We start from the raw sequence: 144179 nt of genomic DNA on the forward strand, positions 1-144179 counted from the left end.
TCATTGAATAGAAAATGTACAAACAGTACATGTCTTTCCTGATAGAATGTAAACATCCTGGTGGCAAGGACTGCTTTTTGTTTGTTTTAAGTTTTGCCTTTGTACACCCTGTACTTGGCACCTAATGAGTACTGCACTAATAACTGTTGATTGGATGGTAAATTGACATACTTCAGTTATTTAAACTATGCACTCTATCGATACTGAAGTTTCTCCTTTCAGTCTTTTTTCAACTCCTCCTCTCTCCTTTGTGTCTGGTCTTCCTATTAGAATGGAGGCTCAATAAGGCAAGGTTCTCTTTATCTCTCTCCTTCTCTCCTCTCTCTCTCCCTCTCTCTTTCTCTCTCTCTTGCTCTCTCTCGCTCGCTCTCGCTCTCTCTCTCTCCCTCTCTCTGTCTTTCTCTATCTTTCTCTCTCTCCTTCCCTCCCTCCCTCTCTCTTTCCCTCTCTCTCCCTCCCCTTTCTATCTCCCTCTCCTTCTCTCTCTCTCCCCTCAAACTTGTAAGTGAGTTGGGGGATGTCTACTCCATACATATAAAGACTTCCCCGCAGTGGGATGGGCAGATGAGAACAATTTCCTCCAATAGCCATGGAAGTGGCTGAAGCAGGTACTGTGGGGTGCTAAGAGCTTGGTCAGACATCAAAGATGCCAAGGTCAACCAGTGCATCCCATACTATCACCAGTTGTCTTGACCTTTTTCTTGCCACTGAATTCCAATGACTCTGGAAGAGAGAATGAGGCTAACAGCTTTGTGCAACTCAGCTTCACTTAAATACAATTCACCCATGAGTCAAGACATTACCCATGATGTCATTAGTCCTCTTAGAAAACAAAGAACAAACCACAAATATGAAATTCCATGAGAAGAAGGGCATCATGGTACAGTGGAAAGAACACTTGATTTAGAGGAAATGGGTTCAAATCCAACCTCTGTCACTTATTACCTGTATGGTCTTTTGTTCTTCCAGGTGAATTTTGTTATTATTTTTTCTAACTATATAAAATAATTTTTGTTAGTTTGATTCATATGGTATTGAGTAAGTAAATTAATTTAGGTAGAATTGTCATTTTATTATATTAGCTTTGCATATCCATGGGTAATTGATATTTTCCTGATTGTTTAGATCTGACTTTATTTGTGTGAAAAGTATTTTGTAATTGTGTTCATATAGTTAATGGATTTGTCTTGACAGGTATAATTCCCAATAATTTATATTGTCTATAGTTATTTTAAATGGAATTTCTCTTCCTATTTCTTGCTGCTGGGTTTTACTGGTAATATATACAAATGCTGATGATTTACATAGGTTTATTTTGTAACCTGCTACTTTGCTAAAGTTGTTCATTGTTTCAAGTATTTTTTTTGAGTTGACTCTCTAGGATTCTCTAAGTATACCATCATATCATCTGCAAAGACTGATAGTTTTGTTTCCTTATTGCCTATTCTAACTCCAATTTCTTTTTCTTCTCTTAATACTAAAATGCTAACATTTATAGTAAAATATTGAATAATTGTGGTGATAATGGGCATCCTTATTTTACTCTTGATCTTATTGGGAGTGCTTCTAGCTTATCTCCATTACATGTAATGCTTGCTGATGATTTTAGATAGATAATGCTTATCATTCCTGCATTCCTGATATAAATCCCACCTGGTATTATTCTTGTGATAAATTGTTGTAATCCCTTTGCTAATATTTTATTTAACTTTTTTGCATCAATATTCATTTGGGAAATTGGTCTATAATTTTCTTTCTGTTTTGACTCTTCCTAGTTTAGGTATCAGCACCATATTTATATCATAGAAAGAATACGGTAGGACTCCTTCACCTATTTTGTCAAATAGTTATATAGCATTGGAATTAATTGTTTTTTTTTAAATGTTTGGTAGAATGCACTTGTAAATCCATCTGGCCCTGAATATTTTTTCTTAAGAAGTTCATTGATGTTTGTTCAATTTCTTTTTCTGAAACGGGGTTATTTAAGGATTTTATTTCCTCTTCTCTTAATCTGAGCAATTCATGTTTTTTGTAAATATTCATCCATTTCACTTAGATTGTCAGATTTATTGGCATACAGTTGGGCAAAATAGCTCCTAATTATTGCTTTGATTTCCTCTTCATTGGTGGCAGACTCATGCTTTTTATTTTTGGTACTGGTAATTTGGTTTTCTTCTTTCTTTTTTTGATCAAAGTAACCAAATGTTTATCAGTTGAGGAAACTAGAGGTGTGTAGCCTGGAGAAGAGAAGGGAATCTAGTAAGGATCTGATAGTTGTTTTCAAGTATGACAAAGGTTATTAAATGAGAGAGGGTTTCATTCATTCAGCTTGGTCCCAGAAGGTAGAGGTAGGATCAATGGGTTGTTCATCCTTCATTCTCTGAAAAATTATGCTTAGTTTTGCTGGGTAGTTTATCCTTGGTTGTAGTCCCAGCTCCTTTGCCCTTTGGAATATCATATTCCAATTTTTCCTGTCTTTTAATGTGGAAGCTGAGAGATCCTGCGTGATCCTGACTGTAGTTCCGCGATATTTGAATCGTTTCTTTTTGGCTGCTTGCAGTATTTTCTTCTTGACTTTGTAATTCTGAAATTTGACTATAATATTTCTTGGTGTTTTTAGTTTGGGATCTCTTTTGGGGGGTGATCAGTGAACCCTTTCAATGACTATTTTGCCCTCTGGTTCTAGGACCTCTGGGCAGTTATCTTTGATAATTTCTTTGAAGATGCTGTCAAGGCTCATTTTTTCATTGTGAATTTTTGGTAGACCAATAACTCTTAAATTGTCTCTCCTGGATCCATTTTCCAGGTCAGTTGTTTTCCCAATCAGATATTTCACATTTTTTTCTATTTTTTCATTCTTCACATTTTGTTTTACTACTTCTTGATGTCTCATAGAGTCATTAGCTTCTACTTGCTCAACTCTAATTTTTAATGAGTTACTGTCTTCATTTCCAATTGGTTGATTTCACCTCTCAGGGTGTCATTTTCTCTATTTAGATTCTGAATCTCTGTAGCCATTTTGCCAATCTTATTCTTTAGGAACTTGATTTCATCCGTGGATTTTTTTTTCCATTTTTTTCTTTTACCTCCCTAATTTGGTTTTTAAAATCCTCCTTTAGCTCTTCCAGTAATGCTTTTTGGGCTTGAGACCAGTTCACACTACCTTTTGAGGTATCAGATGTGGGTATAGTGTCATTGTTATCCTCTTCCAAATTGGTATTTTGATCATGCCTGTCTCCATAAAAAGAATCAATGGTCATTGGTTTTTGTGTGTTCTTCTTCATGTTGGTTAGCCTTTTCCTGGCTTTACAATAAATTTCTGCTTTGGGGGCTCAGGGCTCTCTGTTCCAGCTTTCTTATTCTGGGAATTGTGAGTCTAGTTGTTGGCTTTGTGAATTATAGCCTTCAGTTTCCTGAGGTGTGGGGGAGGGGGTCTGGCCGCCAGAAAGCTCCTATTCCCCTGGGGTTGCTCTCCAGCACTGTTGCTCTTCAGCAATAGTCTCAGCTCTTTGTTGTTTGTTCTGGTGTCTGGCACTTCCCCTGGGGGAGCAAGAGTACCATCTGGGCTCCTGGTGTTGACCCTGCTGGTTCTGCCCCTCTGGGACTCAGGAACTCCTACTACTTGGCCACTGAAGCCCCACTTCCATCTCCTCTATTCTGGCATTCTTTTTTTCCCAAGAAATTCTTGGGGGCGGGGGGAGGGGAGGAATTAGAGCCGTTTACCTGGCCATTATGTCTCCCGGAAGTTCAAGAAGACGAGTTTCATACCTTTGGGATGAAGCCTCAGGAGTTGATGTCCCATGGCTGGTGGCGTGGCACTGCCTCTCGTCACTTCCACAGACTGCCGTCCTATGTTGGGAGGCCTGGGGATCTCTGCCAGTTTCGGGCGCCCAGCTTTCTCCCAGCCTTTCTCCCACGTGGGTTTCCTGACCAGCCACTTCCGCTTTGGTGCTGTCTGGAGCAGCTCCGCACGCAGAGCACTCTCCAAGCCTACAGATTTGTTCCTTCGGCCTTTCAGACTCTCCTGGCTTGGAAATTTGCCCCATTCAGACTGCTCACAGTTTCCAACTCTCTCAAATCTGCTCAAATTCACTTTTTTATAGAAATCTGAGAGAACTTGTGAAAGAGCTCCAGCAAGATGCTGTTTTCATGCGGCCATCTTGGCTCCACCCCCTCTCATCCTTCATTGTCGAAGAAGACCAATGACATCATGAGAATGATGTCTTGACTTTTCTGTGAATTGGATTTAAGTGTGGCAGAGATGTACAAAGTCATCAACCTTATTCTGTCCTCCAGAGTCATTAGTGTTCAGTGGCAATACAAAAGTCAAGTTGTCTGGAGATAGCCCAGGATCAGAAGAAGCAATGGGTGGTAGATGTAAAGAGGCAAATCTTGGTTCAACGTAAAAAAAAATTACTTACCATAAGGCAAATCAAAAGTGTAATGGGCTGCCTCAAGAGGTAATGGGTTCCTCTTCACTGGGAGCCATCAAGGAAAATTAGATAACTACTTGCAAGATATATTATAGGAGGAATTCTTGTTCAAGTAAAGACTGAGTCAGTCTTCCACAGTCCTTTCTAACCATGCAATTCCGAGTGACTTTTCCAAGACCACACAGGTAGAAAATAGCAGAGGTAGGTTTTGAACCCAGGTCTTTCCATTCTAACTCTAGTACTTAATCTACTCTATATCTAGTGCTGCCTATTGAAAGAGGGTGGAGATACTCATCTATCCCTTCAGATTTAGGTGAACACAATGTTTGTGATCCCTGGGACTCAAAGAATGAAACTGAATTGAAGAATGACCTTGAATTGAAAATTGAAGAATAAAGAAGAAACGAACTCAAAGAATAAAATTGAATTATAATTTATAAATTGTAAATAAGTCCCATCTCTCACACTATTAACTTTCTTTTCCTTGACGTTGAGTCCAGTTTGGGTGAGGTGAGAGAAATATGGCCACGGGTTTCATAGATGGCAAACTGGTAAAATTTCACTGAGCTTCTCCAGCGCAAGTGTTGCAAGGGTGTCCCTTAGTGGCTTCACCCACTGCCAAAATCTCCTCCTGACAATAGTTGCAGAAGCAAGCCCTAATAGGCTAAGTTATACTATCTACAGATTTCAACTAGACATCCTCCCCTTGTTTCCCCTACCCCCTTTTCACTTGTTTAGAATGTTCTAAAATTCTATACTTCGGGATTAAATTTTTCCATGGTATGATCTCAGCCAAAAGGTGATTTAAAAAAAGGTAAAACAAATTCATCCTGTCTAGTTCTGAATTAGAAGCAGATGAAAGTAACATTTTTTTTTCTGTTTAAAAGCAACATAGGGATGTTTTGGTGCCCAGATAATTCACTAATAGTTGAAAGTATCCAAATATCTCATCTTCACTCAGGAAGTCTCCTGGCTAATTATGAAAATATTAATTAAATTAGGAGCAATCTGGAAGAAGCTGCTTTTGAACCTGCTCAATACAAGCTAGTATTAAGTTACTAAGATATTTGCATGGTGTCAGGTTTCAGAAACATCTGGGAATAGATTCCCAAACCATGTAGCTATGGTTTTGAGTTGCTGTTTTAATGGGGAAATAGATAGGCACAATACTTTCTGCAGACTTGACCTCTGGTAATTACTCAGGCAGTGTGATTGTTCTGATTCATTCAAACATATTCAACTATCCCATGGTGGAATGGTTGATTCACCACAGAGCTGACAGCCTCTTGTTCAGTCCATTTACCATTGCCAAGAAGGGATGGAGGGCCAGATATTGACTATAGTTTTATTTAATCTATTTTACAGAGGCATGTTTGAGGAGGCAACAAAGAGCCTGGGAGTTGGAAGATACATTTTGACTGTTCTGTGAAACTCTTGCAACTCAACAGGTCACAACAGGCTGAACATTCTTGAGAGAATTGTCCAGGAATTATATTTCTGGATGATTTGCCTTAGAAAAACACACCACCAGGAAGGCAGGGGAGAAGACTTGAAGTTGCTTTTTAGTCATAATTGTAGTACTTCCACTTGATAGACGTAAGAAGTTAGGGAGTGTGACTTCACAGGGCTGTCTGACTATCAGGATTGCCTGCTCTAGCAGATCGGTCAAGCAACAAGTATTTATGAATCACTTACTATATGCTAGGCACTGTTCTGGGAGGTGTGTATAAAATTACAAAGAATGAAGCAATCCCTACTCACAATGAGATTACTTTCTAGTGAAGAAGAGAATAGTACATACACATACACAAACATATACACACATACACATACACACATATATACACATACACATATATGCACATATACATATATATGCACACATACGTGCATATGCATGTATGTGTATATACACATATATATGTATATATAATAAATACAAACATGCAGAACATAAATACAAGGCAGCTTGGTAAGGTGGGGAAGATGAGAAAAGGCTTCATGTAGAAGATGGCATCCAGGCTGCATCTTAGAGGAAAAGTGAGACTCTCTGTGGTTCAGGTGAGGAAGAAATGCATTCTAGGCATGGGGAACTTCCAACACAAAGGTTTGGTGACAGGGAATGGAATGTTGCAGTTGAAGAACAGAAAAAAGGCTAGGTTGGTTAGATCCCAGAGTGCAAGAAAGAGAATAACATCCAATGAGATTGGAAAAGTAGGTTGGTGTCTGTTTGCATAGAGGAATTGACCTTTTTTTCTATAAGCAATGAGAAACTAGAGTTGGCTAAATAGGAGAGCCATGAGGTCAGATCAGCATTAAAGAAAATTACTTCAGCAGCAGTGTTTATGGAATGGATTATAATGGTAGCAAACTTGACACAGAGAAATCAGTTAGGAGGCTGTTACAATAAATAATCAAGACAGGTAACAAAGACCTAAACCAAAGTGGTAGCTGATGAGAGGAGAGAAGGATGTGATTTGTCCATTCAAACATCTGGCCAATCTAATCATGGTAATTTTTCCATAGTTCAGAGGCAAAAAGTTCTTAGGCTGGAAGGAATCACAGAGGCTATATAGGCCAGACCACTCATTATACAAATGAGTAAACTGAGGCCCAGAGGTGTTAAGTGAATTGTGTAAGGTCATGTAGGCAGGAAAACTGAGGCGGGTATTGAATCCGGGTACTCTGACTCCAGAGTCAATACACCATAGACACAGGTTACTTATAATTCTGCAGAAGCTAAATTCTAATGAGAATCATACATCTTCAATGCCAATGTGCCTACAACAGAAGAGTTATGGGAAGATGATTGGATGAGGGACCGGAAAACTTTGGTGTATGTGTGGTTCTTTCTCATCTGTGTTACCGTAAGCAAATTACTTTATTCTTTTAAGCACTAGCTCAAAGGGATAGAATTCTATCTGTTCCATTCTTACATGGCTATGATGAAGTGCAAATTAGATTATATACAGAAGCCACCCTATCCATGTGAGCTCTCCTTAGGGAAGCTGTGAATGTGTATGGTCCACTGCTACATATTTTTTTTAAATGTGCTTTCAAATAATGGAGGAGCAGTATTCATTATTGGCCAAAGTAGCAACAAGCATTTATCTAGCACCTGCTATGGGTACAGAGGCAGCTAGATAGTGCAGTGGATAGAGCACAAGGCCTGGAGTCAGGAAGATCTGAGTTCAAACCCACCCTCAGACTTACTGTGTGGCCCTGGGCAAGTCACTTAATGCCTATTTACCTTAGTTCTTCATCTGTAAAATGGGAACAAATTGAAGTAAGAAATGGCAAACTATTCCATTATCTTTGCCAGGAAAACCCCAAGGGGTCATGTAGAGTTGGGTATGACTGAGCAACAACTCTGTGTACAAGAGATATGAAAATAAAAACTAGCATGGTCCCTGACTCGAGGAATGTGTTTACTGGAGGAAGCAAAGAGGGGGCTACAACATATAAGCAGTTAAAGATTATAAAAAGCTATTCTGTGATGACAGCCAAAGAGATATCTAGAGAAAGTGCTCAGGGAAAATTAGAGAAGAAGGAGAGAATACAAGTTGTCTTTCTTTAGCTCTGGCATCAAGCTGAAGACCACGATAAACACAACCATTTTCAATTTGGTGGTGCAAGCGATGATATGATTTTCCAAATTAGCATGGAACATCCAAGTAAACAGGCATTGTATCTATATTATATCCAAATGAAAAGCTTAAAATTATTACCCATATGGAACTCAAATGATTTCTGATCCATTTCACCCTTTCTACCCTTACACACACACACACACACACACACACACACACACACATACCACTATTTTTGCCTCTAAACTTCCCTGCTTCCTATTCTCAAAAGAATTTTGACTCATGCCTGGACAAACCTAAAGAATGACTTGACTGTTATTACAACCACAGTTTTAGCTGCCCCAACATCAAGGTAAGATCTTTCTCTGATAGAGTCTTAAGAAAGCTTATTTGGAGCTTACTCTGTGGATTTGGGGAGGAAGGTAGAGTTCGTTAGAGTAGAATAGCTGTAGCTACATGCTTCTTGGCATTGCTCTGCTTCTATTCAGCCTACAACTGAATAAGACTATGCATTCTGGGAAATGTAGGCCCAATGCCACTACAGAGCCATTCTATCCTTACATCAGAGCAAAGGGGGGGTTAATAGTAAATACCTGATTTCCCCTTCATGCGTTTGTATGGCCCTATTCTCCTATCCACTGGATCCTTTTTTAGGAAAACCTGGCAGCAATCAGCTTTAATAAGAGAGGAGATAAAAAGCGAAAAATGTGTAGATATAGAAGAACACATGATTCAGAACAGGAACTGCTGCCTGTAGCAACTCAGGGAACTCAAGGTAAGTCAGATACACGTTGGTGCTGCTTGACTCCCAACTGCTTCTCTCTCTCTCTCTCTCTCACACACACACACACACACACACACTCCATTCCTTCTGGCCTGTTTTTTTTCTTTTTCTAGTTATGTAAAGCTTCTGATCGATTCTTGACCATACCCCCAGGAAGGATATTATTGGGATAACCTAATCATCCTAAGATCTATTTAGCCTTGGTGTGCTACCTCATCATTACACAATGACTCTCTGATTGAAGTGTGGGACCATGAATTCCAAGTCTCCATTTAATGAGAGACCTCAGCTCCTCATTTCTGACCTGGCTATACCACCTTGGGACTTCTCTGACTGACTTTTCGACCATGTTCCCCTCTCAGGTACTTTCTCTGCCCCCTCCAACTTCTCAGCTTCCTTTTGTGTTTTGTCTTCCCCCATTAGGTTGTAGGCTCTTTGAGTGAAGAAACTGCTTTTTAGTATCTGTATCCCCAATGTGCCTGGCACATAAGGAGGTGCTTCTTAAATGTTTATTGACTATCATTGACTTTGACTGTGTAATGCCTATCTCCTGGTCCCCTTCCTCCCCTTTATTTTCTTCTTTAACTTCTTTAGAGGAGCAAAATTTACTATCAGTGCTGATCATCTTCCATTGCCAAGGGTGGTTAGTTATGAGTTAGAAACTCCAATGCATTTTTCTTCTTGTGGTCTTTTTCCTCTTTATAATGTAGCAAATAAATAGAAAAACTGGAAACTTTCCTTTGTAATAAAGAAGAAAATTCTACAACATTTCCCCTCCCCCCAACCCTCTTTCTGGAGCACACAAATTTTGCTTTTAAAGAAAATAATGTAAATTGTTCTTATTCCCAATTTAATGCAGTTGATTTTTTTATTCCTAAGTATATCTGAGGAAGTAATAGGAGAAACCATTTCACAAATGCTTGGGAAAATTCTTGATGGTTCCCATTCACAAAGAAGTGGGGGCAGATCATGAAGTAGTATAGTTGAACCCCAAATGAGGCAGCATACTGTGTCAGGACAAGCATTGGACGGGAGGCAGGAAATCTAGATCCATCTCCTTATCCCGTCACTAACTAACTTTATGGTTTCAGACAAATCATTTCCTCTCCCTCTCTCTCTCTCTCTCTCTCTCTCTCTCTCTCTCTCTCTCTCTCTCTCTCTCTCTCTCTCTCTCTCTCTCTCTCTCCCTCTCCCTCTTGTGCGTGCACAGGTGGCTTTGGGTTGCTTATCTGTAAATTGAGAGAATGGGAGCCTGAGAAAACCTGTGATGGCATGAAGGCAGTAAGTCTATGATGTAGGTGTTGAGATGTTCCAAAGTTTATTTAGCCAGTGATTAAGAAGAAATAAAAATGCAGGGAAGGGAAGGAGGAGTGGTTATCAATCTATGCCATAGTATTATATTTCTTTAAATCTTGCTCCAAATGGTATTTTTTCTTCAAATTGGCAAGTGAATAATATAGGCAATTCATGTTTAATCACTATTTCTGCTTCTTTTTTAAAAACTAGGGTTTTATATGTACGTGGGTTTTTTTACATCACCTCTTCTTTTCTTAACTGTCAACCTGTTCCGTATAACAACGAATAAGAAAGAAGCAAGAAAATTTAGTTCAGAAAACTACCCAATGCACCAAATGAGTGTCACAGTCTATGCACTGCTCTTTAATCAATTATTCAACAAGTGTTTATTAAGCACTTGCAACATGCCAAATACTCTGCTGTCATCTAGATACAAAAGCAAAAGTAAAGCAGTCCCTCATCTGAAGGACCTTGCATTTTAATGAAAGAGATGAATATGTACACAACATATATGTATGTATATATATACATATATATATATATATATATACAGAATATATAAAAGATAAACATAAGATACTATTGGTAGGGAATGCACTAGTGGCTAGGAAAACTCTTGAGCTGAGACTTAAAGGAAACTATTAATGGTAGATTCATAATTCTGCAAAGAAGATTGTAAGTTCTACTCTTATTTTTAAAGTTGTTTTATTACACATAGAAAGATGATTTTAAAAATTAACTAACTGGCAAATTAATTAATTAATTGGATAGGGATCATGGTAAAGATAAAGGTTAGACCTGTGATTTCACTGATATAGGGAACACTTAGATGAGGAAACAACCTCTCTCAATGCAGATCATCACCTTCTCTGTGATTTATAGCTTTAGGGAGCTGCCTAGAGTACAAAGAGATTAAATGACTCACTCAGGGTCACATATCCAGTATGTATCAGAGGCAAGTGGGATACCAATACTCCAAAGTTGCCTCTTTAAACAAACAAACCCAAATAAGATTTTGGGGGAGGGGAAAGAGGGAGATAGATGTTTTCCTGCTCAAATATTTCTATGAAGTCACCATGGTGATATAGAATCATCTGCCTTAAAAACTTCTCACCTTTGAATATCTGGAGTAATTGTTTGAGCAGGTCATATGAGAAGGGTACCTGTCGGCTTTAGCATATTTTTCTGCATTATTGAGCACTTTTTCACAAAATACAACTAAGCGAGAGGTACAGAGAATACAAAATCATACTCTGTTGTTTGCCAAGTATTTTTTTTTTCTAAGCATTCGACTCAGTAGAGCAAAATACAGTTTTCAAAGCTCTTCTCAGACAAGCTGTCTCCCAAGTATTCTTACAATGTTAAAGGAAGCTATGAGAGAATTCCTGTTTAATGTCTTCCTACTCAGTTTTGTTCCTGACTCATATTTAAAGCTGGAAGAGACTTTAGATGCCATCAAGTCCATTCTTCTCATTTTGCAGATGAGGAAATCGAGGCTATGAACAGTTAATTGACTTACCCAAGGTGACGTAGCTACTTCCAAATGAGGCAGGATTTGAAATCAGTTCTTGATTCAATGCTCAGCTCTACCTGCTATACCATATTTTGTCTATTTGTGGCATCTATTGAAGATACACATACACACATACACTTATATGTATGTTAATCTACTAAATGTAATGGCCTGCCTTTCAGATACCTGTCATTTATGGGTACCATGCATTGTTCTTTTCATTTGCTTTACATTGTCAATATTCTAATCAATCTCTTTTCCATTGTTATAGATTTCACTGAGAGGAGTCTAGAATCTTCTAAAGTCTAGTAAAATTAGTCAAAAGTCATCAGCAGATAGGAACCTTAAAAAGCCTCATCATTATTGGGAAAGTGTCATTCTGCACTGTGACTGTGCACAGGAAATCCTCCATGATACTGGTAAATACCTTGGTCAAGCATGTTTTCCTGTTTCTATGTTTCATTTGTATTCAGAGTGCACTTGAACAAAGTTATCTCCATTGTGCTGTCATAGACTCTTGCGTAATCTTAATACATGTCTGGGAGACTCTCTGATATGAAATTGTCTAATTTTAGAAAAAAAAGCTGTCTGTTTTTAAATGGCAGAACTCTTATTCTATGGGATCAACCTTTCAAAATCGCTGAACACATAGAAATTTTGTACTTTCTATATCCCCAAATCAACTGTGTGAATATGATAAAGTGATGTGTAATACAGAATCATCTGCTAAAGCCTGCCCAATCTCTTCTCAAGTTTTCATCTAGGATGCACTTGATATGTACCGAGATCATTCTCATAAATATTTTATATCAACAAAGAAGTATCATCCAGTGCCTTAGTGGTTATACCCTTCACTTTAAAAAAAATAGTATAGATATGGGCTGATTGCTGCCAATGCCTTAGTGGTTATACCCTTCACTTAAAAAAATCTTCCTGTTATCTTTCCCATTTTTTATGTACTCTCCATTTTTTTGGAGAGATCTTAAAAATCAATACCTGGTTGTCTTCCAAATTATATTGTCTCCAATATAGATTTAATTAGTTCGAGAGAAACAGCATGTTAATAATAGGAAACTGACCTCAGAAAGCCAGGAAGACCTGGATTCATGTCTTGCCTCTGACATATGCTGAATGTTGACCTGTGCAATCATTTAACCACTCAGTATGCTAGACAACCCCCATGTGCCTCAGATACAGTAAGAATTCAATAATTTGTTCAGTCATGTTTCATTTATATTCAACTCTTCATGACCCCATTTGCAGTTTTCTTGTCAAAGATACTGGAAGAGTTTGCCATTTTCTTTTCTAGTTCATTTCGCCAATGAGAAAACTGAGGCGAACAGAGTTAAGCGACTTGCCCAGGGTCACATAGCTATTAAGTGTCTGAAACTGGATTAGAACTCAGAAAGATGAGTCTTTCTGATTCCAGGCGTGGCATTGTATCTGCTGTGTCATTGTATCGCCACTGCGATGTGAGCAGCTGCTATGAATATGTATATACATACATATATATATATATATATATATATATATATATATATATATATATATATATATATATATATATATATATATATTTTAAGAATCCAGTCACAAGGCATAATAAGCACTCTTCACTCAAACCTGAACCAGTATAACATTTATTCTCTGCACTAATACCAGACAAAACATCACTATGGAAATACAGAAAAGCAAAGCTCAACGAGGCAACAAAAATATTTAGACACATTACCAGCCCACGGAGCACCACCATCTCAATCCTCACCCAGGAGGCTCCTTCATGACAGCTACTTAGAAGGGTCTTAAGCTAAGCATCCTTCCCATGAGTGAGTTCCCCTCCTAGTGAGTTCCTGCCTGTAGCAAGGTCCGCATGCCCCCGAATATCAGTCTTCCAGGATACACACACACACACACATACACACATAGTGTTGGCTCAATGCAGAAAGGCATGAGTGTATGGCTGGCTCTATGTGACTTGGCATGGGATGTATCACAGAGTTCAAAGAAGAAAACATCCGTGATTGGTGAGGTGAAATGCCTGTGTGCCTCTAAACCTGGGAACACAGCCCCTGTTCCCAGGAGAAAAAGATAACACATATGGTCACATAGGCCTATTAATGGACAGGTAAGATCTTCATTTTCTATTAACCCTACAGCCATCTAGCTGTTCAAGAATTTAATAAAAATGTTATGTATCTATTTATTTTCTCTGTCTATCACCCATCTATAAATATCTGTCTATCTGTTTAATAAGATTTATAAATTTCAGAGAAGGTTCCAACCTGTTGTATAATAAGTAGTTTCTCATAAAGTGCTCCTTGTAGCACAGGTCCAGCCCCTGTCCCTAGATTTACTCAAGTTCAGATGTTTTTCCTAACTCCATCTTCTTAGGTGATATTGGCACTTCCATTCATAGTTTCACAAACATCCTAAAACCTATACATCTCACTAGAAGTATACCTCTTGAAAGAAGCTAGCTCAAGATACTATTCACTTGTCCTAATTATGCTTCCACTTTTCAAAACACTTTGGCCACTCATCTCTTTTGGACTTAGCTTCAGAGCCAGATCATAAAGCATTTGAGTGGACAAGGGACCATAGAGTAGTCTAGTTCAAATCCACCTTATTTGGAAGATCATAAGATTTCCAGGATGGGAAGAACAACAAAATGACCCAACCATTCTCATGCTAGAAGAGAAAACTGTGGTTCAGAGAGGTTAGGTGACTTGCCTAGGGTCATGCAGATATTTAGTGCTGAAGCCAGGATTTGAACCTAGGTTCTCAGGTTCAAATTCCAGCTTTCTTTCCATTACTCTATGCTACCTTAAGTGGAGTATTAGGGTAACCCAATGATTCTTTTCCATGGAGGTCAGACTAAAACTCTAAAACAGCACTGGGAAAGAAAAGAGGAGAAATGCCTTTGGGGATATGGAAACTCAGGACATGATCACCATTGATCAGGATGTGACAAAATTTCCTATGGTCTAGGATTTCTGGGTCCATATTTCAAAGCAGCTCAGGCAGTTCCTGAGGTCAGCACAGCTGTCTCAGCTCAGGTGTCATAGACACTTGGATCAGAGCATCTCATATCTTTTATAGGGAAAGGTTAGGCCCTACTAAGTGGATCTGATTAACTTCTCACCCTTGAAATTAGTAAAGTATTGGGGCAGCTAGGTGGCACAGTGAGTAGAGCACTGACCCTGGAGTCGGGAGGACCTGAGTTCAAATGTGACCTCTGACACTTGACACACTTACTAGCTGTGTGACCTTGGGCAAGTCACTTAACCCCAATTGTCCTGCCTTCCCCTTTCAAATAAAAAAAAAACAAAAAACAAGAAATTAGTAAAGGTTCTTGAAACAAGCTAGAAAACTGAAGTTTTCAAGTATAAAGATTTCTAGATATGGTAGGGAGAGATGATAGAGCCACAGAAGAGACAGAGGCAGGAGGGAGAGGTGCCGGACAGGAGGAGTGGCATGACTAAAAAACAGACAGCCTGATGGAAAGACCAAGCCAGAAATATTCGAAGTTTTTTTTTCCAGATTGTAGCACCAAAAATACAGTAGGCAGAACCAACCACTTAATTGATCAATCAACAAATATTTATCAAGCACTTACTGGTAACCTGTTGTATCAACAATCTGGCTAGCAGCTGCTGTGAGGGTGTAAAGCTAACAACAACCAGCTCACAGAACATGGCAAGCCCAGGTCCTTTTCATCTGCTTTACTAAGGAAAGTAATGTTAAGGGTTTAATGATCTTACTTTAATCCAGCATACAAATATCATTTACTTAGTTCAGGGGAAAAAAAAACAGCACCTTGAATTACAGACCAAATACAATTTGTAGTTATCAACATCTGAGTGTATAGCCGGGGAGCTCCTTAGAACAGCTGGCCCAGAGTCACACGCCACTCCTGCTGTGGCTCAGAGCTCCGAGCCAGAAGGCTAACCTGTGTGCTTATATATCCTGTTCAGTGCCCTGAGGGGCCCCGACCTCACCCAGGCTGGCTGTGGAAAAGTTCCCCACCCCCAATATCACATCAGATACAAATCAATGGCTCCCAATTGTCTCAGTGCTGAGAAATACAAAAACATCCCACTTTATCTGCCCCATCCAAACAAAGGCCAGAATCATTAAAGGTCAACAGCAAAAAGTCCCACCTTAATTACTATTATACCTATATAATAGGAACTGTGCTAAAGGCTTGGGATACAAAGAAAAAAGTAAAAACAGGTCCTGTCCTCAAGGAGTTTATATACTGTTGAGGGAGACAAAATACACCCCATACATAATACATACATACATACACACACAATGCAATATATGCATGCATATGTATTTGTACATACATGCACACATACATACATTTTTTGGTATACACACCACACACAATGAATGCCAGGTAGTTTTTGGAGGGACAACATTCATAACTGGGTGGGGTATGGTTAGAAAAGGCTTTGTATAGAAGATGATGCTTGAAGTGAGTTTAAAAGAAAAAGGGGAGACTCCAAAAGCATACATGAGGATGAAGAGCATTTTAGGTACAGAGGATGGCCAGCTTACAGTCAGACACTCAGGATCACCTCCACATGACAACCACGTACCTGAATAGAATTTTTATGAAGGGATAGTATCTTAGCAGCATGTCATAATGAATGGCTGGTCTTGGGGCTACCTGGATTCAGGTCCTGAATCTAACACATACTAGCTGTGTGACTTTGGGCAAGTCAATCCCAAGGGCTCAGTGTCCTGGGAAATTCTCTAGGATTACATCACAGCTGGGTACCCAACCTGTATCAGTGGAGGAAACTTTCATACTGAGAGTTGCTCACACCAATGAAATCACAAGTCTGGACCCCAAAATAAAATAAAATAACAATGAAAATAAATGTTAATTTCTATAATAAGTGATGGTAAGAATCTTTCTCTCTCTTTTTTCACCATAGGTCTCATAAAATCTTCATGATTCACTTTAGAAGAAAACTTTTGGGTCATGGAACTTGAAGGGACAGCAAGAGATTACCTAGTCAATTCCACAGCATTGGGTCAGGACTTTACTCTGATGCCAAGGGAAGCGAGGTGATGCATTGGATAGAGTACTCAGGAAACCTGAGATCAAATTTGACCTCAGACACTTACTAGCTGTGTGACCCTGGGCAAGTCACTTTAACTTTATATGCCTCAGTTTCCCTATCTGTAAAATGAGGATAATAACAGCAACTAATTCCCCAGGGTCATTGTGAGGATTAAATTGGCTAATAATTATAACGTATTTAGCCCTGTGCTGATACATAGCAAGTGCTATATAAATATTAGCCATTATTATTATTGTGCCAAACAACAAGTGTCTACATCCTTCTTAAAAGTCCCCTGAGAAAATGAACTATTAGTAACAAATTCTAGAGTCTTGCCTCCATTAGAGTGAGGCAATTTATTTTTTCCTCTGGCTTCACATATTTCATACCACAGTGAAAGTCTGATCCCTTTGTCCTGTCTTCAATGGAAATAGAGAATACCATCACCTTCTCTTTCGCTCTCCTCCCAAAGACAGTTTACTTTTATTTTTTTTTAGATAAAGACCATGTCCTTGTGAGGAAATCAGAGGTCACACAGGCTGTCAAACAAAATCTTTGTCAGTATTGAAATTAGAATTAATTTGACTTAATAGAACTTGACAGGGGGAAAAAATGGCTCTGTGCCGGAATAAACCAGCTGCTGAAACTAGTACAGGGCAACTGAAGGAAATCAGACTGTGGTCTGATGGGTAAACTTAAAGCAGTCTATGGCTACACAGAGGATCATAAAAAGAAGTGACAGTAATAAGATCTTCTATCTTCTATGCAATTGTATTCTATTTATGACTGGAGAGGGTACAGTTTGTTCAAATGGTTACATTTTACAATCAATTCCAGTTCTGTCTAACTGTCATTTTATTGTACTGGGGTTAACTGAAGTGCACTAAAGGACCCTGAAATTAAAAAGAAAAAAACTGTCACATTGGTTTAAAAATAATTCCTTCTGGTTTCTTTCATGTGTTCTTTTCCAGAAAACAGAATCAACCTGACCTCCTCCTGGGTCACTTTGTCACATTTTTGGTTTGATTCTAATTCTGTACTTTGGCAAAGTAGGAATGTTTTGTAAGGATCCTTGGCATTATTATGGAAAGTTATCTCGATTAAGGTTATAAGCAAGATCAAGTTGTGCCGTCACCAGTCGGCTGACCTGTGTCTTGCCACTGGAGTCTGATGACTCTGGAGGAGAGTGAGGCTGATGACTTTGCACAGCTCCGCCTCACTTAAATCCAGTTCATACACTGGTCAATAACACCTTTGTGATGTCATTGGTCATCTTGGAGAATGAAGGATGAACAAAAACAACAATCAAAATCACAGTGACATAATTATCAGAGAGGTTTTTTTATGCTGATATCAAGGTAGGTTACCCAATGACCCCAAGGGATCTCTAACTCAGCTACAATCCTGTTTTCAGAAAAAAAGGCCATAGGAAAGTAGCCAAAAAAGCCTTGGTGACATGGATTCTAGTCTGAGCTCTACTATTTATTAACTCTGATTTAAGGCAAATTATGTCATTTCGCTAACACTCAGTTTTCTCCTCTGAAAAAAAGAGGGTGTCCTAAGGCCCGTTCAGATCTAACACTGTGTTAGTCTATGTACATGACTTTTAGGGCTTTGTGCATGAATCCACCTATATCTCAAGTACCAGCCATATAACCATCTTCCGGTGGATAAGCATGGCTTCTGTTAAGTGACTTGCCCAAGGTCACACAGTTAATACGTAGACTCATATGGTCATTAAGATGGCAACAGCAGAATAGCATATTTTAACCCTAGAGTTAACAAACTAACTTCATGTCTTTACTTTTCCCATTTACGTTTCTTATATGTGGCTGCCTGGTCATGAATATGACTTCCAGCAAAACCTGGGGTTTTTTTGTTTGTTTCATTCAGTAAATATTTATTAAGAACCTCTTATATACAAAGCACTAAGGTAGGCCCCTGATAGGAAGAGACAAAAACAAAATAGTCTTTCCCTCAGGGAACACACTTCTTATACAACCTTCAGTGTGTATTCAATCTAACACTATGGAAGGGTCTAGAGTTGCTTCTGAAGGGACATTAATCATTATGGCCTAAAGTTCAAAATCTTTCTTTGTCCAAGTGCTTGTGTGGCCATGAGCTTGACATTTCTAGACTGATTTCTAGATGATGCAAAAAGGTTAACCATACAAACCTAAGAGGAAGAAGGTAGCTGTGAGATGATAACTTTAGCATTGCTCAAAGGAACAGAACGATAAGAGGGAAATCTCAGTGACTTTTACCTAGCCCGACAACGTGATGCAAAGGGAGGAGCCCTGGGTTTGAATCCAGAGAGACTGGGGAGAAATTCTGGCTGTATCACCTCATAATTACTTTCCATTGAACAACGATAATAATAATAACAATAACAAACACTGATAGCAAATAACAAGAGGAGATTTATGGGGGTAGGCCAGAGCCTAGGAACATGACTGCGAGTCTTAGAGAGAATGTGAACTGCCTTTAATAAATGGAAGCAGCAAAAGAAGCCCCAATTATCCCATGGGAGAACGTGAACGTGACCCTGGCCATCCCTGGCATGATGCCTTCTTTGTTCTATTTCTATAAAATACCTGACCTGGCTTGGGGTTGGTGTGTGTATGTATATGTGTATGTGTATATGTATGTGTGTATGTATGTGTGTATGCGTATGTGTGCATGCATGTGTGCATGTATAAGTATGTGTGTGTGCATGTGTGCATGTATGTGTATGCATATATACGTATACATATGTGTGTGCATGTATGTGTGCATGTGTGTACGTGCATATGTGTACATGTGCATGTGTGTCTACATATATGTGGGTATGTGTCTGTGTGTGTATGAGTGTGTGTATTTGTGTGTATGTGCACATGCGTGCATGTGTGTATGTGTATACAGGTATAGATATGTGTGTACATGCATATATATGCACGTGTGCATGTATATGCATGTATGTGTATATGCATATATGCATGTGTGTGCATGCATATATAAAACACACACATACATATACACACAAACACACATATATATACACACAAACACATACACATACGTACATACATGCACATATGTGCCCCTCTTTTTTCAGTATCTAACTATTCTCTCAGTGGGTCTGTGTCCCAACCTTTGCCATATGAGGGCAGAACAGATCAGGCCCCCTACATTTGGCCTTACAATTGGCATAGCTGGCAGGATAGCCTGCCCTCCCCAGAAAGTCTTGTATCCTGACAGTAGTTAGCATTCATGTAGTGCTTAAAAATTAACAATAATAATAATAGCTAACATTTACATAGCACTTACTATATGCCAGGCACTATGCTAAGTGCTTTATGACTATTATCTCAATCCTCACAACCCTATTATAATCCTGATTTTACAGATGAGGAAACTGAGGCCAACAGTGTTTATGTGACTTGCCAGGGCTTACAAAGCTACTAAATATCTGAAGTTAATTCTCTTATTATATCCATTTTACAAATGAGAAAGCAGACTGAGGGAGTTAGAGTTACTTGCCCAGGTTTACATAGCTAGCAAATGTTTAATGGTGAATATATTCTTGATCCCGAGCCCAGCATTTTATCCACCATATCAGCCAGATATCAAGTCACTTAAATTCTCTCAGCCTCAGTTTCCTCATCTATAAAATGAATACCACTTATCTTCTGAGGTCCCTTCTGGCTCTAAATCTTAGATCTAAGGCTTTCCTGCAGTGAGCTCTGCCAGTCAAGAGTTAAAAGCTTCATGATGCTCCAGGGGTGACTTGCAACTTCCCAAAGAGTACAAAGGGTAGTGTCATTCTTTTATAAGTCGCTCTTAAGACATTTACCTATTATCTCTTTTTGTCTGGGTCATTTAAATTCCATTTCTGCCAGTCTTCCCAATAATTGTATTGAATCAATGTCCAATTGTTTGGAGATTAACATTTAGGACACTGACATGTGCTTAACTGTCAGGTTATATTTCTGTTGTAACCAATGGATGATTTCCTAAAACATCATTATCCTCATAATTGACATTATACAGCAATTTGTTTTACAAGACACTTTATATATGTTATTTCATGGGATCCTCACATTTATGCTATGAAATAAGTTCTATTATCACCCCCATTTTACAGATGAGAAAACAGACTCAGAGAAAACAATGGGGGGGTGGAGCCAAGATGGTGGAGTGGAAGAGGGGAGTCACCTGAGCTTTCCCACAAATTCCTTCAACTACCCCTAAAAAGTGAATCTGAACAAATTCTATAGTGCAGAATCCACAAAGAGACAGAGTGTGGCAGATTTCCAGCCCAAAACAACCTGGAAGGTTGACAGGAAGGATCCATTGCACTGGGCTGGGAAAGGAGCGTAGCTGCACCAGCGCAGACTGGACCATAGCAGAGCTGGAGCAGACCCCAGCGGACTGAACCGCTGGCAGCAGTGGTGATTCCCAGATCTCTCAGCCCAGGAGTGGGGGTCTGTCAGAACTGGATGAGAGAGAAGCACAGTCCTGCACAGGGCCTGCAGCAGTGGCAGCAGCTACTCCCAGGCTATCAGCCCACAGACTGAATGTTTGAAAGTCACCTCTTTAAACCAAGGAGCCAAGATGGCGGAGTAAGCAGCGAGTCACTCTCCCCCTCCCTTGTTGACCTTGAAAAACCCGAAGAATATTGCCCCAGGGAAAATCCTGGAATAGTGGAGCCAGCAAAAAGGTGTGTATGGCAGTCTTTTAGCTTGGGAGGGTAGGAGGATTAACAGGAAAGGTCCCTCTTACTGTGGTTGAAGGGGACCAGTACAGGACAGGGGGTGTCCCAGCAAGCCAGCAGCAAGCCCCACCTGAGTGGACCAGGGGGAGATCCTGAGCCCCAGGGTGGAGGAGCAGGCAAGCACCAACACCAAACACACACCACCTCCAACTCAGAACCAGGTAAACTGCCCGGCTACTACAATATCCAACTGCTGGTACCTGAGGCCCCAGCACAGAAAACCAGTAACCAGGCCCCTAGCCCCCAGCACTAGAAGTCTGGGAAGTGCCCCTTGGGCCCCAGAAGCAGAGATCAAATTTAAAAGCCAGAAAAAAGGCAAAAGATATGAGCAAGAAGAATTTTTAAAAATCAGTGACCATAGAGAAAACAAGTGACTTGCCTAGAAGATCAGAACTCTTTTTCTTGAATCCAATTCAGCTCTCTATCTACAATGCCACTTATTCCTGAATAATTCCCAAGGAAATGATGTCCATCCAGAAGGGCTTCCCACAGTTGTAATCTAAGTATATTCATATTAGTCAGGGACTTTCAGAAATAGAGGAAGAATGAATCTCCCCTTTTCCCAAATTGGATATGAAAGGTGGAATCCTCACTATTCAACTCTCACTTAGACTACACAACAATAATGCCCTATACGGGACTTCCCTCCCTACCTTCCCATTCTCTTTGTTGGGGAACATGTGTTGGGGAAGATGTGGTGATTATAGACACTTCCATTTTCAGATGAAAAAGAAGAAAACTTGATATGGAAGCAGTAATTTAAAGAAATGAAGAGCAGATCCCCACTCTCATGCAAACACTCAACTGTCTTCCATAAAGACAATTCTTAGAACATTTTCTTTAAAGATTTACAATTCCATGAAAGTAAAAAAAATAGGTTCATTTAATTTGCAAACATGGAGACTTAGAGGAGAAATGATTAAAAGCTCTGACATCATGTAAAATGTGGAGAGGGTGAACATGATTCACCCAATCTTAGGATAATAAAACTAGAGGTTGAAGAACTAAATACAAATAAAGGAAACTACTTTTCTATCCAGAAGATAACACAAGGAAATTATTGCCCCAATTAGTGGACAATATACATTCAAAAATGATTTAGATAAATTCATGGATAGAAGTTTTATAATAGGTTATTAAGAGGAAATTGGACAGATTCAGAGTTTATCTATAACCGCATAGGATGCCTTTATGATTTAAACTATGCTGTTCTTCCACAAAATGCTTTTTGGTGCCGCTATCAAAGATAAAATGTCATCTTAAGTAGATTATGTCAGAGAGTCCATTTTAACTTGGTTTCAATGGAATGTATACTGGAATGAGCATCATAAGGACTGGCTTCATTCTGCCATTAACTAGCTATGTGAACCTGGGTACTGGCCCACTTATCCTCTCTAGCCCACAGGTTTCTTCTCATTTGTAAAATGGGGATCATAATATTTATACTACTAATCTTACATGATTTTTATGAAGGTTCATGTGAAATAATCTGTTGAGGTATGGTATTCTCTAAACCTTAAAGCATTCTATAAATGGGAAAAATGGAATAAGTATTTATATAACAACCAATTTGTGCCAGGTATTGAATTAAGCACTTTTGCAAATATTATTTCATTTGATCCTCACTACAATCCTATGAAGTAGGTGCTATTATCTCCATTTTACAGTTGAGGAAACTGAGGCACACTTAGGTAAAGAGACTTCACTACGTTCATATAGCCAGTGTCTGAGGCCAGGTTTGAACTCAGATCTTTCTGACACCAGGACCCATGCTCTATACACTGAGCTTGACTGGGCTTGACTCTGCTCCTGAGTGAATCAATCTACCTAATCTATTGGCATCATTCAGCTATCCATTGTGAATTCTATATGTTAATATTTTGAGATCCACAGGACTATGGAACCATTTTTCAGTCATTTTTTGGTTGCGTCCAACTCTTTGTGACTGCACTTGGGGTTTTCTTAGCAGAGACGCTGGAGTGGTTTACCATTTCGTTCTCAGCTCATTTTACAGATGAAGAAACTGAGGCAAACAGGGTTCAGTAACTTGCCCAGGGTCACACAGATAGTAAGTGTCTAAGCAGGACCATTAGCTACAGAATTAAAGAGATTTCAAGGTCTGAAAAAATGTTTTTAGTTCTCCCCAACCCCCATGTTTCCAGGAAGCCCATGCCTAATGGAAATGGGTCTATCTATGTTTATGAAGAGAAAAATAAGCTGCATATATTTGTCATTGGCTATTCCACTTACTTTGTAAACAAATGAAACTTAATAAATAATAATAATTCTCCCTCCCCATGTACTTATTATTAGCCATTTCATCAAGGAAGTTTCTTCTATTAGGTAGCAAATCCATTTCCCCCAGAATCTCATTGCATGCAATTTTGCTTTCTCCAGAACTAGTGCTAATGCTGCTTAGGGTACAATTACCACCACATCTGCAATATAAAATGAGATGTGTGTTTCCACAGGCTCTTCTCATTTTTCCCAACTGTCTATGGGAACTGTTGGGGGCAAAGTTAAAATGCTTAAAAATCAGAGTAATCAAATCACCCCTGAATTAAGTGAAATACTGCAGCCTAGCCTGGCTAGCACTTTTCTCACCTGTGAAGAATGAAGATGTTTTATAAAGTGTTCCTGCCTGCCATCCATGTTGAGTTATTAGTCGCAAAAGAAACAAAACTCTTGCCCTTGGGATGCAAGCTCTTCTGCCAGTAATAAATTTTCCAAAAGTGCAGTCTGATCATCATCTCTGAATGTCTGTCAACTCAGAATGATTGCTAATGGTCTAGGGGTTGGATCCGGATTACCAGGAGCTAAAAGGGGTCTGTAAATATGGGCAAGCACACATACACACATACATACATGCATATAACATTCTACAGTGCTTAGGAAGGTCTGGTCCATTCACCGAAGAAAAGCCGTTTAGTTCCCCAGCCCTAGTCCCATTCTAGATCAATGAATTCGTGATTATTTATTTTGATGTCCATATGTTGTGAGCCCAGCATGGTAGGAGTGGGGAGGGATACTGTAAGGAATGTAGGAGAAAAAATAGAATATATGATCCCTGTCCTCAAAGAGCTTATAATTACGTAATAATTAGAAAATCATACTTCTAGGATAAAGTCCAGCTAGGTAGCACAGTGGATAGAACATCAGGCTTGGAGTCAAGAGGACCTGAGTTCAAATATGACCTCATACTTATCAGCTATGTGAACTTGGGCAAGTCACTCAACCCTGTTTGCCTCAGTTTCCTAATCTGTAAAATGAGCTGGAGAAAGAAATAGCAAACCACTCCAGCATCTTTGCCAAGAAAACCCCAAATGGGGTCACAAAGAGTTGGAAACAAGAGAATAACAACAAGAATTCTAGGATGATTGCCTTGGAGAAACCTTCATGTTTCAATGAAAAGGTCATTGGTTTTAGAGTCAGAGGACTTGAGTTCTAATTCCAGTCTTGCTTCTTCCTATCTGTGTGACTTCAAGAAAAGTCACTTGAACTTAATGGCCTTGGTTTCTCCATCCATAAAATGGAGAATGGGGAGATTGGATTAGATGACCTCTAATGGACCTTTTGTCTCTAAATCTATAATTCAACCTGCTCTTTTGGTAGATGCCAAAAAGGAAACCTGGAAATTTGAAGTGATTTGCTGGAGGTCACATGGCAAAGTAAGACCTGAAATTAAAGTCCCAAAGCTCATAGGGCAATGTTGTTTTATTTTTAAATGCACCATCTACAAAACAGCATAAAATAAGGTGCCAATTGCTTATCAACAATTCCCACTTCAGCCTTTGTATCTAAATATTTTTGGAGGAAAGAAAAGAGTCATACAGAAGCTAATATGTGTTAAAGCAATTATAAAATCAGGGATCTTTTCTGCTTGTGAAGCAGCTAGGTAGTACAGTGGACAGAGTTCTGGGGCTGTGTATTAGCAAGCACCCTAACACACCCAGGATGGCCTGCTAGCACAGGTTTTTTTATCTGCTTTTCTAAAGCAAAAGCTTCAAAAGCGTTAACATCTTGCTTTAATTAAACAATGTCATTCACTAGTTCAGGGGAAAGGTCAGTACCTTGAAAGTGGAGAAAATGCAAGCAGAGGGAAATTAGCACAGAGATCCAATAGAGAGGGCTCCGACTGTCTAGTAATCTTGGTACACACTTTAACATTTACATACATCACATTTACATACACACACACACACACACACACACATACACACATACACTTTTGGCTAATAGGCTCAGAACCAGAAGGCATCACAACCCTCCTGACTCAGTGCCTAATTAGTTTAGTATTGAAAGTGTGAAAGCCTCCCTGCAAGCAAGCTTCCTCTTAGGCAAGTTCCTCCCCCAATGGGCCCTATGTGACTCAGGATATTTCATAGCTGTGAGCTGGGCCAGAGCTTAAAGCAGCAAGATATCTGTAGTTGAAATATCTGTGTGCCTTTAGACCTGGGAACATGGCCCCATTCCAAGGAAAAAGGGGACACATGGTCACATAGGCCTATTAATGGATGAGGAAGATCTTATACTCTATTAACTCTACGGGCTGGAACCAGGAAGACTTGAGTGCAAATCTAGCCTCCAACAATTACCAACTCAGTGACCCTAGGCAAGTCTTAATGTCTGTCTGTCTCAGTTTCCTCATCTGTAAAACTGGGATAATAACAACACCCATCTCCCAGAATTGTTGTGAGTATCAGATGAGGTAATATTTGTAAAGCACTTAACACAATGTCTTGCACACAGTAGGTGCTATATAAATGCTTATTCCCTTTCCTCCCCTCCTTTCCTCTTATGCATACTACCAATAGGCAACTCCACACTAGCTCCTTTCCCCCTAACCCCCAAAATGATTGCACAAATTTTGACTTCTATTTTGAACAGTGTATCAGATCAAAATCTACTTAAAATTACTCATTTCACTAAATAAAACTCTCCTTGATTAAATGGAAGGGATAACCCTCCCTCTGTATCTATACACGCATACAAATACTTGTGTGGGTATGTGTATATATATATATATATATATATATATACATACATATATATATATGTATGTGCATGTATATATATATATATATAAATATACATATAGTATATAAGCTAAACAGAATTGCCCTATTCAATGCTTATTACATTCATTCTTCTGCTTCTATGCTTGTGATGTTCAATTTAGCCAACTAGTGATATCCCACCCCAAACATTTGTCCCTTTCATTAGCAGGGCCTACTAATAGGAGTTCACACAGCTGACTTCTCTCCATTGCCCTCATAAGCATTTTACACGTGTGGTAAAAATTGTGTCAGGAAGTGAGTAAAGCACAGTGATTGACAAGACTAACTGGATGTTGAGAGAACTTGAGGAATACCACAAGAATTTAGCTCCACAATGACCCAGAGTAGATGCTCACCTAGTGTTTCCTGGCCTATAAGATGTATGTCCTGGAGACCTAATCTGAAGGGAGCTCTACCTCCAGAGAAAGATACATTGCTATCCCAGGCAGCTGTGCAGAAATTCTAGCTAAAGACCATTTGAATGATCAACTTGGATACAAGAGCACCCATCTTGCAATCCCACAGGAGAAATATGCTGCAGTACTTGTTTCGAAGCCAGTTGAAAGATCAATGGCTCTTCATTCTTTAATGAGAGATGTTGGTGTCTTTCTGAGCCCCTACAAAATTTTGTTTGGAATTCCACAGCTTTTGATATCAGAAACCTACATATGTGATTGAAATGAAATAAACTGGTAATGGGGTAGGATTTCTATAATGGAAAATAATTGAAGCTTTGGTATAAGATGAGGTCAGACAGGGCAGAGGTTTCTAACCTTCCAGTTTTGGAGTGGAGGACCACCCACTTGTGTTATGGGAAGGAGGGAACAAACATTTATTAAGTACTTATGTGCTGGGCACTTTACACGTACTGTCTCATTTCATACTCACAACAACAACCCACCAATGTAGGTATTATTATGATCTTCACTTCACACTTGAGGAAAGTGAGACAGAAAGAGGTGAAATGACTTACCCAAGGTTACACAGCTAGTTTCTGAGGCTGGTTTTCAGATCAGGTCTTCCTGACTCCAGGCTCAGCCTGCTATGCATTGAGTCACCTAGCTCCCTTTGTGGCACATTGAAGTGATCTTCCCTCTAATTCTTTGGATTCAAAGAGATACTTGCATGAATAGGAAGGGATAATGGTTCTGCCTGAGGATGCTGGGAACGACAAAAGTCCACAGATCGTGGTCTGAGCTGTCTATTGCTCAGTACCCCAAGTAAACTGCAGAGGGAGTGGAAGTAGGACTGCATTAAAGGAGAGCTTTGCAAGAATCTCTGGAGGAAAGCTGAAAATGGTCTGACTACATTTCTGTATTCAGATTCACATGTAGAGGTAATTACATTGCAAAGAAAAATTAATAATTTTTAAAAATTTAATTTGATAAATTAATTCTAATTATTATGATCAATTAAATAATATAATTAATAATAATAATATAACAGAATACACAATATAATCATATAAATTAATATAATCAATTTTTAAAAATTTAATAAAGTTCATAGCCTTTGACCTAGTAATACCACTACTAGGCCTATGTCCTCCAAAGAGAACAAAGAAAGCAGGAAAGAAAACACATATACAAAAAAATATTAATAGTATTTGGGTTTTTTGTGACAACGACCTGGAAACTAAGGAAATATCCCTAACTTGGAGAATACCTCAATAGATTACGGCAAATGAATACGAAGGAATTCTATTGCACTATAGAACATGAAGAGGATGGTTTCTGGAAAATCTGTGAAGACTCATATAAACTCACACAGAGTGAAGTGAGCAGAGACAGGAAAATACTTTATATAATAACAACATTGTAAAGACAAACAACTTTGAAAAACTTAAGAATCCTGATCAATATATCGTATTTCCCCATGTATAAGATGTACCTTAATTTTGGTGACCCAAATTTGAAAAAAAAATGTGCTACATAAAGTTATTGAACTCAAGTTTTATTCATCTGCTCATAGCTTCCAGGCATCTTTTGGGCAAGTCTGGTGCGTGTACGCATGCTTAGTCCTTTGTGTTTAATGAACCTGAAGCACCAATTGTGTCCTCCTTTGAAATCAGTAACTTCTTTTTCATCAGCAATTCTTCTTGCCTCATGCTGAACCATGCTTGTGGATACAGGAATTCCAATTGCCCTTCGCTCTTCAATCCATATCTTCAATTCCCTCTCTAAATCAGGCCATTTTGCTGACTTGCCTCTCATGGCCTTCTTCTGCCATGGTACTTTCAGTAGGGTTTCTTCTTCCTGTAGCCAGTCTCGGATTGTTTTCTCGGTTGGAGGAGGACCAAACTTACGTTCAGGAGCACAATTTCCATTCTCTTTTGCAAACTGGATCACTTTTAACTTGAATTCAGCACTGTATGAAAATCTTTTCTGAGCCATTTCTGGGCAGAACGTGGCAAAATGTAACCTGATATACTGGTAACAAATGTGAAACAATGAATGCAAAGACAACAAGCATGAAAAAGCGGAAAATGCAAGTAAAAAAATCTACAACAATGAGAGCAAAAACAAGTTCGAAAAAGTGGGAAATGCAAGTAAAAAAATCTACAACCATTGTATAAGATGCACCCAGTCTTTAGACCCCAAATTTTTTGGAAAAGGGTGTGTCTTATACATGGGGAAATATGGTAATTACCAACCACAATTGTAGAGGACTCATGATTAATCATGCTACTCACCTCCTGACAGAGAAGTGATGGTCTCACTCTGAGTCTATGTATGTATGTACGTATGTATGCATGTATGTATGCATATGTATTGTGTTTGTGTGTGTGTATGCATGTATATATATATATATATGTATATACAGAGAGAGACAGAGTGAGAGAGAGAGAGAGAGAGAGAGAGAGAGAGAGAGAGAGACGTGATTGACATGGGGATTTGTCATTCTTGACTATGCATATTTGTTATAAGGATTTTTTCTCTTTCAAAAACAGAAAGGAAAATAGATTTTTGTTAATTGAAAAAATTCAATTTAAATGAAAAAATAAAGAAAAGTTGACCTCTGTCCATATAATAATAACAAAATTTATGTATCGCCTTACATGTGCAGGCTCTGTGGTAAGAACATTACAAATATTTTCTGATTTGATCTTCACAACAACCCTGGGAGTTAGGTGCTATTATTACCCTCACTTTACAGATGAGGAAACTGAGGTGAACAGAGATTAAGTCACACAGAGAGTAAGTCTCTGAGGTAAAATTTGAACTCAGGTCTTCCATAGGCTGTCTCTCTATCTACCTTCTGCATTCCAAGTCTATTGCCTGATTGGGAAAGCCCTTGTCCCTGGGATCCTTTGGGATTTAATACCTATGTGACTTTGCGTAAGTGTTTAACTTCCTTGGTCCTCAGTTTCTTTATCTGTAAAATGAGGAATTGAAATAGATGGACTTCGAGGTCTTTTCTAGCAATATATTTATGAGACTGTGATTTTAGCCAATTTAAGAACATAGTTACTTCCCTACTTCCACTGTCCCCTCACAGTCCCCCTCCACCCTTAAACATACCCCTGAATGTGTGAGCGCTTACGTGCGCGCACACACACACACACACCCTCTACACACACACAGTAATCTCATCTAAGGCATAATGAAGGAAAGTTCCTCTTTATAATCAATACAATTCTCTCTGTTACTGAAACCTAAGGTCATTTATGTCCTTTACCATACACTGGATAAGGAAAAATTACCAACCAGATGTTTAAGGAGTTCTTGAACACTGACTCATGGGGTCTAGGTAAGTGACAGAATAATGATGTGGTTTTGCTTAATCATTGGGCCTGTGGGCTCCCTGTGGTGCTTTCATTAGCCTCCTAATGTGTTATAGGAATAGGTATATGGAATAATTGGAATAAATGCTATGTTTGTTTCCTTGTTGTAGGTGGTGGTCCTTCGTTCTTGAAGAGGACCTAACCGATGTTAGAACCACTCTGATTACTTGTGTGAAATAGAAGGTGATAGGGTTTCCATCCCCCTCAAAAAGCATAAGTCAAAAGCAAGTATACCTCCCCAGAGAGTGAAAGAAATCACCAGTTAATAGACGGCAGTCACCTACTAGTTAGCATCTCCAGTTTGGTGATACAAGGCGAAGAGGAAGATAAATCATCCCAATTAACTGACCTGTGTTGTAAGAAAGCCAAGGAATGGGCTTGGGAGATTGTGCATATTTAGAAAGCTTCATAAGCAAATGGGCTGGCACCTGGTTTGCAAGGGTAGAAAACAGGAGATAAAGCAATATGGAGCAAGGCTTCCAGACTCAGATCAAACTCTGCCTTCTATGTGAATCCTCTCTTAATCTATCACCAGCCTCCACCCCCAACACATGCTACTGCCATCACTCCCCAAATGACCTTGTAATCATTTTGTCTATATTCTGCATGTACTTATACATGTACATGTTGTCTCCTTTGATAGAATGTAAACTCCTTGTGGGCAGAGACAGTTCTATTTCTGCCTTTGTATCCCCAGTGCCTTGCACAATTCCTGGCACATAGTAGACACTTAAATACTGGCTAATTTGTTGCATAATGGGTAGGGAGAGTGTCACTGAATGCAGTCGCCACACATTTATGTGCCAGAAAATACTCCACTGTCAAAGATGAACAGAGAAACAAGATTGCCAGTATCTTGTGACTTATAACTATTGGGCACTGAATGGCCCCTCCCAGAACTTCGTGTGCACAGGGCACTCTAAGTTATCTCTAGACCTTGCCAGTTGCTCTGCTGCTGCCACTTAAGGACCATAGGGTCTTTCTATTTGCCCTGCAGATAAACTCTCCTATATGCATCATCTCCCCTTATTAGAATGTAAATTCCTAAAGGGCAAGGGATGTCTTATTTTTTCTATTTGCATTTCTAGTACTTAGTACAGTGTTTGGCTTAATCAAATTTTTTTCCCCATTCCATACCAAAAACTACTGTAGAAGATTATCTGAATTCCCTCACCTTTCCTGGTGTGCCCATGAGCAGAGCAGACAGGGAAGAAAGGACAGACACTATGTATAAGCCAGAGATCAAAGGGTGTTAATAAATAAACATAATCTTTCTCTTGTAGTTACCTAAGATGTGAGTATCCATAACCGATCTTGAACCCCAGATATGGCGAAATCCTCTGAGGAGATCAACCAGAACCTAGTGCCAGAGTGGTTTCATAGAGCCTCTCCCTGCATGGAACAAGCAGAGATTGGCACTGGCTGGTAATACTTATTCAGGATTTGGCCCTGCCTTCCCAAGCCACCAAACAAAAACATTTACAAGCGTTAGGAAACTAACGGAGTGCTTGATATACTGCTATGGAATTCCATACTCCATAGCTTCCGATCAAGGATCCCACTTTACACCAAGAGAGTCTAAGAGTTGGCCCAGGAACACAGAACATAAAATGAACTTTCCATATACCATATCACCCTCAAGCAGCTGGCATTATGGAATGCTGGAAAGGGTTGTTAAAGACTCAAATAAAACAGCTTTAGGAAGGCCATACCATACACGGCTGCAGAGCGGTATTGCAGATGGTTGTTTTATGCCTTGTGAGGGAATGTAATCATTTCTGTAGGCATTTTGAGTTGCTGTGGGGGTGCCCTATATCTGGTAAAGGCTGTAGAGAGTTGGCATTGGTCTCAGTATTATATTACTGTATGCCAAACCAATGATCCAGGGCACCCAAAGCACATGTACCAAGTCTGATCTCAAAAGTTAGTCTGGTCACTGAAACTCATTGCCTAGGAGAAATGTTTCTCAACTTTTTTGGTAGTTGTACCCCTTGACTTTCAGTAAACATTCCCACAATTCTATTTGAATGAAAGGAAATAAATCCTAGAATTTATATATATATATATACACACACACACACACACACACATATATATACATATACATATATATATATATACACACATATATATCTGTGTGGGTATATAAAATTATAAGATTACATATATACATATATAGTATGAGATTACATATATCTTATATATAGATATAGATGAAATGAGATAAAATAAGGAGGTTTTTTTTTTACTAACACTACTACTTTGGAGATATTTCAGTAGGCTAATATATTTACCAAATATTCCATGTACTCTCTTGACAAACTTTTTATACTACCAGTAGTATCTATATCACAGATGGAGAGCCCCTGCCTTGTACATCATAAGGAATGGCTCTAAAACAGCCTATTTATGTTTGGAGGAGTCTCAGTATCTAAGACTCCATTAGGATTTATCCTTGTTCTCTGGACAAAAGGTTAATGGGGATATCCATACTCTTCATAGGAAGATACATATATTGAATATAGAACTTTCCTGATCAATATTCCCTCTACCAATGCACATATGCATAATTGTTTTGTCCCATGTACAATGCTGTAGAAGATACATGCAAAGGAAGAGAAGGAGTATCCTAGTGTTTTTCAAGATGTCTATGATTCTTATGTATAATAATGGGAAAGAAAAAGACAATTCAGTCAGTAGGCATTTATGGGTTCACCTAAAGCATAAGATATTTTGTTCCATTCCCTTATTTTAATTTTGTGTGAATTTTTGTTTCTCAAATATTTTATGGTAAGCAACATACTGTTGCATTCTTCTTTCTAGTTCATTCTGCCACCCTCCTCCATTTTATGGGTGAGTTCATTTCATTCATGTTCACAGTTATTATTGTTAACTATATACTTCCCTACATTCTATCCTTCTATACATTTCATTCTCTTTGCCCTGCACTTTCCTTTTCAGAAAAAAGAGAAAAGTATTGAATGAGGTGTGCTAAACACCAGTGGTTGATATTTGATGCAATCTTATTCTGTTCCACTACTCCTCTTCTCTTCCCCTCACCTAATCTGTAATCTCAGGTAGTCTTTTCTAGGAGAAAGGAAGGGAAGGGAAAAGAAGGGAAGGAAAGGGAAGGAAAAAGAAGGGAAGGGAAGGGAAGGGAAGGAACAGAAGGGAGGAAAGAAAGAGAGAATGTAGCTTGTATAGTCTTTGTCCAAAGTGTTATTGTAGAAGAATCTTGCCCTGATCATCTAGACTAAGCACAGAGTTAATCCTTTCCCATAAACAAAGCCATAGACCAGATATCCAAAGCCACTTTCTGAATAGCTGCAAAAGAAATCAAGAAGGAACTCAGAGGAGACTTCTTTCTTCTAAATTTCCTATACATTGATTGCCCCCCTCACACCCATAATTCTCTAGTTCACATTTAGTCTTCTGTTCACCACATCTGTTGAAGACCTGGGTGGGGGAAGCCCTTACCACCAAAGTCCTTGGCATTGTCAAATGGTTTAATATCATAAACCGATATGGTTTTGTCAATGAAAATGACATTTACAAAGAGGCATTACCATTTGCTTTGCTGCTGTACCCTAGGGACCATATGACTTTTCTACCTGAGTTATAGCTGAAATCTGCCATAGATGTTCTCCACATTAGCATGTGAACTCCTTGAGAGCAAGGAAGGCCTTTTCTATTTGTATCTCTAGCATTTAGCATTCTACATAATAGTAAATACATAATAAATGCTTCATTCTTTCATTCATTCAATACTATGATTCTGTAGGTTTCTTCAGGGTTTTTTCTGATGACTTTGAGTGACTAGGTTTCTAGTGTCATCTTCCCTAAATTAACCTTCCAACTACTTTGTACTTTTATTTAATACTGGTATAAACCTGTTGTCCCCTCCTTCCACCTCATTATAATTTTAGAAAGCTCGTGGGCAGGGACCGTTCTTGCTTTTTTCTTGTTTCCCCATTAGTTAGCACAAAAACTGACACATAGTAAAGTTTTAATAAGTAATCATACCCAGCTTGCATTCAGATAGAGCTTTAAGCTTTGCCAAAGATTTTGCATAAATCATTTCATTTGATCCTTGTAGTGACCCTGTGAAGTAGGTGCTATTATTATCCCCATTGCACATATGGGAAAGCTGAGGCTGAGAGAGGTTAAGTGACTTTCCCAACATCATGCAGTTAGTAAGTGTGAGGCAAGATTTTAAACTCAGGTCTTCCTGACTCCAGATCATGGATTATGCCATTATGCCATCTAGCTTGATAATTATTAATCGATTGGGGCAATCTGAACAGGTATCAATGCCAAAACCCCACAGGAGATTAGAAGAGCTTACATTTGGACCTTGCAAAACTGTCTGACACAGAAGAAAGACTCCAGGGGAAAAAATACAACCCCAAAACAAAAAAACCCAAGCCACGCAGTCTTTTCTAAATGAGCCTTGTCTTAGTGTTCAGAAGACAAAGAGAGCTCTATTCCATTTGCTAAAGCATCTACCATTCTTTTTACACCCTGCCTTTTATGCCATCAGTCCAGATTGCTATAGTAGAGCAGGTGCCACAGTTCAGCAGCCTCTAATGTGAAAATGAATGATTTTCGTATTTCCCCCCTATTATGGCCCACTCCTTTCTGACTCTAGAAGAGCTGTAGCTATATCCTATTAATGCTTCTCCCACCAACCTCCCATTGACCTGTGACCATCTCCATGAGCAATAGAGGTTGAGCATCATAACCATCTGCTTCACTGACAACACACACACACACACACACACACACACACACACACACACACACACAAACATAGCAAGAGAATAAGGACTCAGACAGAAACCAAGAAAACCTAAATCATAGAAACTCATTCCTACTTTTGCTGAAAGGAGAATGGAAAAGTCCCCCACCTGGAGGCTGGATGATAAAACCAGAGGTCTAGTTTGAGTTGTTGCCATGTCAAACTGGAAGATTTGGGGCAGGTCATATGAATCCTATCTGCCTCAGTTTTCTCCACCGTCATTTTGAAGCCATTGACCTAGATCTAGAAAGGACATGAGAGATCATCTAGTCTAAACTTCTCATTTTACAGACAAAGACATGGAAGCCCAGGTAGGTTTAGCGACTTGTCTAAAATCACATAGGTAGTAAGTGGTAGACATGGATTTGAATCCAGTTCCTCTAGCTCCAGAATCAGGCCTTTTCTCCTATTCCCCTTCATAGCTTCCATTATAGTAGTTTTATGTCCCATTACAGCAGCATCATAGAATGATAGGGTGGGAAGTTACCTCAGACACTGAGTCCCATCCCTAATTAAACAATGAGTCCCTTCTACATATAATCTATAGCAAGTCTAAATCTAAATAATTACAGTGATAGGGAATCCACTATCTCCCAAAGCAATCCAATTTTTGGAAGACTCATTAGGAATTTTCCCTTTAATATTAAGACAAATTCAATTGAATCCCATCGATTAAGCTTTTTGTAGGCACCCAACATAGCAAGTCATTGTGTTAAAGGGGATCCAGGGGGAAAAAAACCCTGTCTTCAGTTACCGACATTCTACTGCTCCTATTTCTTTCCTCAGGCCAGCCTTTAGAAGACTAATCCCTCTTCCATTTGACAGCCCTTCAAATATATGGAGGGAGCTTTCACATCACTACTGAATTTTCTCTTTGCCATCTTACACATCCTTAAGTACTTTAAGCTAATTATAGGGTTTACTTACTTCATGGAGTTGACATGAATAAAATGGAATAATATAAAAAACTTGGAAATTAAAATATAAAATGCTCATAAAATGCATACATTATATATGTATATGTTTCTAGAATTTGTGTATACATACATATACATAAATATGTTTAAGCAGCACATCTGGACTTGGAGTCAGGAATCCAGGGTTTGAATTTGGCCTCAGAAACTTACTAGCTGTGTGATCACTTAACTCTTGCTCGCCTCAGTTTCCTCATCTGTCAAATCAAGTGGGGATAATTTTAGTGTCTACCTCCTAGGGTCATTGTGAGGATAAAATGAGACAATATTTGTAAAATGTTTTATAAGCCTTGAAGCTCTATAAAAATGCTAGATATCATGTATATGAATAGCTATGTGCATATACATGCATGTGCATACATGTAAACATATATACATATGTGTGCATAGAGATAAATAAATACAGATATACATGAGATAGATATACTGCCTGTGTCAATAGAGATCTAAATGCTCATTCCGAAAATTTATTAATCAGCTTTCTTGGATCGGTTGAAGCTGTCTCCAGCACACCTATGTGTGAACTAGATGTCATCAGAGAACCCTTGACATCACCCATTATGTCACTGGTCCTCTTCAAAAACAAAGTTCTGTATTCTATGGGGGATGGGTAGGGGTTGTGTGAAGAACTCTTGTGAGACAGGTGCACTTGCACAACCATCCAGTAGAGGGAAGTAGCAAACACCGGTGCCATACCATTAGGCCATGTCTATGACAAAACAACTGATCGAAAGTAAAAGTTAAGTTAAAGCAGCTTTAGACACAAAATAGAGAAGAGGGGAGAGATTTTTCTTTTTCTCTTTTCTTTTTCTGTATTCAAGGTTTTTTTTTTAAATATACATTTTGTTTTTCTTGATGAGTTTAGTCAAAGTGATCTGGGAGTAGATAGAGTTTAACCGGAAGTTTCCAACAAGGTTCCATGTTTCCTTGTTCCGACATTCTTCTCCAGGCATCACTTTCCTATTTGCTTGCCTAGGATGACTAATGCTTCTCGCTTGTCCAGCAGGGGGAAAAAATAGACTGTTTTCACTGCTTTTTTTTTTTTTTTACCAGCTTGTTATCATGTGAAAGGAGGCTGTCCTAGTATAAGCATTTTCAAAGAGTTGTTAAATGTTTTGTAGTTATTTGTAGGGTAGCTTGGAAGGATTTCCATGGAGGAGAGGAGGGAAGGGCTCCAGGAAACACTTGGAAAAACAACTCTGACTATTGTTCCCTTTGGCTCCCCTTAGTCTGCAACTGTTAGTACATAGAAATCACTAGTGAAATCATGGACAGTTTTTCAGGGCAGGGTAACATCTCCCGGAAGCGAGAGAAAGTTGGTAAAAAAAAATGAAAAAGTTCAGGAGGCTCAGCATGAGATTTTCCACTCTCACCTTCTTTCTACTTTATGATAAGCACAATAAGCTGGGAAATCTGAAGATGAGCTTGGTGGCACAATGGATAGGGTGCTGTAAGAAGACTGCTTTACTGCCCCCTTGATACCTTTAGTGCCACCTTGATAGGTGCTGATTTGCCTTGGAACAACCACTAGGGAGGGGCACACTGGCTATTCTTTCTATTTTAACTTAGAGGGGCCAATTTGTTTGACTTTGTGACCTGGACAACTGGCCATTGGTGGTTTCCTATATCACAATGTTTGTTTGTTTGTTTTTTCTTGGTTTTTTGAAGGTAGAAAAAGAAACTGGACAGATTCTCTAAGACAGACACTGTTAAACTTGTTACTGTCAACAGTTTGCTTGTGGACAGAATACTGGATTTGAAGTTAGAAAGAACTGAGTTCAATTTCTGCCTGAGACACTCACTCTGGACAAGACATTTAAACCTCCAGCCTCAGTTTTCTCTTCTTTAAAGTGGGGATAACAATGTCACCTACCTCCCAGGGTTGTTGAAAGGCTCAAATAAGGTAATATTATACGTAAAGTCCTTTTCTAACCTTAAAGTGCTATATAACTACTAGCTATTATTCCATACCAAAGCCTGAGCTTGAAAATGGGTGGTCTAAATCCTAACCCTTGCACTCACTACCTATGTAACTTTGAGCAAGTCATTTTCCCCACTGGAAGCTGCAGTTTCTTCTTACGCAAAATAAGGCAATTGGGAGGCAGCTAGGTGGTGCGGTGAGTAGAGCACCAGCGCTGGAGTCAGGAGGACCTGAGTTCAAATCCAGGCTCAGACACTTGACACACTTATTAGCTGTGTGACCTTGGGTAAGTCACTTAACCCCAATTGCCCTGCCTTCCCCCACTCAAAAAAAAAGTAAGGCAATTGGATTAACTTGTTAATTAAGGGATTTTTCAGCCATAAATTCTATGATTCAGGCAGGTTAAGATATATTTCTGTGCACTTGGAAGGGACAATTCACTTTATAAGCTGATTCTTACAGGACTCCTTTGATTAGCAAGATTCCCCTGAACATTGTAAGCATTGAATCAAATCAACAAACATTTCTTGAGGACTTAATATGTACAAGACATAGTAGTGGATACAATGGGGAATATAAAAGAATAAAAACATGGCCCTTGTTCTCTGGAAGTTTAAGTATGATTCTATTTATAAAAATTCCATTTAGGCACAGATATTTAGCAAAGTGATTCTTGTGTGAACAGAGGTTCAACCAGAAACATCAGATATATAGCTAGGTAGCACAGCTGACAGAGCGCTGGGCCTCGAATCAGGAAGAATCATGTTTGTGAGTTCAGGTGTGACCTCAGACACTTACTACCTGTGACCCTGGGTAAGTCACTTAACTCTGTGTGCCTCAGTTTCCTCGTCTGAAAAATGAGCTGCAGAAGGAAATGACAAACCATTCCAGTATCTGCCAAGAAAACCCCAAATGGGGTCATGAAGAGTTGGACACTATTGAAAAATGAATGAGCATATCACTATCTATATCTCAAAATATAAATTCATAGACATATATGGATGTTGATATGTTAATAATTCAAAACATGTTCATATTTAAATGTCATATATGCCACATATCTCTAATGTGGCTAAAAACTTGAAATAGATGCTAGAACTATGAACAAGCCAACCTTAGTAGGAATTGCCTTAACATTTCATGAAGTTAATCATTAAGTTTAGATTGCATCATTTTTGTAGTTGCAATAGCTATTCAATCAACGAATTCTTTCTGATGTACCTATATGGAGTATTGGGGTTATTACCTATATTTCTCTGAATGAAGGGGAAAGCAAAGTCCACTCTTCTCAAGTGCCTTGACTCTGATTTGTCACTATCTAAGCGAAGACTGAAAGGCAGAACTCCAGGTTTGAGTTTGGAATTAGGAACCTCAGACTGAGATCAGAACTCAGAGTCTCAGGATGAAATTTATCCCTAGTTTGAGATTAGAATTCAAACTGAGATTGTAATTTGGAACCCTAGCCTTGTGATCAGATTTTATAATGTCATGGCTCTGAAACTCAACCTTAAAAGAAGATCTATGAGCCCTAGGGCTTTTATTGGAACTTCAAGCCCCCAAAGAATCTTCAGGGTTGAGATTGCAAGTCAGATCCTCAAGGCTGCTGCTATAGGAATTCCAAACACCAGAAATATCCTGGACTTTGAATCTGAGCATTATGATCAGAACTTGTAATCTCAGGGCTGAGAGTGGAACTCATATCGTCAAGCTCAGTTGTCTACCTTCAGGGCTTATTCTGGGAGCCCTGACACCCTGGTCAAAGTTAACCATTGAGCCTTTAAAAGAAACCATTTCTTTCAGATATGTATCATGTGCACCTCTGGTGTTTCAGCCTTCAAAGTCTTGGTTTCTTGGACTACTTTGTCTGTAATCTGGCAAAGTTTTTTGTTTGTTTGTTCATTTTTTACTTTTACCATTTGTGTATATCTATCGCTCTGCCTCATGAACTATCTCAATGTAACTGGAAAGAAACTAAGGACACTTACTAAATAAAGATGGGTGCTCCCAATTCACAACCCCTTCCTCAGCCTATGTAATGGAGACCAGTTATACAAACACATAGCAATGATGTCAGGGGTGTGAGTAACTGTGGTATCTTAGCAATTTAGGAAGGTGAAGATCAAAGGATATTTTCTTCTACCCACAGTTTTGGGGAATGACTAATTTTACCAACTTAGACTGTTTCAAATTAATGGGCTCGGCAACTTCATAAAAGAAAAAAAAAGATGGGGGGCGGGAAATGATTTTAAAAACAAAAGCCAGACAGAGACAAAGTGAAGTTGAGTGTTCAGGCGTTCTGACACTATTTGTTAGATCAATCAAGCTATAATCATTCGGTCCTCACCTGATTCTCATCCAGAATGCTAATATGTCAGTTTTCACAAAATGTAAGGTGCATCTCTCAAGTTCTCTTATGTGGGAATCAAAGATTCCTCTTGCTTAAGGGGAAGAAAAAAAAACAACTTTCAGAAAGTTAGATTCAAGTGAAGTCCCATTAGTGTATTTAAAAATGTGGTTTGCATTGTGATGCCCACCACTTGTGTTAGGAAGGTTGAATATAGATACCTTAATAGAAAATCTGTCCAGCTAGAAATTAAATCACAATTTTTGGTAAATTCTAAGTGTGGGATTAATAGTAAATTAATAGTAGAATTAATAGTAAAAAATATTATATCTATATATAACATGATGTATATAAATTATATGCATGTTTATAATACTTCAGATGAAATATTATATTCAGATGAAAGAAAACCAACAAAGAGACACAGGATTGACATAAAAAGTAAAACGTAAATGTATCTGGATGGGTACAGTGTGTTAGAGAAGAAAGAGCACTGAAGTAGGTGTGAGGATAGGGATTTTATTTTTTAACTTTAATTTTTACATTTTATTTTTTCCAAGTACATTTAGAAACCATCTTTAACATCTTTTTAAAAAGAAGTTAAGTTCCAAATTCTTTCCCTTCTTCTTCCTCTGCCCACTCCTTGAGAAGGCAAGCAATTTGATATAGATTATACATGTGCAGTCATGTAAAACATATTGCCATATTAGCCACGATGCGAAAGAAAACACATACAAAAAAGAAGAAAAATAAAGAGAATTTTTAAAAATATGCTTCAATCTGCATTCAGACTCCGTTAGTTCTTTCTTTGGAGATGAATAGCATTTTTCATCATAAGGACATGGGTTTAGTAGAAGTTCTGTTGCTAAGAAAGTTGTGTGAACTAGGACATGGGAAATGTCAAGTCATTTTAAGAGACAGAGAACAGTAGCAGCTGAGAGAATGAGAAAAGGCTTCATATAGGAGGAGTCAACTGAACATAAATTGAAGATGAATAAAGGTCTAAACTTGTTGGAAAATTTTTCTTTCTACTGTACTCCTGGGGGTACTTCCATCCAAGAGCAAAATCCCAGTTGTGGGGCAGCATTATGAGAGAATGACCAGGGTTAGCAGGAGTCATCCCTCTAGGTTTCTGCACTGATCAAGCATGGGCAGAGTCACAATGCTCTCATACGCACTTAGGAAAATATGACTATGTCTATGGTGACTGTCACTAGTCTACTGGATGAATTTTTTTGAGTGAATCTCTATTTAATCTGCTACACAATTGGCTGATTTTTGGTAGAACTGACTAAATCAGCCTCTTCTCATGGCTTCATGTGGATAATACTTCCAGTGGCCCAGGAGGCCACTCAAACAAGTCAAATTCCTTGGCCAAATAGAGATCATGAGGTGGAGAAAGAAGGTAGATTTTTTCTCCCTGTTCTGGCTCTAGAGCATTGGAAGGATAAAACCAATGTTTTATCTTGTGAATTACTGAATCTTTTTACCTGAACAACTAAAAGTGATGAAAGAAATGTAATAGTAGAAAAGAAAGAAATATTTTTACTAAGCACCTACTATGTGGCAGGCAATGTGCCAAGCACTATCTATCTATCTATCTATCTATCTATCTATCTATCTATCTATCTATCTGTTTGTCTGTCTGTCTATCTATATTGGTTTGATCCTTAAAACAACCTTGTGAGATAAGATATCATTCTCATTTTGCAGCTGTGGAAACTGAGGCAGGCAGAGGTTAAGTGACTTGGCCAGGCTCACACAACTAGGAAATGTCCAAGGCAGGATTTGAACAAGGTTTCTTGACTCTAGTCCCAGCATTCTGTCCACTGCACTACCCAGCTGCCTGTCAAAGCCAAAGTATCATAGATTTAGAATTGGAAGACATCTCTGACATCATCCACATGAGAAAACTGTGGCATAGACAGGAGAAGTAACTTTAAGTCTGAGGCCTGAAACCCTAACTCCAGACCTCAAAATCTCTCCACAGATGCTGGTATTCAGTCTCCATTTTCTGGATCTGTGAACTGGGCAACTAGAAAAATATCGCCCTATTTATAAATGTGACAAGTATAATCCAATTCACTAATGCTTGATGAAATGTTAGCTAGCTTAGTGGAATGTTAGGGGCTGTTTAAAGAATACTGGAAGGAACTTCAGAAATAATCTCATCCACACCTCTCATTTTGCTGATAAGAACACTGAGACCCAAAGCTGCAGAGTGATTGTAGTGCTAGATGGAAATACTCCCAGGAGCACACCAGAAAGACCAATCTTCATTCAGTTTCAATTAGTGTTCAGTTGAATTGTCCTATATGAAGCCTTTTCATTTTCTCTTAGCTGTTAGTGTTCTCTATCTCTTGAAATGACTTCACAAATCCTACATATACATTATCTATCTATCTACCTATATCTATCTATCCATCTATCTATCTGCTTACTTTTTCATTCACTCACTCATTTATTCATTTATTCACTTTATTCATTCCTTTTTTGTTTGTGTGTTTTTTTTTTAGCTTTGTATGGGCCATATCTTCCCAGTAGACTATGAGCTGCCTAAGGGTTTCAATTGTTTCCTATTGTCTTTGCATTATCAGAGCCAAGTACAGTGTCTTGTACAAGTAGGCTCTTAATAAATGCTCGTTGAATTAAAATGAGTTGAATTGAGCTACACAAGGTTATTTCTGGCCTGTGGTTCAGATAATTATATTTACTATTTTTATTTTCCCTTTAGCTCAAAATGAGATTAGCTTTAAGTTTCATGAGTATATAATAGCAATATAGGATTAGCAAGAATTTTTGTATTGTTTTGTCATAAAAACAAGGTGTGACGAGTAAACAAACAGTTATTGTGTACCTATGATGTGCAAAGTAAAAAGCAGTTTGACAGCAGAAACATCTGGGTTCAAATCCTGCTTCTATCACATCCAAGCCAATCATGGGCACTTTATTTGACTCTAGAAAGCTTTCCAAGAACATGATTTATAGCTGAATTTCTCATCTTCATTGGTAGATGGAGTTTCCATACCAGAGCTTCCCTATACCAGTGAAATCACAGATTCAGACAAAAATCAAATAAAACACAAAGCACTGTGGGTAAAAGGTGAAAAATCATACCATTTTCAGTCTCAGTGAGCTTACAGGAATAATATTTGAAATTTACATAGTACTATACCTGTATGTATCATTTCCTCTCAACAATCTGTGAAGTTGCTAATACAGGTATTATTTTATAGATGAGAAAAAGCTGAGGGTCAGTGATTTTCTATAAAACTAGCAATCAGAGGCAGGATTCAAACCCAGAACTCTTTTGATTCCAAGTCCAACATTCTTCTCACTATACCAAATCCCCTCTAGGCTATTAGACAAGGGCCACATATACACACATGCCACATAAATGGTAAACTGTGGCAAAAGCAGAAGAGAAATTGGTACAAAGTACACTAGGACCATTTGAAGACGGAGAGATAGTTTTCGTCTAGGATTTGGATGGGGGAAATCAAGATAAACTTCGTGGAGGTCATGGAACTTTATTCTCATTGGATCTTGACAGAAGTTGCCCAGTCGTTTTCAGTTATGCCCAACTCTTTGTGGTTCTATTTGGAGTTTTCTTGTCAAAGATAATAGAGTGCCTTACCATCTCCTATTCCAGCTGATTTTGTAGATGAGGAAAATGAGGCAAATAATGAGGCTAGTAAGAGTCTGAGGTCAGATTTGAACTCAGGAGGTTGAATCTTCCTGACTGCAGGTCCAGCACTCTATGCACTATAGCGCCACCTAGCTACCTCTTGACAGAAAAGAAAAAGAAAGATATTATTTGATGTGAGATAAAGGAAAAAATGTGTTCGATCCATGGGAGATTGTGTAGATTCCCTAGGGTGAAAGATGAGAGGACAAGATCAATAATCAGCTAGTTGTAGAAGAATTTGGTTGGAACTCAGAGGACAAGATGGGGAATAGAGAGAACAAACCCTGGAAAGGTAGTTTAGTACCACATTATGAAGGCATTGAGAAAAGAAAAGAATTTGGAATGTAGCCAACAGGCAGTAGGGAGTCACAGAAAGTATTTGAGCAGGAGAGAATCATGGTCAGACTTGTACATTATGAAGATTGATTTGGAAGCTGTGCGAAGGACTGACTTCAGTAAGAGTTTTTAACATGGACCCCCTTGGCAGTCTGCTGAAGCCTATGGACCATTTCTCAGGATGTTTTTAAGTATATAAAATAAAATACACAGGCTTACAAAGAAAGTCAATTATATATGAATAGTTGTCTATTTATCTGTCTATCTATCATCTATCTATCTATCTATCTACCTTTATAGATAAATATCTATAGGTACATGAGTAGGTACTTATAGATAAATTAGGTTAGATTGAAGTAGTTTATCTATCTAATTTGTTTCTACATAATTGTTTTCCTTTGTAATCCTATGTATTTTTTGTATTTAAAAACATCCTAGGGGCAGCTAGGTGGTAGAGTGGATATCACTGGCCCTGAAATCAGGAGGACCTGATTTCAAGTCCAGCCTCGGACACTTGACACTTACTAGCTGTGTGACCCTGGGCAAGTCACTTAACTCTGCTTGCCTTGCAAATAAATAAATAGACAAACGAATGAATGAATAAATAAATGAAACATCCTGAGAAGGTATCCATATGCTTATATAAATCATCATATTAAAATCAATCATATCTATCCTTTCTCTTTGTGTCTGTCTCTGTCTCTCTCCCCCTCTTTCCTCATATATATATATATATATATATATATATATATATATGCATATATATACACACATACATATATACACACGTGTATATATAACTATAGATAACTATTTCAATATAATTTATTTCCTTTGTAGTCCTGCTTATTTTATTTTCTATTTATAGTTAGAAAGACATAGATACATACACAGACATAAACATAAACATAGATAGAGATAACCTAAATTCATAGAACCCAGGGAAAGAACTCCTTTTGGTAATGGTAAGCTGATGGAAGAGTTAGCAGTTAGTTATAATAGTCTGGGTGAGAGGTTATAAGGAACAAGTTAGAAAGTTCATCACGTGAGTAGAGAAGAGTGGAAGGATGAGAGAGAGATTTTGTAGGTGGAATTAAAAGGATTGGGCAACTAATTGCATTCAAGGGAGTGAGAGAAGGCAAAAAGTCAAGATAACTCAGTTTTTGATATTTTTTTTAGGATAGCATGTGCTCTGTATTTTTCCAGGAGTAGGGACAGACTAAGCTGAGCCTGCCACACTTTCATTTAGTCTTCCAGCGACTAAGGGTGTATATTTGGACAGTGACTGATGGGGATGCAATGAAATGATGATGACTTTCTTGGATATGTCAGAAGCAAGACCTGAACTCAACCCTTCCTGATTTCATACTGTTTTTTCTGCGTTGCACAGTCTGTAGCTATGGCACTTAGTAGGGAAATGTTTCAAACAGGGATTGAATATATGCATTCATAAGCACAATGTACAGTTCCCCAAAGTTCAGCTCCGTGGGTACTAAATGATTTTAATATCTAATAGTCAGTGGTGGAAAATGGAGTGATTTCCTATGAGAACTCGGGTTGAACATAGAAGTAAATCAATCAGGTTCCATTTTAGCTGTATCTGAAAATATATGTTTTGTTTTTCATCTTGAATCTATCCCTTCTTTGTCAAGAAGTGGTTGGCATGTACTGCCATCAGTCCCTTAGAATCATGGTTGCTCATTACGTGGATGAGAGTTTTAATGCCTTTCAAAGATGCTTGTCTTTAGAAATGCTTGCTAACTGAAATTTTTTTAAAATTACATTTAAAAAATAATTTGCATACTTTTGAGGACTAGCAATAACTCATATTTATATATCCCTTCGCAATTATGGAAGACTTCACAATTTTTCATTTGAATTTCACGAGCCTGTGAGATAGTTCATTTTTATCATTTCCGTTTTACAGGATCAGAGAAGTTTAGTTACTTGCCTGAGATCAGGCAATTAGTAAGTGACAAAGCCAGAACTTACATCGTCTGACCCTAAATCATACACATTCAAACAGGACTAAGTGGTTACTAAGTGCAGCGCTCTGCACACAGCAAGTACTCAATAAATACTCAATAGAGCTAAAAAGTACTTGACCTGTGTCCTCATCCATCATGTCCATTTCCAAAACTTTCTGTTGCCTTACAAACAAACATTTAGCAAGACCTCACTTGCTGAGGTTTCACTTATGTGCTAGTGGTGAAAACAGAAAGCAGAAAAAAATGAATTAATGAGGCATTTTCTATCTCCCACCCTTTCACTTTCAAGTATCATCTTAGATCATGATCTTTATCTATAAAGATAGGGGAAAACTGGCTACTCCAGAGATCCTGTGTCTTGCTTTTCATCACCTGCGATCAACTGATTCCTCTTACTCATAGATTTCCTATTTGAAGTTCTTAAACATCCTTCCTCTCTCTTGGCTAAGCATTAGTTTATAGACCTCCAGGGCATGCTCTGAAACAGGACTTTCTCAGTTAAGCCTTTTCTGATTTGTAGGACAGGACAGCTGGGTGCCCTGGAAGCACAAGGATAGTGTTTTCTGGTTTTGTTTTCTTAGGATGGTTTGTGGCCAGACCTAGAGGCTTAATGGAAAGGATCAATTGCAAGAATGATAGGACAACCACTATCTGTTGCCTCTTTGTTGTGTCAGGATGATCTGTGTGTGATTGGCTGTTTCAACCCCTCCTTGGCAGTGTCAAGTGGCTTTCACTCAGTAGGCTCCTTCAGCCTACTACTGTTGCAGATGGGCTGTAACCCACATTCCTGTTCTTAAAGGCAAAGACCAAAATTGGAGGAAAGGTTCTGAATCTTCCTTCCCATGTCAGAGCATAAAGCACTTAGTATAATTTCTCATTTATATGCTGAAGATATTCCCCAGTAAATAATGCTTATTCCTGAGAAGGTACCATGGTACAATGGAAAGAACACTAAATCTGTAGGCAAAGGAGCTGGATTCAAATGGCAACACTATTATTTCCTACTTCTAACCATTCTGGGCCTCAGTTTGCTCATTTGTAAAAATAAGGAAGTTTAATTAGATAGCTCCTAATCTTCCTTTTGGTTCTAAATTTATGATTCCATAATCTTTTGCTGTAGGGAACAATGAAAATAACATTCTTGTTTAGTCATTTCAGTCTTGTCCAACTTTTCATGACCCCATTTGGGGTTTTCTTGATAGAGGTATTTGAGTGATTTGTCATTTCCTTCTCTAGCTCATTTTATAGAAGAGGAAATTGAGACAAACAGGGTTAAGTGATTTGCCCAGGGTCACACAGCTAGAAAGTGTCTGAGGCCAGATTTGAACTCAGGAAGATTAATCTTCCTGACTTCAGGCCTGGCACTTTATCCACTACACCAGCTAGGTACCCTAAAATAACATTATGTGTGGCCAAAAAGCCAGAATCAAAAGCAAATTTTAATACCTCTTCCACCTTCCCTTAATAGCTATCTTAAGGAGTATTCCTGGACCAAAGCTATTCAGAATATCAAATTGTAGTAAAACGGTACCATGTTTTCCTATTCCACCAAGAGGTATTAAATACTAAGTCTTCACCAAAGTAGTCAGATTTCTACACATGATGGAAACAGTCGGCAGCTGCCCTAGGTGAAATTGTAGAGTAGGTGGTTATAAGGGCAAGTAAAATGGGACTTTTTGTTGTCTTTTGTTTTGGAGTGCTTCTCAGCACTAAGGCAATCAGGCAATCGAATGCCTTTGATTGAGTCTTGCCTTTGTTTGTAGAAAGGCCCACATCCTTTTGCTAATTAGGTTATGAGATGTGTGAAACCCTCATGAGGTGTAAAACCCTTGTGATATGTGAAGCATTCTGACCCTGAAGAAGTGTACCTATTCTCTGAGGTGAGCATTTTGTTTGGGGCTCACTCATTGGAAGAGTGTTGGTATGGAGACTCTGGGTTGCCATTAAGGAGCCTCCTGGCTTTGAAAACCCCGATGTTGGTGCTTCTCTCTCTGGTAACTATGTATGTATAGCTTTGGTCAGACAGCTAGAAACCTGTCTGTTGATTTGTGTTATTTGCTCAGTTTATATAATTTCTGTTTGTGTTTTCTCTGGTTCAGGGTGCTGACTTTTCCCCTTGAACTAATTGAATGATATATGTATGTTTCATTAAAGTGAGATTGTAAATGCCTTCAAGTTGCTTTTCTTAGAAAAACAGATCAAAAATCTGTGCTAGCAGCCCTCCTGTGTGCTGGTGTTAGTGATCTTACACTTCCACAGCAGCTACAAGTAGCATTGTTGTTACAGTGGTTTGTCTTTGGGATCCATAATGTCACATTTATGGACTCTCTTCTCCCTAAACCCTCCTCCATCCCTCCCTTCTCCCTGCCTCCCCAGACACACACTTATTAGCTATGTGACCCTGTGCAGGTCACTTAAACTCTTTCAGTCCTGAATATTCATTTGTAATTGAGAATAATAATAGTGTTCCATAGGTTCATCACAAGCTATGAGGATTAACTGAGATAACATTTATAAAGTGTTCTGCAAACCTTAAGAGGCTAAATAAATGTCAGATATTTTTATTATACCAAGCCCATTACCTGTTTCCTTCATTCCTATTAAAAGAGTATTTTATAGTTTCAATCAACAAGCATTTTATCTATTATGTATCTATTAGCTTGTTAAGTGCTGAGACTACAAAGACAAGGAAACCACCCCTACCATTTAGAAGATCACATTGTATTAGGAAAGATACACATGAAAGCGTGTGCAAAATTTGGACAAAACACATCCAAGTTAATTGAGGAGAGGGGCATTATTAACTAGAAGGATCAGGAAAAACCTCGAGAGGTGGCATTTGAGCTGAGCTTTAAAGGAAAGCTCTAAAGAAAACAAGAATCCTTAGAACCAAAGGTAGTTCATTCTAGGAATAGGAGACTGACAGACCAGCAAAGACATAGACATACAGTATCATATGTTAGTGTAGATGTAGCCAGTCTGTAGCGGATACTAGGTGGTGCAGTGGATAGAATTCTGGGCCTAGAACGAGGAAGAAGACCCAAGTTCAATTCCAGCCTCAGATGCTTAGTAGCTCTATGACCCTGGGAAAGTCACTTAATTCTGTTTGCCTCAGTTTCCTCATCTGTAAAATGAGTTGTAGAAGGAAAGGAAAAACCGCTCCAGCATTTTTGCAAAGAAAACCCCAAATGGGGTCAGAAAGAGTCAGACACGACTGAAACGACTGAACAACCACCAAAACCAGTCTGTTAGCTTCGCTATCACCACTATGATAAAAAAAATCATAGGATCACAAATGAAAAGCTGAAAGAGACCTCAGCTATCATCTAGTCTAAGCCCCTCATTTTTTAGTAGAGGAAACTGAAGCCCAAGGAGGTTTTGACTTGCCCAAGGCCACACAAACAATGAGCATCAAAGGTAGAATCTGAACCCAGGTTCTCTGACTCCAACATCAATATTCTTGTTCTTTTCGACTTTGCTTTTACAGATCTGGAAATTGAGTCTCAGAGAGGTTAACTGTCTTTCCTGATGTCACATATAAAACAGCAGAAGCAGTATCTGATTTGGAATTTTCTGATGCCAAATCTAATGTTTTGTGTTTGTTTATTTTTTCCATTGATTCATAAGCTATTTAAATATAATTCTTGCCTCTCGTAGTAGATTAAAAGCTTTTGTCCTGGAATTTTAGGTATCAGTGAAAACTGGAAAGAAATACCTGGAAGGAGAAAATGGGTGGGGTAGGGTCTTCCTGGATCTTCTTATACCCCATCACCATCTCCTAGGCAGGCACTTACTCTCAATGAGTAAGATGGTCTTAGAAAAAACCCGCCAACATGAGCCCCAGCCCCTCGTGAAAATGTGATCCTCCTCCTCCTCCTGGTAACACTGAATTTTTTATGGGCAGACTGAATTTTCTGCTGGGAAGAGGCGATAAAATGGATTGGCTCACCGAGGGATACGCTTCAGAAGAGAGTGAGGAAGTGACAGGTTCTTCTGAAAACTATTTGGAAAATTTGTCTGCCTGGATTTATTTTCATTTATCAAATATTATTTTGCTACCGTACCTAAGGTGGTGTAACTAATGTTCCCAATTGCCCTTTACCACACCCTGGCATTGTGCCCGCCAGCAGTGCAGGAGACAGACATCAAGTGACATAGGCAAGACTGCTCTTTAATAGCCCAGCGTTATTTTATTAAAGAAAATTTGTATTGCACCTTTCCCTCCGAGATGTGCCAAATGGACAGATTTCCATTTTGCTTGGCCGAGGGAATTAAAGACCAAGGAAGCCACTTCGTTCCCCTCTGGCTCTTGACACTGAAGCAGATGCTGAATTCAGGAGGTCCCTGCTGAATCCAATCTTCTTGGAGCAGCTAAAATTTCAGGTTTGAATTTCATCTCAGAAATGCACAAAGCTGTAAGGTTGGTGACAGTATCCTAGCTAGGTTGTTGTCAGTTACCTGTTATTCTGTTGCTAATCACAGCCAGCCCAGGTGTATCCCCCCTAGGTAAGGCGGGAGGCCCTGCTGAATACCAGATCTCTTTGTTGCATATTATCTTGTTAGTTAAGCTGTCATGAAAGTTGCCAGTAAGTGTGGGGAACACAGAGTTTAATCCAATTAAGCCTTCACTGACTTTTCCACATTCCTGGTACTAGGAGCCCAAAATTAGCAGGAATGTTTTCAAAGTAGGGGCATCAAAAAGAGACCTGGCTAATAAAAAATGTTTGTGTAGCAACTGGGTGCAATTTAAAGCAAAAAGCATTAAGAAGAGGATTTGGGGGTGGGGGAAGACAGGAGCTCCTTTTTGACCTGAGTTGACGGTGACCTTTCACCTTCAGCTGTCCAGGCCTTGGCGAACTCTCTGAGCAAACCAGGCAAAGGGGAAGAGAGCCTATTCTGGACTGTCTAGTGAGGAAATACCCTTTTTTTTTTTTCTCAGATGTTTCAACCAACCTGACTCCTAAAAAGGCATTTTGTGTGATCCTGGGAAATTACTTTCTTCTTCTTCCTTTTTTTTTGTTAATAGAGAAAAAAAAATTCCTAAGAATGAAAGCTAACACACATCTTCAGATTGAAATCTACATACTTCACATATTGACACATGCTGTCGGTTTTACTGCTATGCCCTTTCCCTTTCACAATGGAAAACAACATGCCATGACGATACAACATGACGTATTATATTCTTAAGGAATTCTAACAGAAGCAAAGATAAGATAGCACATTCTTGTTCGGCACATGTGAGGTTACGTATATAAATACAAATGCATACGCACATAAGATTATAGATCCATTTTAGTTTATTGGGCTGGAGAAGGAAATGGTAAATCATTCCAGCGTCTTTGCCAAGAAAACCCCAAATGGTGTCACAAAAAATTGGACACAACCAAAATGACTCAACAAGAACAGCAATATATAAATATTATTTTAATTTATTATTGTTATGCAATCTACATTAGTGAGGAAATAAAGGGTGTCACAAAGAATTGGACACAATGAAAATGACTCAACAAGAACAACAATACACGAATATTATTTTAATTTATTATTGTTACGCAATCTATATTATAGACAGTGTGTTCTCAAATTTTTATTACAGTTTTAAACCAGGTAAGTATAAAACTGCACCAAGGGTATTAGTGCTCATGTATGTGCGTGTATGTGCGTGTATATATGTATATATACATATATGTGTGTAACATGCAACTGCACATGTGATTGCAACATTACAGGGAGACCCCCAGCTAGGGGTAAGGAGCACTCTCTACCAATGCATATTTGTACCTGCTCTGCAATTTATTATTTTAAAGCTTATGACAAGAGGTTGTCAGTTGCCCAGGTCATCCTGACTCTGAGGCAAATTCTATCCACTACGGAACATTTTATCTCTCATTTGTATATGTGAGTTACTACTACATATGTACACACATACACACACATATACTATATACATATATACAGACATGTAGGTGCATATGCATGTGTATATATGCATACAATTTATGTATGTTTACATATGTGTACATATATGATGAATATTTTATAATAAACTAAACTAATAAACAGAGTGTTTATGATCTCATATATTTTTCTTATTCATATATTACTTATTTATATATTATTATTCATATATAAAGCTGTAAGGTCAGCAAAAGTGATTTCTTATTCATATATTATTATTTATGCACAAAGCTATAAGGTTAGCACAAAGCTATAAGGTTAGCAAAAATATTATGTTCTTTTTTTCAGAATAAAATGGAAAAATGACCTTTTTCTAACTAGAAAACATCCAATGATGTTGGGAATTGTGAGTTACATCTTTATAAAATATTGAGTGAAGTCACTCAGAATTGCATGAGAAGCAAGAATATTTCTGATTCCTGAGAGTCAGCATGGAATAATGGATAGAATGCTGGAAACTAGAATCACTAAGAACTGGGTTCACATCCTAGGCTATGTTGTGTGATAATCAGTAAGTCACTTAACTTCTCTGTTTCTTTGTCTGGAAATGGCAATACTTAGAGTAATACCTTACAGCACTGTTGTCAAGATGCCCAAATGGGATTATGTGCGTAAAGTGCTTTGCCAAATTTAAAGGACTATACAAACATTTATTATTAGTTTTTTTCTCCTCTGTTGGAGGTAGAAAAGGGAGATACAATGGAGGGATGAACATTATGCAGTGGGAAGGGAGGGGCCAAATGGAAAGCCCAGTGGAATGAAACCCTTCTGAATCATTGCTCAAACTTTGTTCAAAATTCTATTAAAGAAATGTTTCCTTTTGCATAAGAGGTTCAGGTTCACTTGTAGCAGAGATCTGGAAGTTCCACACAAGAATTTTTTTTTTGACCTCAAGTCATTGCAGAAATTTTGTTAAAAGAACTACTAAATATGTGTCAGAAGCTTCCCCAGCACTCAGGAAATGTGGGTGAAAGCCTCAGTCAGATGCTTCAGACAGGCAACAGGGCAGTTGAGCCTGAAGGACACTCTGACTATGTGACTCACCCATTCTCAATAATGTTCTCTTCTTTGGCCCTAGAAAGATAAAACCATGATACTCTGTAGAACACTTTTCCCAGTCTGAGAAATCTTCTGGATATCAGAAGATGATGAGAAAGGAATTCCATCACGGTCTTGAGAATACACCAGTCACATCTGTTTGGTGCTCTATGAGACCATTCCACCAAGCTGTTTGTTACTTATGTTCTAACTACCCTGCTATTTTAGCACGTGATCTGGCTAATGTTAAAATCTCTAATGTTCTTAAGCCACCCAGTCCTGTGTTAAGTACTCTGTGATTAATCATTGTCACCATTTAAGCAGGATTCATTGATATCTTTTCTTGGTATTAGGGACTATACACTGCTATCTCTGCCTTCACTGTACCGGTCACAGTTGGCAATAGCCAAAGGAAGAGATATTATGCTCCCCCCAAAAAAATAAAATGGAAAATGACCTCTTTCTAACTAGAGAAAATCTAATTTTGGAGGAGACTGTTTTAGAGCTATATCCTCCATGTAGAGATGATCTTGCTTAATTTTCTCTTGCCCTAATGTGCCCCTCAAGAGTGGAAAGGAGACACGCAAAACTCTGAGAGAAAGGACTTAAATCTTTAGGGAGTTCCTTTAGGGAGTTGTAAATAAAGAAAATCACATGAATGGTTTCCTTTGATTGTCTAGGATTGTTGTCGGGGGACTCTCACTTAGATACACTTGATTCTGAGGTTAAGCAGCCCAGTGGCATTTGATTCTCAGCAACCCAGAGATTTTATCATCATCATCATCATCATTAATTATTCCAAGTTAGGACACAGGGGGAGCTGATGAAAAGGTAAGAATTATTGAGAAACATACTAAAGTGTATCTGAGGCATTTATTGACTTAGAAGTTGCTCCCCAATTATTATCTTTAAATACAATTTATTTATGCTACTTTTATCTAGCTTTTTAAAAAAAATTACAATTTTGATAATAAAAATATTTTTGATATTGAAAAATTAATGTTTTCATAATATCGAGTCATTGGATAGATAAATTTTCTTTATCAATAAACAAGTATTTATGAAGCATCCATTATGTTCCAGGGTCTGTTCTAATCATGGGAGGGTAAAACAAGCGATGAGCATTGGATGATGACCAGGGAGGGAGGGCAACATTGTAATTTCCATGGGTGAGGCATTAGACAACCAAGGGACAAAAATGATAGCCCTGGGTATCTGAGACCAGAAGGAATAGTAGAAACAGGATGGTAAGGGGTACAAATAGAGTGGCAAGGAAGAGTCATATAGGAACTTGATCAATGTCATGGTTTTACCTAGGATCAACTGTTCTTTTAAGTCCCTAAATATACAGAGTCTAGTGTTTGGCCAGTTTGGAAACCCTTTTAATCAGGACTTTTGGGGAATTCTGGAGAGTCCTTAGAATCTGCTCCTTCAACTCTGAACCTCTGTGACTGAAGAGTTTAAAAAGTATCTGCAATGTTCCTCAACTCCCCACCCTGCTTTAACACTGAATCATACCCTAACTTAGGCCACCTTGAAATTGGTTTAGGTGAAGAGCAATCAGAATAAGGAAGCAAAGAGGTTTTATTCAGCAAAAAATCTTAACTATTCAACAGACAAAGAAAGAAAAGCAGTTTTATTAATTGTGGGATAGATTGCACATAGAAAATTGCTCATAGAGAAACCCAAACACTATGCATGTAAAGTTTGTGTTTTTGTTTTCCCCAAGAACAGATCCTGCCAGGTCTCTGTTAATGGAGAGATACGTGAGACTATAATTAGGAGCATCTATTTACATATCAACAATTAATTTACTGCCAACCTTAGAATTACTTTGTTTTCCTAAATAGCAGCAGCTGCTCCAACAGTTGACATACATGTCATGATTTAAGGTTTGCAAAGGATATTTGATCTTTAGAGCAACGCTTTGTGGTAGGTTAAACATTGCTATCATTTTATTTGCACCTATCCAACTGAGAGAAGTATTTTTACCACTCATAGTATCCTCAGCGTTTAGCTCAAGGCCTGGCATGTAATAAACGCTTCATAAATATCTGCTGACTTGACTTCTTGTTATGGATCAAAGGTAAATTTCATTTGGGATAAAGATGAATTTCAACAGATATCAATTTAATTGGACCCAAATTCTCACGGTACAAGATAAATGAATACTTTATAGGTTCTAGTTGCTCATAAAAAATAATAGACTCCAGATGGAAATTACTCATACCTTTCCCAGCAACCCAAATTTCTTTATTAATTAAACTTTAATCCTAATCTGGATTAAGTCTGAAAGGTTAGTCTTGAGCAATGTGCCTTGAGAATATCTGAATGGTCTCAAGTTTTTGGATTGAAGGTAAAATCCAGTTTCTAAATTGCCACACCTTACCCCAGGAATTCTTTTAAAGGCTCAGTGCCACTAACTGGGAAGTCCTAAAATTCAGTGGCAAATTGGACATTGGAACATATCATTCATTTAAAGCAAGCAGGGATACCTCATGTACAGTGGGACTGGTGATTTCTGGTCCCTTTTAGGCAGTTCAGTATCACCAGTGAACTAGCCAACATTGAACCTGTGCTACTTAAGAAAATGTGCCATCAGAACACCAGCCCAGGCCAGTTCTCCTGACATCATAAAATCGCAGCCGGAGGTATAAGGGCTGAAAGGGCTTTCTTTAGAATGCCATCCTCTCGAAGGCCTTTTGGTAGTCAGTGTACCCTATCAGCAAGTAATTGTAGGAGCCTAACCCTACATATGCTTCACTACTTAGACACAATGACATGGATTAAGTTTTAGAGATTTTTTTCTGCTTACCCTGGGCCCTTCAAAGGATCAGGACGTGTTATTTGCCTCAAATGGTGGCTTAGACCCCTTGAAACCCATTGTAAGGAGAATTACATGGGTGTATACAAGGCAATTAATTCAAGATCTCAAAGCACATTAACAATAAATTGTTTTTCCCTCCTCTATTTCTTTTTCATGATCACCAAACAAATTTAAGAACAAAACTATCCTACAAGCTTCAAATTCAAGCAAGTCTAGGGAACACCCTTGAAGCCTGCCCAGAACTTATATGAACTCTTGCTGTCAAGTGAGCCCTGAGATCTGACTGAGCTTGTCAGTTAGTTTACTTATTGTCTTGCTGAGTCTACTAGACCAGAAACAAAGAAAACTACTCTGGGAAGATTAGGAAATGGGCAGTTTCATTTAGGCACACAGGATATCGAAAGACCAGGTTTATTCCTCCTAAAATGCTAAACTATCAGGTTTTTCTTTTTTTCAGTGGTGCTAGCCTCAGCATTATTTATGGCGTGGCACTTGCTTTAAAGTGTTCCTGAAAACCTGTCCCACGTATACCTCAAGAACTCCTACTTTTTCTTTAGACACTTACTTGTCTGTTATTCTAGGACTATAAATGGCTGTTTTTATTTTATTAGGAGTATTCGAAATCTTTGGATTTGGGGTCCTCATTCAAGCAAGCAGATTAATGACTGAAGGGAACAAAGTGAATTTGTTAGAAAAATAGTATTTTTTTTAAAAAAAGTTCATTTAATCAATGCAAGTCTCATACTCTTCAGAGGATGGAATTTGGGTTCTACAATATATTTCAACGGAAAGTAAAAAAAAGTAGTAAAGTGGAAAAAAGGGAGAACTTGATGTACCTATATGAGTGGTCTCAGAAATGGGGCACTTTCCTAGAACATTCAGGTCAAAATACTTGCTGATAAGGAAAACAAATCTGCTTTAGCCTAATTAATTGTCTACATGGATCATATTCACAGGATGACTGCTTAATTCTCCACGTGACTTTTCCTGTCTTGATACAAACCAGCTGCTAAGTCAAATTTCTTACTTTTTACACTATTTATAAAATACAAGCCAATTTTCCCTTTCCCTAGATGGCATGCAAAGTCAGGTAATGTAGTTAGGCAGGGGTCAAATTGTTTCCAATAGAAGATGATTTCTGAAGTTCAGCAAAGTTGCCTTTCAAAGTACAAAAAAATGAACATTTATTTAGCACTGTAACCAAACCAGGTACTGAGAAAGGAAAAGCAAAAAGAATAACTAAGTCATGACCCTGCCCTCATTAAGTTTATAGTCTACTGGAGCTTATAATCTAGGAGAAGAGAGCTAAGTTTTTATAGCAACTCCGATATGAAGCCTTCCAAGCTGCACATTTCAAGGGCATTGTACAGCAGGGGTCCTCAGGCTCTCAACTTTAAAGATGGGAAAATTGGCTAAAGGCTCGAGATCTGAAGTGACTTGGTTACAGTTGTATAATCATAGAATTTTAGAGCTGGAAGGGACCTTGGAGGTCATCTAGTCAGACTTCCTCATTTTGTCAGATAATAAAAATAACTCACTTTTATAGGACACATTAAGGATTACAAAATGCTTTTCTCCCATCTCTGAGAGGTAAGTAGGCTCACCGAGGTTAGGTGACCCTGTCAGTGAAAGACAGCCTAGCTTTATTGTTATCACATTCCAAGCCTGGTGTGTTTTCCACTATGTAACACTGACTAATAAAGTCACAGAGACCCAGAGAGGTGAAATGATTTACCTAAGGTCACACAGAAGGTTGTGCTGAAACCAGATCATACTAGAGAGCTCCTGAGAGCTGATTGTTAAAATTTCAAGGTCAGCATCTATACCTTTTTTTTGCTATTGTTGAGTCATTTCTGACTCTTTGTGACCCCATCTGAGGTTTTCGTGGCAAAGACAGTACAGTGGTTTACCATTTCCTTCTCCAGCTCATTTTACAAATGAGGAAACCAAGGCAAACAGGGCTAAGCGACTTGCCTAGGATCACATAACAATTAAGTGTCTGAGACTGGATTTTAGCTCAGGTCTGCCTGATTCCAGGGCCAATTCTCTATCCATACTGTACCATTTAGCTGCCCTACTTACACCTTAGAAATGCAATAATACTACAAATCAGGGCTTGATTAATTGCTTTGTTTTAATTGTCTAGACAAGAAAGTGATGAAGAAAATGTCAGTAATAAAGAACAAACTTCAAAATGTGTCATATGTACTTCCCCCCCAGAAAGTCAGCTGTTAAACATTTACCAATAGTTTAAAAAAGCTCACTGGTTACAGTTAATGAGTAGAAATTAAGTCCCCTAACTCAGATTAGGTTCTCATCTTGCTCTAATGTGAAAACCATCCAACGGAGGTCAAACATAGAACTATGTCTATATTAAATACTCGATGACTATAAAGTAACAACGTATAATTCAAAGAGGGAACTTTTTGAGTTCCCAGACCACTACTGAATAACTAGAAGTAAGCAGTTAAATAATTGTAGTATCATAGATTTTGAGCCAGAAGAGATGTTAATTCAGTCCCTTCATTTTACAGATGAGAAAACTAAAGACCAGAGTGTTTGAGTGATTTGCTCAAGGACATAAACACAGTAAGTAGTAGATTTTAGTTGTTTTCAATCGTGTCTGACTCTCCGTGATCCCGTTTTGGGGTTTTCTTGGCAGAGATACCGGAATGGTTTGCCATTTCCTTCTCTAGCTCATTTTGCACATGTGGAAACTGAGGTAAACAGGGTTACGTGACTTGCCCAGGGTCACATAGCTAGTAAGTGTCTGAGATGGATTTGAACTCGAGTCTTTCTGACTCCAGGCCTGGTTCTCTAAACCAAGTCCTGTGACCGCAAATATAGCTCTCTCTCCACTGATGCTTCCCTTATGCTACCTCCCTCAGGTTACTGCAGGTAAAAAGCTGCCATCAAGGAAATCCAAAGTGTCTACCCAGAAGGAAAGAGAAACAATTGCTCATAGTCACGTTTTCCAAATAACTGGTTGTGAGATAAGTCTCAATGGCTCCCATTTTGTGCTTTTCAGAGGGTAAGATTACTGCCATACTGCTGAAAGCAAACATGTAAAGCCTCCACTCAAAGAGGGGCTAGCTTGTTAGAAATGTTGTTAGTAGGAGGGAATTCCAGCTCATAGATTCTATAATGAAAACACTGAGAGCTGAGAAAGTAGCAAATATTTATTAAATGTCTACTGTGAACATTATATGAGTTATAGGACGCGATACAAAGCTCAAGGGCAATATGGTACCTATTATCATGGAGCGTACAGTCTAGGAGGGAGATAAGTCCCCAAACAGAGAAGCATAAGCAGGAGTGTGGTAGTAAACGTTTAACTACCAGGGTTTTTTTTTTTTAAATATGACACACTTTTAAGTCTGATCTTCATTATTAACAATTTCTCCATCACTTTTTCAAGTGTATAAAAATCAACAAAACAATAAACCGGGTGTTTTTTATGACATTTGTCAGTTTCTGAGATATAAATAGTTGCTTTTGTTCAGTCACTTTTCAGTTGTGTCTAATTCTTTGTGACCCCATTTGGGATTTTCTTCGCAGAGATAACTAGAGTGCTTTGCCATTTTCTTCTTCAGCTCATTTTACAAATGAGGAAACTGACGCAAACAGTGCTAAATGACTTGCCCAGGGTCACACAGCTAGTAAGCATCTAAGGCAAAATTCGAAATCAGGAAGATGAATCTTCCTGACTCTACGTCTGACTTTTTATCCACGGTGCCATCTGATTGCCCTATGAGGTATAAATGCTTATCCTGAAACTGTAACAATTGGTTCTCGGGAGCCTGTATGAATCAGCTCCAATCCACCACTGATTATAATCTACCGTGAAACATGTGAAGTCCAGTAAAAAGTTCCTAAGACAAAGTACTACATGAGGTCTGAGGTTCAATCATTGCTAATAAGGAAGTATCAGGAAGAAATAACATTTAAGGGGCAGCTAGGTGGCACAGTGAGTAGAGCACTGGCCCTGGAGTCAGGAGGACCTGAGTTCAAATATGGCCTCAGACACTTGACACTTACCGGCTGTGTGACCTTGGGCAAGTCACTTAACCCCAATTGCTCTGCCCTCCCCCCTCCAAAAAAAAAGAAGCAATGTTTAAGTTGGGCTTTAAAGGATAAACAGTCAGCAAGTGAAGAAAAAAAGGGGTAACATTCTAGTCATCAAAGGATCATGGATTTAGAGTTGGAAGCTATCTTAGAAGCCAAACAGAAATTTACAATTCATCTTAGAACAAATGGGGAACTACAGGACCTGAATGAGGATAGTGACTTCATTATATCTACATTTAAGGAAAATCACTTTGATTCCTATGATGAGGATGGATTGGTAAGGGGAGAGGAAAGGGGAGAGGAGACCACCTAGAGGAATATTGTAAAAGTTTAGAAGAGAGATGATGAGCTCCTGAACCAGGGAGGTGGTGGCTGCATCATTAGAGAGAAGAGGACATAGGAGAGAGACAAGGTGGTGATAGAAATAATATTTGACAACTGACTGGATGGGGTGGAAGTGAATGAGATCAAGGAGTTGAGGATGATACTGAAATTGCCAACCTGAATGATTGGATAGTGGCCCTTTCATCCTAAGATCTCCCACTTGTGAGAAATGGTTATAACAGTAATGAAAAAACAAGTACATTAAAAACTATATAATTATTGCAATGAATCTGTGATTTCATCACTATTTTTTTATTTTTGTTTAGGTATCTGTAACATATTTGTTTCATAAAAGGAGTTTGATAGGATCCCTTCTTTACCTATTATTCCAATTTTTTTAAAAATACTGGAATTAGTTGATCTTTAGGTGTTTCATAGAATTCACTTGTAAATCCATTTGGTCCTGGTGCTTTTCTCTTAGGAAGCTCATTTATGGCCTGTTCAATTTCTTTTTCTAAAATAGGTCTATTTAGATATTCTATTTCCTCCTCTGCTGATCTAAGCAATTTATATTTTTGTAAATATCCTTCTTTTTCACTTAAATTATTAAATTAATTGGCATATAATTGGGCAAAATAACTCCTTATAATTACTTTAATTTCATCTTCGCTAGTGGTAAATTCACTCTTTTCATTTTTAATACTAGTGATTTGTTTTTAAAGTTAAATATCCATTACATGCCAGGCACTGTGCTAGGTGCTCATAATATAATTTTTTGAAAATGATAGTTCCTGCCTTCAAGGACTTTACATTCTCTTGACATGAGTATTCCCTCTAAAGATGCCAATTCAACCTATCTGTGCCTGGCCATCCTGAAAAACTCTTAGCTGGGAACAGAGTAAAATATAATAAATTTTTCCCCCTCAAAATAGTCACCTTAAGAGATTATGTACTTATTCCCATGATGGTGTCATTGCTCAGAACATATTTGGAACTCTTCTTTTGTAATTACTTTCAGAGTCAGTTCACAAGATACCCAACAGCAATCTCAGAACGTGACTTGATAATCACACTTTATTTTTAACCTCAATTACCCACCACATCCACCGGATGAATGGCGAATTTTTTGCTCTTAGCAAATCCTGGATATTTCCAAAAATTAAATCCATTCAGGAAGAATGAAGATTTTCCAACATGATAGATAACTTAAAAGGTTGTGCTCCAGGCTCTAAAGGCAATCAGTCTCATCATTTTATAATCATACTTTATGTGATCTCAGTTATCCCCAGATCATCTTTAAAGGGATACATTACTTTCATTTCCAGAAAGAAAAAACAGGAACAAAAAGAAGGTAAGTGACTCATCCAATATTGCATAGATAGCAGGAGGATACCAGGTGGCAAGATAATATTAGTTGATGTTGAATTTGGCCCTATGTGACAAGCTCTAACTTGGCTGATCACCAATAGAAGGCATTTATAAGATGCACAAATCATTTTCCTAACTGCGACTTTACTGATAGTGTATCATCCCTATTTTACAGATGAGGAAACTAAGACTCATTAAGGTTAAGTGACTTGCCCATGGTTGTACAGCAAGCAATTATTGGAGTTAGGATTTCAACCCCTTTGTCCTGACTCCAAGACCAACGTCCTTATTGCTAACCCAAACTACTGCCAGTGAATTCAAGTTTAGGTAAATTACATCCCAGGAATCTGAAATAAATTGAAGATATAATCTCAGAACCAGGGTCAGGAATCTTTTAAGAAAGTCTAAAGAACAAGAGAATTCTACAATTTGGCATGTAGCAGGTACAACAGTGCTTGCTTGACACTTAGTAGGCAATAAATTATTATTGATCGTGGTAGGATAATGAAAATAGGACTTTTACTGCCAAGTTTATAATAAAGGAGAACATATATAAAATATTTTTAAAATAACATTATAATTTAATAATATGCAATGGATTTTAAAAATCCACTTTAATCTGTCCTTTCACAGTGAAAACGTTGTCCCTAAATTAATTTTCAATAAAGAATTTGTTGGTCTATTTTGTCTTTCCTCTGCTTTGGCAGCTGTACTCATTGATGTCAAATGTATAAAGGGAAGTAAAGGATTTGAGATTACTTACTCCTTTGGGGCCATAAGTATACAATGCCTCATTCTTTAGGGTTTTCCTGGGACAAAAGAGCCTGTACTTATTGTACGTATTATCCATGTTGGTAAACATGCTTATCGATGGTCAAAAATTACACGATGAACAATGCCCTACACATCAAAACTTCATTTTAAAGTCACCAAAAAGGAAAATAAATCAACAGCTCAGTTGTGCTGGCACTCTTAGTGACTTGCTGCAAGGTTGTGGCAGCTTGAAAGCAGTTTCTGCATTTCTAGGTAAGGAAGCATGAGGCTTCAGTTCTAAGACTGGTCTACTGTAGGCCCCAGAGACCTGCATATCCTTCAGGAACCTAGAAGGGATAGATGGGTGAATGGTAAACTACCCAGTTATATCCAAGAGAAAGCTAAATCACTTTAATGAGGGTGAACATTTATGGCCAGGCCAGATTATGCTGGACTCCTAAACCTGCTTTCAGCTTCCCTATCTGGCCAATGCAGGCAAATGGGATTTGTTTTGGTTGGAATGAGCTGGGAAAACTGTTTAGATCTGTCCTGACTGAAACAAATGATGAAATCCTTGTTTCAGAAGAATTTTTGCCCTATTCAGGGTCAGAATGACCAGGAAATATTGCTCTAATAAATGAGAGAGTAGGGGAAGGAGAAGGGAAATATGGGAATCTATGCTGTCCAGGGGGTAGCAAGAAATAATACCACCTCTATGATGTTTCTCATTTTGATATCTGAGGGAAAGCTATTAGAGCTTCAAAGAATCACAGGATGCCACAGTTGGAAGGGAATGTAAAGGCCATCTAGCCTAACCCATCACTGAATAATAGTCTTCTTCTATGTGACACATGGTCATCCAATCTGGCCTTGGCTTGAAGATGTCTAGTGAGGTGGAACCCATTACCTACCAGGGTCGCCTCCATGCCCCAAACTCTAAAACAAGGACATTAATACCACCTTTTGTAGAAGGCCTTTCCTGTGCCCTCCCTCCCACCCCCACCTCAATGCTGGTGCCTTTCCTTTATATTGTATACATCTTAAATGTCCACAGTTGTTTGTATGTTGTCTCCCCAATTACCATATGGGCTTTAGGGCAGGGATGCTAGGCATCCCTAGCATTTAGTAGGCTTCCTGGTATGGGGGAAGTGCTTAATAAATACTCATTGACTGACTGACTGATTTGGTGCTTCTTCAGAGTTTGTGAAAGAATCCCAGAATTTGAGAGCTGAAAGGGGCCTCAGATGCTATCTAATGAGTATAATTAAAAGTATTTAGTGGAGTTATTTTGATGAACTATAAGAAATTTTATTCCAAATACAAATACAAATCTAGTAAGAGGAAATTTGATAGGGATATAAAATTAATATTTCAAGTACAAGATTGGGGATATACAAATAGATGGAAATTAATCTGAAAAGATCTGGAGGTCACAGAAGTCAGTGAGGTGAGCCTACATTTGTCTGAAATGATAGCCAGAAGAACTAAAACTAGACCATGTATAACCTATATCAGATTACTTGCCATATTAGGGAGAGGGGAGGAAGAGGAGGGGGAAAGAATAATTTGAAACTCAAAATTTTGTAAAAAAATGAATGTTGAAAATTATCTTTACATATAATTGGAAAAAGTAAAATACTATTAAAAACAGAAGCTAGAGAAATATGATGTCTAGAACTAGGGAAGTAATAGTGCTATAGGGCTTGGCCCCAGTCAGACCACATGTGGAAGACTTTTCAATTCTAGGCACAACACTCTAAAGACACTGATACTCTGAGTGTATACAAAGAAGCACAACAAAGAAGTAAGGTGGCTTCAAGGTTAGTCTGTGTGAGGATTGCTTCAAAGAACTAGGTTTATCTAGCCTGAAGAAGGGAAGACTTAGGATCTTCCCATAATAGCTGTTTTCATGTATTTTAAAAGCCATAATTTGAAAGTAGGATTAGACTTTTTCTGCTTGGTTTCAGAGCCCAGAACATAGGAGTAGGACCTGGAAATTGCAGAGACAAAGTTTGTCTTGATGTAACTCCTAAGAATTGGAAGTGTCCAAAAGTGAGACAACCTGCCTTCAAAGTTAAGGGGTTCCTCTTCATTGGGGAAATTTAAGCAAATAGAGTAGATTCTTTTTCAGGTACAGATTGAACAAGATAGCCCATAGGGTTTCCTACCTTCCTACTCTGAGATTCTGCAATTCAGTGACACCTCAATACCAGCACACACTTAGGTACTAGTATTATAGATATGTGTGTGTGCTTGTGTGTGTATGGCAAATGTCACAAACAGAAGCTTGATTTATTGTTTTATTGTCTATAATACTAGTACACAACTCCATCTATCTATCTATCTGTCTGCCTGCCTATCTATCTGTCATCTGTCTATTTATCTGTCTCTGTCTGTCTGTCTATCTATCTATCTATCATAATCTGTAATTCAGTGACACCTTCAGTGACCAGAGGTTCTCAAACTTTTGCAGGCGTGTCTTGAAATACAAACCCAACAATGTCACAAGAGAACCAGGCTTAGCAAAGTTTACACAAGTTCACCAGCCCCAGTGTGATCACAAGTGGTGGATTTTTTTAGCCCTTGGAAACTCATGAACTCATTTACTAAGGAATGTATATTGGGATTCTGATTTGTGCTGGTAGAGAGGACTCACTTTAATGAAACAATGGATATGAAACACTGAAGGAAACATAGAAAGATTTTTTTTTGCAGAATGAAGCATTGTTCATTTATTTTTTAATATTTATTTTTATTTTTAGTTTACAACAAACGGTTCTACATAATTTTGAGTTCCAGATTTTCTCCCCTCTCTCCCCCCTCCCTCCCCAAGATGGCATGGAATCTCATATAACTACCATGAATGACTTCACATTGAATTAATTTATACACTAGTCAAGTTGTGGAGGAGAATTATGACCAATGGAATGAATCACGAGAAAGAAGAAACAGAAACAAAAAAAAAAAAACAAAAAAAAAAACAACCCAAAAACAAAAACAAAAGAGAAGAGAAAAAGGCGAGCATAAAATGTGCCTCAATCTGCATCCAAACTTCATAGTTCTTTCTCTGGATGTAGATAGCATTCTCCATCATTAGTCCTTTGGAGTTGTACCTGCACCTTGTGTTGCTGAGAAGAGCAAAGTCTGTCAGGGTTGGTCCTCACAGAATCCATATATCTGTGGTTGCGTACAGTGTTCTCCTGGCTCTGCTCCGCTCACCAGCATTTTGTCATGTAGGTTTTTCCAGGTTGTTATGAAGTCCGTATCATCCCCATTTCTTATGGCACGATAGTATTCCATTATCTTCATATACCACAGCTTGTTCAGCCATTCCCCAATTGATGGGCATCCCTTTGATTTCCAATTCTTGGCTACCACAAAAAGAGCCACTATAAATATCCTTGTACATATGGGTCCTTTTCCTGCTTATGTGATTTCTTTGGGATACAACCCTAGAAGTGGTATTGCTGGGTCAAAGGGTATGAACGTTCCTATGGCCCTTTGGGCATAGTTCCAAATTACTCTCCAAAATGGCTGGATCATCTCACAACTCCACCAGCAATGTAACAATGTTCCAATTTTCCATCCTCTCCAGCATTTAGCATTTTCCTGTTTTGTTATTTTAGCCAATCTGACAGGAGAGATGTGGTATCTAAGAGTTGTTTTGATTTGCATTTCTCTAATCAGTAGTGATTTAGAGCATTTTTTCATATGCCTATAAAACCATCAACAAGCATTATTTGTAATGGGGATAAGCTAGATGCATTCCCAATAAGATCAGGGGTGAAACAAGGATGTCCATTATCACCCCTACTATTCAATTTGGTACTAGAAACGTTAGCTGTAGCAATAAGAGAAGAGAAAGAAATTGAAGGAATTAGAATAGGAAAAGAAGAAACTAAATTATCACTTTTTGCAGATGATATGATGATTTATTTAGAGAATCCTAGAGAATCAAGTAAAAAACTACTGGAAATAATAAACAACTTTAGCAAAGTTGCAGGATATAAAATAAACCCACATAAATCCTCAGCATTCCTATACATTACTGACAAATCCCAACAGCAAGAGATAGAAAGAGAAATTCCATTCAAAGTTACTGTAGACACTATAAAATATTTGGGAGTCTATTTGCCAAAACAAACCCAGGGCCTATATGAACATAACTATGAAACACTTTGCACGTGAATAAAGTCAGATCTGAATAAATGGAAAAATATCAGTTGCTCATGGTTAGGCCGAGCTAATATAATAAAAATGTCAATTTTACCTAAATTAATCTATCTATTCAGTGCCATACCAATCGAACTACCAAAAAATTATTTTACTGAGAAAGATTTTTTTAAAAGCAAGGACCACCAGGCAACTTAAGAGGATGTAGAAGGTTACAGTCTGAGAACTCTGGGTAGATACAGTAAAATCTGACATGGAATCCTTTAAGATTGGGCCACAGGGGAGATGGATGGAGAGAAAATTTAGGATACTAGGGAGTCCTTGTGCCTGAAAGCAAAATATCCTCCCTGAAAAATAATCAAACTCTGGGATTTACAAAAGCAAGGAAAAGAAAGATACCTAGAGAGTGCAAGGTGCTCACAGATGTGCTGAAGTAAAAAGCCTGGGGCTTAGCGCTGCTTTACTTATTTATTCTTTCATTCATTCATTCATCTATCTATCTATTTGCTTATTCATTCATTCATTCATTCATTCATTTATCTGTCTGTTTGTTTGTTTTTCTGGTTGATTAGTTCAGTAGAGGTTTAGTGAGTCACTCTGACAGTTCACCAAGTTGTGATGGCAAAGGAACTAATAGCAAATGCAGGTAGAAAATTGAGGTTCTGACTTTTAGTACAGCTTAATGACTTCATTTTTCATGGACTTTATTTCCAGAGCCAGTAAAGGTCTTTTGAATAGTCATTGGGGAAGGAGGGTACAGGTATGTGTTGGGGAGGTTCGCGGACCTCACCAACCCATTGTCCTCTTTCCCTAGGCCTCATTTCCTCTGAAAACTATCTTAAAACCTGTGTCTACCATGAAACCTTCTCTGATCACCCTTTCACTGAAGTGTCTTGGAGAATTCAAGATGCAGAACAAGATGTACATTCATATATTTTCAGATACAGTCAATGTAGGATTTTTTTGCTTCCCTATTCATATTTATTTCATATTTATTACCAAAGTTTTGTTGGGTTTTTTCTTTTGCAATTTGGGAGTAAGGCACAGGAAGAAGAGGGAGGCTAGAAATAGAGTAACAAAAAAAGAATGAAAAGGGGGCCACTGAAGCATTTTAACTTTATGGAAGAGAGCTGAAGAAAGGCCAGAAAAAATCACATGAGAAACAAAACAGCTTTAAAATTATATGTTGAATGTATTGTATATTTTAAGTGAAAATCAATCTATATGGAAATGGTCTCATATATACAATCCTTTTTCTCTTTTATATATACAGAAATATTCATGTCATATGGAGTTTGCTATGTTCGAAATGTAAACAATAAAATTATCAGGGAAAAAAGAAATGCCTTGGAAGGAGAATAGACAGAGACAGACACAGAGAGATGGACAGCTTATATATACTTCATATTTACAAAACATTTTCATATTCATTATATGTTTTGATCTTCTCAAAAACTCCATGAAGTAGGTGGTACAAATATCGTTACTAGAATGTCGGCTTTGTAAATCTGTGTTTGGCTTTTAAAGCCCTTGATAACCTTCACAGGTCCCCTCCTCCCTTTCCAGTCTTTTTATAGCTGATTCTCTACTGCCACCCCTATTTCTTCACCCTTCTCCACTCCCATGAACACTATATAATAGTGACGCTGGCCTCCTTGCCATTGCTGTAACAAGATACTCCATCATGCGATGGGGCATTTTCATTGGCTGTCCCTCATGCCTGGAATTAACACCTTCCTCATCTCTGACTTCTGACTTCCTAGATTTCCTTCGGGTCTCAGAAAAAAAAAAAAACAACCTTTATAAGAAATCTTTCCTCATCCTCCTTAATCCTGGTACTTTCCCTTCAAGATTATCTCAGTGTGAACTCCTTGAGAGCAGGGACAAATTTTTGATTTTAGTGTTGAATTTTGTTTTTTGATTGTTGTTTTTGTTTTTGTTGTTGTTTGCCTTTCTTTTTCAGTTTATTATAGTACCTGGCACATAGTAAGTGCTTAATAAATGTTTGTTGATTTGATTTGAAGGAAGGGACTGTCATACTCTTGTCTTTGTGTCTTGTTTATCTTTAGTTCAGTGCCTAGCGCATATCAGGTACTTAATAAACACTTTGATTGAATATTGTATGAGATTTACAAATAAGGAAATTGAATCTCAAAGAGACTCTAGGACTTGGCCCAAGTCAATCTAGTAGCAAGTGGTTGAGCCAAGATTAGAGCCCAGGCCTTCAGAGGATTAATATCCAGTACATCTGTATGTACCATCCTATCTACTTAGCCCTTATAGTCTGTATCACACAAAACATGTGCAATTATACCCTGTCTTGTATTGTTCAGTAGTTTCATGTCATGTTATGTATGTCATCTCATGAGTTAGACCATAAACTTTTCAAGGGCAGAGAGCAAGTTCTTGCCTTCTTTTGTGTCCTCCATGAGGACAAAATTAAGCTCATAAGCACATAAGACAACAGACACCATATTCTGAGTATAATGCATCTTAGCCTATGACTTGTACTAATGATATGTACTAATGATTAATATAGTCTGCATTGCATATTAACAGATGATGATGTGCTCATGGCCTGGGGAAGTTATTTTGTTAAGCCATTGATAATAGTCTAAGACCCAGCTATTTATTCCAGGTTCTTTCTCCCTTCTCTGAACTCCTGGCCATTGCTCATTGCATTTTAATATTCTACCTGACCCCTCTTACCTTTCCAGTCTTCTTACAGTTAATTTCCCAACATGTATCATTTGATCTAGTGACACTGGCCTCTTGGACATTCCACAAACAAGATACTCTTGGCTTCATGAATTTTCTCTGGCCACCCCCATGCCTGGAATGCTCTCCCTCCTCCTCTCTGACTACTGACCTTCCTGGCTTCCTTTAAGTCCTAACTAAAATAATACTTTCTATAGGAAACCTTCCTTAATTCCATTTAATTTCAGTGTTTTTCCTCTTTTAATTATTTCTTATTTGTCCTGTATATGGCTTGCTTTGTATATAGTTATTCACATATTATCTCTCCCAGTTAGATTGCAAAATCTTTAAGGGCAGGAACAATCTTTTGCCTCTTTTTTGTACCCCCAGTGTTTATTATAGTGTATGGCATATAGTAGGTACTTAATAAATGTTTATTGACTGATTGATATTTATATTTTTAACAAACATCTTCTCTGCTGGAGTGCAAGCTCTGTGATGGCAAGCCTGCCTTTTATTATCCAACCCTCCCTAGACATCTTGCAGTCTACCCTGCTACTGCTCCCTTTTACCTAATGGGAACAGGAGCTTCTGGACCAGACTTCCAGAGGTCGTAAACAAACACCCCTGTCCCCCACCGCCTCCTGGAAATGAATGTTCTCAGTTTTGGAACTCTCTTCCCTGGGACTGAGAAGCCCTAAATGGTGACTAATGAGTACGAACTCACCTAACCTACTATAATCTAGCCAGATAACTCAAGTTTTGCTTCACATTCATCTCCCCCAGACACTTTGTTTTCTGCCCCAACTCTGATATTCTAAGACTTTGTGGGGATCTAAAGAGTCAAGGATATTCCCACATTTACTGAAACAAAAACTATCAATAGATATTCTCATATCTCCCTCTTCTCACCCCGTACCCACTCCAGGAGCTTTCCTTGGACTGGGAACAGTAACAAACCAATACTACCATTGTCTCTGGGAATGGCTTATAATTGACTGTCCTATGGCATCACCCACCATTCCTGTGACTTCTCATACCAAAAGTCTTTCCCTGGTCTTCACTCTTCTATATGGCTATGTCCTGATTAGTTCAAATAATGCATCCTCTGAAGTGGTCATAGGCATTAGAATTTCCATTATTTACAGTTATAAATTATGTAAAATGTGGTAATTGGTTCCAGTGTGTATATATTCACAATATGAATTCAAATAATGCAACCATTTCAGGGATTCATTATTTCACATTAATTGGAACCTGCCTATATGTTTTTCCAGCAGTCATAAGGATGAGGGCAAGCAGAGAGGCTTTAGCTCAGTGACTGGTGCATTATAGGCACTTAAATGCTTTTTCATTCATCTGTACACCCACTCATTCTTTGAATCCTCAGAGTTCCTCACACATCACTATATATCACATAGTGTATATAGTATGTATCATATCATGTATACCATATATATGCATCAATAAATAATAGTTGAATAACATTTCTATAGTGCTCTAAGGTTCACTTGTATTTCTAAAGTACTTTAAGGTTTACACACTACTTTCTTTACAATAGACCTGTGACACCTAAAGTGCAATTATTATGATTGTTTCTGCTTTACTAATAAAGTAACTGAGGTTCAGAAAAGTTAAGAGTTATCTTAGCATTCATAAAACTTCCACATGTCAGCAGTGGGATTTAAGCTGAGGCCTATCTCAATTCCAGGCCTGGAACTTTTCCACCTGTGCCTTATCATTCACAACTCAACATGGCATGTCTCAGGCTATTTATTTTATAACCTTTATTGGAATAATAATAGAAATTATGTTAACTCCGTTTTACAGATGAGAAAACTGAGTCTCATAGAAATTCAGTAACTTTCTCTTAAACATAAGTCTAGTTAATATCAGCAGCACACATCAAACCCTTGTTTCTCCAGTCTCCTGCTATCTCTCCTGGGTTAAGCATATCAAAACTTTATAGTAAAATGTATTCAGTTCTGTTAATATAATGCCCTACATGGAAACATTCTAATAGTGTGCGTTTATATAGAGCTTGCCTCATAACATCTCCTAGAAGTTGGTAGGATGAACAAACAAATAAACAAAAACATTTATTAAGCACCAAATATGTGCCAGACATGATGTTAAAAGCTTTACGAATGGTATCTCCTCCTTACAACAACTCTTGGAGGTAAGTGTTATTATTATCCCTATTCCACAGTGGAAGAAACTGAGGCAGACAGAGGTGAAAATACTTACCTTATAGGATCATGGAGGCCAACTAGTCCAAACCACTAATTTTACAGATGAGGCAATTTGAGGCCCAAGGATTTTAAGTGCCTTATCCAAGTTCACACAGGTAAAAATCAGAGGGAGGATTTGAACCCGAGTTCTGGGACTCCGGAGCTGGTGCTTTTCTATGGTACTATGTTGTCTTGGGGAAGGCATTTAATGCTTCTGAGCCTTAGTTTTCTCATCTATAAAAATGGAGACAACAATACCTCCAAAACCTACCTCATAGGATTCTTGTGAGGGATGTACTTTGAAAACTACAAAGCCTTAGATAAATGTTAGTGTTAATTATTATGTTATTAACACCAATAATTACTACTGTTAGTTATTAATTATTATAATTAATCATTAATGTTATTTATAATTATATTATATTATCACATTATGCACATATTATACTATATTATAATAATAGTTATTATTGTGGCCATTATTATTATTAGACTCAGGGTCCAGGCCTAGCTTGCCCTTGAGCACTTTTAGCCACTGAAGGAAAATGGGCCTTCCTGTGGATTTTAGGTTTAAACTCCCAGCAAAGCATGAACATTACTCTTAATTTAGTCTCAGGGTAGGCCTTAGATCAGGGGTTCTTATTTTTTTGTGTTTCATGGACCCTTTGGCAGTCTGGTAAAGCTTATGGACACCCAAATGTGTTTTTTAAAATAACAATTATAAAACAATAATAAAATAATGCATTTTTTATTACATTTGAAGGAAATGCTAAATTTCAGTTAGAGTTTAGAGAAAAGAAAGGCATTTTTCTCATTTATATTCATGGACCCCCGAAATCTATCCAAAGACCACTTAGTGAGTATTAAGAACCCCTGCCTTAGACCATTTCTACATTTTATGTTTCCAAAGGGCTTGGAACTATCAGTCAGTGCCTGGAGTTACACATCAGAGAACACAGCTTCACGTGTCAATACACCTGCTAAGACCTAGATTCAATGAAGATTCCTGGTTGGTACCAAAGTGAAGACCTAGTTCTCCACTGCAAGTGTCTCACTTTGTCTTCTTGACCTCAAAGAGGAAAATCAATTCAATTGACATTTCCCCATAATGGAAAGTGAGATTTGGGGGTAAGGTTGGGAGATAAAATAACTGCCTTCAAGTATTTGCAGCTTTGCTGTATGAGAGGGATTGTTATTCTGCAAGGTCCCTGAGGGCAGAATTAGGAGAAATGAGTGGCAAATACTGGCTCAATATTAGGAAAGTCTTCAAAAGCATCAGAGCTAAGGTTTAAAATAGAACGGGCTGGGGGCAGCTAGGTGGTGCAGTGAGTAGAGCACCGGGCCTGGAGTCAGGAGGACGTGAGTTTAAATCTGGCCTCAGACCCTTGACAAACTTACTAGCTGTGTGACCTTGGGCAAGTCACTTGACCCCAATTGCCCTGCCTTCCTTCCTCTCCCCCCCAAAATAAAATAAAATAGAATGGGCTATCTCTAGAGGCAGGTAGTCCCTTGTCCCTGGTGGTGTTCAGGGGAGTGCTGGATAAGCCCTCTCTGGGGATGTCATATAGGAGATTTCTATTCAAGCCATGGCTTGACTAGGTGTAGCCTTTCAATTCAGAGATTCTGTGATCATTAGCTACCCCCTCTTTCTTCCTGAAAAAACGAGTCAGGAAACTCTGGGCTGACGGAATACCTTGGCTGGTTTTTAGTCTTTAGTTCATATTGACTAGCCATTCATATTTATCATCAGGGTAAGGTCTACAATGCAGTCACTTCCAATTGAGACCTTCATTTTCTGAGGGTGGGAAAGGTGGCTTTGGCCAGCAAACATTTCCTCTGAAAAACACAAAGAATAGCGAAAACCAATAAGAAAAAAAAATTAATTAGAACAAATGCTTCAAGAGCTACATTTAAAACAAGAATCCCTACTACACAAAACAAGCCAGAAAATGGAGCTGACTGTATTGCTGGACACAGTTGTTGAAATCTGCTTCCCAACTTACCCGATGGCCCCAGGGTAAAAATCTGTGATTGGTTAAGCAATCATCACCTTTAAGGTGAGAAGGTCACTTCTCTCAATATGGTTTTATTCTGGAGCTAAAACTAGGCCTGACCAAATGTTAAGTGTCCTGAGACTCAAATGCAAACACACACATACATAAACGCACCAACCCATATACATGCACAGACACACATTTTCCCCACTCGTCATGCAGTGGAAATTTCCCTTTTCCTTGTTCAACCTCTGGATATGTTTTAAAAGAGAAATTCTTAATGGTCTGTATAGCAGCATGAGTTTTGATACTTCTTTTTTCATATTAACTTTTGTGATCATAGTCATAATCCTGAATTTATATTAAACATTACTATTTGGAAAGACTGCAGTGATTGAGTCACGAAACTTATTACCATCTCTGTGTTGACGATTCTCAAACTTATCGTTCCTGCCTCAATCCTTCCGCTGACTTCCAATCTTGAATCTTCAACTGTCTTTCAGACATCTTGAACTGGATGTTGAGTAGACATCTTAAACTCAACAGGTTCAAAACAACTCAGTATCTTTCTCCCTAATCCCTACCCCCGCTACCTTCCCTATTATTATAGAGAGTACCACCATCCTCCCAGTCCTTCAGCTTCTCAACCCAGGAGTCATTCTTGACTGCTGACTATCTCTCACCCTTCATATCCAATCAGTTGATTTCAACATCTCTCAAAAGTGCCTCTCCTCTGATACTGCTCCCACTTTGGTGCAAGATCTCCTCACCTTGTAGCTATACTACTGCAATAGTTGCTGGTGGGGTTTTCCCTACTCCCATTCATCTTCCATTTAACCACCGAAGTGATTTTCCTAAAATACACATCTGACCATTTCATCTCCCTCTATTTGCTAAACTCCAGTGACTCCTATCACCACCTACAGGATCAACACAAAATCCTGTTTGGCATTTAATACGCTTCACAACCTAGTCCTCCCATCCCCAACCTTTGCAGTTTTATTGAAACTCATTCTCTTGGCCAAATACCTTCCAATCCAGTAACACTGGACCCCTGGCTATTTCACCAACAAGATACTTTATCTCTCATCTTTAGGTAGTTTCTCTGTTTTCCATGCCTGGAATGCTCTCCCTCTCCACATCTGCCTACTGACTTCCCTGACTTCCTTCAAGGACGAACTAAAATCCCATCTTCTACAGGAAGTCATTTCCAACTGCTCTTAATTCAAATGCCTCTCTTCTTTTGATGATTTCCTATTTATCTTGTATATATTTTCCCACGTTTTGTTCACTTTTTTCTCCCCCATTAGATTGCAAGTTCCTTGATGGCAGGGACTGTCTTTTACCTCTTTTCATAACCCTGGTACTTAGCACAGTGCTTGCTATAGTGTTTATTGACTGACTTCTCCCTTCATTCCTGTGAATCAGTTATTATCTGCATAATTGTCTATAAGATCACAGTATCAGAGATTTAGAGGTGGAGGGAAACTTAGAGATCATCTAATCCAATGTACTCATTTTACAAATGAATAAATTGAAGCCAAAAGAGGTTAAGTGACTTACCTAAGGTCACACAGGTAATTAAGTGATAGTAATTAGATTTGAACCCAGGTCCTCTGGCTCCAAATACTGCACTGTTATCATGAATATCATAAGATGTTTGAAATGTGAGTGGATAAGCCTTTCCTCTTCCTGAAATTGCTCTGGATTATCTTGCTATATTGAATTCACTGGGCTGAAATTACAAAGGTCTTTTGATATTTCCAAGTTTCTCCCCAAAATAAAGAATTTCTTTGTCAAATCAATATTCTGTCAGTGACAGAATATGGGTAGGAATAAGAAAAACACTAGAGGCTTCGAGGACACTAGAAAAGGATATTGCAGGTACAACCATCCTGTATCACATTAAAAACAAAGAATTCATAGAAGATACAAAGGATTTCACCAAAGAAATGTATGCCTGGAAGAGAAGATATGGGTCATTCAACAGTTAACAAAATGATTTATTTAGCTATACAGTGGAAGGATATGCAATAAGGATAAAAATTGAGGATACCTCCACTTGGTCAAGCTGATGAAACACCCTTTTCCTCATTAGCCATCATGGACCAAACATCCTGGCTATTTTGTACTTAGATCAGAAAGTGATGTCAACTGCTTAAGCCTTTAGTCTCTTAAGGCAACAAATCTCTCTCTGTATACATACACACACACACACACACAAACACATACATATACATATACATATATATGTATATGTATATAGATGCATGCTATACACATATAAATATAATACACATGCATATGTATATTTATATATACATATACATGTATACACACATATACATGCATGCACATACACACTGAGAGACACAGACACTGGCATACACACACACACATATATATATATATATACATATGTATGTATATATATGTATATATGTATGTGTGTGTGTGTATTTATAAAACCTTTTAAGGAAAAGCTAGCCTAACTTACACAGGCGCAGGGGTTAGTATATTGCCCCTATCTCATATAGGTAACTCACATCCTTCACAAGTATCATGTCAAGAAAATGCTCAAAAAGACTCCAGCACATTAGGTGAATGCCCTAGGATGAACATTATATTGGTAATTAAGGTGGAACTTGTTTACTCTTTTCCCTTTTGGAGCACTGAAGTAATTAAGTGCCTTTGTTTCTTTGATTAAATCCGGGAGTCTTTGATGACTTGCTTAAGAAACAAGAAAGCCTAGTTCACATAGGTTTGAGTCACATGGTTGTAATGCCCTTTGACCCTGAACATGGTATATAAACTCAGAGGTTAGCATTTTGTTTGGGGGCCCTTACTCACTGAAAGAGTGTTGTGTGATTTGGCCAGACGAGATGCTGGGTTGCAGTTGTCAAGGAGCAACCCAGAGGTTGGTGCTTCTCTGGTAACTATGTATTGCTTGGACAGACAGCTAGAAGCCTGTCTGCTGATTAGTGTTTATTTGCTCTGTTTATATAAAGTATGCTTATAATTTGTTTGTATTTTCTCTGAAGTTCAGGATGCCAGCTTTCCCCCCTGAACTAAATGATTGATATATGTATGTTTAATTAAAGTAAGATTATCAACACTTTAAAGTTGCTTTCCTTAGAAAAGCAGATCAAAGGACAGGTGCTAGCAGCCCTTCTGTCTGCTGGTGTTGTTGGTCTTTCACCTCCACAACAGCTGCCAGCAACATTGTTGTTACAAACATATAGGAGAATATGGGTGAGAGCGTCATCAAGGATAGATAGCCCTGGATACGTTGAAAGTTATACAGTTGGAAGGAATTCCTACAATAATGAGATCAAAGATTTAGCCTAGTATTGGTCATACAGGAGTCTTTCAGGAGGCAGGTAGATGGTGTAGTGGGGAGCTAGGTGGCACAATGATTAGAGAGCTGGGCCTGGAGTCAGGAGGACCTGGGTTCAAATCCAGCCTTACTAGCCATCTGACCCTGGGCAACTCACTTAACCTTGTTTGCCTCAGTTTCCTCATCTGTTCAAAGTAGCTGGAGAAGGAAAAGTCAAACTACTCCAATTTCTGCCAAGAAAATGGCACCACAAAGAGTCGGACACAACTGAAATGACTGAACAACAGATGATGTAGTGAATAGAATGCTGAGCCTGGAGTCAGGAAGACATGAGTTTAAGTCCTGCCTCAGAAACTTACTAGCTGTGTGACCCTGGATGAGCCACTTATCCTCGGTCAGCCCCAGTTTGCTCATGTGTAAAATGGGGACAATAATTATACCTACAACCTGGGGTCATTGTGAGGACAAAATGAGGTAATATTTGTGTAAAGTGCTTTGTGAAGCTTAAAGTGCTCTACAAATGCTAATTGTCACTATGGTTATTCAATGATTCATTCATTGCTTTATGATGATATACAGAAAATTCTGGGCCCTACAAGGCCATAAGGGCCAACTCTGTCAAGTTCTATCAAGCTGGAAAGGTTTTGAGTAAGGGCCCAGTGAAAACTGTGCGTCTTCATCTGAACACCAACTCAGCCAATGAAAAGACATTTATCACCAGGATGGTAAAAAAGGGTTTTTTTTGGTCAAAGTAAGGCCAGAAGAGCATTAATTTCATTGTAGAAGGGTTAAAACCTTTTTTTAGTGAAAAAACATCCCTATGGATGAAACCATGCATATTTGAGGTGAGGGGGTATTGAAATATCTCCCGATGAGAAGGTAATCATTCAATTCAGCCATTCTATTCAGTTCAACCTTCTATTCCCAAGCACTTGTTAGATAGGCAGTGTTGTCTTTGTTCATTAATTCATTCCGGTGAGACATGCTTGAACCTATTGATGATCACTTCTAAGCTATTCTATACATCCTGCTGGTTGAGTCTGATCCTGAGTAAAGTTTCAGTAGTAAACAAAAACTTATTAAACACTTACTATGTTCTAGGTATTATGCTATGTGCTGGGGATAAGAAAAAGTCAATCTGTCAATAAATATTTATTAAGCACCTACCATGTGGAGCTTTGCTAAGTTCTGGGGGTATAAAGAAAGGGATAACATAGTTTCTGTTGTCTAGCACCTCATAGTCTAATGGAGGATGCAACATGCAAATAGCTATATGTACATAGATATATATACATATATATATACACATATAACCTATACACAGTTTAAATTTGAGATAATCAACAGAGGGAAGGTACTAGAATTAATGGGAATCTGGAAAAGCTTCTTATAGAAGGGGTGGTTCTATCTAGAATTTGAAGGAATCCTGGAGGTGGATTTGAGGAGAGAGAGAATTCCACACATGGGAAACAGCCAGTTAAAATGCTTAGAGCTGGGAGATAGAGTTTCCTATTCAAGGAATATCAAGGAGACAAGTCACAGAACCTCAGGGTATGTGGTGCGGCAGTAAGGTGTCAAAAGACTGGAAGAATGGGAAGTGGGCAGATTGTGAAGGACTTTAAGCACTAAATAGGGGATTTGATCTTAAGAAAGGCAAAAATATTGTCCCTGCCCTCAAGAAATTCACATTCTAATAGCAGAAAAAACATATCAATAACTATGACCATTCAATATCTCTATAGGTTATATGGGAGAGAATCTTAGAAGGAAGGCCCTGGGGAGGGGGCAATAGGGAAGAGAGGAGGAGAGAATGGGAAATACTTCCTATAAAAGTTACAGTTCGAACTGAATTGTAAAGAAAGCCCAGGAAACAAAAGGTAGAGATGAGGAAGTAAAGCACTGCAGGCATGAGATACTGCCAATGCAAATGCCCAGATATGGGAGATGTAGTGTCTGGTGACATTAACAACAAGTAAGACAGTGTGCCTGGATGATAGTGGTGATGAAGGGGAGTAAAGTGTAAGAAGACTGAGAAGACAGGAAAGGGTTGAAAGGCTTATGAAAAGCTTTCAATGTCAAGGAGAGGAATTTGTATTTTATCCTGAAAGTCATTGGGAACCATTAGCATTTACTGAGTAGAGAAATCACAGTGTCAGACCTGTACTTTAGGAAAACAATTTTGGCATCTGAATGGAGAATAAATTGGAATGGGGAAAGATGTGAGGTAAGTAGATCAATTAGAAGGCTATTGTAATAGCCCATGTGAAAGTAGAGAGCAGAGGACTCTGTACAAGAGATATTGTGAATATAGAAAGGATAAAATTTGGCAATGAATTACAAGTGTTGGTAAGTGCCAGGGAGAAGTTGAGGATGGCATCAAAGTTTTGAGCCTGAGTAGCTTGGAGGATGGTGTTGTTCTCAACAATAACAGGAAGAGGGTAGAGTTTGGGGCAGGGGGGTGGGCAGAGATGAGTTTCATTTTGGGCATGTTAAGTTAAATATGTCTACCAGATATGGAGTTTAAGGTGTCCAAAAGGCAGTTGGTGATGTGGGACTGGAGTTCAGTAAAGGAACTAGGACTAGATATAAGGATCTGAGAATCCTCTGAATAGAGATGATAATTGAACTCATGATACCTGTTTAGATCATAAAGCAAAATAGTATAGAGAGTCAAGTGAAGGATGTTCAGAATAGAACCTGTGTGTTGCCCAAGGTTACTGGCCATGGCATGGATTAAAATCCAGCAAACAATCCTGAGAATCAGCCAGATAATTAGAAAGAGCACAAAGAAAAAGCAGTATCAGGAAAAATTAGAGAGGAGAGATTATTCTGAAGGAGATAATGACCAACAGTATCAAAGACTACGGAGAGTTCAAGGAGAATGATGATTCCAAAAAGGCCATTCAGTTTGATGCTTGAGAGATCACTGGTAACTTTAGACTGGGTAATTTCAGTTGAACTATGAGGTCAGAAATCAGAGTGCAGATGGGTAAGAAGAAAGTGAGAAAAGAGAAAGGGGAGGCACATATTGAAGATCGCTGTCTCAAAAAGTGTAGCACAAAAGGAAAGGACTCTAGGATAAAGGACTCTAGGAGGGATGGCCATATCAAATAAGAGTGTTCTTGCTGTTTTTTAGGATAGAAGAGACATAAGTGTATTTGTAGGAAGCAGGGAAGGAGACAGTAGATAGGGAGAGATGAAAGAGGAGACACATAGAGAGAGGGGAGAGAGAGAGGGATGGAAAGAAAGAGAAGGGGGGAAGAAAGAGGGGGGAGAGGGATGGGAAGAGAGGGGGGGATGGGGGAAAAGGAGAGGGGAAGAGAGAGTGAAAAGTGAGAAGGAGAGAGAGAGAGAGAGAGAGAGAGAGAGAGAGAGAGAGAGAGAGAGAGGGAGAGAGGGAGGGGGGAGGGAGAGGAGGAGAGAGAGTGGGGGTTGGAGGGAAGGGGAGAGATGAAAGGAGGGAGGGAGGGGGAGAGACACACAGGGAGACAGAGACAGACATGGAGTGGGGGGGGAGGGAAGGGGAGAAATGGAAGGAGGGAGGGAGGAGGAGAGATGGAAGGAAGGAGGGAAGGGGAGAGACAGAGACAGAGAGAGAAAATAGGGAATGATAGAAGGCATAACCTGGAGTGAAGATGAAGACTATGGGGCCAAGAGTGAATGTAGAGAGTTTTCCAAAACAAGGAGAACCACCTCATAATCAGAGACAGGACAGAAAGAGGTCATAATGGAGAAGGATATGGTGCTTTGTAATATAAGGAGGCAAAGGCTTCAAGTAAAAAACATAGTGCAGAGTTGAAGTATTTCACCAAGAATTCACGACAGAGAAAGGACTAGTGTTGTCAGAGCCAGAATCATGAGCAAGAGATGATGAGGCAGGACTTGGGGTAGTGAGACATAAGGGAAAGAGTCATCTTAGATACTAGGTAGCATTCTTTGCCAAGACCCCATTTTATAGGTAAGAAAATGAGCCAAAAAGGTAGCTTTCATCAGGGAAAGATGTTCTGCTGTTCCCTGGGGCCATTCCCAACCACTCTCTGACACAGGGATAGGTAAGGGAATAAAACCAGCAAATTTGGCCTCCCAGTCCTTTTCTCCAATCACTACACAGGCCCAAGTTTGCTTCTTTTACCTTAGATTTGATGTCATGCCCTATGCCTTGAAAAACTAACAGGCAATCAAAAGAAATTGGTTCTCACAGATATTAGATTCCCCTGGATATTTCACAACCGTTTAGCACATGAACTTTTGGGACTCAAATTGCCCTCTTCTTTATGGTGTCTATAATATTTATTGCCAGTCTGTCTAATTTCTCTGAAAGACCTCTTCTTCTGGTACCCTCTTTAAAGACACAGAGAAGAAAAAAACATGTTATGACCCTATAATGTTGGAAATTATCTAGTAAATCAGATAGAAGAGCTTGGAACAAAAAAAAACTGAATGTACACAGGAGAAATGTGAGATATGTGCAAATGTGAGCCTTCCATCCAAAAGATAAATGATCACAGCATTTTAAAATGCTCTGCCGTGAAAAGATGAAAAAGAAAGAAAGAAAGCATACAAATTGTAAAGAGGAACTACTGATGCAAACTATAACTATGTTTTCCACTGAGAAAATTAGAAAGCACTCTTTTACCCAGAGCAACATTAAGGTTGAGTGGGACCTACCAGCAATCGGCAAAATCAATCAATCCATAAATTGAGCATCTACTATGTGCAAAGCACTCTGTTAAGAGCTGGAGGTGAGAATAAAAAAATATATAAGCCTTATTTCCTACCCTCGAGGAACTTACAATAGAATGTTAGACAAAGAATATACCCACAAAAAGACAACTAACTCTACAAAGCAAGACATCCCAAGCATCGTGTGTAAACTAACACCAACATTTCATATACATTTAGAGAATGAGCATGATCAGGATGGTTACAGGAAGATGAAAAAAAGAGGAGAGATTTGGCTCTGATATTGAAGCAGGGCAATGTTATCTATCTGCTACTCTATGCAAATAAAGTAAAACATTTCCGCTCCAGTAAATTATCTATTACTAGTTGACCAAAAAGTTTAAATTGTTTAGCTTATTACGATGTGACAATAATATGGAGTTCTATGTGAATTGAGGTGCTGTGAATAGAGTATTGGGGTACCTGAATTAAATCCAACCTCAAACACTTATGAGCTATGTTACCCTAGGCAAGTCACTTAACTTTTGTTGGCCTGTTTCCTCAACTATAAAATTGGGATAATAATAACATCTCCCTCCCTCCCAGGGTTGAGAAAAAATTTCTGAAGCACTTTGGAAACTTTAAAGTGCTATATAAATACTGTTGCTGGTTTTTGTTATAGAGAGGAGAAAGAAAATCATTCCAGGCAGAGAGCCTAGTGTGAACAGAGTTATGGGATGAAAATGCAAAAGCCAGCATCAGGACACAGTGAACAAGTCAATCCAACTGGAGCAGAGTATTCTCTGAAGGGTTGTGTAGGGCAGAAGAACAGCAAGAGATATGTTTGGAAAGGTAGTCAAGGACTAGACTGTGGAGGGCCTAGAATGCCAGGTTGAAGAGTTTGGACTTTATGATATGGCTATCCAGGAGTCATGAGAACTTTTTTAAAAGGAAGAGTGATGAAGGCCTGAAGAAGGAATTGGGCAGGATGATTGCAAAGAGGAAAGGGTTTGCAGAGAGATGAGTTAGGGGGCTATAGAAATGATTCAGATTTGAGGAAGTAAGAACATGAATTAGAATCATAGTGTCAGCATTGGAAGTGACTTCAGAGGCCTACTAGTTCAACTGCTACCTGAAAAAGAATGAACTGTATAACATCTCATGATGCTAGAAACTTTTCTGATCAACCATTCCTGAAAATATGATTATCAAATGACACCAAGGCATTACATCAATTTTGAAGATGAGGAGTGCAGAAGGTGAGGTGCATAATTATTTACTCCTCCCCCGATCAACTTCATTCAGAACAACATTGAGTCCCAACAAGTCACCATGAATTAGACTAGGGAGATCATGCACAGGGCAAAACTGAATCAACTGTTGTATAAACGGATGCCTCCTGCCCATAGATCATGTGGAGTGTATAGTGAAGAAGGTGGGTTTTTTGCCTCCAGTATTCAAGTGAAAAAAATTAATTTTAATTGGGACTATGTAAGCTGTCTTGTTCAATTTCCTCATTTTACTAATGAGGAAGTTGAGGCCAGGCAAATTAAATGACTTTAAAAAGTGTCAGACGAGAGATTCGCTCAGGCATCATATATGACTCTAAGTATGGTGGCTAAGTTTGGAGATTTGGGGATGGCTAGTCTAGATCCCTCCCCAATGGAGATTTTAGGAAAAGCTCACCAGCAAAAGAAGAGATTCATGGGAGAGAAATCAGGAAGCAGCATGGTGGCTAAGCCAAGAGAATATGGGATGACTGGTCTGGGGTCTTTTACCTAAATGCAGGTTCCATGAAGTACTCACCAATGGGAGAAAAGGCCAGCGGAATTTAAAGGATGGATCTAAACAATGTTATAAAGGAAGACTTGCCACAATTTAGCATCTTGAGGAGCAGGAGTCAAAGGTACTTTTGATCAGAGTGTAAGTGCCAATAAGAATATAATATTATTGATAAACAGAGGAAAGTCAGAAGGGAGAGATAGGGGTGAGGGAGACACATGCTGCGGCAGTACCAAGAGTGACTTGCTCAGATCACATAGCCAGTATGTATCAGAGACCAGACTTGAACCCAGATCTTTCTGATTCAGAAGCCATCCATCCATTCACTATCATACGCATATTGTCTCACTACTATTAAAAAAAATTTAAAAGTATGACTATGTAGCCAAACCCAGATGTATAAAAGTATGCCACCTCCTTAAATCCAGTTGGCCCATTGACATATACAAAAAATTAAGTCACAGCATATTTCAAATTCTTGCTTTTTATTGTTGCTAACACAAATCAGTTGGGATTTACTGAGCACCTCTATTGCATTCTTAAAGAGGTCACACAGGTCACCCAGCTAGTAGGTGTCATATGCAGGTCTTGAACCTACAACTTTTTTAAAAATATTTTTAAAGTTTTTAAATATATTCCCTTAAATATTTCCCGATTACATGTAAAAGAATTTGAACATTCATTTTTTTAAATTTTGAGTTCCAAATTCTCCCCCTCCTTCCTACCCCTCCCCAACCCCTTGAGAAGGCAAACAATATGATATTGATTATATATGTGAATCATGCAAAACATATTTCCATATTGCCCATGCTTTAGAAGAAAATATACATTAAAAAGGAGCAAGAAAAACAAAGTTTAAAAAAGTCCACTTCAGTCTGTTCTCAGAGTTTATCAATTCTCTCTCTGGTGGTGGATAGCATTTTTCATCATGGATCTTTTTGAATTGTCTTGGATCCTTGTTTTGATCAAAGTAGCTAAGTCTTTCACAGTTGCTCTTCTTTACGATATTGCCATTTCTGTGTATGGTGATCTCCAGGTTCTGCTCTGCTTTACAACAGTTATATAAGTCATTTCAGGGTATCCAGAAAGCATCCTGCTCATCATTTCTTACAGCACAGTTCCATTGGATATACATACCACAACTCATTTAGCCAAAGTCATTACACAATAAAACTATTTCTATTTCATAGCAACTTGAATTTGGTAATATTATGATGCTTCTAAAAACTCTAGTTCACAGGGTCACAAAAAACTGAAAACATCCCAGGAAGAGACTGACCCTCTGAGGTGCACTGAAGGCATAAAAAACAGCCCCAATCCATTGGAACCTCCCGTATTACAGAGCAGGAATACATATCTCACAGCAAGGTGAATGAAATTTTATATCACCAAATCCTGTAATGGTAGGTGTGGTATGAAGGAAAGGATACTGGATTTAGGTCAGCACTAACTGGACAAATTGCTTTGCTTCTCTTAGCCTCAATGAAATGAGAATAATAATACTGCATTACCTTCTACCACAAGCGTTATCAGGACCAGCTGAACTAATGTACGTAAGGTGCTTTCAAAGCATGAAGCACTACATAAGTGTGAACTACAATATTATTATTTTTCTTGTCATTGTTGTCATTTTTATTTCTCTGAATAGGTCCTCAGAACTCTCAGGTCTGAAATAACTCTCAGCACAATGAAGGTGAACTAGTTTAGATGATCAGCAAAGGGTAGGGTGTTCAGTCTTCACCTTCCTCCTCTATGTACCATAGCAGCAGAACCACTACCTTATCTTCAAAAAAGAGCTCGATACCAGCAGTTGCTTTCTTGAAGGCATCATGGAGGTGGGAGCAGTGCCGATTTACCTCCTGTTCAGTAGTGTAACAACCATCGGGGCAAAGCCCAATCAGCACCACGGCCAGCAGCTGCCTGTTCTGAAGCTTGGCTACTTTTATCAGCACCAAGGCTAGTGTCCTGACTACAGTTTGGGGCACTTAGAATCTTTTAGTTTCTGAAAAAATCTCAAATACTGTTAGTGCTTTCCAGATGCTGACTCTTTTTTTTCCCTCCATTCACATGCAGGAGAGACTAATCATACTATAGCCTGGTCTATTCACCAATGTGTTGTATGTGGAGCAAGCTGGATTCACACCACAGCCCTTTTTACTACTTTTGTGATCTCACACATATCATTTAACCTCTATCAGTTTCAGTTGCCTCACCTGTGAAATTAGAAGGTTGGACTAGGTGACTTCTAAGGTCCCTACTAGTTGAGTCCACCAGCATGGTGCTGTGGACAGATCACTAGATTTAGATTCAGAAGACTGGATCCAAATATTGTCTCTGCCATTTACCACCAGTGTATCCATGGGCAAGTCACCAAACACCTCCGAGTCTCAGGTTTTAATCAGGAAAATGAAAGGGTTGGAATAGCAAACCACTAAAGACCTATCTAGTCCTGAGTATGTGATTCTAAATCCATGATCCTCTATACTAGCCATGTCTGTGAACTGCTTCATTCAAAGCAAGTGTTTCCAAATGGCATTATATTTTTTGGCCTGACATTCCTCTTTCCTGCAATTAGTCTCTATGGAGACAGAAAGGGTGCTAAAGATAAAGGAAAATCTGATGCACAGAGAGCCAAGAAATATTTTTTTTCATTTAAGATCCTGGCTAGGAATTAGTCAGAAGCTTTCTAAATAAAACTACAAATTGAACTGAGAGAAATTCAACTAAATAAAAATATGCTTATTAACCACACACATGCAGAACCAGGTGTTAGACTCTGGTAGAAGTACAAATTTTAAATGGATTTATTCTCGACGTCCTTTCCTGGTTTACTGATTTCCTCCTATCATGAAAATCTCAAAAGACTCTGACCTAGTCACTCCTTTTTTCTGCCTTTATGTTCTTACCCTCTTAACAATTCCCAAGATTCAGTTTTTGACTTTACACCACTTACTTCCAAGCCCTAATTTCTTTCTTAAACTCCATGCTTGAAATACCACATTCCTCCTTTGTTTTCACGGAGATGTCCCACCAGCTTCCAAAACTCAATATGTCCCAAACTGTACCTGCTCCTTCTCTCTATTCTCCAATTCTTATCAAAAGTACCACTATTATCCCACTCACCTGGGTTCCTAATGCTTTAATCTTCCCTATTACTTGCCCTCTTACCCTCTCATATCTAAACAGTGCCAAGACTTGTTGATTTTGCTTCCACAACATGTGTCACATTCATACCATTTTTCTATTCACATTATCAGCACCCAAATTCAGGTTCTCATTATCTCATGCCTGACTACTGCAATAGCCTCATCAAAGTTCTTCCTGCCTGCAGTATTGACCCTTTCCTATCTTTCCTTCATATAGCTATCAAAATGAACTTCTTAAGGCAAGTTGTAATCATGTCATTTATATTACCAAGAGATCTTTAATGGCTCCCTATTACCTAAGGGAGTTAAATGCTATACTTTCAGTTAGAATGCCTATATCTCCAATGTGATGCAGCGCCAATGGCAACGATGAATATGCTAGCATAGTTCTGAATCACAAAATATAACCGAATTTCTATATGGAAGATAGAACCAAAACATTTATCCAAACACCAGAAAGTCACATCCCAACACCAGAAAGCCAAATCCATCCCAGCAACAAAGAAATTTATACACATTATCACTGCAGGGAGTACTGCTGTTCCTAAGCCTTCCCTCTGCTAGGGCCTTCCCACGGACAAAAACTCACAGCTAGTTGATTGTCTGCTTCCTCTCTCTCCCTCAGCTCTAACTGCTCTGACCACCTTCCTCAGCTCTGCTCCTCCCTTCCTGCTCCACCCATTCAGTAAGCGCCTCCCACCATAGGCTTCATGGGATTTAGGCTTCCATGTGACTTAAACAGGTCACATGGGCCTATTAATGGATGGGAAGATGTTCAAATTAAGCAAAAACACATTAACAATACAATGCTATACTTTACAATCTAAAGCCCTCAAAAAATCTGATTTCAGCCAGTATGATGCAGTCAAAAGAATACAAGATTCAGAGTTTGAATCCTGCCTCTATAACCTCTATGAACTTGGGCTGGTCTCTTCACTTCTCTGGCCCTTTGTTTCCTCACCTAGAAGATGAGAGGAATGAACAAGATGACCTCTAGTTTTAGGCATTCCAGTCCCAAATCCACAATCCTATGATTCCATCTTATTTTACTGTCCTCAACATTACCCATTCTGTGTTCCAACTACAATGGTCTTCTAGTTAATCCCTGAACTACCTGTGTGTGCACTTTCTTAGGTCACCCCTTATGGTGTGATGCCCTCCTCCTAATGTCTATATTTTAGATTTCATCTCTTCGAGGTTCAGCTCAGGCATCACCTCCATCATGAAGCGTTCTCTGATTCTCCTGGGTGACGATAGTGTTCACCACCTTCTCAAAATCTCTCTCTTTTCACCCTTCTCTTCCCCAGTAAAAACCAAAAACCAAAAGCTAAGAGCTTTGTATTAGACACTGTATCATTATCTGTGTACCCCAAATACTTCACATGGGGCCTTGCACAAAAAAATGCTTAATAAATATTTGTTTAATTAAAATGATAAGATATGTTCTCTTCCTTCACACATCTTGGAGTCTATTAGAAATGTGAGACATATTCAATGATTTCAATATAAAATCACATATGATAAGTCCATAAAATGAGTTTAGATAAGGTGCCAGAGGGCTCAAAGTTTGGGGGAACATTAGAGCAAAGAAGGCTTGATAGTAGAGGTGGTATATGAGGTGGGATTTAAAACATGGTAGAAATTCAACAGGCAGAGTTCTTGAGGATCATGAAAGGCAATTCCAAGCATATAGAACATCAAGAAAAAAGCGCAAAGGGGAGAAAATTCAGGGAATATTGAGGGAATACCAAATAGCCTAGTCTGACTACTCTACTGCCTTCCATACATACGTAATCAAATATTCTTTTGGGTTGGATTGACCAAGTCTATTTACATGAGCTGAACAGGTGGTAAGGACATCTCAAATGCTATCTCCAGTGTTCATAATGTCATGCTAACCATCTGGTAAATCTCTTTGGTTATATCCTATTCTTCCATATAGAGACCCGATGTGAATCTGAATTTATCATGTATGGCTCTAGGTACTAGCTTATGTTTTGACTATTTGTCCATCATCACATAGATATGACCTTTTTCTGGATAAATAAAAAAGTCAAGCAAAAGACTATGCCTTGGTTGTGGAGCTGTCAAATGAGACAAATGCTCCCAAACTGGAGTTTTGAAGAGATAGATGATTTTTTCCTTTCTCAAAGATTAAAATACCTAAGGGGTCCATAAATACCTTTGCCCCCAGCTCCTCATTTTGAGAGAGATTATTACTCAGTAGAGCAAAAAAGGGGGCAAACAGCATACCATCCACTTAATAAATGGAGGAACTGAGGCACGATGGGGCAAAATGAATTGCTTTTCTTCATCTAATAGTGTCTTTTTGAACTAGTATATAATCTAACTAGTACTTAGGTCTTTTCACTAGAAGCTGTATAATTTATTATTTCAAGCAGGCTGTGGGTGCTTCTATGCAAGCATGGAAAACGATGTTTGGAAATGAAAAAATGCTTCCAGCCCAGTTCACTATGGGTTACCTTAATACCACCAGAGCAGTGAAGCCTTACACCTAATCTATATAGCTAAACAATGGCATTATAGGCTGATTAAAATTTTCATTGTTGGTGCAGGGTGATTTTCCAATGCACATACAATCTATCCAGAGATGCTCAAAGACTTACCTTGACTGATGTTAAAGAAGTAATCGTCAGCAATAAAAACTACAGATGCATATTGTCCTATAAAATAGAATATGAAATTAGTGTACAATTTATTATATATGTACGTATACAGAAATATGTGTATGAATATATGTGTATACACAAAAAAATCCTCTTTGCTCAAAGATAGATCCCTGTGTAAAAAAATCATTTATCATACAACACCTGCAGTACACAAAGTATCTTTCAGAAGTCAGTAGCTGAATAATATTTAACAAATAACCAGCATCATAGCCTATAAAATTGGGAGATAGGACCAGTAGAGGGAGGAAAAGGAGAGAAGAAAGGCCCCAAAATGCCTCCTTTGGAAAACCTGAATGAGGCACCATAAAGTCTTGAAAACTCAGCTTTCTTTCTCATGATTGTCCCTGATGACAAAGTGAGATGAGATGAATATCTCACCAGATGATGTAATTGAGGCTGGCTGAACTTAATTAACTTCGATGATTGGTTTTGTTTTAACCTTTGTTATTTATTTCAATGTCCTTTTCAGTGGTAATGGCTCAGTAAAGAAAGAAATGAGGAAGAAAAAAATGGAGAAATACTGATAATGTAAATAGTTCATATTTATTTACTTCACCACAATTTTGGGTAAAAGGAAGTGATGGGGTACATTGATCTTGATATCTGTACATAAAAAGGATGAACTGAGTTCACAGTGTAAGAGATTCTCAATTCTATGCCTCTAATAGTACAATTTCTAACATAATATATAACACACACAAAATGATACTCACACCAAAAAAATATAAAGTTTTGTGCAGAAAAACTAACACACGACATTTTTTGCATTGGTCTTAGATTCCACAGCTTTAATGTCCACAGCTTTCTGTCATTCCAGAATACCAAAAATATAGCATTATCTGCTTCCTTTTTGCTGCAAATTCTTTTCATCAGTAATAAATAAGAGAAGGAGGTTGGTTCTCAGAAACAGTTTTGGTTTAGTCTTGTGTAGCTCTGTCTCCCTACAATCACATTTATGTTTTTAATCTCTATCCAAGAACTTTCTAAGAATTTCACTAAACATATTAAAAATTAGATTTTCTTGTTCAATACCTTATTTCTTTGAATATTGTGTTGGTCATTATTTTGTTTGTCAAAGTCAAATACCAATCAATTTTGAGGTGTGTTTTCACACTCTTAAGAATCATAACTAATTTGGTCAGAATGTCACTCTTTTGAAATTGATGATAAGACATATATATTTCAAAGACTAAATGGTTAGATTAGAACTGAAACTGCCAGTTATTTAATTGTAGAATTAATTTCCTTTCATATAGATTGGACAATCTGACTCATCTTCTGCTTCCTAAAGAATGCCAAGTTCTTGGTCCTACAGAATTAATCTGAACATTTAGATATGACTACATTGTACCAAGGCCTAGGCTACTTTCCTAGAGCACTATAGTATAATCAAAAGAAATAGGTCACATTACCTGGTTTGGTGTTTTCTGTGTATCAGGATCAATTATAAGGAAATTTTCCATGAGTTTGCAGGATCCCTGAATGCTATGATCAAATGCTAATTTGATCTTTGAGGCAAGATGCTCAAAATAACTGAAATGCAAGCATTTGGCCCAGTAATTTTTTTTTATCAATGATAGGAATTTAGAACTAAGTTTGATCAGTAATTGAATCCATTTCTTAGCTCTAAAATTGCATGAAGTTGGGTCACAAATTCAAGACGTGCAAAAATTGCACCTGAATTTATATCCCTCCAAAACCTTATCTAACCCCCCTAGAAATAAAATCATTGCAAAACACCAATCCCTTGAACATCTTCACATCTGTCTGCTAGTGAATTTGCTGGCAAGAAAAAAATCCCATAAATATGAAGAAGAAAGGGGAAAAATCTATTAAATAAAATAAGTATGTAAGTTAATGATAATGTATTGGAAACACAATTTAAATTGGAAAACCAACTTGAATGCAAAGCAATTACTGACACGTTTAATATTAGCCAGACTAATAAAGCAGCAATTAGATCTCATTATATAGCTATAAAATTGGTTTGTAATAGATTGATTGCACCAAATGCTCTGACTGATGTTTGATGGCATCACGGACAAGAGAGCTATTCCTTTTTATATTGCTATGAGAGAAAAAGAATAATTTCTCCTAATGGATTTAAGATATTTGGGATTCATGCTTTCAGGTGGACATCAAAGACAATGCAAACAAACAAACACAAAGAGAAGAAAAGAATAGCTATGCAGAACTCTATATGCCTGTCTATTTCTTTTCCCAGGGGAATCTCAGTTATTTGAGAATTTTCTTGCCAGCAGCGCTGTTTGGAACTCTTACAGCAGACTGGCTCCTTTGTTCATACTCAAGGTAGGTGTATGAGCTACTGCATGAAGGTGGTGTGAAAGCACATATCCAAGCACATAATGATTACATGATCTTAGACATCTGAGATAGCAGACACTGTCAATGATTCCAAAGAATAAAGGAAAAAAGTGGGGGGCCAGGGTGGGAGACTACCTTGTTATTCAACAGAGAAAAAAAGTCAGTATTCTGAAGTGTGTTTATTTACTCAGCTAAATTCTTTAACTTCAGAAAGCCTTAGAGATGCTGATTGAGCATCTCTTAAGAGAAATAAAGTTGGGACTAAATGGAAGACAAGTGGACATCTGTCTCCACATCTGTAAATTGAAGACACTAACAAAAACCAAAGACATGGAGTGAGCTAAAGCTGATGTGTGGTGTTAAAAAACAGATGAAAGTGAAAGATTTGGAGTTATATCCTTACACTGACTTGTTATATCCTTACACTTCTTTTGGGCTTGGGGAAAAAGACATTTCATTCTGTTTTAATGGGGCATAGGGCAAGCCATATAAGCAACTGCCTATTGAATTCAGGTGTTATAAGTAGAAAAGGACTCAACTATTGTATAATACCCATCTTGATCCCCACAGTTTTTAGAGCCCCATCTTGATGTAAACATATTTCAGGATTACAAGAAGCCATGGGTTCATCAGATCCCCTCCACTACTGAAGATCACAAACCTTTGAGACATTAGTAGCTGGTTTTCGTTTAAGTGGTGTTGTAACTGAAAAATTCACTACCTTGGTGCTGACCTGGTCACCTGCTTCTACAAACTTAGCTAGGCTTTTCCTGAGATAATAGGTATGAACCTCACCACATGGTACAGTGGAAAGTACAGCAGCTGTGGGCTAAGGAAACAAGGGTTAAAATTCTGCCTCAGTTACATAATGACTTCCTGTAATGGTATTTAAGGTGGAACTTTTTTTTACTGTTTTCTTTTTTAGAATGCTAAAGCAATCAAGTGCCTTTGATTAAGTCTTGCTAGGTGGGAAGCCCCAGGCCCACACCCTTTTGCTGTTTAGATGTGAAGCATTCAGGTCCTAAGAAGGGTATATAAACTCAGGGGTTAACATTTTGTTTGGGGTTCTCACTCACTCAAAGAGTGCTGTGTGATTTGACCAGAGAAGACTCTAGGTAGCTGTTGTTGGTGCTTTCCCGGTAACTGTGTACTGAGATGTTGGACAGAAAGCTAGAAGCCTGTATACTGGTTTGTGTTATTTGCTCTGTTGATATTTTCTGTTTGTGTTTGCTCTGAAGTTCAGGTGCTGGCTTTTACCCCTAAACTAAGTGAATTATGTTTGTATGTTTGATTAAAGTGGGATTGTTAACCCCTTAAAGTTTCTTTCCTTAGAAAAGCATATCAAAGAATCTGTGCTAGCAGCCCTCCTGTGTGCTGGTGTTATCGGTCTTACACCCCCACAGCAGCTGCTGGAAACGTTATTGTTACACTGTGTGACCTTAGGCAACTCACATACCCTCTCTAAGCTTCAACTTCCTCATCTGTAAAATAAGAGAATTGGACCAGATGCCCTCTGAGCTCCCTTCCAAATCTAAATCTTCAGCCTTATGATCCTATGACATTGTACTTGAAGCTTCTCTGTAAGATTATACAGAGTTTGTGTTCTGATGTCATAGCCTTTATCATCATCATCATCACTATATTACTAATGGTAATAATAACTAACACTTACATAATCTAAGGTTTGTGAAGTGCATAATCTATACACTACAATGAAGCATCAGAGTAGGGCTTTAGTGGAGAGATCCAAATATAATGCTATTCAAACCAAGAGAATTTACAATCAAATGAATTTATTTCTGTTTCCTTCATCATTTTCATCAATGAGTTTCTATAATAATTCAACAAATTCAGTTTGACAAATATTTATATGTAAGGCAACAACCCTGAATTCTCATTCTCAGGCAGTACTCACATCACCATTTCCCAAGCTGGGTTGAATTGTTTACACTTTTTGAAATATGAATTTTGAAGTGTTTTTTTTTCACTCATACAATGTGAAAACTGAAAGAGATCTTAAAAGGCCTCTAGCCCAAGCACCTCATTTCACAAATTAGGGAACTGGCCCCCAAAGAGGTGATGCCACGAATAAAGTGACACAACTAGACTAAAAGCGTTTAATTTATATTGGCATTAACATTTCCTTACCCAAAAAACCCATAAGTAAAATATTAAGCTTGAACTATATTCAACTTATATAATGATTTCAATTCATATTCATTTTGACTTTAATAAAGGTTTATAATTATTTATAAAAAGTTATGAGATTGCTAAAAAGTGCAAAGGAAATAATCAACATTTAACAATATTTAATATTTTTCTTTAATAAATATTTTTAAATTCCTGATCTGCTATTTTTCCTCTTAAACTAAACATCTGCTGGATTTTACATGGTGATTTATTGGTGGACAAGTCTTCAAATATGGTGCCAAAAGCACAAGTTTTCTTCTTCTTTCTTTGGAATTACTGCTGCCAAAGTAGGTATTATATCTTTTCTGGAATCAATAAAATAAGCCATGGCCAGTGTGCATTTTGTGTTTGTTGCCTCCAACATACCCTTATTATTTCATACAAGCAGCTGTTGATATCTGTTGTACAAATGCTACAGAACTATATTTTAAATGAGGCTTCATTTTCTAAGCATTTCAGTTTGTTCTATATCTCTCTTAACATATATTAGATATATACATGTATGTCTATGTAGATATGTGTAAATATGTGTGTGTACATATATACACATAATTTGTATGTGCATACATATAGATATAGCTACATATACATACAAATCTTGATGAGAAGTGGACAAATTATTTCTAGTAGGCACATTAAGAAATACCATTACTTAGAACTATTCTGGAAAGGACCTTAGAAGTCATCTCCTCCAGTCTCTTCATTTTAGAAAGGAGGAGACTAAATGAGAGATTTGGAACAGCTTATTCATGGCCACATGACTCACTACTACACACTTGAAATGGCTTATTCATGGCCACATGACTCAATAATACATTGGACTCAATACCAAGTACACTCACTTAAAATCCAGTGCTCTTCCAATTACACTGGTTTGCAAATATGAAGGACAGAATTAGAATCATGTCTTCATACTTAAGTAAATAAGACGATTTATAGTTCAAGCTTTAAGGAACAAAACAAAATTCAAAATCCCTTCATATCTATGGATTTTTTAAAAAGAGTTATGAAATTAAGAAAGATGCGAATGGGATTATGTAAGAGGCAAAGTAGAACACTGGACTTGGAGTCAGGAAGACCTGGGTTCAGACATTCAGCTTCAGATACTTACTAGTTGTATGACCCTGAGAAAGTTACTTAACTTCTTTCACCTTCAACTTCCTCATCTGTAGCAAGTGAGTAATAATATCTATAGTATTTATTTTAGAATTGATGCAAGGTTTGCATTCATTTATGTCTATGAAGCATCGTGCAAACCACAAACTCGCAATCAATCATTTGACAATATTTTAAAATACCTACTATGGGTCAGTGTGGTAGGCATTGGAAATACAAAGAAAAAAAAGTCAGTCTCAGACCTCAAGTTTACATTCTTTGGGGCAAACAAAATTATGCATATAATAAAATGTCACCTCAATGAATTTGAATTATTGTTATTCTTTTGTGTGTACATGTTTTAAGATTATTTTTTGTTTGATTGAAACTGTATTTGTAAGTAGAGAAGATGTATGGCTTTTTTCTTGGGGGGGGGGCGGAGCAGGGTATGGAGAAGAAGTAATTCGTATAGAGTGCAGAACTAATCGAGAAAACCTTGATAGAAACCTTACAAGAAGGATCTCCTTCAACAAAGAGCTGCTGAATGTAGACGGACTACACAATTTCAGAAAAGGACTCTCCAGACTAATTCTTCCTAAGTGAATAAACCAACCTGTGCTTGCTGGGGAGAGACAATGGTTCACACTACTTACAAAAAGCCATTCCACCAAAAGTATCAACTGGCACCCAGCCCTAAAAGTTAATGCACATATGAATGTGTCTCTATATTAGGCTCCTTTATGTTCTTTAGTGCCTTTGCTTTGGAGAGAACAGTTTCCTTATTAAAACTCTTCAAAAGGCAGAAAACGCCTGGAACAAAGTAACTGTAACTGTAAAAATGTCCTTAAAGGCCAATTAGAAATTGCAATACTGGGAGTTTTATTACAACCAACCCCTCCTTAATTATCAATCAATGGATTCTGTTGGAAAAAAATCTCATATTCACTGCTGGGAAAATGATGCTAATTATTTTCTGTTAATTAAGGCTGTTCTGGGCTTCAGACTGTCATCCTTCAACTACAAGATTGACACATCAATGCTAAAGACTTTATAAGGAGCAATAATAAATTGGTGGCATGTTATTTGAAATCTCTTGAATAATCATGACTTTGTCTCTGAATGAAAAATGTATATCCATGGAGTTATATATGTATGTACTTCAATATGTTATAATATATAGCCTTGCAAATATTTAAAGAAGGCTTTTTGACATCAGACTGTACACATTCATATTTGATTAGGTAAATCTAAACACAATATTCACATAATGTTAAAACTGGAGAGAGACCTTAGGGGATCACCTTTTCCATCATCTTCATTTTGTAAACTGAAACCCAGAAGTTAAATGGAATTCCCAAGATTACATAGTGAATTAATAGCAGTCAGAACCTACCATGAGTAGGAATTTTTGCACCAGGTACAAATAGTAGCCAGATTAAGCTCACCTGGGATATAGTCATAACATGGAGGGAGGAAGGGAAGTAAGCACTGTCAGAGACTTCTCCACTTCGCTAAGCTTGTGAACAGAAAACAAGTCCATGTATAGCTCTCCTACTATATATGTTGCTGCCGCCACTGGAAGTAAGTTGTGCAGGGAAAAAGGCATATTTCAAAATGTTGCTGTCCCCCAAAGTTTTCCACCCTGGGGCACAGCTCCATTGGCCCCAACCCAAATCATGATTCAAGACAGGAAAGGAATTCATACAAGGTCTCTTCATTACCAGCTCATAGTTCTATCCACCATGTTGCCTTATAAGAGAGTCTCATTCGGACAGCTGAAGTATAAAAAAGAATTCATTAGACATGAATACTCAATCTCATTAATGGTGTGGACCATTTGCACATCTGGAGTTAAGAAATTGGTCAAAGTATAAACAATGCATCAAGTAGTACTGAAAATGAGAAAGTAGCAGTTTGGTAACCTAATACATGAAAACTATAACATATGTCCCTCGGTTTGTCCCTTCCTCCTGCATTGAGGGGAGTAACCTAGCTTAAACATAAATTGGTTTGTAATAGGGGACCAACCCAGAATATGACCTTAGCCCACAGGACTGAGGATGTGATAGAACCCTGAAGGCTGAAGTCTGGAATGTAAAGGCAAATAATTAAAGTGTGTATTGCTATGGTAATAGAGTTTCAGCACTACCTGTTTTTCATTTGGGTTCTTGAAGCTGTCTTGGTTCCACATAGTATCACATGGAATATCCAAAAGGGGATGGGATCTTACTTCAATATTGTTTTCCAGGAGCCTAGTTTACTCTAGTGGATGTACACTGGGCCTTCAGAGAATCTGAGATGGGAAGATATGTCCTTATCTAGTCAGGCCCTGACATTACTAGCACCTTACTGGCCGAAGGTGGAACCAAGTGTCTCTCATTTAAAAAAAAATATAGCCCCCTCAAACGTAGAAAACAGAAGTTTGGCAAGTGACAGACAGTTGCTTCTCCACTTTGATGGTGATTCTTATCTCCATCGTTGCTATAATCAGTCCTGATTTGATCCAAAGCTAAAATGGTTAAGCCCCAATCTCTTTGTGTTTATATAACTCTCTGGTCTTTAAGGTCAAAATCCTTTTATGGTTAAAATACCACCTTCACCAGTAAGATAGCATAACATGCTGCCCCTTTTGCGTATGGATAGTATTATTGGAAAAGGGGGAGGAGAGGAAAAGAACATTTATATAAGAAAAAAATTATAAAATGAACTTGAAGAAACAGTCTCTTGGATAAAATGTTGAGTAGAGGTACAGAATCTTTGGGGGAGCAAATAGAGAATTGCTCTTAAGGTGAATGTATCAAGATGACCTATTTGAAAATAGAGCAATGATTGGCATAAAGTTAGCTTCAGGGCATGGTGATCTATAAGCTTTTTCATTTTTTACTATCTTTATGCTTTTGTAAAATTTAATTTATTTATTTTTAGTTTTCAACATTCACTTCCATAAGATTTTGAGTTCCAAATTTTCTCCCCATATCTTCCCTCCTCAACCACAAGACGGCATGTAAATTGATATAGACTCAACATGCACATTCATATTAAACCCATTTTCACATTAGTCATGTTGTATAGAAGAAGTAGAAGCAATAGGAGAAACCATGAGGCAGAAGAAAGAGAGGGAGAGAGAGAGAGAGAGAGAGAGAGAGAGAGAGAGAGAGAGAGAGAGAACAAATAATGTGCTTCCATCTGCATTCAGATTCCATAGTTTTGTTTTGTTTTTCTGGATGTGGACAGCATCACAAGTCTTTTGGAGTTGTCTTAGATCCTTGCATTGCTAAGAAGAGCTAAGTCTATCAAATTTAGTCATCATATAATGTGGCTGTTACTGTAGAGAATGTTCTCCTGGTTTTGCTCATTTCACTCAGCATCAGTTCGCATAATTCTTTTCAGGTTTTTCTGAAGTTGACCTGCTCATCATTTCTTATAGCACAACAGCATTCCATTACATTCATATACCACATCTTGTTCAGTCATTTTCCAACTGATAGACAACACCTCAATTTCCAAATCTTTGCCAAAAAGAGCTACTATAAATATTTTTGTCCATGTGGGTCCTCTTCCCATTGGTATAATTTCTTTGGGATATAGACCTAGAAGTGGTATTGCTGGCTCAAAGAGTATGCACAATTTTATAGCCCTTTGGGCATAGTTCCGAATTGTTTTCCAGAATGGTTGGATCAGTTCACAACTCTACCAACATTGCATTAGTGTTCCAACTTTCCCACATCTTTTCCAGCATTCATCATTTTCCTGTTTTGTAATGTTAGCCATTCTGATAGGTGTGATGTGGTACCTAAGAGCTGTTTTGATTTGCATTTCTCTAATCACTAGTGAGTTAGAGTATTTTTTCATATGACTATAGATATCTTTAATTTCTTCCTCTGAAAACTGCATGTTCATATCCTTTGACCACTTATCAAGTGGGGAATGACTTGTATTCTTATAAATTCGACACGGTTCTCTATATATTTTAAAAATTAAGCCTTTATCAGAGACACTGGTTTTAAAAATTCTTACCCAGTTTTCTACTAATCTTGATCACATTGGCTTTGTTTGTGCAAACAAACTTTTCAATTTAATGTAATCAAAATTATCCATTTTTCATTTCATAATGCTCTCTATCTATTGTTTGGTCATAAATACTTCCATTCTCTGTAAATCTGACAAGTAAACTCAAAACTTAAAAATCTTAAAAAATTGTTTTAACACATAATTGGGGAAAATAAAATATTATTTTAAAAAAAGAAAAGTACAAAACACCTATAAAAATGGCTCTGAACAAATTCTAGAGCTGCAGACCCTGTGAAATAGCAGAGGGAAACAGGTCTCCAGCCCAGGACAGCCTGGATGGTTGTTGGGAAGGGTCTATCACATGGTGCTGAGAGCAGAGGGCAGCCCAGCATGGGGTGTGCTGGGACAGACCAGACCCAGAATCAGCCAGCCAGAACAGGCCTTGGAGCCATGAAACAGTGAGCCATGGCAGTTACCAGACTTCTCAACCCACAAACACCAAAGAGCAGGTTAGGGGGGGAACTGTGGGATTGAGTTCAGAGCAGTCTGGCTGCCAGCTCTGGGGGTGGAGGACATGGTACAGCGGTGGTGGTAGCAGCAGCAGGAAGCTCCTGAGGCTGTTTCTAGAACTCCGGCGTCAGCCGCTTCCCGAGTCACTGGCTCATGCGGTGGGAGGCAGTGGATCAGAGTGGGAGTGCAAGGAGCGCTTTGTGGGCACAAAGGCAGATCCTCTTACTGTGCCCTGCTTGGATCTGTATTGTGGTCCTGGTTGGCGGTTCTTGGGGGAGGAGGAGCAGTGCAGGGACAGAGCCTGGGATGACGGTGGAATAGAAGTAGCTCTGAAAACAGCAGTGCTTAGACCCTAAAGCTTGAGACAAAGTACTCTCTATTCTACAAGCATTCATATCCTGACATAAAGCTCAAGGGTTGGGTAATTGGCTGGGAACATGAACAGGCAGCAAAAATGAACTTAGACTCAAAATGAGACCCAAACTCAGACTCTAAATTCCTTTTTTTATGACAAAGAAGATCTAAACATACAGCCAAAAGAGGTCAACAAAGTCAAGGAGCCTACATCAAAAACCTCCAAGAAAAAATGTGAATTGATCTCAGGTCATGGAAGATTTGGAGGGGCAAGTTAGAGAAGTAAAGGAAGAGTTGGGATGACAGATGACAGTGATGCAAGAGGGCTATGAGGAACAAGTCAGCAACTTGCTAAAGGAGAGCCAAAATAAGGCTGAAGAAAGTGGCACCTTAAAAACTGGACTGACCCAAATGGCAAAAGAGCTCCAGGGGGCAAATGAGAAGAATATCTTGAAGGGCAGAGTTGGCCAGATGGAAAGGTAGGTCCAGAAGACCACTGAAGAAAATACCACCTTAAAAGTTGGGTTGGAGCAGGTGGAAGGTAATGACTTCATGAGAAACCAAGATATTATAAAAACAGAACCAAAGGAATGAAAAAATGGAAGGCAATGTGAAATATCCCATTGGAAAAGCTGCTGACCTGGAGAACAGATCCAGGAGAGATGATTTAAAAATTATTGGACTACCTGAAGGCCATGATCAAAAGAAGAGCCTAGACATCATCTTTCAAGAAATTGTCAAGGAGGACTGCCCTGGTGTTCTACAGCCAGAGAGTAAAATAGAAATTGAAAGAATCCACCCAGCATCTCTTGAAAAAGATCCCAAAAAGAAAACTCCTAGGAATATTGTCGCCAAATTCCAGAGCTCCCAGGTCAAGGAGAAAATACTGCACTCAACCAGAAAGAAACAATTTGAATATTGTGGAAACCCAATCAGGATAACACAAGATCTAGCAGCTTCTACATTAAGGGATTGAAGGGCTTGGAATATGATATTCTGGAGGTCAGGGGAGCTAGGATTGAAACCTGGAATCACCTACCTAGCAAAACTGAGTATAATGCTCTAGGGCAAGGTATGGACTTTCAATAAAATAGAGGGCTTTCAAGCTTTCTCAATGAAGGGACCAGAGCTGGATGGAAAATGTGACTTTCAAGTGCAGGAATGGGGAGAAGCATGAAAAGGTAAACAAGAAGGGGAGTTCATGGGGGACTTGCTGAAGTTGAATTGTTGCATTTACTTTCTTACATGAAGAGATGATATGTGTAATTCATGAGACCTTTCTCAGTGTTGCAGGAGTTGAAGGGAATATAGACAGGGGGCACAGGAATGAGTTAAATATGAGGGATGATTTCTAAAAAAAATGAGGTGGATTTAAGAGTGAGAGAGGAATGTATAGACAGAGGGAGAGGGGGAGAGATGGAATGGGGTAGATTGTCTCACATGGAAGTGGCAGGAAGGAGCGGTTCTGTTGGGGGGAGGAGGGGGTGAGTGGGGGGGAATGAGTGAATCATGCTCTCATCGGATCCAACTTGAGGAGGGAGTGGCATGCACACTCAATTGGATTAAGGGGAGTGGATAAAAAAGGGGGGATGATGGAGGGGAGGGCAGATAGGGGGAGGAAGTAATCAAAAGCAAGCACCTTTGGGGGGACAGGGGAGGGGATTGAGTGGGGGGGGGGTGGGATGGAGGGACGTGTAGTTGGCCTTTCACAGCATGAGCACTGTGGATGTGTTTTGCATGATGATGCATGTGTGGTCTGTGTTGAATTGCTTGCCTTCCTAGGGAGGGCGGGTGGGGAGGGAAGAGGGGAAAGAGTTTGGAGCTCAGGGTTTTAGAGGCAGATGCTTAAAAAAATAAAAAAAAAGTTTGTTTTTTGCATGCAGCTGGGAAGCCAGATGTATAGGGAACGGGGCATGGAGGTCTGTCATGCCCTGCAGGAGGGTGAGGGGAGGGGGGATAAAGGGGGAGTGGGACGAAGAGGGGAGGGCTGACTGGGGAACAAGGTAATCAGAATATATGCCATCTTGGAATGGGTGGGAAGGTGAAAATGGAGAGAAGATTTGTAGCTCAGGGTTTTGTGGAAACAATGTTGAAACTAAAATATTAAATAAAAAATAAATAATTATTTTTAAAAAAAGAGAAGTAGATTTCTTAAGTTTTACCTCAGAAGATAAAGCTGAGTCATGAACCACTATAGATCTATGATTTGAGACATTGACAGATTCTAAGAATCCCAAAGGAAAAGAATCTACAAAAATACATAAAAGACTGAAGACCTGGGGGAGTTAGCTGACCTTAGTTGCAGTCACAATAAATGAGAAAGAGAAAACATACAAGGCTTCTGTCTAAGACAGGCAACTTTTCAGCTGCTTTGCTAGAAATTCAGTAATAAGGCAAGAGGTTTTTAGTTGCTTACTAGCTAGAGAAATGGTGGAGCAACTTCGAGAAGCTTTCTGGAAGAGAGCTAAATCCTGATGATTTGAGAAGAGACATTTAAACGTATCGCTGTCCATTGTCATCTAAAATCTCAGAGAGGGGTGAACTCTCAGGTTTGCCTGTATTGCTGTGCATTGCCCTCTTTGCTTTTAGAGGGATAAACAGAAGGGAAAAGACAGGCTTAGACTCATTTCTCTCTGAGATTAGCTTTGCTGTGAGAAGACGTTTTAGAGCTAATTAGATAAAGCAGAATTCACTGCTATTTGCAGATCTGAGGAGCTTAATAGAATTATAAGTTCTCCACGTTAAAGGAATTTTCTTGGTCACTAAAAAAGCATAACACTCTTAACCAGCCCTGTTATGGATGACTGTGAACCAAAAGAGCTTTGCCCAGCAGCAGAACAGTGAGAATCAGAAGGGGGAAATAGTAGAGAAGTGCATTCTGTGGTACATATTTCCATGAATGAAACAAGGATATCAAGACCCGAGGTAAAAAGTTATAAGTTGCTTTGGGCACCTAGCTTTCTCCAATCTTCCCTGATATGTTTCTGTGTTTGTCCACTTCCCCCCTCCCCCAATAAAAATTATGTGCGTTGGTGGGAGAGTGTGACTCACATTTACATGTGGCTTTACAGTGTAACAGCAAGTAAATTTTGACCTTCTCTTGAGTGTATATTCTGATTATTCCCACTCCTTCTTCAGATTAAATTTTATTATTTCTGTTTTTATCTTTTATTGAGTTAAAGTAATCATTTCTGTTTTTACCTTCTAATGAATAACTGCAACCTTTTTTTGCTTTATCATTAAGTAAATATTTTATGTTTAAGACCAAGTGGTGAAAGTCTTCCTCAATAGACAAATGGTCAGAGGATATGAAAAAAACATTTCTCAAAAGAATAATGTAAGCTATTAAAACCATATTTTAAAAGTTCCAAGTTGCTAATACTAAAAGAAATTAAATTTAATACAAACTCGATTTCAATTTACACCCAACAAATTGGCAAAGCTGCTAAAAATAATAGGGCTAGAAAATGTTGTAGAAAATGTTGAAAGACAGGCACATTGATATACTATTAGCAGAGCTCTGAATGGGTATGACCATTCTGAGAAACAAATTGGAGTTATGTGAATAAATTGACTAAAAATTCCATATCTTTTGACTCAGAGTTCCTAGTGTTAGACATGTTTAGGTCATTACCAAAAATAAAGTCTCTGCACATACCAAAATATTTATATCCACACTTTTTGTAGTATCAAAGAGGTGGACACAAACCAGATTTCCATTGATTGAAGAACGGCTAAGTACATCAAATCATGAATGTAGTTAGTTAATTTCTTAAATTACTTATATTAATTAATAGGAATTTATTTTCCTCTCCTATCTCCAATCCATTGAGGAAAAACCCCCACATTTCTTATAAAAATATGCATAATCAAGGGAAAAAGTTCTTTCATTGGCCACTTTCAAAAATATGTTTCATTTTGCACTCTGAATTCATAACTTTTCTGTCAAGAGAAGGATAACATGCTTCATCATTGGTCTTCTGGAATCATGGCTGGTCATTGCATTGATCAAAGTTCTTATAGCTTTTAAAGTTTGTTTTTACGGTATCATTATTACATGAATTGTTGTCCTGGTTCTGTTTATTTCATTCTTTATCAGTTTAAACAAGTCTTCAAAATTGCTCATTTTTATAATATTGATGTTACAGTATAACTTGTACTTCTTACCAGGAGGTCCTTATACTCACAAAATCAAATATATATGCATGCATGTGTGTGTGTACTCATATACACAAATATCCATTTTAATTTAAAAGATGTTCTCAATATTCTTTCTGGCTTCAAATTATATATATCAAATGATTTCACATTGCTCTCCACACATACACACAATTTTCTTGCTTAACTGGATCACTTACTCCTCCCCATTCATATCCCCAAACCCATTTCCATTTTTTGCGTAGCTATCCCCCATGTCAGGAATTCTTTTCCTCCTTACTTTCACTTCTTGAAATTTCCAGCTCCTTTCAAGACTAGACTAAATGCCACCTCGAATAACATGTTCTTCCTGATATCTCTGGTTTGGCGGTATCTCTCTGAACTATTTTGTCTTTGAAAATCTTTTGCATTTACTTACTATGTACATGTTACCATCTCTTTCTCTAAAAAAATACATATTTTTGAGGGCAGGACTGTTTTTCTTTTGTCTTTGTACCACCCACACCTAGCACCTTAACTGTAACATAGTAGAGACTTCATAAATGACTGATGTTTTGAATTAAATTGAAATTATCTTTAGTGTATATGCCTGTGAGGTACGAGAAAGTCATCAATTATTTTATCATTTTACAACAAACTGAGGCACAAGGAGAATATGTTATCTATCCCAATAAATCTATAGGAGAAATAAGCCTGGAACTCTATGATTCTACTTCATTATTTCACAGACTGCCTTCTGCTCTCTCTATTTCCCTCTGCATCAAAGCCTGGATCCAGCCTGGAAACATAAATTCATTTCATGGGAATTTCCACAAACTCAATTTCCAACCAATTATCTTCTAAAGTACAACCTATAATTATCTTTCATACATGTTAACCGTCAATTAATCAACAACTATTTATTAAGCACATAGTATGTGCCCAGAATTGCCTTAGATGCTAGGGAGGATATAATGAAAGTTAATCCTTGATTCTTCACTTACTCTGTATGACTAGTCTGCTTCTTTTTCTGGCCAACTGTATAACTCTCTGATGGTATCCTTTACTCTGTTTGCCTATGCAATTCTTTGGGAACAAGCTTCAGTCTCCTCACCCCACCATGCACCTCTTTATTGTCCTTTGGATGACCACAACTTTAGTTATTCAAACTGTAAGACCATGACTCACAAACATTCACCATTACCAAAAAATTATTGACAGTCATAAATGGGGCCAGGAAGAACAGGAAGATTGCCAAATGGTTGCTTTCTACAAACTCCTTTAACCACAAAACCTGAAAGAAAGGAATTGTGGAACAATTTTGCCATATCCCGAGAATTGATGCAGAGGTATTTGAAGGACCTTGTTAGCTACACAGATGTTAGATTCAATTTGGACTCTGAATAGTACATATTATAGGACTAAGACATCTTTGGCAATGATGATTCTCCCTGTTTTATGTCTCTATTGACTAACAATCAATGGGGGTTATCTCTTTTTCATATTTCAAGGAATTTTGTGTGATTTTAAAAGTTTTTGGGCATTGGATAATATTTGCCTGTTATTCATTATAGAGAACAAAAATAGTATAGAGGACAAAGAGGAGGTCTCACAGTCAGGAAAATCTGGGTTTAAATTTCATGTCTGATACATACTAACTGTGACCTCAGGCAAGTTACTTAATCTCTTAGTATATCAGCTAACTACCTAAGACTTAAGTTATAGTGCAGGTACCAAGCTACATTAGCAGAGGCCTATAGCAATGAAATTATTGTTCCAGTTAAAAAAAACAAATGCATACTACACACTTCCTTATAGAAGAAGCACCATTTTATTCCATTTTCAGTTGTTTATAGTACCCATTTCTCACACCCTATTTCTAGTCTTTTTTCTAAGATCATTCTAAAATACTTTGGGGATGCTCTGGTTTTATTGTTTCTCTTGCCAAACTTTTTGTAAACATGTTTGCCTATCTACTGTTACCCTGTTTGAGGTGGTAATAATGTTCATGACCATGATGAACCACACCCCTCTAGAAGACTTGTACAAATTAATTTATATTCTCAAACACTGTTACCCTTGCTTGTCATATGTTCCCTTTTGGCAAAGTCAAGTGCTTTAAGGTTGGCTGAAACACATTCTAGTGATGTTCTTGATTTTTTAATTATGTCATTAGGAAACAATAAATATTGGTGGAAATCTCTATTATTTTCTTCATTTCTCATTTTAAAACGTCTTTAAACAGGTCAGGTTAGAGTTGCCTCAATTATATTTCTTATCTTGCCTTTTTTAATTCCTTCAATTTTTGTGGTTAATTTAAAATTTCCCCTAAAAGTCATCTGCCTTAATATTTACAGATTCCTATATAAGTACTCAATCATTTGTAGCCATTTAGGCTACAATTAATTTAATTTTGTAAGGATACTCATTGGTAACTATGTCTAACTTTTGAAAAATACATTTATAATATACAAGAGTGAGAATTCTGTATAGTCTGTAAGCCTTTGTCTTTTCTTGATTGTTATTTCTGAATATATTTTCCCAACATATTTTCATTATCCTTCTGTACTCTTTACATTGAAATCATCAAGTAATAAACTACATGACAATTTAATTTGGAGTATCTTATTGAGTCTTTCATTAAAATTTTCTCTCCAGACCCTGCCATATATGCTATAATTAGCTATAATTACCTTCCTATCAGTCTGCTTGCAAACACATATCATGAGCACATACCCTAGCATAATAATTAACTCATAGTTTGCACTTGATAAATGTTTGCTTGCTTTATTAATTGGGAGGACCAATATTTCATAAATAGCTTCTCCAAAGAGAGCCTATGTGCCACACTTCTTTTAGCTGCAACTAGTTTTTGTTTTCTAGCTTTCTTTATAGCAAGAACATCAAATACTAGGTGAGAAGTCAGTGAAGAATATGTTGGAGGGGTGGAGCCAAGATGGAGGCTGGAAAGCAGGGACACGCATGAGCTCCCCGCCCAGGTCCCTCCAAAAACCTATAAAAAGTGGCTCTGAACAAATTCTAGAGCTGCAGAACCCATGAAATACCAGAGGGAAGCAGGGCTCCAGCCCAGGACAGCCTGGATGGTCGCTGGGTAAGGTCTATTGTGGACCCAAGAGCAAAGCAGAGCATAGCCCAGCGTGGGCTGAACACAGACCAACCAGACCAGGAATCGGGTGTAACAGGCCCTAGCGCCCTGAATCAGTGAGCTGTGGCAGTTACCAGACTTCTCAAGCCACAAACACCATAGAAAACAAAGAAGGTTAGTGGGAAAAACTGTGGGGGACAGAGTGAAAGGAGTTCGTGGTTCGACCACAGCCCCAGGGGCAGCGGAGGTGGTGCAGCTCTGAGGACAGAACTGTAGTTGCAGTTACTTCTGGCCCCAGGCCCACCTGGTGGGAGGAATTAAGTGGCGGATCAGAGCAGGAGTGCAGAGCCTGCTGAAGATCTGAGTCACGGTCTGGGCTGGCTGTTCTTGGGGGAAGAGGAGCACTGGTGTGGCAGAGCTTGCTGTGTAGAAATAGCTCTGGAAACAACAGCACAACCCCTAAAGCTTGGGACAAAGTATTCTCTACTCTAAAAGCAGTCATACCCCGAAGAAAAACGCAAGGGTCAAGTAGTTGGCTAGGAGCATTAACAGGCAGCAAAAACAGACTCAGATTCAGACTCAGACTTTGGAATCTTTCTTTGGTGACAAAGAAAATCAAAACATACAGCCAGAAGAAGTGAAGAAAGTCAACGAGGCTACATCAAAAGCCTCCAAGAAAAACACGAACTGCTCTCAGGCCATGGAAGAGCTCAAAAAGGATTTGGAAAAGCAAGTAAGAGAAGAAGAGGAAAAATTGGGAAGAGAAATGAGAGTGATACAAGAAAATCATGAAAAACAGGTCAATGACTTGCTAATGGACACCCAAAAAATACTGAAGAAAATAACACCTTAAAAGAATAGACTAAATCAAATGGCAAAAGAGCTCCAAAAAGCCAATGAGGAGAAGAATGCCTTGAAAGGCAGAATTAGCCAAATGGAAAAGGAGGTCCAAAAGACCACTGAAGAAAATACTACCTTCAAAATTAAATTGGAGCAAGTGGAAGCTAGTGACTTTATGAGAAACCAAGATATTATAAAACAGAACCAAAGGAATGAAAAAGTGGAAGACAATGTGAAATATCTCATTGTAAAAGCCACTGACCTGGAGAATAGATCCAGGAGAGATGATTTTAAAATTATTGGACTACCTGAAAGCCATGATCAAAAAAAGAGCCTAGATATCATCTTTAAAGAAATTATCAAGGAGAACTTCTCTGATATTCTAGAGCCAGAGGGTAAAATAGAAATTGAAAGAATCCACCAATCACCTCTTGAAAAAGATCCAAAAAGAAAACTCCTAGGAATATTGTCGCCAAATTCCAGAGCTCCCAGGTCAAGGGGAAAATACTGCACTCAACCAGAAAGAAACAATTTGAGTACTGTGGAAACCCAATCAGGATAACACAAGATATAGCAGCTTCTACATTAAGGGACTGAAGGGCTTGGAATATGATATTCTGGAGGTCAAGGGAGCTAGGATTGAAACCTGGAATCACCTACCCAGCAAAACTGAGTGTAATGCTCTAAGGCAAAATATTGATTTTCAATAAAATAGAGAACTTTCAAGCTTTCTCAGTGAAAAGACCAGAGATGAATAGAAAATCTGACTTTCAAACACAAGAATCAAGAGAAGCATAAAAAGGTAATCAAGAAAGAGAAATCAGAAGGGACTTACTAAAGTTGAGCTGTTTTGTTTACATTCCTACATGGAAAGATGATGTGTATAATTCATGAGACCTAAGTATTAGCGTAGCTGAAGGGAATACATACATACATACATACATACACACACACACACACACACACATATATATATATACATATATATATATATATATATATATATATATATATATATATATGTAGACGGAGGGCACAGGGTGAGTTGAATATGAAGGGGTGATATTTAAAAAAATAAAATCAAATTAAGGGATGAGAGAGGAATATACTGAGAGAGGGAGAAAGGGAGAGATAGAATGGGGTAAATTATCTCACATAAAAGTGGCAAGAAATAACAGTTCCGTTGGGAGGGAAGAGGGGGCAGGTGAGGGGGAATGAGTGAATCTTGTTCTCATCATATTTGACCTGAGGAGGGAATAACATACACACTCAATTGGGTATCTTACCCAACAGGAAAGAAGGAGGAAGGAGATAAAAAAGGGGGGATGACAGAAGGGAGGGCAGATAGGGGGAGGAGTTAATCAAAAGCAAACACTTTCGGAAAGGGACAGGGTAGGAAAGGGACAGGAAAGGGGGATAGGATAGGAAGGAGCAAAATATAGTTAGTATTTTGCAACAAGAGTATTGTGGAAGGGTTTTGCATAATGATATACATGTGGCCTATGTTGAATTGCTTGCCTTCTTAGGGATGGTGGGTGGTGAGGGAAGAGGGGAGAGAATTTGAACTCAAAGTTTTAAAAGCAGATATTCGAAAAAAGTTTTTGCATGCAACTAGTAAATATGATATACAGGCAATGGGGCATAAAAATCTATCTTGCCCTACAAGAAAGTAAGGTAAAAGGGGATGGGGGTGGGTAGTGGGGTAACAAAAGGGAGGGTTGACTGGGGAACAGGGCAATCAGAATATATGCCATCTTGGATTGGGCGGGGGAGAGTAGAAATGGGAAGAAAATTTGTAATTCAAACTCTTGTGAAAATTAATGCTGAAAACTAAAAATATTAAATAAATAAATAGTGATTAAAAATAAAATAAAAGAAGAATATTTTGGAAAATATGGTCTAAGATGAAGGGGGAGGAAATGGCAAGCGATTTTTAGACTGCATAAAAAGCTCATATATATGCCTGATGATCTTCTTTAATAAGTGAATAGGAAGAGGATGGAAAGTATAAGTATCAATAATATTATGACATATGAAATTGATTCACTCTTAACATACAAAACATACCAGTTATCAGTATAGGATTTATTTCTAAATTATCTGTATATGCACAGTAAAACCATTTAGTATATCAAAGATATAAAAGATAAATTTGAAAAGAATATAAAGCTTACAGTTACGACTAATTTATTTAATTTATTAAGTAATTTGTAAATTTAATTTATTAATTTATTTTTAATTTAATCTATTAGGTAGTTTGTATGTGCCTGTGTTCAAAATTTTTGGCATACAAATGCAATACAATGAATAAAACTTAAAAAGACTTTCATTTTAATGGGGGGACACAAGTGCATATTTAAGCATATACAGAATCAATAGAAATAAATATAAGATAATTACATACTAAGTCATTTGTGATGGAGAGCACTATCAGTTAAGGGATCAGAAAAGACTTCTTGTGGGTATAGGAAGAAAAGTAGAGTAATGCATGGAATTCAAAACAAAGGAAATTTAGAGTGTTATTTAAAAAGGAATGCTTAAAAAGAGATAAAATATGTAAGAACCAGATATTGTGGTCTAAACTTGGGGAAGACAGGATATGCATAGGAATACAGACTACTTCAAATATTTATTTCTTAGGCTTATCATTCTTTTATTTCTTCTGTACTTTGTTCTTTATAATCAGAGTTCTAGGAGTGAAAGAGGGAAAAAAACTTGAGAGAACATGTTTGTAAAGTCATAACACAATCATATCAGTGAATAGAAATGGAATATATTCACCTACAAAAATGAGGAAGAAGGCAGAATGAATAAAGAACAAAAACTGCTATTTATAAGGAACATGCTAGGAATATAAAGAATCACACAGAGTCAAAGTAAGGAGATGAAGCAGAACTCGCTATGCTTCAGCTAAATAATTAAAAAAGGAGTAATAATCATGATCTCAGAAAAGGCAAGAGTAAAAATATATATGATTGAATATTATGCTTAAAGGTGCCATAGATTATGAAATAATATCAATACTTGATATATATTAAATGTCATGACATCTAAATAAGCAAAGGAAAAGTTTATCTGATTAAAAGGACAGATGTGCAATAAAGCTATGCTAGTGGAAGGCATCAATTTTTCTCTTCTATCCCTTGATAAATCTAACTCAATAGAGCTTTGGAAAAAAGATGTAATGTGATAGCTCTCTGGTAATGAATGAAAAAAGAAAGAAATATAGATATATCTTATCTATAAATGACACTTTTGCTAAAAAATGGCCATGTACTAGGATATAAACTCCTCACAAACAAATACAAAAAAGTAGAAATATGAAAGACATCCTTTACTAAGCAAAATGCAATATGAATTATAATCAATAAAATACTTCTGAAGAAAGTACTCAAAAAAGTCCTAAAACAAAGTGTATTAAAGAACAAATTATTGAAATTACAGCAAATTTAATGAAATAAAAAGGCACGAGTCACCATATAACAGCATTTGACATATTTATAAACTCTCCCTTGAGGGAAAGTTTATCTCTCTAAACATTTTCATTAACAAAAAGACAAATAAAAGATCAATTAGTTGGACACAAAACCAAAAATAAAAGAACTGGAAAAGGGGAAAAAACTTTTAAAACAAAAATAATTGAAAAATGGACATTTGAAAAATCAAAGAAGAGTAAAATATTTTTAAACTGGTGAAATGATCAATCAAAACAAAATTTGGTTTCTCAAAAAGCATTTTCTGAAGAGGCAGAGCCCCGATGGTAGAGAAAAGGTAGAAAATTTTCATGAACTCTCCCAAATTTCTCAAAACAACTTTAAATCATGCCTCAAAACAAATTCTGGAGAGAAAGACCCCACAAAAGTACAGGGTGAAATTTTTTTTTAGCCCAAGATAACTTAGAAGGATTGCAAGAAAGGTAAAAGGGAAGAACAGTCTGGTGCAAGCAGTATCTGGGCAAGCCAGTGAGAGGCCATACACCCAGCATAGATCAAGAGCTGAGGACCTGTGGTCCCTGCTCAACAGGCCAGCAGCACAGCTAGCCAACTGTGAGGCCTCCAGTGATGCAGCAGGCTAGTAGTCAGGGCTGGCAAGCACAGAGACCCCAGAACAGAAAGCCCCTTGTCCCCTAGCATGAGAAGCTTGGGACAGTGCCCTCTGTACTCCAGGAACAGAGCTCAACTTTGAAAGTCATGAAATAACCTGGAAAATGAACAAAACACAGAAAAGGATAAGATCATAGAAAGGTACTATGGCAACAGGGAAGATCAAAATACAAACTCAGAAGAAGACACCAATGTTAAAACACCTACATGTAAAGCCTCAAAGAGAAATATGAATTGGTCCCAGGCCCAAAAGGTCTTCCTGGAAGAGCTCAAAAATGATTTTAAAAATCAAATGAGAGAAGTAGAAGAAAAATTGGCAAAAGAAATATGAGCTATACAAGAGAATCATGAAAAGATGTCAACAGCTTAGAAAAAGAAAACAACTCCTTAAAAAAGTATAATTGGCCAAATAGGAAAGAAGGTATAAAAGCTAACTGCAGAAAATAATTCCTTAAAAATTATAATTGGGCAAGTGGAACCTAATGACACTATGGGACATCAAGAATCAGTCAAAATCAAAAGATGAAAAAAAATAGAAGAAAGTAAAAAAAATAAAACTGACCTGGAAAATAGACTCAAGAGAGATAATCTAAGAATTATTAGACTACCTGAAAGCCATGGTAAAAAAAAAAAGAGCCTGGATGACATCTTTTAAGAAATTATCAAGGAAAACTGCTCTATATCCTAGAAACAGAGGGCAAAACAATAATTGAAATAATCCACCAATCACCTCTTGAAAGAGATCCCAAAATGAAAATTCCTAGGAATATTTTAGACAAATTCCAGAACTCTTAGGTCAAGGAGAAAATACTTCAAGCAGCCAGAAAGAAACAATTCAAATATTGTGGAGTCCCAGTCAAGATTAAACATGACTTAGCAGCTTCTACATTAAAGGATCAAAGGGCTTGGAATATGGTATTCCAGTAGGCAAAGGAGCTTGGATTACAACCAAGAATTAACTACCCTGCAAAACTGAGCAAAATATTTCAGATTAAAAAAGTGGATATTCAATGAAATAAAGGACTTTCAAACATTCCTGATGAAAAAACTAAAGTCAAACAGAAAATTTTCAAATACAATATCCAAAAGGCAAAAGGGGAAAGAAAAAACATAAGTTATTCAATAAGGATCCCTACACTGGAAGATGGGCCTTGTGACTCTTAAGAACTGTATCTTTTTTAATGCAGTTAGAAGGTGTATAGCTAGAAAGAGGGTACAGGTAAAAGTTGACTTTGATGGGATGAGAAAGAGGATTGCACTGGGAGAAGAAGGTAAGGAGAGGCAGAATGGGGTAAATTATGTCACATGCAGAGGCACAAAAGACCTATTACGGTGCAGAGGAAGAAGAGATGAGGGTGAGCATTGCTTGAACTTTCCTCTCATTGGATTTGGGTAAAAGAGGAAATAACATACACACTTAGCTGGGCATACAAATCTATCTTACCTTATAGGGAAACAGGAGAGGAGGGAAACAAGAAAAGGGGAGGATTATAGAAGGGAGGGCAGATTGAGGGAGGTGGTGGTCAGCAGCAAAATACTTGTGAGGAGGGTCAGGGTAGAATGAGAGACAGAGACATAAAACTGGGGAAGATGGAGGGAAATACACAGTTAACAGTGAATGTGAATGAAATGAACTCACAAAATAGAAGTGGATAGCGAAGTGGATTAAAAAATAGAATCCTACAATAGGTTGTTTACAAGAAACACATTTGAAGCAGAGACACAGATACAGAATAAGGTAAAAGGCTGGAACAGAATTTATTATGCTTCAGCTGGAGAAAAAGAGCAGGGTAGCAATCATTATCTCAGTCAAAGTGAAAGGAAAAAAATAGGGCTAATTAAGAAAAAGACAAGGAAGAAAATTACATCTTGCTAAAAACTACCATGGACAATGAAGTAATATTAATATTAAACATACATGCACCAAAGAGTGTAGCATCCACATTTCTAAAGGAGAAGGTAAATGAGTTACAGGAGAAAAGAGTAAAACTATACTAATGAGGGACCTCAACTCTCCTCTCTCAGAACTAGATAAATCTAACCACAAAATAAACAAGAAAGAAGTTAAGAAGGTGAACAGAATTTTAGAAAAGTTAGAAGTGAGAGGCCCCTGGAAAAAAAAAATCAGATGATGATAGAAAGGAATATACATTTTTTTTCTCAGTGATAAATGGCACCCACACAAAAACTGACCAACGATTATGGCATAAAAACCTGACAGTCGCATGCAGACCAGCAGAAATAGTAAGTGTGTCCTTTTCAAAACATGATGCAATAAAAATTACATTTAGCAAACGGCCAAAGAATGAATAGGTCAAAAAAGAAATAATAGAAATAGTCAATAATTTCATCAAAGAGAATGACTTTCTAAGATTCATGGGATACAGCCAAAGTAGTACTTGGGAGAAAATTTATATCTCTAAACATTTACATCAACAAACTAGAGAAAGAGCAGATAATTGAACTGGGTATACAAATTTTTAAAAAAGTAGAAAAAGAACAAACTAAATATCTCCAATAAAACACCAAATTGGAAATCCTAAAAATCAAAAGAGAGATTAATAAAACTAAAGGTAAGAAAACCATTGGACTAATAAATGAAACTAAGCTGGTTTTATGAAAAAAAAACCAATAAAATAGATAAACCACTGATTAACTTGATTTAAAAAAAGAAAAAAAGCAAGTTACCAGTTTCAAAAATGAAAAGGGTGAATTCATCACCAAATGAAGAGGAAATCAAAGCAATAATTAGACACTATTTTGCCTAATTGCATGTCAATAAACCTGAGAATCTAAATAAGATGGATGAATAGTTACAAAAATATAAATTGTCCAGATTAACAGAAGAGGAAATAGAATATTTACATAACCCCATTTTAGAAAAAAAGAAATTGAACAAACCATCAATGAACTCCCTAAGAAAAATCCCCAGGGCCTGATGGATTCATAAGTGAATTCTACCAAGCTGCTGGGAAAACTGGAAAATAGCCTGGCAGAAACTAAGTATAGACCATTGTCTCACGCCATATACCAGGATAAGGTCAAAATGGGTACATGACTTAGACATAAAGAGTGGTACCATAAGCAAATTAGGAGAGCAAAGGATAGTTTATCTGTCAGATCTATGGAGAAGGGAAGAATTCTTTTACCAAAAAAGAGTTAGAGAGCATTACAAGATGTAAAATGGATAATTTTTATTATATTAAATTAAAACAATGCAACCAAAATGAGAAGGAAAGCAGAAAGCTGGGAAACTTTTTTTTACATCAAATGTCTCTAATGATGGCCTCATTTCTCAAAGATATAGAAAAGAGTCAAATTTATAAGAATGCCAATCACTCCCCAATTGATAAATGTTCAAAGGACAAGTGCAAGCAGTCTTCAAATGGAAAAAAAAAATAGTGATCTATAGTTATATGAAGAAATGCTCTAAATAACTATGGAGTAGAGAAATGCAAATTAAAACAACTCTGAATTATGCTCTCACACTTATCAAATTGGCTAATATGACAGAAAAGGAAAATGATAAATTCTGAAGAGGATATGGGAGAATCAGGAGACTAATACACTCTTGGTGGAGTTGTGACCTGATCCAAGCATTCTGGAGAACAATTTGGAACTATACCCAAAGAGCTATAACATTTTGCATACCCTTTGATCCAGCAATATCACTACATAATGGCAAGCAAAGTGAGACTTTTTGCTCTTTTTTCTTTAGGAGTGCTTCTCAGCACTAAGGCAATCAAGTGCCTTTACTTGAATCAAGAGTCTTTGATTGAATCAAGATTACTTGATTGGAAACAGTACATATACTCTGAGGTTAGCATTTTGTTTTGAGGCTCGCTTGTTGGAAGAGTCTTCATGTGATTTGGCCAAATGAGACTCTGGGTAGCCATGGCTTTGAAAACCCAGATGTTGGTGTTTCTCTCTCTGGTAACTATGTATATATTGCTATGGTCAGACAGTTAGAAGCCTGTCTGTTGATTTGTATTATTTTCTCTGTTTGTATTTGCTCGGAAGTGCAGGGTGCAGACGTTTTCCTCTGAACTAAGTGAATGAAATACGTATGTTTAATTAAAGCAAGATTGTTAATCCTTTAAAGTTGCTTTCCTTTAGAAAAGCATATCAAAGAATCTGTGCTAGCAGTCCTTCTGTGTGCTGGTGTTCTTGACCTTACACTTCCACAGTAATTGCAAATAGCATTGCTGTTACAAAATGGCATAGTCAGCAGGATCTGAAACTTAAAAGGAAAGTATAGGGTTTAGGGGGACTGGGATAGTAGTTGGATGTTTCCCAGTTATTGGGTTGCTCTTTATACTTGTGGTGGCTATGGTTCTGTGGAGGCTCAGAAGCAGCAGCAACCTGCAAGAAAACAGACAAGTAGCAGTGATGGGAGCAGTTTCCCAGGTGCCTAGAGCAGGGCCCCTTCTACCCCCTCTACCCCACTAGCACTCCTGGAGGAGATAGTACAGAGCAGCAGCTGTAGCAGGAAAACAGGCAGATGCTTGGGAGAGGTGGGGATGTCCAGAGCCAGGGCTTGACTGGATTAGCCCAGCTCTGGACTGTGCTGGAGGGGTGAATCCCCTTAAAGGATATTGTATTCAGAAGCCATACCAGAGCAGTTAGAGCTTGGAATGGAGCCCTAGAGCAAGAGTGGAGAGCTGCCTGTGTACTGACCCTACCAGGAGCAGAGAACTACCTGTATGGGGACTCAGGCAGAAGCCAGGAGCAGCAGGTTCCTGTGGGAGGAGGAACCTTGGAGCTCAGAATTCAGCCCTGGGGCAAGATAAAACCTTTGTATCAAGGTGCTAGGTCTGCTTTTCTTCTGTGTCCCCTGGGATGGTTTGGGACCCAGGGGGAGGGTGGAGTTGTCTATGGTAGGTGGGGGGAAGTGCCTGCCATGGATCCCCAAGGACACCACCTTGTTGGCTCTGTTGTCCAGCCACCCTTCAGGACTTGGAAGCAGGGTCTGGAGCAGTGTGGGGAGGAAACATCCCCAAGAGAACTTTATTTGGACTTTTTTGTTTGTATTAGGACTTTGCTCGTTAAAGCATACCTGAACCTGAGAGTGCTAGGAGGAAGCATGCAACAGCAGTATGGGGAGAAGGACACATCCTCCTCCAGGAAGGATTTTATTTGGACACTTTGTATTGACTGAAGAGATTTTAACTTGCTGTGACTTAGGGGTAGATGGTATTTGTATTTTCTGCTACTCCTTAAGGATGATATGTTGTGTTAGAGAAGACCCTGGCCTAGGACTCCCTGCTTGTGTAAGCAAGCATTATGGGGAATGTTACTGAATGATGTTTTGCTTAAGGATGATGCTATGAACATTATGGTTTAGTTTACTGAGCAATGATATATGCTGTGTGGGTATGCCAAGACATGGTATAAGATATACTGAATGATGTGTTTTATTCAAGACTTTGTGGCCACCTAACTAATAAGTTATTATGTGATGGGATCGCAAAGTATAGTGCTTCTATTTGTTCCAGGATCCATGGCCATTTAGATTGTAAGGCCAAGGATCCTGGAGGGGTGGAATGTAATGGCAAACAAAATGGGATTATTATTTTAAAGCATTTTTTCTTTAAAAAATTTGAGTTTCACTACTGATTAGAGAAATGCAAGTCAAAACAACTCTTAGATACCACATCTCTCCTGTCAGATTGGCTAAAATAACAAAACAGGAAAATGCTAAATGCTGGAAAGGATGTGGGAAAATTGAAACATTGTTACATTGCTGGTGGAGTTGTGAGATGATCCAGCCATTTTGGAGAGCAATTTGGAACTATGCCCAAAGGGCTATAAAAATGTTCATACCCTTTGACCTAGCAATACCACTTCTAGGGTTGTATCCCAAAGAAATCACACAAGCGGGAAAAGGACCCATATGTACAAGGATATTTATAGTGGCTCTTTTTGTGGTAGCCAAGAATTGGAAATCAAAGGGATGCCCATCAATTGGGGAATGGCTGAACAAGCTGTGGTATATGAAGGTAAGGGAATACCATTGTGCCATAAGAAATGGGGATGATACGGACTTCATAACAACCTGGAAAAACCTACACGACATAATGCTGAGTGAGCGGAGCAGAGCCAGGAGAACACTGTACACAACCACAGATATATGGATTCCGTGAGGACCAACCCTGACAGACTTCGCTCTTCTCAGCAACACAAGGTGCAGGCACAACTCCAAAGGACTCACGATGGAGAATGCTATCTACTTCCAGAGAAAGAACTAAGAAGTTTGAATGCAGATTGAGGCACACTTCATGCTCGCCTTTTTCTCTTCTCTTTTGTTTTTGTTTTTGGGTTGGTTTTTTTTTTTTTGGTTCTGTTTCTTCTTTCTCATTATTCATTCCATTGGTCGTAATTCTTCTCCGCAACTTGACTAGTGTATAAATTAATTCAATGTGAAGTCATTCGTGGTACTTATATGAGATTCCATGCCATCTTGGGGAGGGAGGGGGGAAGGAGGGGAGAAAATCTGGAACTCAAAATTATGTAGAACCGTCTGTTGTAAACTAAAAATAAAAATAAATTTAAAAAAAATTGAGTTTCAAATTCCCTCCTTTTCACTTATTTCCCAGCCACTGTGAAGGTAAGCAAAACAAACAAAAACAAACCAACAAATAAATAAATGAATAAATAAAAGTAAGCAAGAAAATTAAACTTCAACTTGTACTCAGAGCTTAACAATTTTCTCTCGGGAGGTGGATAGTATTTTTTCATCATGAATCTTTTGAATTGTCTTAGATCATCATATATATCAGAGTAGCCAAGTCATTCACAATCAGTCCTTACACTTTTGTTGTTACTGGGTACAATGATCTCCTAGTTTTTCTTCACTTTGCATCAATTTATATAGCTCTTGCCATGTTATTTTTTTTCTGAAACCACCTTCCTCATCATTTCTTACCACACAATATTATTCTATTACAATCATATGCCATGATGTGTTCAGCCATTCCCCAATTGATAAGCATCTCCACAATTTCCAATTCTTTGACACCACAAAAAGATGATATAAGTATTTTTCTACATATAGGTCCTTTCCTTTTTCTTTGATCTCTTCAATATACAGACTTAGCAGTGGTACTGCTGGGTCAAGGGCATGCACAGTTTTGTAGCCTTTTAGGTCTAGTTCCAAATTGCTCTCCAAAATGGTTTGACCAGTTCAGAAGACTAACAACAGTTTATTAATGTACCTATTTTCCTTCATCCCCGTCAACATTTGTCATTTCTGATAGGTGTGAAGTGGTATGTCAGAGTTGTTTTAATTTTAATTTCTTTAATCAATAGTGATTTAGAACATTTTTTTTCATATGACTATAGATATCTTTGATTTCTTCTTGTGAAAACTGCCTGTTTCTATCCTTTCACCAATTGTCAATGAGGGAATAGCTCTCCTTGTCTGCAGTCTGTTCTTTACCCAGGAAAGGCCCCTGCTCCCCTGCAGCTGCAAGTGTTAGCTTTGTTCTTGGTCGTAGAACTGTGACCAGGTCTCCTGCTGTCCCAGAGCCATAAGTTCTAGTGATCTTCTCTGCTTTGGAACTGTGACCAGGGACCCTGTTCCACAAGTACTTCTTTCTGCCATGCAACTGTGACTCAGAACTGTTCATAGGCAATAGAGTTGTCAATCAGCACCAGTCACATCCAGTGCTAGCAAAAGGTCCCCTGTAATCTCTTTCTGACCAGTTGTCTGACCCCTTTACCCTCTCTGAGCTGAAAGCTCCCAAAACTTCTGTTGCTCCTGCAGCTGTCACAGTAACCTCCAAGGCCTACCACTGGTGCTGCTGGCCCCAGCTTAGCGTCACAGACCTCTCCTGCTGATCTCCCAGGCCATCTTTGGCTGGAAAAATATCTCACTCTGACCTTTCATTGGTCTGCTCTAAGGTAATGCAATTTTGAGGACAATGAGGGAATGAATCTTAAATTATCTGAAAGGTAGATATTGAACAAATAAGAAAAAAATATTACTATTCACAAAAATGGCAGTTGAAAGGATAAAAATAATTACTTACCCATATGACTACATTCTATTTTTTTCAAAATCTTAGTAAGAAAAACATATACAGATATTAATGCTATCTTTTATGAAAATGTTATAAGTAAATGATCAAGATTTCAGAAATGATATCTTAAAATAAATTGCTTCTTCTTAATCATCAACTTTACTAAGAGGTTCAGAGGTTATAAAACACAAATTTGTTCATTGATGATTATAAAAACAATTCATTCAGGAGATCAAAATGTACCCTGAAAGGTCACCTTGCAAGAAGGTGTATATCTTTAAATGGCATAACTTAGAAAGCTTTGTTTTACAACTTTTTTCAGTGCAAAATGACTTTCAAAATGCATAGGTGTATATTTACCAAATGTATTGACCACTGTCACAAAATATCTCATAGTGTCTATGTGGAAGAGAGGTAGATGTTCTAGATACTTTTGTTTGAGGGTAAAATTGTGCTGTTTCCATCAAGCCCTAGACATTTTAAAGACATATAAAGACATTATATGTGAGATATGCCACAAATCAAAACAATTCAGGAAGTAACAAATGGATGAAGCATGCTTATTGTTGAGATAATGCTACAGACTTGAATGGACAGGCCATAGAGCTGGTCCATCAGTAGATAGATAGATAGATAGATAGATAGATAGATAGATAGATAGATAGATAGATAGATAGAAAGATATTAGATAAATTTTGAAGATAGATAATGAGGTAAGCCCAAAATTTACCAAGAGGAATAGACAGTGAGTTGGATTGCATTTAGGATGTTGTTCCATCCTTTCAATGTTCCCAATATGTTACCTGAAATGAATGAAAATCCTTCTTTTTAATAAGAGTATTCATTCAGGGATGTTATAAGATTATGATTCATGGATAATCACATTCTTTGAAAAAACTAGATGACCTAAATGGCAATAGAGAAATACATACTAGATGTATATATTTTGAAGAGAATGAATATAACTTTGATATGCTGCCTAGAAAATTGGTCTTGGAATCAAGAAGATCTAGGTTTAAGTCCATAATGACTAAATGACCCTGGGTATGTCAGTCAATTTCTCAGTGCCCCAGTTGTGATATACGTTGGTAGAGGGAATTTCCTCATTAGGAGTTACCAACACCTCCTTAATTACATATCTAGCTAAACAACAACAGCACCTTTAAAAACTATATGTAAGTGTTGGAAAAGAGAACACACAGGGTACATGTAATCAGAAAAGTAAAAGCCTAGTCATATAGTGAAGATAAGGACTAAGAGATGAATAAGACATCACGCTATTTTAGTAACTCATAAAATATAAAAAGATATAGAAGAATCTCCCCACACCCCATGCTCACACCAAAACATTAGGTGGATTTCTGATGGAGGATAATGGGACAACAAGTATTTCACAGGAAGTTATAGATAGTTTGTGACTCTCATTGATGCTGAGATTTCCCACAGCAAGGAGATTGTGGATCCACTGAGATATTGAAATGTAAATATATGTTAAAGTGTCAAAGTACAGTTTTATGATTATTATCATTTGCTTTTTATGCTTATTTTTCATCATGTAAGTTCCTTGCTTAAATGGATCAGCCATGGTAACTGAAAATATTCAGTAGAGGGTTAACTAACTAAAACATGCTAAAGGTTTATTTGAGTAGGACCAGCAGAAATCAAAGAGAATTTTTTTTTTCAAATTTCCTATCTTCTATTGCAATTACAGGGCTAAATTTTTTTAAAAAGCTTAGGGTGAGTCAAAGGGTATATCTACAAAATTTCATTTTTCATGAGATTTGGGGATGTGAAAGAATTACCTGTATGTCTGTGAATGTGCATAGTGATGTCTCCAGATAAGGACTTTGATTAATGAGAAGTTTTTACAATAAAAGAAGCTTAAAAATGTGGGCAAGCCATATGGATGACCCAAAGGGAATGTAAAGATATGGTTGGAATAGAGGTAAAGAATGTAATTTCTGGGCCTGCGGTCATGGTGGCTTGAAGTTCATCATCATGTTGAAACCATGAAGATGTTTACAGAGTTAAGAGTTTTCTATTGTTCTCCAGTCTACCCCCAAAGTATTCCTGGGAACCACTTTAAAGAACAGATGGCACTGCACTAGAAACTTCCACAATACAGATACTGAGTTGCAAAGTGAATGTGTCTCCCCTATTATAGGGAGTTAGAAAGACTAAAAGGAAATTAAATTATAGTTCTCTTGGGGTTATAGGAATTATGCCCTCTTGTTTATATTGCTTCACTATTTTCTTCCATTCCTTATTATTAGTTATATCATATTATAACTGTATGCTCTGTAATTGAATTTATGTGCCTAGGAATAGAAGAACACATCAGGTAGAAGCTTGGGTCAGACTTTAAATAGTTGTTTCCTGCAATAGGGGAGGTACATTTAGAAAGAAGATTAGAAGGAAGAGACAAAATTTTTATATTTATTCATTTATAATTTATATGAGTATGCTATTTATATATAATTTACATATAAACTGAGTAATATTCATCTCTCCCTTGTTTAAGAATTTCACCACTCATCAGCCATCCTACTACCATTTTCTTTGTCCTTATGGTACATGATAGGTCAGATACACTCTTAACATAAATCATCATCATTTCTCTGTTCACTCACTCGAACATACATACATACATACATACATATATACATACATATCCTTGTGTGTGCATATATTACATGTATGTATTATACATATCCATGGTGTAAATATCAGTAAGGATAATATCTGAATATTCAAGACGATCCCAGTTGATTTCATAAAGGGCATTTTGCCTAGTGGTCAGCAACTCCAATCTACATGGTCGAATCCCAAAATGGTAGGAACATTCTAGATGGGCCCATGCAGCCTGCCCCCTGCAAACAAACAGAATATTTTTTACCTATGATAGGTGATTATGTGGCTTTCATTCAGCTCTTGTAATTCATTCTTGCCTCCTGGCATTCATGAGTCATGGGTCTTTTACACTTGTCAAAGAAACCTAATCCTTACCCTTCATGGGCCAGCTATCCTAAAGATGGCTGAACATGTAATTGCCTTGAAGTGTAAAATATTTCCCACATTATTTATTATAGCAATGCCTGCTAGCACCTCTATAGTTGAGGTTGTGTCAGCATTTTCATTATAACCCCCTATTTCCAGCTGTAAAAATGTGCTCCAGGCTCAGATTCAACACATGGGAGCTAAGTCCAGAAGGAAATTTTCTACCTTTTTTTTTAACAAATAAATTGGTTGGGGCATTTTTAAATCAGCAAAAGAGAAAAGAAATCATGGAATATAGTTTTAAAGCTTCTCTTTTTTGCATTTAAATCTAAGATTAAGATGAGGGTGTGGTAACTTAACCAATCACCATGTATACATATATAGATAGGGCAAAGTCACAAAGTTGCTGCCTCTATCACTTTCCCATTCCTACCACCTCTTTCTCTGTGATTCAGTCACAAGGGAGGAATGAACATAGGGCTGTGGTCTCTTGATTCAGGATTGGTTATGGAACTGTTATAGCCTCTATATGGAGTAAAGATAGGGATTACTATTCTTGTCATATCAAATCAATATCAAAACCCACTATCATGTACTCAGTATTTACTAAACATATATATATATATATGTTTAATGCATATAATACATATATGAGAGAGAGAAAGAGGAGAGAGAGAAAGAGAGCGAGAGAGAGAGAGAGAGAGAGAGAGAGAGAGAGAGAGAGATTACTTGTAAACATTAGGATAGTTTTTTGTGTGTTTTTTGTTTGTTTTGTTTTGTTTTCCATCAAATTGCCTGGCTTACCTAGGACTGGGGATACAAGATAGGAAGATGTCAGTAGTGAGTAGAAAGTTGCATAGTGACAAACCATGGAATTTAAGGACCCCACATGTGTACCAAGTTCAAGAGGAAGTAGACCAGGGAGGTGGAACAGGCTGGCTAAGGGATCAGAAAATCCAGAGGGAAAGGCATATGAAATGCTAAAAACAAACTTTACCTACTTGACCATTTTACCTTGCTCTTTGAAGGCTAGGTTTTATCTACCTTTGTATGCCTCTTATCTAGACACATAGTACAGTGTCAATCAAACAACAAGCATTTATTAACATTCCAAATACTGCGCTACTCACTGAGGAAATGAATACAAAAGCAAGACAATCCTTGTCCTCAAAAAGCTTACAACATAAGTGGCATGGTAAAATCAACATTAGACTCATCAGAGGTTCTTCAGTTGTTCAGTCATGTCTTAGTCTTCATGACCCTGTGGACCATGGTATATCAACTGGCAGATGAGGTTTTCTTGGCAAAGACACTGGAGTGTTTTGCCATTTCCTCCTCCAGCTCTTTTCACAGATGAGGAAACTGAGACAAGTGTGCTTAAGTGACTTGCCCAGGGTCATACAGCTAGTAAGTGTCTAAGGCTGGATTTGAACTCAGGTCTTCCTGACTCCAGGCCCAGTGCTCTATCCACTGATCCACCTAGCAAAGGGCCAGTGGTGCAATAGATAATGTGTTTGACTAAGGATCGAAAGATTCTAGACTTGTCTGAGGAACTGTGCTCTAATTCCAGCTCTACCAGACAAAGATATTTCAATATCAGTAACTTATATACTATTATAGGGCTTCAGACACTTGCTAACCATGTGACTCTGGGCATGTCACTTAACTCTATTTGCCTCAGTTACTCATCTGTAAAATGAGCTGGAGAAGGAAATGACAAACCACTCCAGGATCTTTACCAAGAAAACCCCAAATGGGGTCATTAATATTCAGAGACAACTAAACAACAGCCACACTACCATACTCTGATGATAGGGTGAAATTCAAACATCTAAACATAAAACATTTAGTGGGACTGCCAATAAGGATTTTACTGTACATTTCACTTTGGCTTTCCACTATCCAAACAATTCTATTGAGTTCTACACTTTTGGGCAAGCCAGGCCAGAGCCTAGACTCATCCTCCTGTCAGTGGCCATCTCCTCCTCTAAGAAAACACTACAGTAGATGGAGGGAAAGGACCTCCCACAAAATGAAGTCCTAAAATTTCCTGACCTCTTAAGACCACCTCCAAGGTAGAATCTATCCATCCAAGGAGGATTCTGTTTAGTCACCTATCATCAGGGGAGGGATACAAAAACAAAAATGGCACCTACGGCTAAATGACTCAATGAATAGAGCACTGAGCCTGGAGTCAGGAAGACTTGAGTTCAAATCAAGCTTTACTGACTCTTGTATGACTCTTGGAAAGTCACTTAAACTGTGTTTTTCTTAATCCACTAGAGAAGGAAATGGCAAACCATTCCAGTGCCTTTGCCAAGAAAACCCCATAGACAACATGGTCCATGGAGTCATGAATGTCAGAACAACACCATGGCTAAGATACAGTTTCAACCTGATGTTGGCAGGACAAGTGTTTTGGATTCCATATACTCATATATGTCATGTGGCTGGGATGGAAAGAAGAGCATCAGTCCCTGGGAAAGGTTTCAACAATCCTAATGCAATCTGTAGATTGGAAGACAAGAGTACAGCCAAGGATGGAAGACTTTTAAAGATCCACTGAGTCGTAAGCTTTTCCAGTGACCAAGAAGGGGATTGCTTCATTACCTCACAGTGCAAGCCCTTCATCTCTGAGTCACAATTCCCCAGAGTCCTCAGAATTTCGAAGAGGAACTTTACTTCTTGTTCCATGGGATAGCCCCTATAAGCCCATTCCCATGTATGCTTTGATTCTTGCTTCAGCTGTTATTGTCACAGAAGAATTATGATTCTATACTAGATTTCATGAGTAATATGATTGCTGTCTCTACCCAGCAAAACTCACTATGATCCTACAGGATAAAAAATCTACCTTTAATGATAGGACTTTCAAATGTTCCTGATGAAAAGACCAGAGCTGTAGGGAAACTGACATACAAACACAGCAGTTAAGAAAAATACACAAAGATAAACACGAATGTGAAATCAGAAGGGACTAAACAAGGTTAAAGTGTTGACATTCTTATATGGGGAGGTGATACATGTAACCCCTCAGAACTTTATCATTATCAGGAGTGTTAGAGAGAATTTAATTAATTTAGGCCAAGCAAAGGTCCTAGGTGTGATTCCATTTTGTTTGGATGATCCCTAAAGAATCGAAAAGTAGAGAAGAATAATTCACTGAGAGAGAGAGAGAGAGACAGAGACAGAGACAGAGAGAGAGAGAGACAGAGAGAGAGAGAGAGAGAGAGAGAGAGAGAGAGAGACAGAGAGACAGAGAGAGAGACAGAGAGACAGAGAGAGAATGAGGAGCAGGGGAAAATGGAGACAATGCTTTCACATAAATGCAATGCACAAGAAAGAGGTTTTCGTCTTTTACAAGCAGTGAGATAAATGGGAGGGTTGGGGGGAGCAAACAATATTTGAACCTCACATTAGTTAAAGAGAGAAGAATACACAAACGTAGAGCTGGGAATAGAAATTTCATCTTACCCAATAAGTAAGTAGGAGGGGAAGCAATTAAGGGAAAAGGGGGAAGAATGAGAGGGGTAGGTTAAGGGATGTAATATTTAGAATGAAAACTATTAAACAGGGGACAAGGGGAAGAGAAATGGTAAAGTATAAGAGATAGGATGGAGATAAATATAGTTAGCAATGATAATTATGAATATGAATGAGATGAACTCATCCATTAAAATGAAGAGGACAGCAGAATTGATTAGAAAACAGAATTCAGTTATATGTGGTTTATAAGAAACACACAAAACAAAAAAATACACATAGAGTCAAAATAAAGGACTGGGTTAGAGTCTCTTAAGCTTCAGCCAAAGCAAAAAAGGCAGGGTTAACAATCATGACTTCAGATAAAGCAAAAGGAAAAATAGATCTGATTAAAAGAGATAAGAGAAACTATATTTTTCCAAAAGGTACCATAGACAAATAATTAACATGAATAATGAACATTTATGCATCAAATGGCACAGCACATAAATTAGTAAAGGAAAAGATAAATCACTTGCAGGAGAAATTAAACAGAAAAATCATAATAGTGGGGGACATCAATTTATTCCTCTTAGACTTATATAATTCTGACTATAAAATAAATAAGAAAGATGTTAAAGAGATGAATAAAATTTTTGTTAAGTATGATAGACTTCCGGAGAATGTCAAATGGGAGTAGAAAAGAACATAGCTATTTCTCAGCTGGGCATGACACCTTCACAAAAATTGTTCATGTATTATGACACAAAAACCTAATAAACAAATATAGTAAAGCACAAATATTAAATGCATACTTTTCTGAGCATAATTCAATAAAAATTACATTCAAAAAAGGATATTTTAAGAGTAGATTAAAAGTTAATTGGAAACTACTTAATATAATCCTAAAGAACAGGTGAGTCAAACAATATATTAAAGAAACAATCATTTTCCTTAAATGTAATGAAACAACCTACCAACATTTGTGGGATGAAGAGACAGCAGCATTTAAGTGAGAAATATATCTAAATCCCAGAGAGAGAGAGAGAGACAGAGACAGAGACAGAGAGAGAGGCAGAGACAGAGACAGAGAGAGAGACAGAGGGAGAGAAGGAGGGAGGGAGATCAACAAATTAGACAAAGAACTAAAAAAACCCCTAGAGAAGTAACAAATTAAAACACCCAAAAAAACCAACAAAACAGAGGTCCTAAAAATCAAAGGAGAGACTAATAAGTTTCAAAGTTAAAAAAAAAAAGAAATAATAAGTAAAATTAGGAGCAGGTTTGGTTTTTTTTTTTTGGTGGGGTGTAGATAACCCACTTGCTAATTTGATTTAAAAAAAAAAAGAAAGGAAAAAGGGCAGAGCCAAGATGGCAGAGTAAAGGCAGGGACTCTCCTGAGCTCTCCTCTAAACCCCTCCAAATACATTTAAAATGACTAAACAAATTTTAGAGCAGCAGGACCCACAAAAAGATGGAGTGAAACAAATTTCCAGGCCAAGATAACTTGGAAGATCTGCAAGAAAGGTCTGTTGCACCAGGGTGAGAGAAGAGCACAGTCTAACACAAGACACACCAGCATGCCTAACAAACCCAGAGCAGGCCTCAGGGTGACTGAATTACTGGCAGCAGTGGCAGTTTCCAGACTTCTCAGCCCACAGATGCCCAAGACAACTTAGAAAGTCATCAGGAAAGGTCTGTCACACCTGGGTGAGAGTGGAGTGTAGTCCAGTGCAGGCCATGCCAGTATATCCCTGGCCCCAGCAAACCAGGAGCAGGCCTTGGGAATGATTGAATCAGCAGCCACAGTGGATGCTTCCAGAACTCTCAACCTACAGATGATAAGGGGGTCAAACAACCGGTCAGAAGATTACAGGGGTCTTTTGCTAGCATTGAGGCAGGTCTTTGCCCATAATCAGATCCAGGTCCCAGTCCTGGGTTGCAGTCCCAGGGTGAGGAAAAGCACTAGCATAGTGCAGCTTGTGGCCACAGTGGAAGGAGGGACCATCCTCACTGTTCCAGGGAAGAAAAGAGTGCTTGTGGTGGCTCACACACCAGAGTGCAGGTGAGGAGAGTAGTAAATATTTCTTCTTAGATCATACTACCTTGGAAGAACTGAAAACTCACAGGCCTCTAGAAGTATCTCAGAAAACAGCTGTATAAAACCCCTGAAGCTTGGGACAGTGTGCCTTCCACCCTGGAAGCACAGCCCTACTTTAACAAACAGTTAAAAGTCAAGTAATAGGCTTGGAAAATGAGTAAACAATGGGAAAAAACTTCTGACTATTGAAAGTTATTATGGTGACAAGGAGGTTCAAAATACACATTCAGAAGAAGACAACAAAGTCAAAGCTCCTACATTCAAAGCCTCCAAGAAAAGTATGAATTGGTATCAGACCACAGAAGAGTTCAAAAAGGATTTTGAAAATCAAGTAAGAGAGGTAGAGGAAAAATTGGGAATAGAAATGAGAGTGATACAAGAAAATCGTGAGAAGAGAGTCAACAACTTGGTAAATGAGACACAAAATATACTGAAGAAAATAAAACCTTAAAAAACAGATTAGGCCAAATGGCAAAACAGATTCAAAAAGCCAATAAGAGAATACCTTTAAAAGCATAATTGAGCAAATGGAAAGGAAGGTTCAAAAGCTCACTGAAGAAAATAATTACATAAAAATTAGAATGGAGCAAATTGAAACTAATGACTTTAAGAGAAATTAAGAAACAACAAAACAAAACCAAAAGAGTGGAAAAATAGAAGACAATGTGAAATATTTCATTGGAAAAATAAATGACCTGGAAAATAGATCCAGGAGAGATAATTTTAAAAGATATTGGACTACCTAAAAGGCACGATCAAAAAAAAGAGCCTAGGCATCATCTTTCAAGATATTATTAAGGAAAACTGTCCTGATATTCTAGGACCAGAGAGCAAAATAGAAATTGAAAGAATCTACCGATCACCTCCTAAAAGAGATCCTACAATGAAAACTCCCAGGAAAATTATAGACAAATTCCTGATCTCCCAGTCAAGGAGAAAATACTGCAGGCAAACAGAAAGAAACAATTCAAGTATGGTGGAACCACAGTCAAGATGACACAAGATTTAGCAGTTTCTACATTAAAGGCTTGGAATATATTCTGAAAGGCAAAGGAGCTAGAATTACAAGCAAGAACCACCTACCTTGTAAAACTGAATATAATCCTTCAGGGGGAAAATGGATATTCAATTAGATAAAGGAGTTTCAAGCATTCTTGATGAAAAGGCCAGAGCTGAATAGAAAATTTGATTTTCAAATACGAGACTTAAGAGAAGCATGAAAAGGTAAACAGTAAAGGTAAATCATAAGGAACTTAATAAGGTTAAACTGCTTACATTCCTACATGGGGAGATGATATTTGTAACTCATAAGGCCTTTCTCATTATTAGAGCAGTTAGAAGGAGTTTATATAGACAGAGGGCAAAGGTGTGAGTTCAACATGAAGGATGATATCCAAAAAAATAAAATTAAGGGGTGAGAGAGAAATGTAGTGGGAGAAAGAGAAAATGAGATGTAGAATGGGGTAAATTATCTCACATAAAAGAGGCAAGAAAAAGCTTTTACAGTGGAGAGGGGAAAGGGGGAGGTGAAGCAGAGTGAGTGAACCTTACTGACATCAGAATTGGCTCAAAGAGGGAATAACACACACACACACACGCACACACACACACACACACACACACACACACACAATTTGGCATTGAAATCTATCTCACCCTAAAGGAAAATAGGAGGGGAAGGGGATAAAAGAAGGGAGGACAGATTGGGGGAGGGAGTAGTCTGAAACAAAATACTTTAGAGGAGGGACAGGGTGAAAGAAGAGAGAGAATAGACTAAATGGGGGTGTGGGAGAATAAAGGCCTCATTTCTCAAACATATGGAGAACTGAGTCAAATTTATAAAAATGAGATCCATTCCCCAATTGATAAACGATCAAAAGATATAATCAGTTTTCAGATGAAGTCATCAAGGCTATTTATATTCTTATAAAAAATTCTAACTCACCATTGCTTGGAGAAAAGCAAATTAAAACAATTCTGAGGTACTACCTCATACCTATTAGCTTCTCTAATAGGACAGAAAAGGTAAATGACAAATGTTGGAGGGCACGTGGGAAAAATGAGACATTAGGGCACTGTTGGTGGAGTTGTGAACTGATTTAACCATTCTGTAGAGCAATTCAGAACTATGCCCAAAGGGCTGCAAAATCATGCATACCCTTTGACCTAGCAATACCACTACTACGTCTATATTCCAAAAGAGATAAAAAAAAAAAAACAAAAAGGAAAAGGACCTATACGTACAAAAATATTTATAGCTGCTCTTTTCTGTGGATAAAGAATTACAAATTGAGGAAATGTCCATCAGTTGGGGAATGGCTGAACAAGTCATGGTATGTGATTATGATGGAATACTATTATACTCTAAGAAATGATGAGCCGAATGCTCTCAGAAAAACCTGGAAAGATTTGCATGAGCTGATACAAAGTGAAATGTACTGGTACAAAGTAACAGCAATATTGTAAGATGATCAGCTATGAATGACTTCACTATTCTCAGCAATACAACGATCCAAGACAACTCTGAAGGCCTTGTGATGAAAAATGCTATCCATCCCCAGAGAAAGAACTGATGGTGAGAGAATACAAATTGAAGCATAATTGTTTTTAACTTTCCTTATTTTTCTTGAGTTCTTTTGGTCTATGTTTTCTTTCACAACATGACTATTATGGAATTGTTTTGTATGACTACATATGTATAACATATCAAATTGCTTGCTTTCTCAGTGAGGAAGGGTAGGGAGGGAAGAAGGAAGAAAATCTGGAACTCAGAGTTTTTAAAAAAAATGTTAAAAATTGTTTTTACATGTAACTGGGGAAAAATAAATTAATAAACGCAAAAAAATAAAGGAGAAAACCATATTACCAGTATATATATATATATATATATATATATATATATATATATTAAAAAAAATGAACCTACAACCAGTTAAGAATAATGAAAAATGGGGGCAGAGCCAAGATGGCCATGTGAAAATAGCATCTTACTGGAGCTCTCTCACAAGTTCTGTCAGATACCTCTAAAAATGTGAATCTGAGCAGATTTGAGAGAGTTAGAAGCCACTAGTAGACTGAGTGGGGCAAACTTCCAAGCCAGGAGAGTCCACAAGGTTGACAGGACAGATCTGGAGGCTGGGAGAGTGCCTGGCTCACAGAGCTGCACCAGACCACACCAAAGGGAAAGCAGCTGCAGAAACCAGCCAGCAATCAAGGCTGGGAGGGAGCTGGGTGCCCCAAACCTGCAGAAATCCCTAGGCCTCCCAACACAGGACAGGAGTCTGTCGAAGTGACAGAAGGAAGCAGAACAGCACCTGTGGCCATGAGACATTTATTCTTGAGGCTTGCAGCCCAAAAGTTTGAAACGTGCCTTCTTGAAATTCCAGGAGACATAATGGCCAGGTAAATGGCTCTCATCCCTTTCTCCCTCCCTGACCCAGAGAATACTTTGGGAAAAACACTGGAATAGAGGAGACAGAAGTGGGGCTTCAGTAGCCAAACAGTGAGAATTCCTGAGTCCCAGAATGATGGAGTGAGCAAGGGTCAGCACCAGGAACCCAGATGTGCCTTTGCACAGCCAGGGAAAGTGGCAGACACCAGCAGAGATAATGGCTGAGACCACCCAGGGGAGCAGCCCCAGGGGAAGAGGAGACATCTGGCAGCCAGACGACTCCTCCCCCACACCTCAGGAAACTGAAGGCCACAACACATAAAGCCAGTAACTAGGTTCAGAATTCTCAGAACAAGGAACCTGGGACAGAGCTCCCTGAGCCCCAAAAGCAGAAATCCACTGTAAAGCCAGGAAGAAGCTAACCAACATGAAGAACACACAGAAAACTGAAAACCACTGATTCTTTTTATGGAGACAGGGAAGATCTAAATACCAATTTGGAAGAGGACAGCATTGACACTATATCCACATCTGATGCTTCAAAAGAGAATGTGAACTGGTCTCAAGCCCAGAAAGCATTCCTGGAAGAGCTAAAGGAGGATTTTAAAAACCAAATTAGGGAGGTAAAAGAAAAAAGTGGGAAAAATGGGGAAAAAAACCACTGATGAAATCAAGTCCTTAAAAAATAAGATCGGCAAAATGGCTAAGGAGATTCAGAATCTAAATAGAGAAAATGACATTCTGAAAGGTAAAATCAACCAATTGGAAAAGGAGACTCAAAAGCAAAATGAAGACAGCAATTCTTTAGAAATTAGAATTGAGCAAGTGTAAGCTAATGACTCCATGAGGCATCAAGAAGTAATCAAACAAACTGTGAAAAATGAAAAATAGAAGAAAACGTGAAGTATCTGATTGGAAAAACAACTGACCTGGAAAATAGATCCAGGAGAGACAATTTAAGAATTATTGGTCTACTGGAAAGCCACAATGAAAAAAGAGCCTGGATAGTATCTTCCAAGAAATTATCAAAGATAACTGCGCAGAGGTCCTAGAACCAGAGGGGAAATTAGTCATTGAAAGAATCCACCAATCACCCCCTGAAAGAGATCACAAATTGAAAACTCCAAGAAATATTATAGCTAAATTTCAGAATTATCAAGTCAAAGAGAAAATACTGCAAAAAGACAAACAGAAACAATTCAAATATTGTAGAACTACAGTCAGGATCATGCAGGATCTTTCGGCTTCTACATTAAATGATAGGAAAAATTGGAATATGATATTCTGAAGGGCAAAGGAGCTTGGACTACAACCAAGGATCAACTACCCAGCAAAACTGAGTGTAATTTTTCAGGCAAGGAGATGGATATTCAATGAAATAAGGGAATTCTAGACCTTCCTGATGAAAAGGCCAGAACTCAATGGAAAACTTGATCTGCAAATATGAAACTCAAGAGACACATAAAAAGGTAAACAAGGGGAAAATACTGCTACAAACCCTGTTAATCAATACGGGAAAATTGTTTACATCCTTATATAGGATTATATTGTTTTATATATGTTTTATATTATATATACATATATATATACATGTCAATCTTGAGAATAGTACAGTTATTATGAAAACTGAAAGGGATACACATAGACTGTGGGTATCAGTATAAAAAACATAATTAAGAGATGTAAAGGGAGGGTTCTGGGAGAAGAGGTAAGGAGGTAGTAGAAAAGGGTAAATTACATCACATGAAGAGGCACAAGAACATATTATAGCAGAGGGAAAGAAGGGAGGGAGAAGAGTAGTATATGAGCTTTACTCTCATCAGATTTGGTTCAAGAAGAGAATAACATACTCTGATAAGTATCGAAATCAAACCTGTCCTACAGGCAGTAGGAGGGCAAAGGGGAAAGGAAAGGAGGGTGGTCAGAAGGGAGGGAAGAAGTAGCAAGGGGAAAAGAATAAGATAAAGGAGGGAAATCAAGAGGGAGGATAAATTGAGGAAGGCAGTGGTCAAAAGCAAAATTCTTTTGAGGACTGGAAGGGAGGAGGGAGAAATAAAAGCATAAAAAGGGTTAGGGAAACAGAATGGAGAAAATGACACAGCTTGTAACCATAACTGTGAATGTGAATGGGATAAACTCTCCCATAAAGAGGGGGCAGATAGCAGAATGGATTAAAAACCATAATCCTACAATATATTGTTTACAAGAAACACATTTGAAACAGGGCGATACCCACAGGGTAAGGGTAAAAGGATGGAGTAGAATATATTGTGCTTCAGCTAAAGTAAAAAAGCAGGAATATCAATCCTAATCTCAGACAAAGCAAAAGCAAAGATAGATCTAGTTAAAAGAGATAAGGAAGGACACTATATCCTGCTAAGAGGTACCATAGCCAATGAAGCAATATCATTATTTAATGTATATGTACCAAGTGGTATAGCATGCAAATTCTTAGAGAAGAAGTTAAGGGAGTTACAGGAAGAAATAGACAGCAAAACCATACTAGAGGGGGACCTCAACCTCCCCCTTTCTGAACTTGATAAATCTAACCTCAAAATAAACAAGAAAGAAGTTAAGGAGGTGAATAGAATTTTAGAGAAGGCAGATATGATAGACCTCCGGAGAAAACTGAATGGAGATAAAAAGGAATATACTTTTTTCTCAGAGGTATATGGCACATACTCAAAAACTAAGCATGTACTAGGGCATAAAAACCTCACAATGCAGTGCAGAAAGGCAGAAATAGTCAATGCATCCTTCTCAGATCATGACACAATAAAAATTATTTGTAATAAAGGACCATGGAAAGCTAAAGTAAAAATTAATTGGAGACTAATTAATCTAATCCTAAAGAATGAGTGGGCCCAACAAAAAATTATAGATACAATTAATAACTTCATTCAAGAGAATGACAATAATGAGACAACATACCAAAACTTATGGGATGCAGCAAAAGCAGTTCTTAGGGGAAGTTTTATATCTCTAAATGATTACATGAATAAAATAGATAAAAAGGAGATCAATGAAATGGACATGCAACTGAAAAAGCTAGAAAAAGAACAAATTGAAAATCTCCAATTAGATACCAAATTAGAAACACTGAAAATCAAATAAGAGATTAATAAAATTGAGACCAAGAAAAATATTGAACTAATAAATAAAACTAAGTGCTGGTTTTATGAAAAAACCAATAAAATTGATAAACCCTAGCTCAATTTGATTTAAAAAAAGAAAGAAGAAAACCAAATTACCAGTACCAAAAATGAAAAGGGTGTATTAAGAGGAAATTAAAATAATAATTAGGAATTATTTTGCTCAATTGTATGCCTATAAATTTGATAGCCTTAGGGAAATAGATGAATATTTACAAAAATACAAATTGCCCAGGTTAACAGAATAGGAAGTAAATTATTTAAATAATCCCATCTCAGAAAAAGAAATTGAGCAAGCCATCAATGAACTCCCTAGGAAAAAATCTCCAGGGCCAGATAGTTTTACATGTGAATTCCATCAAACATTTAAAGAACAATTAATTCCCATACTTTATAGACTATTTGGGAAAATAGGCGAAGAAGGAGTCCCACCAAATACTAATACCTAAACCAAGAAGAGTCAAAACAGAGAAAGAAAATTATAGACCAATTTCCCTAATGAATATAGATGAAAATTTAAAAAAAATATTAGCAAAAAGATTGCAGCAACTTATCATGAGAATAATACACTTCAACCAGGTAGGATTTATTCCAGGAATGTGAGGCTGGTTCAATATTAGGAAAACTATCAGCATAATCCTTCATATCAATAACAAAACTAGCAGAAACCATATGATTATCTCAATAGATGCAGAAAAAGCTTTTGACAAAATACAACACCCATTCCTATTAAAAACACTAGAAAGCATAGGAATAAATGGAGTTTTCCATAAAATTATAAATAGCATCTACCTAAAACCATCAGAAAGCATTACACGTAATGAGGATAAGCTAGATGCATTCCCAATAAAATTCAGGGTAAAACAAGGATGTCCATCATCACCCCTTTTATTCAATTTGGTGCTAGAAATGTTAGCTTTAGCATTAAGAGAAGAAAAAGAAATTGAAGGAATTAGAATAGGCAAAGAAGAAACTAAATTATCACTTTTTGCGGATGATATGATTTACTTAGCAAATCCTAGAGATTCAAGTAAAAAACTACTTGAAATAATAAACAACTTTAGCAAAGTTGCAGGATATAAAATAAACCCACATAAATCTTTGGCATTCCTACATATTACCAACAAAGCCCAACAGAAAGAGATAGAAAGAGAAATTCCATTTAAAGTTACTGTAGACAGTATAAAATATTTGAGAGTCTACCTGTCAAGACTAACTCAGGGCCTATATGAATACAATTATGAAACATTTCTCACACAAATAAAGTCAGATCTAAATAAATGGAATAACATCAGTTGCTTGTGGTTAGGCCAAGCTAATATAATAAAAATGGCAATTTTACTTAAATTAATCTATCTATTCAGTGCCATACCAATTGAACTACCAAAAAATTATGTTACAGAGCTGGATAAAATAATAACAGAATTCATCTGGAAGAACAAAAAGTCCAGAATATCAAGGGAATCAATGAAAAGAAATGCTAGAGAAGATGGCCTAGCCATGTACTATAAAGCAGCAGTCATCAAAACTACCTAGTACTGGCTAAGAAACAGAGTGGGAATAGGTTAGGTACACAAGATGCAGAAGTCAATGACTATAGAAATCTACTCTTTGATAAACCCAAAGAATCCAGCTTCTGGGCTAAGAATTCACCATTCCACAAAAACTGCCAGGAAAATTGGAAAATGGTAGGGCAGAAACTGTTCACAGACCAATATCTTATACCATATACCAAAATAAAGTCAAAATGGGTTCATGATTTAGGAATAAAGGCTGATACTATAAGCAATTTGGGAAAGCATGGAATAGTTTACCTATGAGATCTATGGGAAAGGGAAGAATTCATGACCCAACAAGAGATAGGGAGCATTACAAAGCACAAAAAGGATAATTTGGATTATGTTAAACAGAAAAGTTTTTGTATAAACAAAGCCAATGCAACAAAGATTAAGAGGGAACTGAGCCAAATTTATAAGAATAAAAGCCATTCCCCAATTGAGAAATGGTCAAAGGATATGAACAGGCAGCTTTCAGAGGAAGAAATTAAAGATATCTATAGGCATATGAAAAAATGCTCTAAATCACTATTGATTAGAGAAATGCAAATCAAAACAACTCTTAGGTACATCTCTCCTGTCAGATTGGCTAACATGACAAAACAGGAAAATGATAAATGCTGGAGAGGATGTGGGAAAATTGGAATATTAGTACATTCTTGTGGAGTTGTGAACAGATCCAGCCATTTTAGAGACCAGTTTGGAACTATGCCCAAAGAGCTATAAAAATGTGCATACCCTTTGAGCCAGCAATACCACTCCTAGGGCTATATCCCAAAGAGATCACACAAGTGGAAAAGGGACCCATACGTATAAAAATATTTATAGCAGCTCTTTTTGTGGCAGCAAAGAATTGGAAATCAAAGGGATGCCCATCAATCGGGGAATGGCTGAACAAGTTGTGGTATATGGATGTAAGAGAATACTATTGCGTTATGAGAAATGGGGAAGATACGGACTTCATAATAACCTGGAAAGACCTACATGATATGATGCTGAGTGAGAGGAGCAGAACCAGGAGAACATTGTACACAACCACAGACATATTGATTCTGTGAAGACTAACTTTGATAGACTTGGCTCTCCTCAGCAATACAAGGCTCAAAGATAGCTCCAAAGGACTCATGATGGAGACAGCTGGCTACATCCAGAGAAAGAACTGTGGAATCTGAATGCAGACTGAGGCAAACTATTTGCTGTCTCTTTTTTTTCTCTTCCTTTTTGGTTTTGTTTCTTCTCTCTCATGACTCATTCCATTGGTCATAATTCTCCGCAACTTGACTATTGTGTAAATAAATTTAATGCGAAGGTTTATGTAGAATCTATATTGGACTACATGTCATTTTGGTGGGGGGAGGAGGGGAGGGAAGGGAAGAAAATTTGAAACTCAAGAACATGTAGAACTAAGTGTCATAAACTAAAAATAAAATATCTAAGTTGAAGCTGCTAAAGAAAAAATAAAAACCAATGAAAAACAATTAAGATCTATTTCGCCTAAATAAATGTCAATAAAATTGATAGTATAAATAAAGCAAATAAATATTTATAAAATGTAAATTGTCAAGATTGACAGAATATGAAACAGAAAACAAATAATCTATCTTAGAAAAATAAATTAAGCAAGCTATAAACAAACCCCACCCCCCAAAAAAACCTCAAGGATCAGATGGATTTACAATGAATTCTTCCTTATATTTAAAGAACAAACACTTTCAACACTATATCCAACTTCCAATACTATATCCAACACTAAAAATAAAGAAAAAATCCTTTTATTTCACAAATATGTTCTTAACACCTAAACCAGTGATAGTTAGAACAGAGAAGGAAAATTACAGACCAATTTCCTTAATGAATATTTATGAAAAACTTTAAATAAAATACCCTATGACCAGACTGGACTTATTTTAACCAGGAAAGTAGGGCTGGTTCAATTTTAGGAAAACTACAAACATAATTGACCATAATAATAAGAAAAGAAACAAAAACCATATGATTATTTCAATAGATGCAGAACACATTTTGACAAAATATCACACCCCTTACTGTTAAAAATGCTAGAAAGCAAAGGAATAGAGTTTTCCTTAAAATGGCATATGGTATCTAAAACCAAGAGTGAGAATCATATATAATGAGGATAAGCTAGAAGGCTTATCCACGGATCTCCAAGATCAGAGTGAAGCAAGTATATCCATTATCATCATTATTATTCACCATTGTACTAGAAATGCTTCCTATTTTAAGTTGCTAACAACTTAAGTTGCTAGATATAAAATAAATCCATATAAATCATCAGCAATCCTGTGTATCATCAATAAAATCCAACAGCAAGAGATAAAAAGAGAAATTACATTTAAAATAACTGTGATCATTAAAAAATACTCAGGAGTCTACTTGCCAAACACACACTGGAACTTTACAAGGACACTTATAAAACACAATTCACACAAAGAAAGACAAATGTAAACAACTGGAAAATATTAATTGCCCATACATAGCTGAGCCAATACAATTAAAATAATAATAATGCTACCTAATTTAATTTATGTACTGAGTGCCTCACCATTCAAACTACCAAAATTTACTTTATAAGCTTAAAAAAATGATAAAATTCATCTGGAAGGTCAAAAATATCAAGAGAATCAATTTTTTTAAAAAAATATTAGCTTATGGAATAAAACAGTATAACTATAACAGTACAATAATAAAAAAGATGATTGCACATGAAATAGCAAATCTATTTTGTACAACAATATAATAAAGTTATCATGGAATTTTCTTTCCTTTTTTTCTTTCCTCTTCCTCTCCCCCTCCCCATAGCTACCACCAAATACCCACACACACACACACACACACACATACACACACACACACACACACACACACACGTAAAATTATCCTACACATACTTCTATGTATCAGTCGTTTTTCTGGATACAGGTAGCATCTTCCTTCATAGGTCCTTTGTAGTTTATTTAAGTACTTAGTTAAAATGACTTAGTCACTCAAAGTTGTTCTTAAAACAAATCATTGTTATTGTATACAACTTTCTCTTGGTTCTGCTCATTTTGCTCTTCATTATTTCATACAGATATATCCATGTTTCTTCTAAGATCATTGAGTTCATCATTTCTTATAGCACAGTAGTATTCCATTATGATCATATACCACAACTTATTAAGCCATTCCCTGATTGATGGGCATCCTTAAAATTTCCAGTTCTTTGCCACCACAAAGAGAGCTGCTATAAATATTTCAGAACATACATGCAGGTTCTTTTCCTTATCCTTTTATCATCTTTTTAAATATAGCTCATAGTGGTATTGCTGGGTCAAAGGGTATGGGCATTTTAATAACTCTTGGGGCATAATTCCAGATTGCTCTCCAAAATAGTTGGATCGGTTCACAGTTCCAGCAATAGTAAATCAGTATCCAAATTTTTCCATGTCCCCTCTAAAATTTGTCACTTTCATTTTTAATCATTTAAGCCAATTTGATAGGTCCAAAATGATATCTCAAAGTTGTTTGAATTTGCATTTCTCTATTCAATAATGATTTAGAAATTTTTAATATAATTAGAAATTGTTTTGATTTCTTCATCAGAAAACTGTCTATTCATATCCTTTGACCATTTATCAATTGGGGAATGACTTGCATTCTTAGAGATTTGACAAAGTTCTTCATATACTTGAGATCTGAGAAACTATCTATAATTCCCCACCACCACCACCAATTTTCTGCTTCTTTCTGACCTTGGCTACATTTGTTTTATTTGTACAAAACCTTTTAAATTTAATGTAATTAAAATCATCCATCTTACATCTCATTTTGCTCTCTATTTCTTTTTTCTTCATAAATTGTTTGCCTATCTGTAAGTCTGAAAAGTAACATGTTCCATGATCATCTAATTTTCTTATAATATCTTTCTTTCTATCTAAGTCATGTAGCCATCTTGATCTTATCTTGGTAAATGGTGCAAGACATTGGTCTATGCTCAATTTCTGCCATACCACTTTCCAGTTTTCCAAACAATTTTGAACAAAAAATGAATTCTCATTCAATATTGTATTGAGAATCATTTTAAATGGAAAAGGACACCTAACAAGCAATATCAGATCTCAAACTATACTACAAAGCTGTAATCTTTAAAAAAATGTGACACTGGGTAAAAAATAGAGAGGTTGATCAATGGAACAGATTGGGGGCGCAGTATAAAGGAGCAAATGAACACAGCAACCTAGTGTGTGATTAAACTCAATGATCCCAGCTACTGGGGCAAGAACTCCCTATAGGGGAAGTGTTCATGACCAAAGAAGAGATAGAGAGATTCATTGGAGATAAAATAGATACTGTTGATTATATAAAAAATTTTAAAAAGTTTTTACACAAAAACAATGCAGCTAAAATTAGAAAAAAGCAAAATATGGGGGGGTCTTTGCTGCAAGTTTCTTTATATGTTATATAGGGAAGTAAGTGAATTTATAAAAAAAAGTCATTTTGTGATTGATACATGATCAAAGCATACGAACAGTCAGTTTTCGGAAGAAGAATTCCAAGCTATGAATAGGCATTAGAAGAAATACTCTAAATCATGAATTATCAGAGAAATACAAATTAAAATAACTATGAGATAACACCTCACAGCCATTAGATTAGCAAAAAAAGAGCTGTGACCTAATCCACTCATACTGAAAAACAATTTGAAACTATGTCCAAAGAGCTAGTAAATTATTCATATCTTTTGCTCAGCAATACCACTACTAGGTTGACATTCCTAAGATATCAAAGAAAATGTATATGTATGTGAAGAAAAAAGTGTAAAAGTCAGCTATTATCTATCTACATATACTATGCTATACTCCATTGTACTGGAAAGGGTACCAAACTTGGAGCAGGAAGACCCATATTCAATTTCTGTCTCCAGCAACGATTAGCTATACAGCCGTGGAAAAATGAGCTCTCTAAGCATCAATTTCTTCATCTATAAAGTGGGTATAAACATAAATTTACCTCCCAGCATTGTCATGGGGATTAAATGAGATAATATGTATGAATGTTTTTCAAGACTTGGACACTGGATAAATATTACTTATTCAATTAAATAGCAAACGTTTTATTAAACGCCTATGTGTCAGGCACTTTTCTAGGCACTGAGGTTACAAAGATAGAGAAGGAAATAATCCATACTCCCAAGAAGCTTAACAAGTACATGTGGAATTATAGACACAGAATACATATAAAGAAAAGAAATACAGATAAACACAAAGAAGTTAAATACAATGGCGATGGGTAAGAAGGGCTGTAGCAGTGGGATAGATCAAGAAAGGTTTCACGTAGAAGGTAGTACTTGAGCTGTGTCTTGGAGGAAGAGAAGGAATCAGTGAGGTAGAGAGAGGAGGAGCGAGCACATTCCAGGCCTGGGGGATTGCCAGTGTAAAGGCACAGAGATGGAGTTGGAATGTCATATACAAGGAATGGAGAGAAAGCCAGTCTTCCTGGATTGTAGAAGAGGAAGTTGGAGCTTTAAAGACCTGAAAGGAACACCACAGCAAAAAACAAAACCCTGAGTGGTCAGAATATGTAGTGTGGGCGTAACTGAAAGAACACTGGCCCAGGAGGCAGGAAACCTTGACTCTCATCCAAACTTTACCACAATTTAGCTGTCTGTCTTTGACAAAGTCACAACCTCCCTGACTTTCAGTTGTTGTAGCTGTGTGTGTACATGTGTGTTTTACCCAGATTTAAAAGGGCTCTCCCAATCTATTGAATTACATAACTTCTATGGCCATTTCCCCAGCTTTAAAATTCTGATTGTCCTAGGCTCAGATTAGCAATCATCACCTATTAAACACAAGTCGGTGCTCTTGAAACTTTTTTCCACTTCTAGAAATTCATCCTCAGGGTCCCCAAGGAGAGCCTGAGGTCACACAAGTAGGGCTCCACACCAGGTCTGCTTTCAGATTCATGCTGCCAAAAGAATTCATATTTTCATGGACTGACATCTCTCTGCAGAAAACTACCCCTGGGAAAATAAAAACATTGTGGTTTCTTATTTGTTGTTTGTTTTTTTCCACCCAACTCTTTCCCTCTTTCAAGATACAAGATAAAAAGAATTTTAAAATAATGGGGTTTTTTTTAACCTTCTTTCTATGGCCCTTCTGGTTCATGTCAGGTTGGAGCGATTCCTGGTATGGTCTGAAGTGACAGGATACAGTGCAGTGGTGACCTGCTGTCAGACTGTAACATTCAAAGAAACTGCTGGTTACTGCCCTCCCCACCCCCAACCCAAACCTCATTAAAACTTTGAAAAAGAAACAGAAAACAAAAGTTATAACTCGTTCCAGAACATTCAGGTGGACAGATTACTGTTTGTGGTCAGGGAATGCAGGTAAGGTTACTTGAGAAATACCTAGGCAAACTAGGAGAGATTCACTCCTTTCAAAACTTCCCATCTCAGGGAGGATCTGGGAGGCTTCTGCTGTGTCACAAGGCATCTGGAATATTTGATTAAGTCTAGCCTATCTTTACTCTCCTACTAAAAGCTAGTTTGACCGATTGTAAAACACAATGCACTGATAACCAGAAGACCTGAATTCTCCACTCACTAAATAACTATCAATTATTATTATTTGAGGGGCAACTAGGTGGTCTAGGCCTAGAGTCATGAAGACTCATCTTCCTGAATTCAAATCTGGCCTCAGACACTTACTACCTATGTGACCCTGGGCCAGTCACTTAACCCTGTTTGCCTCAGTTTCCTCATCTGTAAAATGGGCTGGAGAAGGAAATGGCAAATCTTTGCTAAGAAAACTCCAAATGGGATTCTGAAGATCAATACCTGAACAATATGAACATGAAAAACTGACATGACTGAACAACAAATTATTATTATTAATTATAATTAATATTATTATTCTTAAATGAAAATGAAGGGCTTCAAAGAGGAGATATGAAATGATCTCTCTCATCCTTTGCAAAGGTGAGATATATAGGCATTGAACACTACATATTTCAGAATTTTTAAGTGTATTAGTTTTGCTGAACCTTAGACTCTCTGGTCTGGGGAGGGGAAAAGGACCCTTTGGGAAATTTAGGTGATATCAAAATTATATGTAATACATAGTAAATAATATGGAAATATTATATTTTATATGGCATATATAATTTATTTTATATAAATAGGTACATAAACCAATAAATAAACTCCATGTGCAGAAAATAATGAAAACGAATGCCCTGTGATTAGTTATAAATTAATTTAACTACTGTGAAAAGCAATTTGGAATTGTGAAAAAAAGTGACTAAAATGCTAGTACTACTGTTGCTACTGTTACTATCATCACCACTACCATTACTACTACGGATGATGATGATGGTGGTGGTGGTGGTGATGAATAACTAAGATTTACACCACACTGTAAGATTTATGAAACATAAACTTTG

The sequence above is a fragment of the Trichosurus vulpecula genome, chromosome 7, assembly GCF_011100635.1.
Source record: "Trichosurus vulpecula isolate mTriVul1 chromosome 7, mTriVul1.pri, whole genome shotgun sequence".
NCBI classification, from domain to species: Eukaryota; Metazoa; Chordata; class Mammalia; order Diprotodontia; family Phalangeridae; genus Trichosurus; species Trichosurus vulpecula.